Source organism: Parasteatoda tepidariorum, chromosome X1, assembly GCF_043381705.1.
Source record: "Parasteatoda tepidariorum isolate YZ-2023 chromosome X1, CAS_Ptep_4.0, whole genome shotgun sequence".
NCBI lineage: Eukaryota > Metazoa > Arthropoda > Arachnida > Araneae > Theridiidae > Parasteatoda > Parasteatoda tepidariorum.
In genome coordinates, this window is record NC_092214.1 from 78,764,884 (window position 1) to 78,865,845 (window position 100,962).

The 100,962-nt window shown below is 29.6% G+C and overlaps 2 protein-coding genes across 3 annotated transcripts in view; one reads left to right on the forward strand and one right to left on the reverse strand.

The window, feature by feature from the left end:
• Window positions 1-8,521, forward strand: part of LOC107446986 (major facilitator superfamily domain-containing protein 4A) — a 109,444-nt gene extending 100,923 nt beyond the window's left edge. For both annotated transcript variants that reach the window (XM_016061781.3, XM_016061780.3), the window contains 2 exons: window positions 1,725-1,842; window positions 7,932-8,521. In XM_016061781.3, coding sequence (XP_015917267.1) covers window positions 1,725-1,842; window positions 7,932-8,086 — 273 coding nt within the window. In that variant the 3' untranslated portion in view covers window positions 8,087-8,521. The remainder of the gene's footprint in view (window positions 1-1,724; window positions 1,843-7,931) is intronic.
• A 24,085-nt stretch (window positions 8,522-32,606) lies between these two features.
• LOC107446984 (glycine receptor subunit alpha-2) lies at window positions 32,607-86,111 on the reverse strand. Its single transcript, XM_071187284.1, has 11 exons — window positions 86,053-86,111; window positions 64,344-64,429; window positions 54,600-54,671; window positions 48,017-48,111; window positions 44,626-44,693; window positions 42,885-42,964; window positions 40,973-41,055; window positions 40,004-40,138; window positions 38,407-38,528; window positions 34,627-34,851; window positions 32,607-32,897 (listed from the first exon to the last, which is right to left on the reverse strand). The coding sequence occupies exons 3-11, from the start codon at window positions 54,653-54,655 to the stop codon at window positions 32,721-32,723; spliced, it is 1,041 nt and encodes a 346-aa protein (XP_071043385.1). The 5' UTR covers window positions 54,656-54,671; window positions 64,344-64,429; window positions 86,053-86,111; the 3' UTR covers window positions 32,607-32,720.
• Between the last annotated feature and the right edge of the window lie 14,851 nt (window positions 86,112-100,962).

The window sequence follows — 100,962 nt, forward strand, 5'->3', positions numbered from 1 at the left end:
TTAGATGCGGAATTAAATGATTTTTGTTTAGTACTTGTACTTTTACTTGTACTTTTTACTCGTTACTTTTTAAAATAAGAAGATTTAAAATCAAATTCTTTTTAAAAATACTTGTACTTTTACTCGTTACTTTTTAAAAGTAACGTTGCCATATATGGGTGATAATGGCCTCCCAATTAGGTAACCCGCGTTCGAATCCCAGAGATGTTTGGTAGATACGAATTCCACACCCGGCTCGCTCAGACCACAGTGCTGACATAGAATATCCTCAGTGGTTGGTGGATCATGAGTTAGAGTCCCTTTGCTGCCAGATTAACCGTGGAAGATTTTCGTGATTTTCCTTACCATGTAACGCAAATACAGGTTAGTTCCATCAAAAAGTTTTCCATGAAGGCAAATTTCTCCCAATAGTTGATCCAAGAGTACTATTGTCTTCTGGATTGGGTTCAAAATTACAGGGCATGGAGTTGATTATTGGTAGCCATGAGCTTAAAATTGGATAGAAAAAATATTTCAACATAAATTTTCTTAGATATTTATTTAGCATCTACTAATTTACTAATTACCAAAAAATGGCAATTTCCAGAAAAGTAAAGCAGGTTAAATAGGCTGTCAAAAGCTTTTCTACTGTAATTACGTTAAATATTTTGTTACATATGGCTTTATTGGAAATATTAATCCATATACAATGTTCAACTTTAAGTGGACGTAAACATGGAGTAAAAAGGAACAAAATTACATTAACAAACAAAGAAAACACATGGCAAACGCATATTAACACAAAAAGAACACATAGATAAAATTAAAGTAAGAAAAAAAGATGTATATACAGTGAAGAATGAGGAGCAGCCTTTACAAAGAGTTCATGTGATCTCGGGCATCCCAGCAAAGTTTGCAGAGATCACCCCGCTCTTGAGATTGTTTGTCCAGTAAAGGGCACACAAGCTTGTGGTCTGAGTTCATGGTTCCCGAATTGCAGATTTGGCACTCACTAGATGGAAGTATACCTATTCTGTTGAGGTGCTCTGCCAAGCAGTCATGACCTGTTGAGAGTTTGAAGTTTGTCCCAGCCTTCTTACAAGAACTGTGACAAAATTTCTTCCAACTGTTTTGGATGTTAGCCCAGGGTTTTTCCGATGGATTTTACTGTTTGGTTGCGCTTTACGTCAGTCATAAGTTTCTCGGAAAATTGTTTTTTAAGGGAGTCTGGTGGAATCGGTTTATTCCTTTCTTGGCTAGTTGGTCTGCCTTTTCATTGCCATTGATTCCCACATGCGAAGGAATCCACTGGATCATAATAATTTTGTTGGCATTCTCTCGAAAAATCGAATTATCTCTAATTTCTTGCCTTAGCCATCGCCGTTACTCATTTAGCACGCGAGTAACATTGCCTCCCTACTTTAAATATCTTGCATAGTTTTTTCGTTTCTTGTGACAACGAAAATTTTCTTATTACAAAAATTAAATGTTTTAGGGAAAGGCTTGTTGTGCAGCCAAAAGGTTTTCTGAAAATATTTTTGCATCGGTGACTTTCGAAAGCCATACCAAGTACCTTCAAATTGTCAAATGGAAATCCTGTTTTCCAATACAAAAGCTAAAGTTATGAGCAAAAATGCAAAAAAAAGTTGTCTTGGTGTCATTGTACAGGCCTCTCTTCCTCTTACAAGTAGTTATCATCCTAATTTGATGAACGTGACTAACAGTAATCTATATATTCTTTTTAGGAATTTGATCGAGCTGGACCTATAACCTTCTTAGTGACTGGTGTAGTTCTTTGTTTCATGTCTCTCATTATATACATGGCGTTATTTCTGGCTGGACACAACATAGTTCGTTACGCAAGTATGCAAATTTGGAATAACTTCATTTGAATAATTATGGTATCATATATGTTGTGCATATGTCAGTGGAATAATTTCCCAACGAATTCGGTTTAGTGGGAAACTATTTCTTTTTAAATTAAAAAAAAGAAGAAAAAAGGAATTCTTCACATCTAATTTTTATGCACAATAGCACTGGATAACAGGAACATTATGAAGAAACATAATTTAAACTAATAAAAAGTGGAAAACATTTTTATTGACAAAAGTGTGCGTATGCATCACGTCCTTTATGTGTTTTCAATAAAAGATCACTAAATGTCTACTTAAAGATGACAATGAAAATATATTCTCCATGTTGGTGCTCACATTCTAAAAGCCTGTAATGGAAATTCTGGAATGCTTTGATATGGCCCTTTAAGATTTCAATTAATTCCACCTTTTATAAAAGACGGTTGGTCATAATTTGATATGAAAACACCAATGACATTCTGTATTCATGCAATTAGATCAATGAAAAATGCACTACATCAAGCATTTCGGACTTTTCATTACATACTTGACACGGAGACCATATTTCCAATAACATCCTTTTGTAGACAATTTGAGGCATTTTATAAATTCATATATCATGACCTACTCTGCACATATACTTTCGTCATATAAAATGTTTTTAAAAGAAATGTTCATGAAAAATGCAGGTTTTTATGAGTACAAGTAGCGTTACTTCAAAAATCCACGTTTTTTTGTGTCAACCTGCATAAAAAAGTGCCAAAAGTCATACAGTAGCTGACCACGCTCTATAAGATTCTATGTAATATCTTAATTATCAGGTGATACTATACAGCTTTTATGTTTTTATGAGACTTAAACCGGTTAGCACTTGTTTACGTTCGTGTATCAATGGGTTAAATGAGACGATATATTATGTAAAAATGGAATTATATCAGGTATTATATTAGTATATTATAATAATTAGACAAAATTAATAGACGCACTGTAATTTATTGATTCTTAGATGTTTTGCACGCTGCGATACTTTTACATTTAAATATATATGATTCAGGAGATTTTTTATTTAACCTTCTATTTGTATTTATTTTTAACGCATTACATTACAATGTTAACCAATTGTTTCACGAACGTAAACAAGGGCAAACCGGTTTCAGCAGCGTTAAAACAGTAAAGCTGTATAGTATCAACTAATAATTAAGATTTTACATAGAATCTTAGAGTGCATCGAATAATTTAACCAGCTAAATACAGGTGGTAGTAGCTTCACGTAAGGAATATAGAAGTGGGAGTGAGGATGCAATTATTAGAATTCATATAAGACTAGAAGCGTTTGTTAACTACTACATGCAACTACGTCTGCATGTGAGTAGTTAACAAACGCTTTGTGCGGAATGTTTCGAAACGTATATTCATCAGTTTTTGTGAATAGGGTAAAAGGATTCCTTCTCTCAGCGGTACAGAAGAAAAACATTTTCTGGTGGGATTCTGGGGGAGAACGTGTGGTTTTGAGTACTGTTCATACAATTATCGTCATGTTCTGCAGTTCGATTATTGTTTTTAGCTCTTATCGTTTATCTGAATAATCATGTGTATTAAATTTGTAAAAGCCTAATCTTCTGGTGTGACTTATTTAGCGATGATAATTGTTATTATTTGTTGCACACCAGCTACATTTAGCATCTTGGAAACTCTTACTGAATTCCGTGACCAACATTTTCGATGGATGTGTCGAGAATAATCAATTTTAGGCATAACTTCTACCATGCACAACTCACTGTGCTTATTTAGCAAGGTCGAACGCATAGAGTTACAGGTATTAATAGACAAGTAACACAGAGTAACGGAAACAATCAATTACTGTACGAAAGACAACTGACAGTGCAATGAAGTTTAATTTTGATGAGCTATGCCAACTCAGTTTACTTACCATCAGCGCTTCTTCTGTACTCGTAAATATATCTTGAATGACTAGAAACAAATATCTTAAGCAGTGGTGGCTCAGAGGATAGAGCACTCACCTCCCAAGAAGGTAATCCCAGGTTCGAATCCCAGCGATGGTACGATCGTTGATACGAATTTCCCACCCCCTTCACACCGACCACAGTGCTGACGTAAAATATATGCATTGGTATTTGGATTATAGGTTATAGTCTCTTTGTCACCAGTCTAATCGTGGAAGATTTTCGTGCTTTTTCTCTCCTTGTAATGCAAATGCGAGTTAGTTCCATCAAAAAGACCTCCACGAAGGCAAATTTCTAATCCTGGAGTCTTCCAAATTAAAATTACGGAGTTGATTATTGGTAGTCGTAAACTCAAATTGACTCGGCTGTGCAACGACGACTTTGAAATGAGACAAATAACTTGATTAGATGAGTCACGATTTTTGGATAATATATGGTCATATGGTAAGGTGTGTGAACCCCATAAAGCCTAGTTGTTAACGATGCACTTTTCAAGCTGGTGATAGATTCATCACTTTACGGGATGTTTTCTAATGACACGAACTTAGTTAGAACTTAGAAATATGAACAACCCATTCGAAGGATCTTCCAGTTACTTAGATATAACGAGCAGCCTTTTCTCACACTTGGTATTCTAACATCGGTAATATTTTTAAAGAGAGTACTTTTCATTGGGTCCACATTGCTCACGATTGGATTAGAAAACTTTCAGGGGAATTACAAGAAAATATTTGGCCATTCTTTTATGATCCCTCCATGCATCGAAGATTCCCATCAATGTTGCCCAGCATGAATCCAATAAAGTATATTTAAATGGTTTTCGTGCATAAAATTCTGCACCCACACCAATTATGAACGGAGACCCAATCAGCATGTTTTGACCTTCTATTGACAACTTGAAATCAATGATACATCAAATTGCTGCAAAGTAAATAGTAGTTTATACTGTAATCTGTAAAATTACAGAGAATTCAAAAGATAAAGTTTCTGAAAAATGCAGAAAGAAATACACAGAAGACTCAGAAATTTTCCTGAAAAAGCTAACTACTTTTTGACTGGCTATATGACAATATGTCTTTTCTGACTGCGCTAACAAAATAATATTATACATACATGCATATCATACATACATAATTGATATATTACATTAAAGTAGATTTACATTAGAGTAGACACCGCTAAGTTAGGCGCTGACTGCGAGTTAGAAAAATTCAGACCCCTGTCTAAACCAAAGAAGGCAAAAAAATTCTACCCACCACAACGAATTGGCGGCTACTTACTTATGAAATAAATAACAATAGATTGAAATATCTAAAAAAAAAGCCTTTGGAGAAATGCACAAACAGCAACCGGTAATCTCTGTAAACGATAAAATCGGTTGTGTTTGATTAAGAACTTATGCAATTTAACGCAGATTCTTCTTTTCTCTGTATGTTTGCGCAGACATTTTTTACCGTGAGTCAACCCGTGGGGGTGACTCTGGTGCAACTATTTCAAATAAGGGTGTGTACCAAAGTTAAATTAATTATTTGTAAAAAAAAAAGGTAATCTCATATGTACCAAAGTTATTAATTGTTTAATGAAAAGATGGTGGGTCTCATATGTACCATAATAAATTAATTATAAATTATTTTGAGAAAAAAGGGATGTTGTGATTAAAATATATTATGTACAGAGAAATGGGTATATAAAATTTGATAGAGGTATTCAGTCGATAATGTATAAAACAATCAAAGAAATAAAAGAGATTAATTAAATAATGAATTTTGATAATAAATTTGGATCATCATTAATTGATGTAAAGAAAGGCCAAAAGTGATCGAAAATAGTGGAAGGAAACATTGCTAAAGTGCCACGTGAATTAACCCAACAGCAAGGGCTCGTGGTCAAGATAAAGTTAGAGGACGACTGAATAACATATATAAAATTATACACAACAATAAATAAGTTGTAACTACCCTCTAGTCAAATAAATACAAATAAAAAAAAACGGAAGAGTTACTCACTTCGATGGACAATCATGAAAACATCTTTGAGTTGTCGTGGAATGACCACACCGTAAGAAAAACAGGGAGACAGATTCTCAAACAACATTGCATTTATTTTATTTTTACAGGGGACAAACGAAATACCCTGAGTGGGGAGGGATGTAGTTAAACAAGTTTGGGAAGGAATTGGCCAAACTCAAAAATGATCTAAAATGAAAATGATAAAAGAGAAAGCAAAAAAAATGGCAAAAAAAAATGTAGCTTTGGGATGGTTTGGCATGGCTCGCTGACCAAGGTGGTCAGCTTACCAGCCGCACCGCAATCCCCGAAAGAAGTGTACTTGGCAGTACCAAAAACGATAATAATGGCGTCGGCTAAGCTCGGGAAAGTGCGAGTTGAAAAGCAGGAGAGAGAACGACTGTCATTGGATGGGGGGATTGCCACACGATTAGGTCATCACCAATCAGTGTAAATTAGTACTCCCACAACATACCAAATATGGTGCCAAAGGGAAGAAGTCCCCAAGAAAGGCGTGAACACCCCAAAAATTCTAGAAAAACCGGCTGGAAGAATCACCACGTGCAAAATTGAAGGTTACGTGAAGGTGATGGGAAAAGAAGTTAAGTGGTGACGTAAATTTAGAAAGTGAGGGAAAAGAATGTCGTCCTTGAGGACAGTGGGGTCAGGCGACCTTGAATTGTAAAAGGTGAAAAAAGATGACACAAAAAATGCGTTGCTGACGTAAGCGTAAAAGAAACATTTCCAATTCTCTTCACAGAAAAAAAATGGGTAAAAAAAATGAAGAGAAATAAAATAGGAAAAGTACAAATACTATTAACTATGAAAGATTAAATTAAATTTAAATTACTGACATAAAAAAAATCGTCACACAACACTGTGAGACCATTGTTTAGGACAGGGTTTTGCTCGGATCGGCGAGAGAAAGGGAATCTTTATCTTCGATCTCTCGAGTAAAGAGAAGCTACCCTCCCTGAAAAGCGCGATTCTTGTTTCCATGGCAGAACTCATACTTTGTGGCGGGGGGAGTTCTTAACGTAGACAAACTATAAGGGGTCTCACGAGATAGAAGGAAAGTTTTTATGAAACGTAGCAATTTCTTTCAATTTTTACTCTACACTATTTCAGAGCACATGGTCGGAAATATCCCTACAAATTGCTACCTTTGACGCAGATTGGATACTGGTGTTATTTTTATTTATTTTCTTCTGGCGCTTCAATTGCTAGTAAAAATATATTTTGGTATTTTTTACTTAGCAGTCTAATAGTTATTTAAAAAAGTTTAGATTATCTGAATTATATGCACTTGTCAGTGTACACTAGCAGGTGTACCCTGACAAGCACCTCTTGCTTTTTCTTAATGGCTTTTATCTCTATTTTCCTTTCCTTGCACTGTTAGAAATTTCTTTAAAAAAATGGTTAACTAAGCAATTTATTTAATTCTCATTTTACCACATTCAACAAACTAGGAATATAAGTAAAAGAATCAACGTAATAAGATGGTATTCGAGTTGTTAACCGTGAGAAAAACCGCTTACTAATTGCTTTTACCTAATACGGTTAATCAACCAGAATTTTATTGCGCAAACTAGGCCCACCTAATGAAGGCACTTTGTTCCTTGCAGATGGGTACTCATTATAGCCGAGAGGGCTAATCTAAGAATCTCATGAATTGGGGTTCGGGACCCAGCGTCGACACCTTAATATTTCCTGCAGTTCATTCATCTCATCGAGAGTTTCCATAGTCTTGCCCTCTCTGATTTGTGACCCTGAACTATTAGAATGCAATACTCTTATTCGAGTATGAAGACACCATAAAGCTGCAATACTATCTCCAATGTCCAATAAAATTTCTTTTTTTTTCTGTTTTGAATCCATGCTAGTGGTAAATGGTTAAAAAATCGTTTAGTTTTGTATTCATATTTTTTTAACCGTACTAGTTGTAAACGGGTTCAAAACAATAAAAGTAATAAATGTTCTTTATCGTCAACTTTAGGGTTAATTGGATGGACAGACTGCTACTACTTATTTTACTGTAATTTTAGAATAAAAATTCTAATAGCGTGGATCATATGTTACATCAAATTATCCAGAATGAAATCATTATTAAAGAATGAATTGTTTTTCAGCCACAGGAGGTTTGTTTGGCTTATCTCGTTTCCCAGCAAATGCACAAGAAGATACAAGTCTGACTACACAACATGTTCGTTATTATTCTAGAATGACAGGGGACACTTCAGAAGATAATTTAGCAGAATCATCATTTACAGAAAAACCATCTTAATTCTTATAATCCATTTCTTAGGCATAATCTTTGATTAAGTGTTAAGAACAATTTTTATTAATATTTGAAAATTGCTTAAAGTAATTTTTAAAAATGATATTAGAATTAATGTTTACAACTAAATGAGATGATATAAAATAAATTTTAAAATTATTATGTGGATTGCATCAGTATATTACAGTTTATTGTACAAAACAGGTTAATTTATTTAGTTATCATTAAATAAAACTGTTTGAAATTTACTTACAATGCATTGATTAAATGTATATAATTATAGACATAAAATCAATGTGCTAATGGAACAAATCCAGCACATTCGTTCCCACCATTGGTTAAGAGGGTGCACTTTCCCTCCATGGAAATCAAATAAATAAAATGCTACACTTGCTTATAATAATTTCTGAGCGTCCCCTTCTTACCAGCAATTAAAAAATCTTTTATTTACATACTATCGATATGTGAACTCATCTATTTGAGAAATTTCGTTTCAAATAATTCTAAAAGAAGTTTTAATATCTGAAATCTTCGGTAAAGTAAAACTAAAATTTGAAACACATGTCAAATCGTTACTTACCTAAACATTTATAATATTTAAGCAATAAAAATAGAAAACAGTTATAATAATAAAATTTACTTTGTAATTTACATCTTTAAATTGTGCCAAAAAGTCGCATTCTAAAAATTTCCTGTTCGATAAATCTAAAAGCTTAAATAATGATGAATATATATATATATATATATATNTCTGCAAAAACAAAAAATATATATATATATATATTACTTGCGTGAAATGGAGTTTAGAATGTACTTGTTATAAATATTTATCTACTATGTTAAATCTTAAATGAAATCAGATTCTTAAGAACCATTATAACCATATTAGTATATCGTTAATATTATTAATTATCTTCGCTTTATAATTTTATTACTTTTTACTTCCTGTTCTACGATGTATGTTTTATAAGGGTATTCCAAAATTGTTTCTATGCAAAATAGCTAGAATGAAAATTAATTAGTCATAAAAATGAAAGAAATAGCTTTTCCTCTTATCTCGTCCTATTGATGTTTGTGATTAATAATTTTCGAATGTTTGTTTCTCATGTTTGTTGATAATGATTTTTAAGGCTTTTTTTAAATGAAACATTTTTTGAATGATGATATGATGAATGTTAAGTCACAAAAAATTCTTAAAATGTGAACTAAAATTATTTACGCTCACATTTTTAATGAGGTATATTGAGTGATTATAAATTCTGTGATATATTATTTCAGCTGTATTTCTTCATTGAGAAAAACTAGAAAGCACTATACTAGATTGTATGTGAAAGTTATAAATAGAAGAACTAAAGTCTTGCAATATTTATTTTTCTTTACTTTTTACTATAAACTATGTATAAGAATGAAAGGGCAGTTTTTCACTGATAATTAACAGAATATTTATTATTTTTTAAAGAAATTCTAGATAACATAACAATATCTTGAACTCTTCCTTAAAAACCAAAGGTTTCAGCATGCTGTGCACACAAAACAATCTAAATCGTTTTGTTTAGAATTTATTTAAAAAGTGGGGTAAAAGTTTTGCTACATAAAGTTATTTTCTAATGAAAAAGTAATAATAACACTGTTGAGATAAAAATAAATAACAATGTGTTATTTATTTGTTAGTGTGAAAGATCGATGCATAAATATATCAAAAATTTCTTCTATAAGTCAGTATTTGCTTAAATGCTCAAAAGTTTCGTAAAACATTTTTACTTTCACTGGTAGTTGTGGGCAAATCTATGAACTAACCTCTACGTTTTCAGATTGGCCTTATTTCATGGTTTATTTGGCTGTAAAGGGATTACTCCATTAGTACGCATTATCCTTGCGATGTATGTGTTGTAAGTTAATTGAAAAATCTTGCCTTTTTCAAACTGTAACCGTCATTGTACAATGCGCCATGCTAATTTGAAAAAGTTTTATTATATTCTCTTTTTCTCTTTTGCCTCATATATTTCAAGCTTATTGCGATGAAACTAGATATTTTTAGGTGAATGAGAAAATGTATAATTCATTACTTAATTGGTCTTATATATCACACATTTTATTTACAATGAGCCCATGGATATGCTTTCAATCTAGTTTAAAAGTATATTATTTATTACTGATTAGGTCTGATTCAGTAAATTTCTCTAATTAAAGAATAATACTACGCTCATTGCAATAAACCCAAGTAAATTCAGGTTGATTGAGTTGATCTTTGTACATTTATAATTAGGCTAAAAATGTATAAGCTGATTATTATAAGCCTGAAAATTATCAGACTGTTTAGAAAATACTAGAAACTTTTTAAGTTGGCGAAGCGCCATTTGAATAAAGATTAATTTTTTTACGTCGTTAGGCAACCTAAAGATCAAGAGACGCATGCTTTTCATCAGAATTCATGCTTTTCATCAGAATTCATGCTTTTCATTCATACCCTGCTTTTCATTCATACCCTGTAAAAAATAACTGTAAATTCTGCAAAAACAAAAACCTATTTTTTACAGAAGAAAAACTGTTTAAAGATAAATAAAGATTTTTTTTCTGATATTAGTCATTATCACCGCGCTGCAAAAAATCTCCGTTTTCTTTTTTCAGACTTTATCCGTATATTTCACGGATTAAAGCTGTTTTTCCCAAAACCGTTTTTCGCTATTTTTCATCCTAATCATAACCATATTAATACCATCAGTTCAAATTCTAATTTTTGCCATGCAGTTTTGCTTACCGTAAGATAACTTTGTGCTTTTTCAAATCATTTTACGATTATTTTCTATGCTTGTTCTTATTTCCATGAAACTATTTTATGATTTTAAGCATCGTAAAAGTAAAATCATGAGTTGTCGAATTCATACTCTGTCTCTAAATATAGTTTTTTGGTCATTAAAATTGACATAAATTTTTAAAAGGGACTGTTTTTAGCGTTTTTTTTTTTTTTTTTTACTTAAATATGATTTCAATTCTGCCACATCAGCTGATAGTTTTTTTCTGTAAATTTAGCATTTTGTTTTCACAGTGCTCTAATATTGCATATTAATTCTAATTAATATTAATGTAATTAAATTAATTTTAGTTCTGACACTCTGATTACAAGTAAAAATATATTTCAATTGTTGTTGTCCTGTTTATGGCAGTACTAAATATTTCTGAAAGTTTGAAGAATGTGTTTTGCTGGAACTGGAGCCTGAAGACTGTATTTAGATTAGAAAACTATATATTAGTATTTTTTAAATATCAAAACAGTCTAATGGCTACAAAAAAAATCTATTAGATTATTGGAATTATATTTGCACTAAAATATAAATTCCGAAATAAGTAGTTAGAAAAAGTTCTCACTTATATTCGAAAATGTATCAATAATTGACTTTGTAAATTAAAGAAATTTCAATGTAATAACTGTTTCATCTAAAGAACTCAAAATTTGAACAAATTATTGTTTGAAAGTTAGCCGTGTTAAGAAGATTTTAACAATAACGCACAAAATGACTATCAATTATTAAAATGGTGAATACAATATTTTTTAACTTATGTTCGCCTAAATTAATACAAAATCATGAAAAAAAGAAAGATATGTTTAATGAAAATTCTGCCCCCGAAGGATTAATTCCAAAAATGTTGCTGATCCCTCTCCTAGCCTACAGAATTAATTCTTTTTGATCTTTCACATTAACAAACTGCATTGTTTCAATAAAATGGTAATTTCTTAAGGGGGAAAAGAAAGTGATAACTTTATTGTTTTTTGGGCAATTACATTAATACGTGTAGAATTAAAACATAAAATTGTTGTAAATTTTTCTTCAAATTCTAGAATGGCATTTAACTTAGTTACTGCGCAGGTGCATTATCATAGCACAGTAGAATTAAGCGTTGTACAGATGCTGTTAGTTTGAAAAGAATGATTACATTTAAAATAACTGTAACAGTTCATTGTGAAATATGTTTGTCAATGAAGTTTAATAAATATTTGAATGTGCAAAACTTATGTATGTGAAATTTATTTAAGTAGTTCCAACATTTTTCTCTTTAAAACATCCACAACTGACAGTCATTAATGATATTTCGCACGTATTTCTATGACTTTCAGCAAGCATTAACGATCGTGAAACTAAGCTTTTCATCATAGAAAACATTCCAATTATTGAAAATTATATAAATCAAACAAACTCTTCTAACACCAAAACTTTTTCTAAATCGTAAAGCTTCCTTATTACAATTTTTCAAAAGTTTTGAAGGAGTTTTTCTCATTTTACGAACGAGGGCATTTTTCTCATCGTAGAGAAAATCCGCAATAAATTTAGCGATAATTTTAATTTAAAAACTAAGAACTGGGATGAAAATTAATGTAGATATTTATGGTTTCAAACCATCGAAGATCAGATTTCTTAAAAAAATTGACATTTTTAAGGAGACAGAAGTGCCATCATTTGAGGTTTACTAAGTCATCCTCTTTTATTTTTAGATATCTGCTAATTCAAAAGTATTTACTTTAGAGAATTGTTTCGAGACTTATTATAAACTGTTGTAAAATTTGGATCACATTTGTACTCAACGCTTATGTGTGCGAATGATTTCCAAAACATGGATGTTAAATACAAAAAACATAAATGACAGTGGCTTAAGTTATGTCGCAATATGGGTTAACTTCATCCAGCAGTAAGAACTCAATATTTAAACTATGTAACGAGGTAATGGAATAACTGGAGGCTTAAATAAGCGAGATTTAACTGACCTAAACATTTATTAGTGAAAAAAGAAAAGAACTCATATATATATATATATATATATACATGAACTTCAAAACTTAATCTTCTAATGTCTTTACATAGATGTTTCTAATTTTCCTTGAATATATTTGATACATTTGAATATGAATTGATAAATTTCTATTTGTATATTAGGATAACTAATTTTCTTTTCAAATCAAAAATGATTTCTTTTACTTTGCAAACTATAAAAGCATATGAATATAAAGGGGAAATAGGAAAACATGGAAGAAAGTAAACAATCCATATTACATAAAACATAAACTAATTTCACCATATGTCGATAACTTTTAAAGCATTGGAAAATTTTTGCACACAACTATCCAAAGATAATTCTTCGCAAAAAATAATTTTTAATAATTTATTATTTTTAATATATATTTAGAATTGAGTACCGAGAAAAGTTTCATGAACTATTTATTCTAAACTTTAGACTTCAAAAAAGCATATTAAGCTAGACGGAAGTAACGTAACCAGTGAGCGAGTAAAGCGAGTTCGAATTGCAAGGCAATCCTGAAGGGAACTGTTAAAAATAGTTCCGGGGATTGTCGAGCGTCAGTGATCAGGAAGTGGAGTTTTATAGTTTGCATAATATTAGAGAAGTCAGGGATGTTAAATTCATCTTCTACAGTTGTTAGATTTCAAAAAGTCTGTCAAGTTTGAATATATTAATTTAATAATCAATATTCAAGTTGATAACTTTAACATTTTTTTAAAGTTATTTATCAAACCTCAATGACTAAACTTTAACATTTTTTTAAAGTTATTTATCAAACCTCAATGACTAAACTTTAACTCATTAATAAACATTGAATTAATTTTTTAAAGGTTTTTCTTCAATCAATAAACTCAGGGACATAATGTTGCATAACTCTAATTTTTTTTGAATTATCTAATATTTAATGAATATAATAAAAAACACAGATATATATTTTCACANCTTATATATATATATATATATATATATATAAGGTTTGAGGGATCGATAACAAATTTCAAACGGAAAATGATTTTTTTGAATAGTTTATGCCAAATATTGTAGCAATTGATTTGTAACTTACAACATTTATTTCGGTCTTTGTATTCAATAATTTCACATAATTTCGTAATCCTAGCTTGAATATTTATTGAGATGAGGATATTTTTATGAAAAACAAATTTTTTTGTCTTAATTTTTTTTGCTATAACTTTAAAAATATTCAATAAAATTATCCAAAATTTTCGGAGAAATTTAAAATTAATTACGAATATTTTGCTTTAAAATTTAAAAAAAAAATTCTTGAAAAGTGTAATAACTGATTAGTTACTCTGATCAGTTATTCGTAATTAAAATTAATTACGAATAACTGAAATAAGTCATTAAAGTAGTTCTTTTATACTGCGCATGTACAAAAGCAATTTTTTTTTCTTCGTAATTTTGTTGTGAATCGTATTTGGCAAGTAATGAAAAAAGTTAAATTTGAATATCTTAATTTAAAAAGATTCGAGCAATTTTCTGAGTAGTTTTTGTACCAGTTAAAAGTAAGCTCGGAATGATAAGAGGATTTCTTCAAATATTATTTTGCATCATAAGACTTTATATATATATTTTTTTTTTTTAAATTTTACTTTATTATTATTATTATTAAAATAAATTTTTTTTTAATTTTAAGCGTGCATGTGCAGTATAAAAAACAGCTTTAATTATTAATATCTTGCGCAGTTTTAAACGATTTTCTTCAAATTTTATAGCAATAATTTTGTAATTAATTATAAATTGTTTCAAATTTTTTTTGAAATTTTATTGAATAGTTTTAAAGTTATAGTAAAAATATTCAAGAGAATAATATTATTTTTTTTATAAAAAATGTCCATATCTCCATCTATACTTAAGCTAGATTTGCGAAATTTTGTGTAATTATTGAATAAAATAACCGAAATAACTGTGGCAAGGGTGTGCGCTTATGTATATAAATATACTGTGTATTGTATATATTTTAGTGAAGTAACGGGTTATAAACTCCACTAAAATACGGAACATAAGGCCTAAAAATTACCAAACTCATATCGGAGTTGCTAAATTCAGCTCTTGAAATTTATCTAACAAAAGTGACTTAAATTACCAAAATGAGGATAAAACAAATTAAAATTACAGACATATGAAAAAAGGGGGAGGGAAAGAAAAATAATAATAAAAAAAATATAACAAACAACTGGAAAAAAAAGGATAATTCCAGAAAATAAACGATATAATCTTTTCATCGGCCCACACGATTATATCCGCAAAAAAGAGATCTTTCTGATATTGTATCAATATAGCCAAAGCGAAATATATAAATACAATAATGTGAGGAGCACTCAAAACATTTTTTACGAAAATTACAACAAATAAAATGGAACACAATAATTAAAAATAGCACGTAAAAGCAGAAAATAAAATAAAATAAAATAAAATGAAAAAAAGAAAAAAAAACCGGAATAAAATATAAAACATAATCCACAAAGCGAGAAGCAAATTCAAATGTACTTACGTGAACGGAAATTTTTTCAAGAATGATTTAAAATATATTCATGACAAGATTGCCAGATTGCAAAATATGAAAACAAAAGAGCAAATTGAGCGTAACTAGAGGAGTTTCGCTTTAAAGTGCCGTTCTTACTGCATTACTGAAGCGCGTTTGATTTGTTAGTTACCAAGGATGGGCCTGACAATGGATGTGAGCAAGGTAATATTATACTGGATAATTTAAAGAAGTTGACCATAAATAAATTTAGAAAATAAATATTTATTTAAGAAAAAAATATAAAATAGAAAAGAGAAAGAAACATGAATTGCCTGTTTTGCACATAATTTTAGCCACGGATTTGCCCGAAATGGATTTGCACATGGAAAAACTGCATAAATTAACAAAGAAATATTTTTAGTAAATAATTTTAGCCACGGATTTGACCGAAATGGATTTGCACATTGAAAAATTTTATAAATTAACAAAGAAATTTATTAGTAAATAATTTTACCCACGGATTTGACCGAAATGGATTTGCACATGGAAAAATTGTATAAATTAATAAATAAGTTTTTTAGTAAGTAATTTTAGATACGGATTGGCTCGAAATGGATTTGCACATGGAAAAATTATATAAATTAACAAAGGAATTTTTTAGTAAAGGAATTTTTTAGTAAATAATTTTGACCATGCATTTCCCAGAAATGGATTTGCACATGGAAAAAATATACAAATTAAAAAAGAAATTATTTAGTGAATAATTTTGGCCATGAATTTAACCGAAATGGATTTGCACATGTGAAAATTATATAAATTAACAAAGAAAACTTTTAGTAAATATATATACAAAAATATACGATTAATTCAATGATTTCTTATAGAATTTTATTACTTTAGTCGGGCATCCTTTGTTTTTTATCAAATTTTGAAAGAGTTTTGCTTTTTGAATAAATAAATATTACTACATATTCTTTTAATTCTATTCATTTCATTAAAAGTGGTATTTGAATAGATGCTCCCAGAACAATTAGGATTCCAAGTAATTAGTTTATTTATATTAAAATTAAAATCATTTCTTTTATCGTATAAATCAACAAAGCAGATATTTTCTTCTTTTATAATACCCAAATCCAAAAAATTGAAATTAATATTATCAACATGATTACGAAGCAAGATTAATTCCTCGGGATAAATATCATTTAATAAAATAGCATAATCTTGAAAATTAAAGATAAATAAGTCATCAATATATCTAAAAGCAAATTTAATACTAAGAGTATAATTTTTTTCATAATAATGCAAAAATAAGTTAGCCAAGAGAGATGAATAATTAGATCCATGTGGTATTCCATCAATTTGAAGGAAAATATCCCTTCCATTGTAAAGATAATTATTAAGAAGACAAAAACTAATCAGAATTTCCCAATAATCAAAATCGCGACAAAGGATATTTTTAAAATCATAGTAATAATTCAAAAGTACATCTTTCAGTTTAGAAAGGGGAATGCTATTGAAAAGATCGTGGAAATCAAAAGTCGCAATAGAATTAATTTTATTATGTTTAATGAATTCTAAAATCGGTTAATTATTAGTGATAATCCAAGAGAAACCTTCTTTAGAAATATTGTTAATAATTTTATTTAAGTAGTTATAGAAAATGGTGCCAGGTTTAGTTAGATAAGTATTAGATCCACATGCGATAGCTCTAAATTTTACAGGAATTTTATGAAATTTAGGACTGATAGTTAAGTAAGGAAATTGTATATTGCTAATTTTAATTTTTAATCTCTTGTATAAAGCTAATTTTTTTAATGACAATATTATTATTGAAATTACTAAGTTTAAAATTTTTACTATTTTTTAATTCCGTATTTAAAAGTTCAGCATAGAACTTTTTACAGAAGATTGCATGATTATTGTTAGTTTCGTCTATGGGGGTAATTACAAAATTTTTTTGAAGTTGCTTAATTGATTGAACAATATTAGAAAAATTTGTTGGATTGTTACTGTTATTTAAATTATCCTTATTATTGAAAACAAGATTTTTAAAGTAATAATAAACACCCCATTTCCATTCTGTTAGCATACCTAAAGATATAGAGAATCTATTTGATATCTTTAAACAAAAACTATTGAGATCATTAAGAAAGTATTTTAGAAATTTATTGATTGATATATGGTAAATGGATCTAAACTTTGTGCCTTTTATCATTAAATTCCTAAGTTCTAAGTTTTCTATAATATTTAAATTACCAGTAATAATATGTTTAGGATGTTTATCAACAAAATCAAAATATTTCTCTTCCTCACAGTCGGATATATTAATACTCCCTAAATTTTTGCTTATATCATTTTATTTAAATATAGTTCTACCAAGAAATTTATTATATTTAAAGCTTTTTATTATGTTAAAATCTTTTAATGGAAATAAAGTTTTAACATTTTCGAAATTAGTATGAAATTTGATCTTATCGAAAATAGGAATTTGAAAGTTAATAACGAAATATAAATTATCTATATTTTTCTCTTTATTTGGCCAAATTTTACTCATTTTGGCTTTTCTAAGATCAAAACAAAGAATTTTGAAATGTAAATTAATAAAAGAAAAGTTAATAATAAGATCGTAGAGCTTATGTAACATCATAATTCTTAAAGGAGAAGACAAAATCTTTAATTGGTTCAATATTATAATGTTTATTAAAATCTTATTCCATATTAGAAAGGAAATGTATTTATTTTTATNCGCCACTAATTTGCATATTGCAATTTTACTCAGCTACTCTTAGTGGACAACATATGCAAATTTTGCACGGTTTGGCTTACTTTTGAAAGAGTTATCGCTATTTTTGTGATTTTTCCTTAATTTATGATAACCAGTGTATATACATAATTTTTACAGCGGAAAAGAACTTCTTTTTTTAAAATATTACGTGTCTAGAAATATTTATTGAAATTTTTAATAATAATCCTATTCTGTTCAAAAACCAGCAAATTTTTGACCTTTCGTAGAGTTAAATTTAGACACTTCACAAGTTTTTTATTATTTTTTACAATGGATGTTTCCCTTGAAATTTCTTACATATTAAATTATGAGTGTCATATTTTTAAAGTCAAGAAATACTTATTAAAAGTTTAAAAAATATTTTATTTTGTGAAGGAAAGGCAAATTTCAGAGAATATATCGTGATAACGCAAATGTGAAAAGGTTACGGATTTTTATTTATCTATTTAGTTCTTACAACGTAGTATTCGTTTGAAAATTATTTCGTGTGAAAATATTGGCATCATAATTTTCGAAAATACTCATGTGCGTCTGGAACTATTTATAGAATTTTAAAAAGGAAATTATTTATTCCAAAATAAGGGAATTTTAGAGCATTTATTTCTTTAATGTAAGTAAGTACACTTTGCGATTTTTTAAAAATTTTTTGCAATGTAAGACTAATTTGAAACCTGTTTAAAATTACGATATAAACGTAATATTTTTTTGAAAATGCCCATGTGTGGTTTAAACTATTTGAAGAAAAATTCGAGGAAAAGATATTTTAGTATTCGCTTAGTATTATTTATTTTATCATATGTTTATTAAATTAAATTAGGCAAAATAAAATGTCATTCGATTCTCATAGTTATATATAAAAAAAATTTATATGACGTCGCGAGAGATACGAAATGTGTTCTTCAAAAGTTTTGAAAAAGTTGCACGATTTCAGTGAATTCATTCAAAAGGAAGAATGTGTCAATGTTTATGAAAATAAAATTCTAAAGCATAATAGGTTTCGTTGCTAATGTTAAAAACATCTTTTCTGTGTTCTGCGAGACAGCTCTACTAAGTAACTTTAACTATATATTTCTTAAACGAAAATTATTTTAAATTCACGAAAGAATTTAAGAATAGTTAGTATGCTTGATCAAGTATAGTTGATTAACTGGCCAGAATGAAGTCTCATGGCTTAAAGTTGATTTAAAACATCCTGAGTCTGTCAGAACAGTAATGTTTAACATACTGTTGCCACTCACCAAAATTTTTTCAAATACTTGAAATTCAATGAATTTCTTGAAATTTAATTAATTTAAACATTTAACTGTTGAATGTAATATATTTTAATGTCAGTAAAAAAGAAACTTTTTTGATAATTTGTTCTAATTTTTCATGGAATGATTAAAATATATGAGTCATACTTTTCGAAAATATTCTTGTGTCCAGAAATATTGAAAGACATTATTATAAAAACTCTTATATAGTCGTCTAAAATATATGAGCATGCTCAGAGTATTTATATAGTTAATTTAAAGATAAACAAGGCTAATTTTTTTTATAGTTTTTCGCATTCGTGTTGCATCGTGTTTTGCATGGTTTAATATTAAAATATTGGCATCACATTTTCGAAAAATACTAGGACTCGAATTTTTACTTGTCATTTTCAGGAATATTAGTCTACATGACATATGTTCGAACGAAATCTTAACGAGCCCAAACATCTTTTTCGAATTAATATTAATGAAAACATATAATTGTCCTTGATGAAACATTGTAATTGTAATTAATGAAATATCCTTAGGAACAGCGATTAGGGTACATTTTTTTAATAAAAATGAGCGTAACTAAAGGAAGATTATTTTTATTAAAAAGTACTTTTTATTTAAAGAAATATTTAGGATATTTTTATTTAAAAAAATAAGCTAACAATGTTCTTTAATTTTTTTCTCCATAAAATAAAATTCATTAATATGCATGAAATATAATTTATAATCCGTGTTCTTTTTCCCCTTTGTAGCTGCTAGGGCCGTGGGTGCCTAGTGGTTCGAGAATCGGACTCCGGTCCGGGGGATTTGATCCTTAACTCCACTAAGATCCACCGAGTACATGCGATATTCGTGCTCGTAAAATCTGTGGAATCGAATGTGTCGGTCGCTGAGCAGTATTATGGGCACAAGGAACTGAAGAAAATTTCCTTCCCCTTCAGACTTATGTCTAAATGCAGAAACTAGCCTCACGAAGGAGGGGAGCCTGCCATCTATCCCTGGGGTTCTGAGATAAGAAGTACTTTCATCCTTGCGGTGCTCTTTTGCTAAACGAAAGGCGCATCTTCCTTACTTAATTCGCAAAAGGCCAATGCCTGTCAGCATGTTCAAGTGTCATTAGAAACAGTAACAAACAGTTGCTGCATATCCGCTAATCCACCAACTTGTCATTTTCTTCTTTTAAAAATTTTAAAAGGACATTAATATGTATTTCACGGAATTTCAAATTTTATAGTTGCATGCCTATAAGGGCAAAGTTATATGCCCGATTTAAATTCTTGCTTGCCTCGATCATGTTGGAAACTGTAATCTTCTCATTCTAACCAATACTATTCAGCCATCAACGTTTTCATGAAGGTGCTTTTATTTCACATATTCCGGTTTTCAAAGTTTTCGCTTTCATATTTTTTTAATAGTTTACGTTAACAGAAATGTGTCAAAATCATCCAAATTTGCACACGCCAGCTTAAAATGCGAAAAAGGGTAATTTTAAGGATCTACTATTCAATTAGATTTCAGTTTTAAACTCTTATCCAAATTTACTAATTACAAATTTACATAGCTTGAAAATTTTAAGGAAATATCTCGAATTTATTGTGTAATGTTTCTTTTAAATTAATAGTTTTAATTCAATTGATGGAAATATATATCGAGAGCATACTTAAAATAGAAGTGTTAAAAAACCGGTCGATGCTGATCCAAACTCAACTTAATTTTCAGTAGATGCCGTCTTAGGGAATTAAATTTTATTCTTTGCTATCGGGGACAAAAATGGCGTGGTTAAATTAGCAATGCAAACATACGAAGAGAATTCAGATTTTATTCATTTTAATATTGACATGACACTTAATCTCATTTAATATCGATATTTTTTTATTTGCATTTTATATTTAGATAGGAATGACACATTCTGTTTCCATCACTTTAAATGCGTGTTACAATTTGTTTCCCTCATACATGTTCCAAAAATCGTTTCTCTGAAGAACATTCTCTACTGCCGAATATTGCAGATCTTAATTGATTTGCCTGATGGGCTTGATTGTTGATCTAATATTATTCGATTCTGAACTGTGAGAAGCTCTCAGAGTCGTGATCCGAAAGATTTCAGTGCTCATTCAGATTGAAACAGAGAAAGTCGATGGTACGAGGTTTAAGCAAAGAATTTACGCAGGGGAAGAAGGCTAACTTCCATAGACGTATTGTAAACCGGTCTCCCAAGACTTGGTGCAGTCCCTGTGTATAAATAAAAAGCAGCAGAGGTTCTTAAACTCTCCTCCAAACCACTACTGGGGTCGGGGAAGAGATGAAAAGTTTTCTCTTTTCATTTATTGTTGATTTGTTCTGGATTTTTGCTCTATTTTGCTACATTGCAGTATTATAATATTATTAAGGTATTTCTTTGAGAATATATTTATTTCATTCATGTTAATTAAATCTGCTAAAATATTTCAAGATGGAAAGATTAGAGGCAACAATGCATGTAGAGTCGTCCAACAACCGGTTGATCTGTCTCTTTGCTTCGTATGCGCATGCTCTGCTTTATCTGAGTATGTTACTCGCCCTGTTTCTGGTACAGCACCGAGAAGTTCCTTCTGAAGCAGTTATGTATTCAAAAAGCTTTTCTCCTTTTTATCTTCTATGGTTTCAAAAAAAATTTATTTAAGAACAAAACTAGCCGTGAAAATTTACGATTACGTATTTTTCTATTTTTGGCCGTTTTTGGTAGAGTTAACAGTTAATAATTAGTGGTGTCAACAGAAAGTTGTGATTTTTTACTTTTGTGCAATATTTTGTAGTAAAAAATACATTCATTTTCTTATTACTGGTACACAGCGTTACGAAAAAATTAGAAAGGGTGCGCAAAAGTCATAAGTTCGGAAAACACTGGTTTAAGGTCCGGGGAGGAGGAAACTTACCTACGTAAGAGAATAATCCCTCTGAACGAATTTCTGCTTCTTCGAGGAAATCTTCTTACAACACGCTGTTGCTAAGAGGAGAGATGATTGATATCATGAATTGTTAGCGTAAACATGAATGTAAATGCAATCCTAAAATCAAAATGCATATAAAATGTGAGTTTTCTGTATTCCTATTTTGTCCCCACAAACTTTTGGTTCAAGGTAGCAAAAAACTGTTTTAAAAAAATCGAATTTCATTGTCTAAATAGTATTCATTACAAAATAGGTTGAGTTTAATTCAGTAGTTTCCGCGCTATAGGGATTTAAACAGCTGTACTTCAATTATGGTAACCCTGTAATTAAGAATGCTTTTAAATTTAATGAAGAACAGAGATCCAAAATTTATTCGATAAATTAATATGAAAGGAACCCTATTTTCTTTGACATTAGCGTTTCCCTGCGTTGACATCTGCATTTGTGCTTCAGAATTTTTTTTTTCTTTTCGTCGCTTTCGATTGACTCGTAATTTTGATCTCAAATTAAAAAAACACTTTTACTTCATTTCACTTTTACTTCATTTCACACTTTAAGAAATATTTTTACGAATGAAGTCAAATTGTACATAATGGGATGGAAATTAATAATTAAGTTAGAAAGGGCAAAAATGTTGTGAAACTTTAATCAATCGATATTAAAGTCGAAGTTAAATGCATTCTAGACAATTCAGTTGATTACTTATAATTTTATTTCCTGGTTTCCTCTTTTCGATTTCAATAATAATTGCCAGCCTTTGGAAACGCTATCGTTTATGTTTTACTTCAACTATAATGTGAAATCTTTTATAAATGTAGAATTTTTTTTTGTTGCTTCATTCTAAATATATATATTAAAAGAGTTCCTTATATAATACCTCGTTATATGAACTACCTACATTTTACAATACTCTGTTGTTTAGTCTGAGAAAATCTGAAACACCACCATTAATCTTATTTGAGAATGTGACAGATCTCTAAGTGAAAAGTAATTGCTGATAACCGTAAGATTAAACTACATATTACATTAGACTCACAGTATCTCTCCTTTCCTTTCTCCAGTCTGGCTTACGTCAAAATAAAGCAAGTTAGGCAATTATTTATGATCTTTTTATCCAGCACTCTTTTTGGCCAGTTCCTTGTCTCCTGCAATGGGATGGCCATAAAAATGCGCCATTTTCCGTTACAGTTCTTTGCAGAGTTGTGTTGCGTAGAAGATTATTAATTCCTTCAAAAACTTAGTTTTCAAATAAACACAGAAGAGCCGCGGTGGTTTAGGAGAAAGAGCTTTCACCTCCCAATGAGGTGATCCACGTTCGAATTCTAGCGGTGGCTGGTTGTTATGAATTCTGCTCCCAGCTTGCATCGACCCTAGTGCTGATAAATCCTCAGTGGTCGAAGGATCATGGGTTAGAATCCTCTTGCCAGTTTGCAAACTGTGAGATTTTTACTTGGTTTTCCTCTCCATGTAAAGCAAATGTGGGTCAGTTCCATCTCCTCCACGAAGGCTGTTTTGTCCCAATATTTCTTCCCTTATCTTTGGAGTTGAGTTCAAAATTTCAAGGCTATAGAGCGGAACATTTATAATTGTAAACTCAGAATTAAGTAGGTTGTTCAACGCATTTTATTAAAAAAAATATAAAATTAACACAGGATGATTCTAAATAACGTGGCCTGTGCAGAGAGGCAAAGAAGGCGTGCAAAAAATTACCTGAGATAAAAAGGTTAAGAGGTCTCATAAGCTAACTGGATCCACTATAGTGTAGTTATATGAAAAGAAGAAGACATAGCGACTGTGCTCACCAGATTTGCCTCCAATAGAATTTTTATGGTGTATTTTTCATTAGACTTGTTTCCTTACAGAAAGACTTAAGAAGAGTTGTTGCGGCAGCGAGATGTGTTTGAAATACACTCATGTCCATAAATTAAGGATAATGAAGTTCAGGCACAGAAAGAGACAGAAGCCAAACAAATTTGACTTATTTGTAAAGTCTATGTATTAAACAAAAGGTAAAGAGCAAAAAAGATGCTATATGTTTGACATAATTAATAAAAATTGCGATTTTTACTCCCTGGAGCAAATTTCAAAAAAGAACCTATTTACAAAAAACAGTATAACATGGTTAGTATGATGGTTAATACGGAGTATGTCTCCCGGACGATGCAATACAGGCCGTACAACGCCTAGGCATGCTGAGTATCAAATTATCAATCTGATCTTGGGGAATATTACACCACTTATCAAGCAATGCCCTCCGAAAGTCCGGTAGACAGATGGGAGGGGGTTGACGGGCTGCAATTCGTCGGCCAAGCATATCCCACACATGCTCTATTGGATTCAAGTCCGGTGAGTATGCTGGCCAATCCATACGGGTGATATCTTCCGATTGAAGGCATTCGTCTACAATGTTTGCACGGTGAGGACGGGCGTTGTCGTCCATAAACAGAAATTCAGCACCCATGGCGCCCCGAAACAAACGTACATGTTGTTCCAGAATGACATCCCTATAGATGTGGCCTGTCATCGTTACACTCTGAACATGCAGGTCAGTTCTGGAACCAAGAATAGTTCCTCCCCAAACGAGCCATCCTGCACCACCGTAACGGTGTTGTTCAATGGTGTTGTCTTGGTGGTAATGGGTACCTAGCGCTTTCCATATGAAAGTCCGGTGAGAATCAGACTGCAAACTAAACCTGGACTCGTCGGAAAACATCATACAAGACCACTGTTGCGGTGTCCACAGTGCATGCTCTCTACTCCAGGCTAATCGCAGGCGACAGTGAGTTGCGGTAAGTGGAACACATCTGACAGGCCTACGAGCATATAGACCAATGTGCCCTAAGCGTCTGTACACGGTCTGTCTTGAAACTGTCGTACTGGTAGCTGAAGAGAGCTGACGAGACAGGTCTGATGCTGTGCTCCGTCTGTTTCTTTTGGCAGTAACTGCCAAATACCGGTCTTCATTCGGCGTTGTAACTCGGGGGCGACCTGTGCTGTAACGTCTTCTCACATTACCATCATCTTGGAATTGTTGCCAAAGCCTGGAGAGGGCACTCTGGGTGATTCCAAGTTCCACATTCCAGTCGTCCGATGATTCAGCCACGCAAAAAATCATCCAAATGCTTCCTTTGTGCCATAACTGTGTGGTTATTGCACTGAAAGGCTTTTAAAGCGCTTGTGAACAATTTTAATTCTTTGCCACCATTCCTTATATACCCTCTCTTACACTCTTGTCATTGTAACGTACTACCAGCATCATCTAGTGGTTTCCTGTAATTTGCATATTCTTCTTCAGGATGTGTGTGATAATTCTACAGGTGAAATTTTAATTTTAGAGTTTGATTTCCGTGTGATTCTGAATTATCCTTAATTTATGGACATGAGTGTACTTCTGGTATGCTTGAGTTTATGTCATTTCCTGCATCGTCGATGTAATGCGTTAAGCCCGGCAAACACTTAGGATGTCTCTTTTATCAGTATTATACGCAAATGTATAAAAATCGTTAAAATAGAGCAGAAATAAAATTAAATGGTATTTGTTTATCAACCTTGTATATTATGTACACAAGGACAATGTGTACATTTCCCTTCGTGGCTATTGATCCTCTTAATTTCAGTCACTTTATTTTCAGCTCTCTTTTAAGTGATCCATTTTACTTTCTGTAACAACATTAAATAGAAATTTTATATTAACTTAAAAGACTATCTATAATGAAAATGAATTAATAAAATGCGTGTCTCCTGGTGTGTGACAAAAACTTAAAGTATCTTTTTGAGTAGTATTATTCGTAAAAACATAAAATATTAAAAATAGAGCATCAATAAAATGAAATAGTGTAGAATGGTATTTGTTTATTGTCCTTGTATATTATTTATTCAATGACAATGCTTGCAGTCCCCTCCAACTTCTCCAGTTAAAGTTTACAAATATGATAAAATTTGAAAAATCCTATGCGATTTTTGATACTTTTAATTTTGGTCACTTTATTTTTTAGCCTTTTTTAAAGTGATCTATTTTACTTTACGCAATAGTTGTTGTAGTTTTAGTTCATTTACGTCGCACTAGAGCTGCACAATGGGCTTCGGAGAAACATCCCTAAAGATGATCCTAAGACATGCCATCACAATTTTGATCCTCTGCGGAAGGGATGGCACCCACTCTTCGACAGCACGATGACCTGCACGCGAAGTCGAGCACTTTACGGTAGAACAGTTTAAAAAGGACCAATACCGCACACCCTCGGTCCCTACGCAGACTGATCCAAATGGTCACCCACCCGCACACTGAGCGCAGCCAGTGATGCTTGACTTCGGTGATCTGCTGGGAACCGTGTCTTAGCAATCAGTTCACCGCGTGTCTTAAAAACACCGCAGAATTCTTACGTACTTAAAATAGTGTCTATAATGAATATGAATGGTGAAAAGTGTAATTTCGTAACACTACTAAATAAAACAAGGAGTCAACAATGAGAAATCCACAAAACAAAATTTATTTTTTATAAAGGTTATTAGAAATATCTTTTATAATGACGACTTTTGTATGAAAACTTTTGGCGCATTTTTCACTCAATTCATTAGTTTTCTAGCTCTTACTACATTTTTAACATAAAATAGTTAGAAAATAGTTATTAAATGTCTTACCTCAGACATTTCTTTTACAAAACACTTTCTAACAATAACATTTAACACTTGAAAAGTAATTTATGCATTACATAAATAGTGTTCTACAAAAAGAATCCATTTACTCCCGTATATCAACTTCTCGGTTTCACTCCTCATTCATAATGTTCATATGGTTTTGATATCTTAAAATAAGTGCAATATGTAAATTATTACACATTACACGTAATAGCACAATTCATTCTGCTTGAAGAAGAAAAAGTGTTCTTGAATTTTCTTACTATTTTCTTACTATTTCTTACTATTTCTTACTTACAAATTCGACTTCTTTCTTATTGTGGATTTAGAAAGAACGTGGTTTTAGTATTCTAATTTAAACTTTTTTAAAAAATGACGGTCACGCATCATCTTTATGTTTAATTGTTTGTTTTATTTTCTCAAAAGTTCTCACTGTAGTATTTGCAGATTTTGAAATTTTCTGCCTAAAATACACTGAATGGCTTGTTTATTATGATTACCCATACAATATCTCATTTACCTACTTTGTTTTATTGCTTTGCCTCGGCTAGTAAAGGTTTCTCATAGATCTTCTGTGATATTCTCATAGCACTTTTCAATAGTGTGAGACTAGATGATTGTGTATATTTCTCTTTAAACTTCATTCCACAAATGCTTAAAAGGATTGAGATCTGGTGATTGTGGGGGCCAACGCAAAGATAAATCTTTATAACGTTCCTCAAACTAGTGGCTTATAATACGAACAATATGATATGACGTATTATCCTGCTGTAAATATTCCTCACTATTGGAATGAATTATCAGTATTACAGAAAGTATTTGGTCAAGAAGGACGTTTAGGAGTGATGTTTTATTCAGCCTATCTTGCAGACCAAGTAAAGATCTCAAAGCATGATATCACTTCGTTTTAGAGGCAACAATGTAACGCAGTTGCTTATTTACATAAAACTGTCTGATGATCAAAATAAAGTGGCCGCTCAGTGTATTAATAAATTTTATTACGCCTGATTTATACATATATCATGCATATTTTTAGAATATTTGTCAAAATAAAGACAAAAAACATGCAAAGATTCAATATTTAAATGAGAAAAAAAAGCAATTGAAATCTGAAAAAATCACAGTTAGGGAAGTTGGTTTAAAGGAACATCAAAACCTGCTGGATTGCAGGTGAATTGAAGGCGTTTCTATAAATCATCTTTCAAATCTTCTCCATATCCTCAAGCAATCAAACAGGTTTGAGTGTTCACTACTCTCGCTTTCTTCAATTTTGATTTGTCGGATTCTAATTGCGTTTTCTTGCTTAAATATCAATTCGATATTTGTATAATTTTTTGTATTCGTTTTTAAAAAGAATTCAAAAAATATATATTAAGGGGAGTCTTTATGAAGCACCCTGTATATACATTTAATAATATTTTATCTTAATGTTAAAAAATGAACTATTAGACTTTAGAAAATGAAAGGTTTGCTTCTTAAAAGAGTTATCTCCATTTATATCATTTATTATTTTGAAACTACAGTACCTATGCTTATTTTTCACCAGCTCTTTCTTGTCAAAACATAATTCAACTGCAATTATATAATAGGTAAACTGTATTATTCAACTGGTGCAATAAAAAGATATATAAAGCATATTAAAAAAGCAAAGAGAAACTTTGCAAAAAAAATGGAATAAGGATATTTGAAATGGAATTTTTGAAGAATATCGATGTATTATTTTATATCTGTTACCAAAATGTCAAAAAACACGAAACGCTTTCACATTGGAGTTATAAGAAAACTGAAAAACATGACAGAGAAAGAAAAATTCGTACAAGGATGGTGCCCGAAGCGCCACCCACAATCAAGCTAAACTACTTTATACAGTTAGTTTTTTCTTTCTTTTCTTTTTTTTTTTTTTTTTTNTTTTTTTTTTTTTTTTTTTTTTTTTTTTTTTTTTTTTTTTTTTTGGTTATGAATACAGACATTTTGTCTATTTCGTATTGATTGTAAAGATATTAAAAATGAAATTATGAGGGTGAAAATGTAAAGAGTCGAAAAAATTTCGACAAGTGTGCAATAGATAATACAAATGGAAAAATTACGTTTGAGATAATTTTAACAAAATATTCCCTTAAAACGATTTAACGTAAGAGTTTGAATTCCATTAATAAATAAATACAATGAAAAATACACATGAAGTGCAGAATTATGCAAGAATTGTCTAAAAGTCTATGGTTTAATCTTTTAAATTTTGCCTTTTAAAACGCGAATATTAAAGTTTCTTAGATAAGGGAAAAGTTTTTAAGTTACCTTTTAAAGCTAACAGTAGTTTTCTTCTCTGAATAAATTAACGTGGGGACGGATTAAAAATAAAAATTGAAGTTTTTGATAATTTAGAACTAAGTAATTATTTCGAAATAGAACAAATAATGATTTCGGAATCTAAAAAACTATCTAAAATTAATTCAGCCTGACTAGCGAATGAAACTTCGAGTATCTTCCTTGTTTAGTGTTGTTTGTTATTATTCAGTGCCCCCCCCCCTCCATTTCTTTATTTTGACTGTATTCCAGTCTATTATCTTAAGACATAATTCAGAGCTTTTATTTATAGGTATGAGGAGTGCAAAGTACAAATTTATACAAAAGGAAACATTATTTTCAAATTTGAAAAATGATGTGTTTTGGAATCCTTCCTGATCTAAGTTACAAAAGTATCTCTCTCACAATTCAAAGAAAATTAATAATAATTGTGTGATAAGACAAACAGCCTCAATTGCTTTCGTAATTTGAAGCCACGAAATCGCAGCAATAAACTGGCTCAAGTTTAAAAAGCAATTTTGGCAGAACTTAAAAATGGAAAAATTATTGTGAACAGTAAATAAATTGTCCAACGAATTTAGAATGATATTCATTGCTTGATTTGAGTTAACTTCTTACATTATTAAGTTAATATTATAAAACACTACTTGATGGGTTATTTAAGTTAGAGTAACAAATGATTCTCACAATCCTAACGTAAAGTTCTAGAAAAATCTACTTACATTTAATGATATATTTCTGTTCTGTGTTTAATTGATGAAGCAGCTGCTTTTTTTTTATGGTAGGTCACATGTCTGTTATCATTATTAGTTGTTTAAAAGAAGATTTATTTTTTTAAATTCAACTGGAGAAGTTAACTTATACGACTTAATTCAAATTAAATTTTAATATTTTTCTTTAGAATTATTTAGTCTCCTTAGATTTTGTCTTTTAAAGGGTCAGGTCTAATACTGGTCATGTCTGTTACCTTATCAGCTAAAAGACATGACATTATTAACAAGGTTTTCTTTTAAAAAAATTACAGTTACATATTATTAATAATGCTAATATATACAATGTATCTTTTAGACTAGGAACTGTAAACATAATAGGAATTATAGCAACTGGCATAACAATTTTTATTGAATCTGGCCGAAAATGTATCAACAAAAAAATACTATATTATGCAAAATCCCAGTTTCATGCGACTTGTTCGAATAAAACTGAATATATATAGGCATAAAGGGGGGGGGAATACTCCTTTCTTTCTGTAAAATATTTTATGGCAATAAATTAATGATTCTCGTACACTGGATTGGAAAAAAAATCAAGGAGCATTTGGAAGCTAAGATAAACTTGGAATTTATCGTAAATTAAGTTAGTTGATTTGATTTGAGAACAGAAATAGCTAATAAAATTTTGATCATGTTCCCAGCAATGATACAGGCATCAAATACTCATCGTTTACAGTTAAGACACTGCATCCAAACTTCCAGAAATTTTGACGTTAAGCATTTTATTTTATTTTATAACCGGCGCTAAACGGCCTACCCAATTTTTCAACTCCGTAGCTTTATAATTTTAAACCCAATCCAGAAGACAAGGGAACTCCTAGATCAACATGAATAATAATAAATAATAATAATAATAAATAATAATAATAAATAATAATAATGAATAATAATAATAAATAAAATGAATAATAATAATAATAATGAATAATAATAATAAATAATAATAATAAATAAAATAACATGAATAATAATAATAACATGAATAATAATAATAAATAAAATAAAAACATGAATAATAATAATAAATAAAATAAAAAAATACCGACAAACTAGCTTTCATGGAGGAACTAACCCGTATTTGTGCTACATGAACGGAAAACCACAATACCTCCCACGGTTAGCCTTACTTTTAAGGGACCCATGACTGGAACATATTGTGGGCTACCCAGCCATGTCCAATTAAGAAACCCTAGCTTACTTCGACGGCGCCTGTTACCAGAAAAGAAGAGTTTGCATAGTTCAAACGAAGTAGTTATAGATCTTAATACTTAAAAATGATATCTAAAATGTAATCAATCTTTGACTAAACAAATCTTCCAACGATTATTAATAACAACATTAAATTAGCGGAGAAGAAAATTTCTTTACTTTTGTGATTTTAAAAAGGTTCACAAACAAATATCCTACTTTGTAAATAGCATGATTAGTTTTATGTGATTTCTAATAAATGGCAAAACGAGGGCCGAATAGCCTGGATTTCTCGCCGGCCGAAGTGTAATAAATGGTGACTGATTCAGACTCCATGTTCCCATAACAAATCAATATCTCTGATCCTTGTCTTCTGGATTGGTTTAAAATTACAAGGCTACGGAATTGAACATTAGTAGTCGAAAACCCGAAATTTGGTCGGCTGTTCAACGACGGATATCGAGAAAAAAAAAATAATAAATAAAAAAATACCGGGTTCCAGTTTTATCTCCAACCCCATTTTGTACAACTTTTCTCCAATTGGAAGAATCTTTTTAGTAAAATAATGCAGAATTCATGTCCTAGAACTAATTTTTCTTAGTACTAATTTTTCTTAGTGCCAATTTTTCTTAGTACTAATTTTTCTTAGTACAACTCTTAGTACAAATGAATTTTTCTTTTTAATTTATTTAATCCAAATATGTGAGCTTTACTTTTTCAAACTTACTACTTATGTTTAGCTCAAAACTTTTACTAACACAAGTGTTTACTAAAGAAAACTTAAGTGTCAAAAACTTTTGTATTTATTAAAGATCTAGTATCTAATGTAATTAAATATTATGTAATTAAATGCTACGCTATTAAATGAAATAAAGCAATGCCACTTTTTATTAAGCATCCAATTCAAATGTTTTGAAAATTTCATTTATAATATCGTTTTATCAAAACATCGCGAGTAATTTTAATTACAAGTATTTATTTCTTTTATTTTTATATATTCTCATTATAGTGACCTGCTAACATGCTGTCAATTTTTGTTTGAAAGAAAGGAGTCCAATATTTCTGATATTTAGAACATATCAGATTGTCATAATTATGGTAAATCGAGCCCTTTCATTAGCCAAAATGTAACATAGAAATTATTTGTAATTTTTTTTCAAACTCACACTATTTGAAAATAAATAAAACAAGACAAATATTTTTACTTCAATATATTTTATGTAAATAATAGAATTTCAAGATGCATATTGAAAAAATTTCTGGGGTTTCTTATAATTCCTCAATTTTTACAAATCAAGCATTGAATATATTTTATAAAAAGTTTTCTTTATATTCAACATCTAATATTTATGTGACTATGATTATCGATATTGCAAAACGAAAATAAATTTTTCAAAATGAAAACTATGCAATTTTAAAATATTTTTTTCACTTCCCACTATCCTGAATATACAATATTTTTTTGCATTGTTCTATCCATTGTTATAATGTTCTATCAATATCTAAGCAATACTTAGATATTGATATTGGGTGTAATACACCCAGTACCATATATTTAAAAGTACAAATATGAGAGGGAAGAGTATTCTTGAGATTCGATCAATCATATGAGCTAATAGCCGTCGTTTCTGGACAGCGTTCATGAGGCGTGGTTGCAAATTGAAGACCATTTTGTTTTCCTAAAATTCAAAAATTCTTTATTAATATAATTCATTAATTTCAAGTAAAACACAAATCATGAATGTTGCAATACAGCGCCCATAGCTTCAAAATTTATACATTTTAATTTGGTTCTACATTAAACCCAAACTTATTCTGTTACTTTTGAATTTACGTCGCACTAGAACTGCACAGTGGGCAAATGGCTTGGGTGTGGGAAACATCTCTGTTGTAGTTCATTTACGTCGCACTAGAGCTGCACAATGGGCTATTGGCGATGGTCTGGGAAACATCCCTGAGGATGATCCGAAGACATGACATCACAATTTTGATCCTCTGCAGAGGAGATGGCACACTCGCTTCGGCAGACCGACGACCTTTACGGTAGAACAGTTTAACGAGGACCAATACCGTACACCCTCGGTCCCTACGTAGACTGATCCAAGTGGTCACCCACCCGTACACTGACCACAGCCAGTGATGCCAGCGATCTGCTGGGAACCACGTCTTAACGAGCCCACTGCGGGTCTGGGAAAACATCCCTGAGAATGATTCGAAGACATGCCATCGCAATTTTGATTCTCTGCTGAGGAGATTGCTCCCCTGCTTTGGCAGCCTGACGACCAGCACTCGAAGTCGAGCACTTTATGGTAGAAAAATTTAATGAAAACCTATACCGCCCACCCTAGGCAGGCTGATAAAAGTGGTCACCCACCCGATTACTGACAGCAGCAAGTGATGCTTGACTTCTACTGGGAACAGTGTCTTTTACGATCAGTTCACTTTTGAATTCGAAGCAGGACACTTCGGCCCTCCTTCCTGAGCCGTTTCGACTTCTTTTTTTAGATATTAAAATTTAACACTTTTTGCCTAATGCGCAAAACAATCCAATGTAATTGTCCATATTTATTTTTTATTAATTTTTGACTGCTAACATTAAGTCTTTTTTCAAACATTTTCTTTCTTTGGAGGTACCGGCTTCTTTAGCCATTCGAGACATATTTGTTTCGTGTTTTCACTTACATATCCTCTAATCAAAATAATTGAAGACCATTTTGTTTTCCTAAAATTAAAAAATTCCTTATCAATGTAAATTAATAATTCATTAATTTCAAATAAAACACAGACCATAAATGCTGCAATACAACGCAAGGCGGAGTTTTAAATCTATTATAATTTTTTATTATAATTCATAATTTTTTATTTGGTTTAACTTTAGTCCCAAACTTATTCCATTACACCGAAGCAAGACACCGTTAACATTTCGTTGCAGAGACGTTTCAGCTTCTCCTATTTAGATAATTAAATTAAATTTTCCAATCCAAATTAATTGCAATGATCCTTATTTATTTCTTATTAATTTTTGACCGCTAACTTTGAAATAAAATACAGACCCTACAGATAACTGCCTTTCTTCTAAATTTTTGTTCAATTGAAGTTGATATGATCGCCTTTTAACTTCTCTCAGTTTTAAAGCACAAACAGACAGGTGATAATTCGTACACTCGCCATTTTCCACAGTCTGATTTTGATACCATGTTTGTTTTTCCTCGTTTAAATATTAATTTGTAACCCCCAATGTGTACATTTTTCGGCGATATGTTTGATAAAGATTCTAAAAGTATATAAACATCCTGTATATAACAACAAAAATTATAATATGATAATTAGCTTGACCCTAAAACGTCAACGGTTAAAGTTTATAGATTATTTGCATTGTTTTTTACTTAACACAAATAAAGTACTCACATTTGTCATTTGTTTCAAGGTTTCTGCTTCATCATCGAGTACAATATTGACCAAAGCATACTCCATAAGTGATAAGAAAACAAAAAATGTGCAACTTGACATAAAAATATCGATTGCTTTTATGTAGGATACAGGTGGCAATGCAGATTGACTCTTAGCATGCTGCGTGGAAAGAGTCAATAGGCTTGTCACTCCTAACGTAACTCGTGCTGGTACAGCTTCTGGCTAGAATATAAAATGAATACATCAAAACTTACATGTATGTAGTGATAGTTCCTTCCAATTGGGCATCCTTAAGCAGAAACCAACAGCAAATCCATACAAAAATTAACTGCTTACAGGGTGATTGTTTAATAATCTACTCTGGGGTACGAAATTAAGGGAATTTGCAGACTTGGTCGATTACCTCTGGAACTACTGGAACGGTTTCAATGAAATTTGATATCTACATACATTGATACAATACAAAACAAATAATCATTCAACAATTGTAATACATACGCATGATCATGCATAACACTCGTTGGAGTCTGAAGGTATGAAACAGCAGTTGCATAAAAAACAATTAAATGGGCTAATAGAGGGTATGGTAGCCCCCTTACAGATATACAGATCTTACAGCGTGATTTCATACTTGAAATAAGCCAGTCTATTAGTTCCTGTGGTAATTGTCCTGAATTGTCCTGTAGCCATACCTTCTGACTCCGAGTGCTACGTACGATCATGAGGGTATATTACAATTGCTGAATAGTTATTTGTTTTGTATTGTATCAATGTATGTACATATCAAATTTCATTAAAATCGGTCCTGTACCAAGTCTGTAAATTCCATTAATTTCGTACACCAGTGTATATGTAATAGATCAAAAACATGATAACTAGAAAAAATCATGAAGGAATAAATGGTGGGTAGCAAACGTAATCCCGACATGTTTAAGAGACTAAACTGAGACAGGTCACACAAAAAATTATAATTTTTTACATTAAGACAAGTTTACAGAACACTTTTAAAAGAAAAAATTAAGTTTTACAGTAGTCTTTTGAACCAGTTTTCTACACGTTCTCTATCACCTACTTGCACATCTTAATTGCGTTTGTGACCGCCGTCCTAATTATTTAATAGGAGGGGGGGTCGTAGTACTCCGAAATTGTTTTTGTCTCTTCTCATACTTCTGAGTAGAATTTTGGTCAATATATATACTGCCGTGCAAATGAAAAAACAACGTAAGTGCTTTACGATTGATTCCGAGAAAAATGTCTTGACAACTATTTTCCTTCTATTGCTAATGCTATGAAACCTAAAACAAAACGTCAGAAAACTAATAAAATAAAATTTATTATTTTGCAATATGTAGCTCACCATACAAAGGCTTTGGGAGGGAACCAAAAATAAATATTCAGATGCAATTAAATATGTAATTAAAATGATGCCGCAAATTATAAGAAAAAAAATTGGCTTTAACAAAACGGGGAGATTTTAGGGTGAAGTTGAACCCGCCACAAATAGGGTGAAACCTTTCATTAAATCTCTTGGCAACAAGTGCAAGGATCTTACTGAATTTAAATGATAAATAATTACTAAGAAATACAATAAATATATCTTACATGATTTTGTTTCAGTTCTCCATTATATATTTTGAAAACTTACTTACAGTGTCATAATTTCATAGTATTTTCTTCATAAAACCTATCTTTAGTAATTTGAATTGAACCCATCTTTAGCAATAGTAATCTTTTATATTATGAAAATTATGTATTAAGAGGACAATAAAAAAATATATATTGGAGGGACATTTTATGAAGGCTTAGATGGGCTCCAAAATAGTTTGGAAAACACGGCTTGTTTAAATCATCATTTAAAACCACATAGTTTAAAAAGATTTAAAAATTTACCCACATTGCTTGTAATTCAAAGTTTTTTAAAATAATATTAAATCAAATAACTTAAAATAAGTAAAAACTACTTTTTCCATGTATTTATCGTTGGGTAAACAACTTTCATAAGTGGATTTAAACATTTTTTGAATTACACTATAAGTTTTAGAGATATGACAAAAACCGCAAAAAGAGAAATTAAAATTAAGGGGCCCAAAACTTTCGACATTTCTGCGAAAATTTTAAGGACCATAGGTTCAGATTGCTGCTAACCTCTGTTATCTTCCAGTATATTTATGTTAAAAAACCCAAATTCAAAAGAATAACGTTTAATCAGAAGAAATATGTATCTGTTCCGATTCCGAAACTTAATTGATAATAAGTTCTAATTCCGTAGCATATTTAAGGTTAACACTACGATTGCCTTTCAGAATGGGAAAATCCAGCCATTAGAAAAAAAATTATGTTCAGGGTGACTTTTTCTACTTCTTGTAAATGGATAGAGTTAAAATTTATGGCAGACACTAAAATGCTATCAAGCTTAATGGTTTGATTCGTCGTACATATGCTAATAAATTTGTGAGTGAAAACTCTACATTTTGTTTTCGGGATACCTTTTTTCAGATAAATAAGGATTTTCAAACTAAGAGAAGGCCACAATTTTCAATATATTTTGGATAAAACCGTGGTGGCTTAGGGGATAGAGCGCTCCGGGTTCGAATCCCTCCCAGTGATGCCTGAATTCCACATCCGGCTCGCACTAACCATACATAGCTGACGTAAAATAGATAGAAAGATCAATGGCTGGAGTCCCCTTGCCTAATCATAGAAGTTTTTCATGGTTTCCTCTCGGTGTAACGCAAATTCGGGTTGATTAAAGCAAAATAAGTCCTACATGAAATCAAATTTCTCCCAGGAGATCCCTTGTTTTCTGGATTAGGTTCAAAATTGCAAGACTACGGAGTTGAACATTAGTAGTCGTAGAATCAAAAATTGGGTCGACTTTTCAACGATGGTTATGGAATTAAATATATGAAACTTACTAAAAATAATTTGCACATGATTATAAAGCTCAGTTAACTAAAGATGATGCCATGCGAAAAAAAATAATTTTTCATAATTACGTCGTATCTTTTTTAATGATTTAATATTATAACAGTCAAAAAAATTTTAATTGGCCAATTAAATAATGTAGTAATTTTATGACATTTTGAACTATTTAATTTCAAATTGCAAGATAAAAAATTCGGTTGCAATCGGTCGAATAGCTCTTGAAAAATGAAAACTTATAAATACGACTCTTTTTAAATTTTTATTACCCAAAAACTGCTTGACCGATTACGTTAAAGCTTTTTTTATTTATCTTTGAAAATAACATTGCTTAAAGTTGCTTAAAAATAGGTATGTTTTATTATTCAAAATTGTTTCCACCATTTCGGATCACATATTAACAAATTAATATAAATTAATTTTTGTATCGAATTATCTTCGAATCAAGTATTATAATTTCATGCAATTTTTGTTTTTGATTCGCCATAACAGTATCAAAGATGTGGCGAAATATTAAAAAAAAAAAAAAGGAAGATTAAAATTAAGAGGCCCAAACTTCATACCAAATTTCTGGCTGAAACATATTTTCCAGATTACAGCTACTTCCCATATTTTGAAACTCAAAATCATAATCTAACGAAAAAATACTTGTATATTCAGTTAAAATATGCTTTGAAGTTTTATTTCGTAACTTAAAATATAATCCGCACAAATTAATAATCATGTTAATTAGATTGAATCATTAGATTGTACCTTGGTTCCTGAAAATCTGATCATTAGTTTAAAAGTTTTGAAGGTGCTCCACATTTTGTTTATATGTACAGTTCACTTCCTTTTATGAAAATATTATCTTACCTTAATCCAAAAAGATACCCAAGACATTATGACAATCAAACATGTTGGTATATAAGTATGAAATAAGTAATAGCCAAGCCTTCTTCTTAGAGTAAAAACTACTTGCAGACATGTAAAATTCCCTTAAAAAGAATAAAACTTATAAGACACTTTACTTGTCGAAGTAAAAAATTTAAAAACTTTCACGCGGTAATAAGGAAATTTTTAATTCATATTTTGCAATTTTTAAAAATGCTCGAATCTAGATAAATTTGGTTAATTATTATCATTATATTATTATGACCACGTGTAAGAGAAGGGGACTATAGTATAGACATGACATCTTAAATAACCTTTTTTATTTATTGGTCAAATCTTCTTTGGGAGATATCGTAGATTAGCAACACTGAGGTACGATTTCATATGCAGTTGCCTAATCATACTGTGAATACTTGCAAGGGAAGGTTTTTTTTTTTTAAAAGTAACTTTCAAATTTTCTCTTTTATTTTATTTTCATCATTTCAACAAAAGGTTATACTGTTTATTTTACCTACTGTGATGTTAACTTTATTAGGTTAAGAAACGGATGTTTTCATTTGGCTAGTGTAGACATTCATTCCATTCAACTTAAAATGGAAGAATTGGTGTACCACATTTGATGTTATTTATCTTCTAAACCATTTTATAAAAAGAAATACCAAGAAAATTAGTGCTTTCAATCTCAAGTAAGCAATTTAACTTTATACTAATCCACTTTTTGAAGGTTTTAACATTTTTTAAACGATATGTTTCCTCATGTTTGCTAAAATAATATAATTCAATATAGCTGAATTAAAGGAGAAAACAAAGTTTTTAATATATATTTATTTATTGCCGTATATAACTAAAACAGAACATTTGTGAGTTGTTTATATTGCTCCCATGAGGGAAATATCTCTAAGTGTGCTCTCCTTTCGGATAATTTTTCATCAAGTTAACTCGGTATCATAAAATTGTTTCAACTTGAATTGTATCTGTGCTTGTCCATGCAGCAGAAATCTGCTATCTGAAACGTATTTCTGTCAAAATAAAATAAATAAATAAATAAAAAAACGCGCAGCAAAAGCTACGCATGTTTGTCTGTTTTTTTAATGAACGTGAATAACAGAATTAAATTTGGAACTTCCTGTCAACACCAACTCTATGAAGGTTAATGACTTTGTGTGAGTCAAATTCAAAAAAAAATACAGTGTTGTGAATTATTTTGATCGATTCGGAAGTTGTTTAATGGAGATTACGATTATATAAATATGGAGATTACGATGTTCAATTCTTAAGGAAAAAAAGAGTTTCATGTTAGTTTCTCTAATCATGATTCTTTCTCTCTTTCACAAAAAAGCTATTTCTCAACTATCAAGAGGAGTTAAAGTTACCAAACTTTCATCGCTAATAGGTGGTAGAATTGCATGTTATTAGCTATTTATAATTGACGTGCAAAATGTTTGGTAAAATGAACGACAAGATTTAAAAATATTTTTTTAACAAATTATTCGATTCAGTTTAAATATTCTAATATATGATATATAATAGAAAAATTTAAAAAAAACGGAAAGAAAGAAGGAGCAAAAATTATATTTACCAGTGGAATAAACTTGTGTACAGTCTCCACGTTCTGTTTTGATCAAATCTAGTTGAGGAAGTTCAATATTTTCATCAACGACTAAGGGTGTAATTTCTTCCCAATCAAATAAAAGATCATCCGTAGTATAAGACACTGGGAAAAAAATTTATGATTTATATAAAGTAACATAGTCAATGTAGTCAACCCATATTTCCTCGGTTTTAAAATAGCTTGTGGGTTATACTACCAGTACAATTGAACAAACAATTAGATAACAAGCTTTGTGTCCTGCTTATTTGTAGACAAGCCTTCCTAGGTTGTTTCTTTATAGTCTAATAAATTATTTCCTATTTCTAATAAAATTAAGCCTGGTAAAAGTTTCTCATCAAACTCTTTATTTATGCTTATTAAATTATTTAAATACTTAAGGTTGAAAAACCACGCACACGTTAATTACTTTATTGAACTGTAAATGAAGTAAGCTGAAAAAGAACTGAATTGAAGTGAAAAAGATAGGTTGATCCATGAAACAACGAAATGGTGTTTATTTTTATTAATTCTCTTTATTTGTAAAAAGCATGTGTGATCATCAATAAATGTTTTCTTTTTATAAAATTTACTCACAGTTCAATTCAAATGTCTTCAAGACAAAGAATCATTAAGCTTTTCTTAGAAGTCGAGACCCGTTTTCTTCGAACGTATAAATGTAGTTTATCTTAAGTATCTGAAAAGAGCATGTATTTTCAACCAAGTATCTTTATAAGTAAGAAAATATTTCACCTAAATTGCTTATTTTATTTATTATTTTTCTTTCTTTCGATATTAATTCGTATCATATCATAAGCTCACCTTTGAAAACATGAAAAATAATTATGCATGCATGTAGAATCTGTTAAATTAATGTAAAATCGATGAGATATGCTTTTAAAAATCATTTTATAGCCTATTTTAGCAACAAATTTTTAAAAAAATATAGATAAAACTTACAACTTTCCATCTGCAGAGAACATTTTTGAGTATCATGTGGATATGTAGCAAAATTCATGGCACAAGATAAAGTCAATGTTAATCTGTAAGCAAAAACAATTTTCAATAGAATGCAATATTTTATTTCATACAACCGTCGTTAAACAGCCGACCCAATTTTTGGGTTTACCACTACTAATGTTCAACTCCTTAGCCTTGTAATTTTGTACCCAATCCAGAAGGCAAGGGAACTCTTGGATCAAGTATTGGAGAAATTTGCCTTCGTGGAAGACTTTTTTTGATGGAACTAGCCAGCATTTGCGTTACATGGAGAGGAAGACCATGAGAACCTCCCTCTTGGGTCATCCCCAGCGCGAATGCAGGATGCAGTGCTTTAGTTGGAAAAAATATTTTAGGAAACTCACCTTTTCACAAGGTTAATGCCAGAGTGTTTTCATGTCATTGTTAGGCCAAAAAAACGTGACCGGCTTTAATTCTAAAAAGACTTTTTAAAAAAGGAGAGGATTTGCAGCTAATTTGCATTACGTTTATCTTTGATGCATTCATCAAAAAAGTTATTGATAAAATAGTTCCATTTAATAAGTGAGTACACAATTCTTCATTAGCACTTGAAAAATATTATGACAATAGATTTGTTAAGTACACTGCTTTGATAGCAAGAACGTAAAAAATGTATATATTCATACGTACAAAAAGGGATACATATTTGTTATGTTTACAGTAAGAGGAGTTTACAGTAAGAGAAGTTACATTAGATTAGTTAACAGTAAGAGAAGTTACATTAGATTAGTTAACAGTAAGAGAAGTTTCCATTCGTAATAACTTAAGTTACTTATTTAAAAGTGTCTTTATTCAATTAAAACGTAAGTAAACTCAATAAGCCCCTCTTTTTATAGCGTGAACATAATTATTTGCTTCTTAGACTGCTTCCTTTACTTACCAGATTATAAAATATGTTAGACAATGCTATAAAGAAATATAATCTCATTTATTATTCACAATTTTACAAACCACTTGAAATTAAGTAAAGACTATTTAAAAGATTTCGTTCTTTTAAAATATATATAATATTTACTTTAATTACTTAGCTTTTCAGCTACATCAAACATTTTGAGCACTATATACATTTCCGAAATGTAATTTTTTTACAGAACATATCTTACTGCGTGTGCTTACAAACGACCCCGAAAATTGCACCTATCAGATTCAAAAGTTCACTTGCTTTTTTTAATTTGATTGGTATAGTTTTCACTTCACTTAAAAAAAAACAATCACTTTAAAAGAAAAAACAATTCTAGAATCGAACAGAAATTTTTGTTTCGCTTTGCAAAAAAATAATAAATAAATAAACAGAGAAAAGGAAGAAAAAAAGTAGTTCGAAATCTTTTTCAAATATTTAAAAATTTTTACTATCGCAAGGTAAATAATGGCAGGGCTAAAGAGAATAGAAGGGCTAGTTCACTCCGCTCTTAGAGCTGAAGCTACGATCGCTCTTAACCTAAAAGATAAAAAGAAACATTCATTTTTATTAAATGGATGTCCAATATATATTTTTTTTATTAATAAAAGTAGAGAGAACGAAACAAACGTTAAAGTTTATATCGGCGGTAAATTGATAATGACTTTAATACGAGATATGTGTTTTTTCTTATTTCGAGTTAATTGTCTCGAATATTCTGAATTACATCAGAAAAAAATTGAAAGTCAATTATTCCCCCTTGTAATTGTGTTCATTTATATTCAGGCAAATTAATTAATTTTTTTCCTACAACATTTAAAAAAAGACAAACAATGAAGGAAATGCAAAAAAAAAATGAACAAGAATTCTATCTTAAATTCAGTGAAAACACCTAATTTTGATGGAATTTTGAATGTATTAAACCAGAGAGAAATGTGACTGTTTAAAATTTACTTCCTGCTTTTGACTAGAAAAATAATTTGGGAATATTCAAAGAAAATTTGTTTTGCGTGTTTTAACTTTAAAATAAGCTTCTGTAACCATTTTTGCACAATTAACTAAACTTCTTTAAACCATTAAAATCTACTTATAAATAGTGTTTTTTAAATCATTTTGAAATAAAGAATACAGTTCTGACCGACAAGAGTGAACTATCTAACTGATTAATAAAACTTACTTATTTTTGAATAAAATTACAAAAAATGTAGCTTATTCAAAAACGATATTTATTGCCGATTATTATTATAAAAATTAGAAATGAAAACGATTATTATTATAAATAAAAACGATATTATTATAAATAAAAACGATATCATTATAAATAAAATCGTTATTATTGTATAACGATTATTATTCTAATAAAAACGATTATTATTATAAATAAAAACGATATTATTATAAATAAAAACGATATTATTATAAATAAAATCGTTATTATTGTATAACGATTATTATTCTAATAAAAACGATTATTATTATAAAAATTAGAAATGAAATAGCAACTGCGCTTTAGTTAGCCCATACATTTTATTTGCATTTAAAGTTCAAATGAAAAAAGTTACATTAGAGGAAGAAACGAAATATTTAATAAACTTTTGAGAATAATTATTATTTTCTGTAAAACGCATCTTCTTAAAAAAAATTAGTTCATTTTAATTATTTTTTTAAAAATTACTTTTAAATAAAAAGGGGTGATAGTTTCAAAATAATTGGTATCATTTTAAACTTTTTGTTCCCATACAACATATCGATACCATTGAGTTATTAAATAAATAAATAAAAGCATTTTTCGTTTAACCCTACAACCGCCTTATCAATGCTGTACGAGATATTATTTCTTCAAAAATATTTAAATATGAGTATAGAATAGATTATTCTATTACATCGATTGTCACTGCTGTGAACATTTTGGATCCTAACCAAAAATATAAAGTTTCTATGAAAATGAAGTTATAAAATATTTTAGCAGTTCAAAATTCCTGTAAAAATACAGAGAGAAAAACGAGAATGTGCACTAGTACTAGTTCAAATGCACAAAATCGGAATTTTCGTTAACAGATTTCTGGAAACTGTAGGTTTTTTACTGTGAATTTTATTAAAGAGGCTTTTTTCCGATATTCTAATCTACTTTATGGGTAAACAACNATTGCATATATATATATATATATATATATATATATATATATAGCATATGTATTCAAAATCCTTTTCAGAAATGAAGTTAAAGAATTATGCACATTAGAAGTCCTAATTTAATGTTTAAGCAAGGAAGAAACAAAAACTCTATCGAAATATTTAGAATAAATAAAAGAAAATGGGATGAAAAACAACGAAACAAATTTGATTACCTGACAAAACGTGAAGTTGTTTACAATAATCAACTCTCGGCTCCTTTCTCTTTTCTCCAGCAATTTCTCAGTCCTTCCTTTCTCAAAAGTGCTAGACACTTTTATAGAACTACTCTACACTTCTATAGAATACTATACACATACTATAAACTTCCATAGAGTTTTGTTATTTCCTCCCTTAAATATTTAATAACTCGTTATTTTCATTACTTCATCTTTAACCAAGCTATCAAAAGCTGTTCAGTCCTTAAATTTCGGCTAAAATTGCACTTTTTTATTTTTACCAACAAAAATCAAAATTTAATTTAATCAAAAGAAGCTTAACCATCAGATGTCATATTACTTACCATAGAGCCTTCATTAATTGAATCCAGACCCATTACTGTAACATGGAACGAGACTTTAGTGGGTTTTCCTGAAAGAAAAAATTTAAGCAGTACGAAGCTTTAAAATTTATAAAAATATTAAATAATTATAACTTATAGAAGATTTTATGTAAAGTATGTATACAGGGTATCCCAAAACTCATGGTACATTTGCTCTGGAGTCGGAAAGAGATAAAGTACGAAAAATGCTGTGTCAGGAAATGATAGGAAGCAAGACAGAGATGAAATGAACCAATAAAATGAAGAAAAATATTTTATTCAACAAGTGAAATTAAACAACACTCATCACGGGAACTGCTCAAAATTACGCCGCCAACATTATCGTACATTAGCGTAAACATCAGGCATATGGTGTCAGTATACCCTGGCAACAGTACAGCTACCCTGGTCAGTATAGCAACTGGTCAGTATAGCTACCCTGGCAACAACGTTTTCAGATGAATCCATGCGACCATCGTCGTAGATGAGGCTCTTCATATGACCCCAGAAGAAAAAGTTCAGACACAAAAGAAAAGTCCAAGCACGTTACAACTTGCATTCGGACCATGGATTGTATAATAATTTGTCCTTGTCTAGTTGTTTTCTATCCCCTCCTAACGTATGTACCCTGAGTTTTGGGACACTCTTTATAAAGAGTGTCTCGCAGATAAAGTTTCTATTGTTGATAAATTAGGCGAACACTACTGAGATCATAGGATTAAGACAAAGATGATCGAGGGAAAAACATAAATGATTTTTTTTAAAAATTGTAGCAAAAGCTACCGTTCAGTGAAAAGGAATTTTTCTCACCTGTGTCTGAAACAGTTTATGTTATTATGTTGGTATTTGGGTTATACAAAGAATTGCTCTATTTTTGTTAATTAAACAATTGTTTAAATTTTAAATTTTGACAATACGTTAGCAAAGGCAAGACTATTTTGTAGTATATCTTTAAAATAATAAGTCATATTGGCCTACCAATACCAAAATATAAAAGCCTTTGAAAATTTAAACACAGTTAGTGTGTGTAAGAACTAGTTGATTTTGATTTTTCTCACCAAAGGAGCGTAGTCCTGACACTTTCTTTTCTTTTTTTCAACTTAATTTTTCATAAAATCTGCTATAGTTCGTTCACCCAGAGTTGGCACTTGGTTCCACCTCCCAGGACGAAGAGTTTATTTCAGAGCGGGAGTAAGAGAAGAAACGTCTCCGCTCTTAAAATTGAGACAACCCTTAATGCGCGCCAAACGCAAAAAGTGAATTATTTTTCAGTCACTTACTTCGCTTTATCATCTGCTATTATACTTCTCGTCACTCTAGCTAATTGAACATACTGCAGCAAAATGTCTTAAAAAGGACAAACTATTCATTCAAAAGAGAGAAATATTAAATTTATGAAACATTTAATGTTAAAACACAGCACATAAAGATTGCGAAATAAATATTTTTATTATACGATCACTAAATAGCAACCTTGTTCAGGACTGTTCATATTCTTCTCCCAAAAATAATGAAATAGTATCGTCGGATACCACGTGATGAACGTGGAGCCAAGTGCCAACTCCTGGTGAATGAACTATACTTAAAAATGAAATATACTTATAAATGCAATTAATTGAAATATAAATAAATTGTTTCATTCATTAACACTTTTTAATTATTTGATATTACGTACATAATTAGAATAATAAAGGCAATTTTTAAAATATAAATTAATAGGGAGTATAATAAAACAGATGTAAATAGCGCTTAGAAAAGGGGAATGGAATATTTAGAAAAACCAACTGGAAGGGATAATTCGAAATTTTTAGAGTTTTATTTCATTTATTTGAATAATTTATGAGTTTTCAAAATTATTTTTGAATTATAATCATTTTCAGATTTCCTATTGTTAACTAGTTAACTTTTAAAATATAATTATCGTATTGGATTATTTCACTCTATATAAGCAATATCAAGAAACGCAGACTATGATTTGTAAAAATTGATTTGATTACATTCATGAACAATATCACTTAGATCGCATTTTTGATAAGAAAAATACGTATGTTATTTAAGGTGAAAATGATGTGTTGAATTTATTTTTATGTAAACTCTGACAAATAAATGTCTAAAAAAAAAGAATAAGAAATATTTTTTATAAATGCATTAGTCTTTAGGTATATTTTTAACAATTTAAAGGCATAATTATAGAAGTAATCAAAATACTAAAGAGTATATTAAGAGTATCTATAATAGGGCAAAAAATTATTGATTTATTATTATTATTATTGTAAAGGGCTTTGTTTGACTTATAATTCGCGCGAAGATCCAAAAAAGGTTGGGAACTCTCAATCAATGCTATTAAATCTTTCCTAATTGCCAATGGATCAATCAAATTTTAGTATAGGAACTTTGAAAGTATAGACTTTGAAAGTATAGTCTACTTTATTAAATTATAATCTAAATATTAAAAATTTACTTCTATGAAACATAAAATAAATTATTCAAAAAAAATTTTTTTATTAATATAATAATTCAATTAATTAAACATAAACTCAAAAGCGTTTAGATGTGACGAATTAAATTTCTAGTAAGTTATAATTTAAAGAATTATTATAATCCTCATTTGAGTAATATTTTTGTTCACATACATAAATTTCTGTCTAAATAATTATCATAATATTCATTTGAGTAACATTTTTGTTCTCAAACATAAATGTCTGCTTAAATAATTTTCAAATCATGAAAAACCTCTTTTCTTCGTTGAACCGAACAAATTTTAACTAGCTGGAGTAAAACAAGTTTTTTTGACTGAAATTCCCTAAATATAAACCTCTGAGTAATTTTAATCACTTTGCAGAGCCATACAGGCTATATTATTAGATGCACTTTATGTAAAATTGTAATTATCAGATTGTTTTTACTCGGATGAAACCGGTTTACGCTCCTCTATCAACTGATTAACACTGTAATGCAATAATCTAAAACTCAATAAGTATCTCCTCAATAAAAACCAATTACCTGTTTGTTTCATTATAAAATTATTGCATAAAACCTCAGGCAATTTATATAATTATTAAAAAACCACAGTGAGTCTAATAATTTGGTCTAATTATTATAATATACTACTAATATAATGATTGATATAATAAATATTCTGTAGTTATATAATACATCGCCTAACTTATCCTATCGTCAAATTTATATTATATATCGTCTAATTCAACCAATTGATACACTAACGCAAACAAGTGCAAACCGGTTTCAGTCGCATAACAACAATAAAGCTGTATAGTATCACCTGATAATTAAAATTTTACATAGAATCTTATAGTGCGTCTAATAAAGGGACTGTATATATATTTTTTTAAAAAATGCGATGTTATTATACCATCTTTCTTTGGTGGCTTCATTTTATCATACATTTTAGGATCTTCGGGTAAAATGTCACTAAATGATAATCCTCCTTGGATGGAACAATCTCCTCTAAAATTAAAAGTGTTAACATTTAGAGAGTTTATTAAAAAATATATTAAATTAAAAAAGAAATAATATTTTTCCTCAATTTGTAAACCTTTTTCTTTCGATTGTGTTATTCGTATAGTCTGTTTACCTGTTCCTTTACACAAAATGTTAATGAATTCATTTATATTTGAAGGGCGAGTTGTACTGCTTTCTATTTAGGTTTCTTGAAAAAAAGTCAACATTTTTGCACTTTTAACTGAATTCTGCAGGAAAAAAAAGGGATTTTTGCATCTGAAGAAGTAATTGAAGATAATTTAAAACAACAGCTTTTCTCTTTCTCTATCGTTTTTTTTTCCCTCACAATAAATTTTTAACAATTTGTCAATAATAAATTGTCGAATTCTGATATAAAACAAACATTTAAAAGTCATAGAAATACCGTGAAAAATAATTCAAACGAAATTTTTTGAACACTTTTAGTTCAGTCATAAACAACAGTAAACAAAAGTCAGGTAAGCTAAAATAAATTTAATAACTGTATCTCGGTGTGTTCTTTTGAACTTGTGAATCAACCAACGAAATCGGTCGAATAATTCCTGAATAATGAAGTTTTTAATTAACAACATTTTTAAAATTTGCTAAATGATAACCTATTCAATCGATTGCATTCAAATTCCATATTTTTTGATTTAAAATTTTATTCTTTAAAATGATGTAAAAATTTGTATACTTTACAACTAAAAAAGTTTTCGATTATTATTAAGTAAAAGAAAAATAAATAAAAAATACTAAAAAATATACTTTACATGGAACTTTTTTGAAAAAATAAATTTTATAATTGTGTTCAAAAAATTTTCGATTGCTTAAAAATTTCTCGAGATATATCGAAATACGCAAAAAGTGAAATTAAAATAAAAGGAAGCAAACTCTCGACTGCTTTACTAATCGAAATTAGCAAAACTTTTTGAGACCGTTAGACTTTTAGACAGATTCGGATTCTTGACACAAATTTTTAGTGTCAAAAAATCAAATAAGAGGAAAAGAGGAAGTTTATTCAGAGAAAAGAACGCTTTTGTGTCTGATTTCGTAACTTGAAATATTCAAGGAAAAACCTTCGGACTATTAAAATTAAATCCTAGAACGTGAAAATCCAATCATTAAATTAAAAGTTATTTAAAGTGTTTTCTCTTTACGCAGTGTAACACTAGCCAGACGTGTCTCAATACTTTTGTAATTATTTTTATTAAATCATTAAAAAACTTAATTAATTATTTTACCCAACATGTATTATGGTATCTGACGAGTGCAAAAACATGATTTTGGACAAAATGTTCGAAATTGAGTTAATTACAAATTTGAAATACCTGTAATCTTAGTTTTCTAAGAAATACTTCACTTGTGTTTGTATTCTATTTATTTACAAAGTCATAGCAGTTTTTGTGCAAGTTGATAATACTGGATAGAAAAGTAATTTAAAGTTTTAAAATGCGTTTATCTCAAAATCTGATTTTTTTTTCTTCACATTTTACACGATATCTCATGTTGTTTTAAAAATAATTGTATAAAATTTTTCATGAGTGCTTATGATTTTAATAAACATGCCTTGAATTACAGACTAAGAGAAAAAAAAGTAGAATTTTATTTTTTATGCGTGTTTTTTTTTTTTTTTTTTTTTTGCAAAGACAAGTGGGAAATTTTTTTAAAATTTGCTTTTCTAACTACATCGATCCCTAACTTAGTAGTAAATGCACTTACTTTAAAGATAATAGTTCAAAGCATAGGTGATAAGCTTCTAAATAAAATCCTCAAGGGATTTTTTGTTTTGGTGAATAGAAATGTTTTTACTATGCTTAGCGTATGGGCAAAAAAAAGCCTTATTTTTACTTAAAAAGATAAAAGTGAAATAATCATACTTTTTTAGCAAGTTGTATAAGTTTTTATGCATAATAAAACAAAAAAGCGAGTTTTTTTTACTAGTTTTATGTTAATATTTAAGGACGCCCGGTGGTTGAGTGGTAGCGCTTCGTGCTCCCATGCCACACACAGATCCTGGGTTCTATCCTTAGGCCGGGCAAGATTGACTCAACCTGTCATCCCTTCAGTGGGTAGATAAATGAGTACCAAGCATGTTTGGGAACTAAACACTGAGGGAACCGGAACATCTGCTCCCCAGAGCCCAAGGTCATGAGAACTGAGATGGGCACAGTAGACCTTGGCCCTGTATGGACTGTCGTGCCACTGAAGGAAGGTTAATACTTAAGAAAAAAATTTGTCGAAACCTTAATAAAAAGGTCCATTAAACATATGTGTGACCAGCATCTTCTAATAAGAACGTTTCCTTGTTTTCAAAAAAGAAAAAGATTAGTAACACAAGTGTATCATTATTAAGATTTATTTTACAGAAACAAGATAGCTCTGTCTATAATGTATCCATAATTTGGAACGGAAATCAAAACAAAATTTTGAAGTAATAGGTAACAGAAAAAAATATGCACTAACAAACATGTACAGTAAGCAAAAATATAAATTTTAAACATACGACTTCTAGAAATTTTATTTCGCAAGAACTGATTTACCATTTTCACTCAATTTTTGTATTTTGATATGCATAATTACATTCTTTAAAGCGATGTAAAAAATTTTATGCATTGCAGTTCAAAATTTTTCAACTATTATTAAGTAAAATAACAAAAAATAATAAATATTTTCTAAAAGTTATTTTTCGCATGGAATCATCTTTAGATAAAATAATTTTATAATTGTGTACTAAAATTTTTCTATTCGCTTAAAAAGATCTCGAGATATAGCAAAATACGCAAAAAATTAAACTAGCATTAAGGGGTGAAAACTTTGGACCGCACTCCTAGTCAAACCATTGTGTGACCAAACTATATTTCTAAGATTGCGGCTACCACCTACATTTTGGGGGTCAAAAATCCGAATTCTGCGAATAAAAGACATAAATATTCAGAAAAAGCATGTTTTTGTATCTTATTTCGCAACTTAAAATATCGTCTGCCCTTTTTAATTAACATATTTGAGGTTGATTTCTCAGATCATTACGATTGAGTCCTAGAACATGGAAATCATATCATTAGATCAAAAGTTATTATGGATGATCCGTTTACTTATTTGATACTTTTTCAATATACAGTACCTGCTCTTTAAAGAGATCGCATTGGGATCTGAAGGTCTTGATTTCAATAAATGACTGGTTCCTAAATTTTCACCAATTTCGTCTCCAGACGATCAGATTGAAAACCGAAATTATCAATAGTTTTTGTTTACAACTGGAGCCCGAGAATGTGAAAGTTTAATTTCGCTCCGCACGATGCTAAACATTTCGTAAGTGGTTTTTAATGGCATGCATGTTTTTTAGTTTGATTATATTCTCATAAGAAGACTAACATGTATCTGTTAATTATATTAAATGATTTTTTAATATTTAACTAGGCCTATTTAACGAACTGGGCTTAACAAAACCGATTGAAGGTTTTGTTAAGCCTATTTCAAATTCATATTATTCTGTGAATTAAAAGTTATTAATTAAATTAATTATATATTGTGAATTAATTAATTATATATTGTGAATTAATTCATATTATTCTGTGAATTCATATTATTCATATTCATATTATTCTGTATTTCAAATTCATATTATTCAAATTCATATTATATTTCAAATTCTATTACAAATTAATTTTATTTGATGAAATAGTATACAATAGCATCATAATTTATGATTTTTGCTTAGTAAAAATAACTACTGATTCTTAAGTGTATCATATCGTACTTAAGTTATAAATTTTAGTGTTACTAAAGAACAAAAATGGCTACTTTATACCAAGTAATGTAAAAGAACATCCTTTTTATATTTTATTTTATAACCGTCGTTGAACAGCCGACCCCATTTTATGAGTTTAAGACTACTAATGTTCAACTCCGTAGCCTTGTAATTTTGAACCAATCCAGAAGACAAGGAAACTCCTGGATCAGTACCCCCAGAGGTATTGATTTGTTGTGGGAACATGGAGGACTTTGAGACTCGACAGATTTAACGTGCATCAGTCACCATTTACTACACGGGGAGTCTTCGGCCGGCGAGGATCGAACCCACGACCTCTTGGACTTGGGCCCAGCACCCTACCGACCAGGCTGTCCCGGCCCTAAAAAGAACATCCTTGATGTAACGAAACATCTAGATTCAAAAGTAATGTATGGCGTTTCACTACAACTTTTGTCGTAAAGTGGTCGCAACCATTTTGGGCGCTGAATTCCTCAAAATATTTTACAGTGTACAGTGCACAAGAAACAAAGGGATCACCTTAAATGACTTTTAGTCTAATGATCGGATCTTTACATTCTAAGACTCAACTTTGATGGTTAAAGGGGGTGACCTCAAATGTGATAATTAATTAGAGCATTAATATCGCCTGCACTAATTAATTAACATATTTGAGATCAAATTACAAAATCAGACACAAAAATAGACTTCCTCTTAATAAACATACTTTTTTTTTGAAAGATATAGATTTCTGATCCCCAAAATAAAGGTGGTAGCCACAATCAGAAAAATATGGTCCCCATAATTAGGTCAGGAGAGCGATCTAAAGTTTATACACCTTAATGTTAATTTGACTTTTTGCATATTTTGCTATATCTCTAGAACTTTTTTAGCGAATTCAATATCATTTTTTTATTGTTTTATTTAGCAATGGTCGAAAAAATTTTGAATTGTAAGATATACGATGCTTTACATTATTTTAAAGTATGTAATTTTGCAAGTTAAAATTCAAAATTTGAGCGAAATCGGTTGAAAATTTCCTGAGAAATCAAATTTTAAAGAAGTCTTATCTTAAAACTCGATTTCTCAGAAACTATTCAACCGATTTTGTTCAAATTTTGTATTTTGTCACGTAAAATTACATTTTTCAAAATGATGTAAAAAATTGCATACCGTACAATTCAAAATTTTCCCGTCTATTATTAAATAAAATAATAAAAAATAATGAGAACTTTTAAAATTTATTTTTTGTATAGAATTATTTTTGGACAAATGATTTTTATAATTGTGTGCAAAATTTTTTTAATTCATTAAAAAGTTCTCGAGATATGGTGAAATACGCAAAAAGTAAAATTAACATTCAGGGGTCAAAACTTTGGATCGCTCTCCCGACGAAACTTCTCCCTTATATTTTGGGGATTAGAAATCCGAATCCGTGGAAAAAAGGTATATTTATTCAAAGAAAGTACGTCTTGTGTCCTACTTCGTAAATTAAAATATCGTCTGCATTTCAAATTTGCATATTCGAGGTCACCCTCTTGAACCATTAAGATTACGTCAAGATCTGATCATTAGAACAAAAGTAATTGAGGGTTGTCCATTTTTTCGGCAATTCATTAAAGCAAATTTGCATAAAATTTCAAAGTTTAACTTTCAATCAAAACTCTTAGTTAAAGTTATAAGGAAAGTATTTTAAAAACAAATTAAAATCGCTTCAGTGTTAATAAAAGTGAATATTAGTAACAGTGAAGGAACTGTTTACCCCAGAGAAATTCATCACTTATTATTTACGTAGGACCCCTTTTTCTCCCGACCTAAATTTTCTGCATTCTTACAAATCAGATCTCCCCAGAAGAGTTATGAAAAATAATGAGTCATTTAAACGAATGGTATTTTTATACACCACCTGAGAACAGAAAATTTCATAAAAACAAATGACACAAAATTACCAATTTATTTTGATTCAACGATCATGATTCTCATGACACTTCTTGTAAATTTCACTATCATATATAACTGATTTCGTTTTCAGAAATTTAATGACAATAAGCGGCTAATTATGAAAACTGGTGGTCACTGTATATGGTTCTCACTCACAGACTGTACCGCAGTGGACTGATCGTAAAGACGCGATTCCCAGTGGAACACCGAAGTCAGGCATCACTGACTGCGGTCAGTGTGCGGGTGGGTGATCACTTGGATCAGTCTGCGTAGGGACCGAGGGTGTGCGGTATGGGTCCTTGTTAAACTGTTCTACCGCAAAGTGCTCGACTTCGCATGCAAGTCGTCGGGCTACCAAAGCAAGGGAGTCATCCCCTCTGCAGAGAATCAAAATTGTGATGGTATGTCTTCGGATCATCTTCAGGGATGTTTCCCAGACCGTCGCCAAGAGCCCATTGCTCAGCTCTAGTATGACGTAAATGAACTACAAAAACCTGTAACTTAACGGGAATGATGTTCGTGTTGCGTTTTTATTATAGGATTTTGCATATCATAATCCTAACTCTTGGAATCTTTGTGTCATTGGAACCCCTAGGTTTCTGCGAAACACTTCTTGGAAATCACTTCATCAGTGGGTTAAACAACAAAAGTTTGACTTCACCATATATATTAAGAAAAATAACTTTACAAGATCATTTCATTCATTTTATTAGGTAGCTATAACTTATTGAAGCTAAAATAGGATTTTACAACATCATTGAAAGCTATATTTAGAGCAACTCACTTTTGAAGGAATCCAAGAATGAAAAGCAATTGAAGGATTCCACTCATCCCCACCATTAAATTAGATTAGGAACTAAAATTTAAGAAAAAAAACACATTTTAGTTATTCAAATACATGCATTCATAAATCAAAAACATTTCTATGTCAAGTTCTTTGGGAAAGTTGTGTAATGCGTTCAGAAAAAAAAAATTTTTTTTTTAATGGGGATGTATTGTCCCATTCGCCAGGAGTGCGAGAACTCTCTTCTCGTTACCCAGTGGGCACCTGTGACGTAGCCACGGCGGTGGAGCAGCATCGCCCACGTCACACAACCACAAACCCGGGAGTTCAGAAACTAGTGAGTAGTAACCATATAAACCTGACAAGAGAAATATTTAACCATAATCTTGATTCATCCAGGAAACCATATTATGAGGCTTGGATGAACTACATAAAATGAAGCTCTCCTGCAAAAGTCAGTTTGTAGCCTGGAATTTGAAGAAAAAAATGCTTTTGTTTAACTTTCCTTAAATCAAATTCATGTCCATAAAATTAATTGCCTCAAATATTACGTAAGCATATTTTTAGTAATTTTGTTTTTCCCTCTCTCCTTGTCACATAAATAAGCAAATAACAAACCCCCTACTTTGCTTACGTACGAAAGGTGCAACAGTTTTCACTCCAGGTTTTTGCTCTAACTTTGACATTTACTGTTGTAATCTATCTATGCACAGTGGGCCAGCATGCAAGGTTTCGTAGCCAAATTTAGTACTTCGATAAAATTTGTTTCAAAATTTGGGTGTTTTTATGTGCAGGTAAATTGAATTCATAGTTAAAATTTTGAAATATACTAAAAATTCCAAAAAAAAAAAATGGCGGCTGAAATATGGCGAGCAAAAATAAAATAAAAATAATATAGTGCGCTTAAATAATTAAATATAACAATGAAAATATAATAATTTTCGTAATTTTATATTAAAAATGAAAAGCAAATTATTTTTTCGAAGTAATATTACAAAATAACGCGAATTAATTACAAAATAACGCGAAAACATTAAAAAAAAAACATAATTTTTGTTTTCCGGTATATTTAGTCCACCTCTGCCATATGGGCAAAATAGGGCAGGTTTTTTCAAAAGAAGAAACATCAAGGAAGACAATAAAAAAAAGTTTAGCTAATTACCTCGTGGAACTTTTTGGAGATAGGTTTCGAAAGTGATTCAAACATTGTAAAATGTCAAATGATAAGACATATTTTTCAGTACATTGTATTCTTGTCGGTCCAAAAAGTAAATTATAATGTTTGGAATGATTATGAATACTTAATTTGGGCGATATTGAAACTGCCTACACATATTTTAGTTGAAAATTTAATTTTGACTTTTGGCCAAAGATCATGGTCTTCTGGCCCACTGTGCTATGGGATTAATTCAAATTAAAAGATGTAACCTTACATAAAACTAATTTTACGTTTTTATTCATTTTATAAAGTTCTTTTTTTTTGTAAAATATTCTTTCGAAATCATTACTTGCGTTTTTTTTGCTTATAACTCTTGACCTATAAACCTCTTCGAAGACATTTTTTCCAATTTTTTCTTTCCCCGATTTCAACTTTTATGCCACATTTGAAATTTTTCTATGTGGAATTTTTTGTTCATATTGAAATTTTGCCTTTCAAGAAAATTTTGAAAATAAAGGGATTTTAATGTCCTCCCTCTTTGTCATCAAAAATAAGTAAACATTCTCTGCGTAGACGATAAGTGGCAGAAAATTTGGTTTTTATTGAAATTACATACATTTGCTGACTTGTGTGCTCAATATAGGCTTATAAGTCATTGTCAAGTAGAAAATACAGATAGAACAATTCAGAGAAAGACATCACGAAGAATACATCCAAGGTTACGGCGGGATTCGAACCCGCTACCTCCACGCTTAACAGAGCGTTTGGACCGACGATACCGCTCGGCCAGGGAGGCCCCAGAAAATTTGGTAATGAGTGAAACGGAGCAAGAATAGTGTTTTAAACATAATATTTTATTAGGAACAGAAGCAAATAATGCTCATGGAACTGCATGATAATTAATTCTTGCATAATTTTTAACTCATGTTGTCAGATACATGGCTAATACGATGTTTTTAAATAGTCTTGAATCAAAAAGAGATTAGTTTCAAATTGTATCTTTTTTTTACCTCTATGAGTTTCCCAATATTTTCATTTTTTCTGTTTTTTTTTTATCACTTAATCAAACTTGTCAGACATAGTTTACAATACGTTTTATCAGTACAAGCAATAAAGCTCAAAAACTAACGTTACCTGAAAAAAATAAGAGACGGTTTTATTTTTTGAGGGTGCTATGCATAAATTATGTTTCTTTTATGATTTTCGTTTTAATATTTATATTCTTTGTAGTGGTGAACAGGAATCCGCATTCAGAGAAAAAATCTTTAACGGGAAAAAATCCTGAAAAAAATTTTGTTTTTGCATATAACCGTGGTCCAGGGAACAAGTTTACAATCCAACGATCTTTGACGAATCACTCTCTTTTACTTGGAGATTTTCCTCTTGGCTGTAGTGGGTCGTAATTATGATGCAAACTTTATTTTCATTTAAAATTTGTTTCTTGAATTTAGAAAAAATAAAAAATCATGTTTTTTCTTTATTTAAAAAAAAATGCCAAAATGGTCTTTAAAAGGATTGAAAAATTGAGTTGGGGAAGCATCTTCCTATGTATATTAAATTCTGACCGGGAAAACCTTCTGAATAAAACCTCTTAAATGGCTACTGACAAATCTGGATCAGGGATTTTCAGTCGCAAGGGAGATCCAATGCACCGCCTCGTCTGCCATTTATTTGCTGGCCACTAAAGCTTGTTCATACTTTTTTTGAAGATATTTTTTTAATGTCCAAATAAAGGCAGGAGTCAGTGGAACCTATTATTACAGAACAAAAATAAAGGACTAAGATGACCTAGAAAGGATAGAGAAGGATTCTCTACAAAGTTTAGAAAGAGAAATCGAACTTAATAACTGTTAGAAACTCACCCTAAAAAATAAGTCTAAATGTCAAATGATCGAAGAGGAAATTTAGGATTTGATTATTAGAAAAAGGTAATACTAAACTTGTCATGTTAAAGTTTGTTTTTCATTCCATTCTTTTACTTTGTTAGAATATTTTTTAATTTTGTGTAAACTCTTCATTCACATCGAAATGTCAGAGTCATATTGAGTCTAATTGCTTAAAAATTTTAACAAAACATAATTTTAGCGGAAACATGACATAGTGGGGAAAAACTAACACTTCAAACCTTGTTTGCATAGGAATTGAAAAAGAAAAGATTAAAAATATACAAAATTTTGAGTAAATTCTGATACTTCTAAGGGGGTAAGAGAAAACTTCCCTCAAGATTTTAGAGGCCTGGATGGCAATACTTTACCTTCGTTACTTGTAACAAAAATAAAAGTAAAAAATACGTACTTTTACTTGTACTTCTTTACTTTTTAAATTTTGTTCTTATACTTGTTTTTTCGCTGCTTTTTGGCAAAAAAGTACAAGTATTTGCAACGAGAATGTTGAAGAAAATCATTACTTTTTTCTGAAATTTTTTGAAAGTTTATATTCGAAAAAATTAAGAAAGTGTGAAATATCGTATTTTAAATTAAATATCATATGCATTAAAAAAACTTACAGTTTTATCACTATTATTGATTTTGTAAAAAGAAAAAAAAATTCTTTTCGAATTTAACCATATAGACATTAAATTTGAACATCATATCATTAAATTTGACAATATAACGTTTGTGTTCAATTTTTGATTAGAGTGCATTCATTATGGCATATCTATATCGCAATTTGAAAACTTGTCATTAATTATACAATTTTAAGATAATTTTTTTAACGTTTATGAAAACGAGAGATAATTTATAATTTAAATGAATTTCATGTGAATTGCTGTAAATGAATACAAATTTTTATTTACTTACTTATTTCTTTAAACAAACATTATGATGTTTATCAAATTTATTCAAAAATTTAAATCATTACTACTGTTTCCGAAAGTAAAAACAAGATTTTTAAACATTTGGTAACTTTAAAATTAACATAAACTAAAACTCCATTTTCTATACAAACATTGAATTTCGTTTGATTTCTTGATATTTTTAGAGTTCACACTTTCAAAAAATTTTTTACTATTTTCATGCATTTTTAAATTTTTTACATTTAAAATAAAATTGAATGCATTAAAATGTTAGGTTCTTCCTAACAGTTTCTTAATGAAATTTAAAGTTACTTTGAATTTTCAATTTCTTCAAATTGTACTTAAAAATCGTTACTGTTTTGTTTGTGCTTGTACTTTTACTCGTTACTCTTAATAAGTAACGTTCCCATGTATGGATAGAGGTATTTTAAAGATGTGGATCAGAAGACACCCATGAGTGTTATTTCAAAGTGAAATTATGTAAAAATTGAAAAAATAAGCAAAAAGTGAAAAATATCATAAAAAATACAGTCTTAGAGAAAGTTTAGGAAAAACTATGATTATTCGGTGAAAAAGTATTACTCCAAAGTGATGAAAATATTTTGATTTCATCTTAAAAGATCACGCAAGAGAAATTTTAATGAAATTTAAGTATTTATTAATTATTCTCCTCTGTTTTTCCATTGAAGTACTGAGCTAATATTAAGATCAAGTATTCATTTATGTATTGTAGTCATGTTTTTTTCATTCTAGTAATTCTTTGATATATTATCCTATCATTTTTTTCTACTTTCTTAATAACGACAAGCACTGAGTTTATCGTTCTTTGCCTTGGAAAATGCCGGAGGTGTAGCTCATTTTGCTTTACCTGGTGAGTACCTTGTAACCAAAGTGACGGAGGCGAGCAACGTTACCCGCGTACTTCCACAGTACAACGCAACAAGTGACGTACTGATACTCGTTCATAGGGTGGGCCACATTCACACACAACAGAGGTCAACAAACATCCATGCCCTGAGTGGGATTCGAATCCGCAGCATCAAAATGATAGTACAAATTTTGTAGTAACTTTTTTCTAGTTTTCGATTAGACCTCAGAAATTTCATTGTAATAATAACATTCCCACTTAGTTTATTGCCGTATTTAAAAAAAAGGCGTTTCTTCTGAAATATATACATAGATTTCCCAGATAGCAAAATAAGGTTTATTTTCACTCAGCAAAAACCTTTTAATGTATACCTAAAAATGTTTTTGTGCTGCTTTTACGTGTAAAACTTTTAATCTTAAACCTTTTAATCTTTAGATCTGTGACAATCTGCTCTATTCTAAGCATATTACCCAAATCCAAAATCTTTGAAAACCTTAAATCGAGGTTGTCTTAGGGTTTTCGAGCGGAAGAAAGCTAGACGAAAATAATCTTAAATCTGGGTAAGCTTTCTTTTCGCAACGTCTTGTATGCTCAGCGAAATTTTAATGAACTAATCTCTAGCGTGACGGTAGCTAAGACGTCATTATGGACCTAAGTCACAAAACTTTTTAAAAAAGCTTTAAAAATAATTTTTAATCTTTTTAGAATGAGAGGTTTGCAATATTTTTGCTTTATTGAAAAAAGGTTTTTAGTACAAACGTTTTCCGTGACAATAAAAAGAAGCATAAGGTTACATGCTTTCTGGGTGTGGCTGTATGTGCGTGTGTCAGAAAATTTGCTTGCAAAATACGGATTTGTAATCAACATTTCTAAAAAATATATACATAAACAAAAGATAAAAACTCAATTTTTCTAGTCCTCTAATGCCTGGGTTAAAAACACTATTTCCGTCAATAACCGACTTTTGTGTCATTTATTTTCATGTTCTGGGGCATCTGTTTTCTATATCATATTCTATTAACCGTTAAAGTGCGTTCATTGAATTATGTATAGTTAAGCATTGTGTATAATTAAGAATTGAGTATAATTAAACATTAAAATGATTAATTAATGAATAAATGATTAATAAGAAATTCTACCAAGTGAGCTTAAATTATCTCAACAAAAATTTCTATTCAAAGAAATAACATCTGATTCAAGTAAGAGAGAAGAAATCGATATCAGTGCGCTGAGGTTGTATATTTCTTCCTTCTTTTTTACTCAAAATTATTTGCTGATCTAGAAGATCAAATATAATTTTCTTCTCTCACACATTGATTCATCAAGAAAGAAAGAAATTGAAGAATCAATATTTAAAACATGTAACAATTAGGATATTTTTTAGAGTATTTCAATGGACACAATATCTTTTCTTAGTAGAAAAGTTCAATTTTAAAAGTATGTTTTAAAAAAATTTTGTAAATAAATAACAATACGTATTTTTATAGCCTGACATTTGACAACAATTTTCGCAACGAAAGTTTTACAGCTAATTTTAATTTAAAATTCAGATTTCTTATAATGAAACTTCTCGTATTTCTCATTCTCAGTTAACTATAACTGAACTAAAAATATTAACTATACTAATAATGTAATAATACTGAAGTTAATTAAATTCAATTAAATTTATTTACTTTTTAAAAAAAAATGTTTTTTAAGCTTATGGGCATTCTAATGCCCCATATAAATATAGGAACTGCTTATAAAACAACAACTTTTTCACTACCAACAGATAGGTCCGTAAGCCCAGCTAGGTTTTAAGATGCTTTCAATTTTTCAATAGGAGAACGGAGTATGTAAGAACAATTTAACTGACTTCAACGATATAAAAATATTTTTATCAATCTGCTTACACAACAACTACTTTTTCACTACCAATAGATAGGTTTTTAAGCCCAGTTAGGTCTCAAGATGTTTTCAATTTTCCAATAAGAGAACGGAGTATGTGTGAAAACAATTTAACTAATTTCATCTATATAAAAATATTTTTATCAATCGGAAGTAAATATTGATATCTTTTTTATCTATCTCAAGTAAAACTTTTTTAATTTGCTGTTTTCTATTTTGGAAGAACAAAACTTTTAACATTTAACATCAATGCAATTGGCTTCCATGAGTATAATTTTTTTTTATTATTATCAGGAGTTAATACAATTACCGTTTCATCGCTGTCAAGTTAAACCATCTTTTTCTGTTATCTTCCGGTTTGAAAGGTCTGGTTAAAAAGTATTTTTTGATTTAAAAAGTATGCATTATTAGAGATCACAAATTAATATTTAAATAAGAAAAACAAATTGAAATCTGTCGATTTAGTAACGCAGAAAGCGGATAGGAAAAAAAATCAAAGGCATTCATATTGCTTGATGAAGTTTGAAGATATTTTTAATAATCGCTTTTCAACTTCTCCTTGTTTTCCTCGGCAATCAAGCAGATTTAACTGTTTTATTCCCGATTTCCTCAATAGTATTTCAATAGCTATCGATAGCTTTTTGCTTCGCTTCCTGAGCCTCTATGGCTTATTGGTTAATGCACTGAACTATCATTGTGAAGAACTATGGTTTGATTCCCAGTGGCGGCTTGAAGCTCACTCAGCTTCAGATCAATGGGTACCAGCTTGTCAGTAAGTAAAGGCGGCATGTGCGGACAATCACGTCGTTGATCCCAAAATTGAGGAGCCTTAACCTCTATAGCTCCCTTGCTTGGCTGTTGCGGGAATGCTTTTAAATATTAAGTTGTGTCTCCGAATACGCAAAATTTTCTACTCCATTTTTGACATGTTTATGTGACGAGCATTAAAGATAATACTTTATAAATTTTTATTGACACTACAATAGTAAGTATTTGATATTCGAGAGATTATTTGAGTCGCTCAGAAGCCAATGCGGTTAAGTCCAAAACACAGAAATTGAGAAAATTAATGTTTTCTGATACATTAGTTTTTAAAATTCTTGGTTTAATAATTTAATTAGAAAAGTGTATAAAGTCTTTTTTCGAGGTGTAAACTCTGCAAAAAAACAAGATATGTACAGGATGTCTAAATAAAAACGTAAGTATTTATTGAAATAATGACAGCATCTTGAAAATTTTAGGACTTATACCTTTTGGCAGCTGAAAAAGATAAGAAATTTATGTAAAAAAATACATATAAAAAGTGGACTTATTCACAATGGCTTCTGAAATTATTGTACAATATATTCAGAAGCTATTAAAAAAAGGGCTGTCTAACCTAGAAAAAAGTAACCAACGAGTTAATCCTTTAATAACTTAGAAGATTATTATTTATTTCATCAAAATTTCCAAAAATCAGAAAATATCAAAAAATGGACTTAACCGCATTGGCTTCTGAGCGGCTCATTTGTCTCACGAATTAGAAAATATTTAAAAAAAATATTTGTTGGGGTAAGCGTTATTGTCGAAGATATGCCCAGACCTTTTTCAAAAGGGAGCCAACTATGATGGGATATTTTATAAATAATTTTTAAGTAAAATATTTTTGCATAGCACGGTAATATTTTTCTTAATTCTCATTTGGGGATACCTCCTCCTTTTCTTCGATCGTATAAAGACGTGAAAGTGAATGACTAATAAAGGATTCTATAAAATTAATTTTCATTTTAGAGCGTTTTATTGCGCGAGCGAAAAGTAACGTATTCGTAATTTCATATGTTTGTAAATGAATAATAAGTGACTCAAATTCTAGTGATAAACAAATTTTCAATTGGTATTTTACACAAATAAAATAAAAAATCTTATTTTAAAATTAAAGAGAAAAGAAATCATTAGCAAATGAAAATAAAGAAGATTTATATCAGCAAAATCTATTTTTATGCTGAAGTAAATACATCAATGCAAACATCCTTTCTATGATGCGTGTATACCTTTGCATCATATTTTTACACGTATTTTTGCAACCAATGATGCAAACATATTTTTGCAAGTATGATGCTTATACATCTTTGCATACAACTTATTATTGCAACCAAGGATGTCCTACCAGGTGGCCTAGAAAAGTACAAAGATTCTCCTTCTCAGGAGCCAACACTGGTTTTTATAAACGGTTTAATTAATTCATGTAAACTAACTAAGGAAAAAACAGAAATTTAATCTACTCCTAATGACTATAATACCAGAATACCCAGGTCCAATTATTAGACGCACCATAAGATTCTACGTAAAATCATAATTATCAGGCGAGGCTATACAGTTACCCTACTAAAACCGGTTTGCACTTGTTTACGTTAGTGTATTAATTGGTTAAATTAGGCGATATATGATTTGACGATAAGATAAATTAGACGATATATTATATAGAGTATTTATTATATCAAGCATTATATTAGTATATTATAATAATTAGATGAAATTATTAGAAGCACTGTAATTTTTTAATAATTACATGATTTGCAAGAGTTTATATGAAATACTTTTATATTTAAGCAAACATGTAATGGGTTTTTATTCAGGAGATTTTTTATATACTTATGTACTTCTAATTTGTATTTATTTTTAACGTATTACATTGCAATGTTAACCAATTGATACAGGAGCGTAATCAAACAAACCGGTTTCATTCGAGTAAAAACAATACAGCTGTATAGTATCACTTGATAATTATAATTTTACATAGAATCTTATAGTACGTCTAAAAATATGGCCAGGGACTGTATATTGATTATACCCCAGAATCAAATGACGCGAATAAGTTTTAATAAAGAATAAGGGCATTTCTGGTTCTGCTGATAATTGTTTATTTTTTTCTTTCTTGATATGCGATATTGATTCTGTATATATTTATTATTTCTTTTTATTAAATCTGCTCATCAGCATTGTCACTCATTTAGAAGTACAAAAATCAAAATTAATATTTTAAAAATTTATTACCATCATTCTTTCCTCTCTCCTCTCATTTTGTTGGAGCTTTCACACGTATAAGTAAAAAAGCGCTTCAGCTTACGTTTGCTATTGGGCTGTAAAGAAAGTAACATGTTTCATGAAAAAAATACATATAGCGACAATCAAAAAAATGCAGTGACTTAATATAAAAACATAAAATACCATAATTAATTTATAATAATATAACATACAAAATTAAAATGTGCTATAAGCATTAAAAAAAACGAATAAATAACAAAAAGAAGTTTAAAAACAAGTTGCTGTGGCAACAGTAATTTGTAAATTTGTTGAAAAGCAGGAACATTTTTTACTTAGTTTTAATCGGTATAATTTAAAATAAGAAAATCAAAAAGTTGAAAGAAATCTGCCGAATATTTTCTGAATAAAAGGACCCACAAAGTAGCGAAATTTTAAAAATTTCTCGACAGTTTTTCTATCATTTTTCTTTTAAATTAGCGTTTGAATTATGTCACATTTAGTTTCGAATGTAGCATAGATTCTAATTTTTTTAAGATTTGTATATTTTAGGCTTTCCATTATCCAGACATTTTTTCCATCACCATGAGATTTAAAAAGGAAAAATAATAGCAAATTATTTATTGCAAAGAATTATCGATAAAGTTTAATAATGATGTTATTGATTAGTTTCAGCTCTGAGAAGAAAAAAATATGGTAAAAACTTCCAGATGTGGTAAAATTTACCGTGTTTTCCGGCTCTATGGGAACATCAAAAAGTACCATGCATTGCTCGTGTCGTTGATAATGGCTTTTGGTAAAGTTGCTGTTTTGCTGTAATATATGCTGTTTCGTAGTAAATTTGGTAATTTTAGAATTGGTAATTTTGACAGTACTAGTATAATTTTAGATAGCGCTAAAGTGTTTGGATTGATAAAAAAAAATTATTTAGTAAATGCTTGGTTTTGGTCGGTTATTTTTTTTCATTCTTATGTCAGAGAACATTCATGCCACAATTAGTGCAACCAATCCTTAAAATTAAATACATACATATTCTCGCAACCAATCCTTAGAATTATAAAATAATACCCACTTGTTGCAGTTGTTTTACGTCGCTGCACAATGGGCTATTGGCAACGGTTTGGGAAACATCTCTGGGGATGATGCCATCACAATATTGATCCTCTGCAGAGGGGATGGCGCTTCGGTAGCCCGACGACCTGCACGCGAAGTCGAGCACTTTACGGTAGAGCAGTTTAACGAGGACCCCACACCCTCTGTCCCTACGCAGACTATTCCAAGTGGTCACTCACCCGCACACTAACCGCAGCCAGTGATGCTTGACTTCGGTGATCTGCTGGAAACCGTGTCTTAACGATCAGTCCATTGTGGGACGCATTTGTAGTGGAATCGTGGAGGATTTGAATTACGCCGCAACCACGGATTTATCTATCTATTAATATTTCTTTGCTTATTGCTATATGTTACTCATACATATGCACACTTTTATGCAAAGTTGAGCTTCGCCTGAACTACGGAGAACCCAATGATGATTGGTTGTTCAATTTGCAATAAATCTCAACATTCGGTATTTCTCTACCCGTTCTGAATCATGGACGCAGTGGGATCGAATACCACTATAATACTGGATGCCCATCGCTGTCTGTCACAAACTTATGCTATCTGTTTTCAAATTGAAAAGGATTTTTAAGCCATATAATCTTAATATTTTTGCACAACTATAATACTGAATGCCCATTCGCGTTGTCTTTCACAAACTTATGCTATCTGTTTTTAAATTGAAAAGGATTTTTAAGCCATTCTTTGTATTTAAAAATAAAAATCACACATGCATTTGAATAAATAAATAAATCCAACTACCGATATAAAAGATGCATAAAATGGACAGTATATATTAATCTAGCCGAGTTTAGTATCTTAAAAAAGGTTGAAAATTTAATTGAGAAAGACATTAGAAACCCCTAAATAACTCCAACCTAACATTAAAATAAAACATAGAATTTTCTATACCAAATAGACTGTAAGGTCTATTTGGTAAAAGGCATGGACATCAAAATATTAAAATTACCAAATAAATGGTAAAAAGAATGATAGTTCTGAAGAATAGCTCGATAATTTTATCGAGATTCTTTAGAGCCATGCGTGAAAATCATTTTTTCTGTTACATTTTCTTTTCAGTTTTGTATTTTTACTAAATTTATGGTAGTAAAAGCTATAATTTTTAAAATCAGAATTTCCGATAAACCCTTATCATAACGAACAATAAAGTACAAAACAAATTATTTAAATACCGTAAATTTTGGTTTAATTACTATAAAAGTATGGTAATTTCGCCAGAATTTTTTTAAGCGGGAAATATTAACGAAATACGCAAAAAGTAAAATTAACATTAATTTACTCTGATACCTAGAATTTAAGAGATTTCACACAAAGAAAATTTTATTTAAATTTTTTTTGTGCGCAATTGTGTTCTTCAAAATATAATTGGATTTACCCTTGTTCGCTAAAGTTTTTAATTAATGTCAAAAATTAAATGAAAGGTAAAAAGTTCGATTCAAGTTACGTTTTGGACAGTTTTATAACACATAAATATCTTTGCTTTAGTCTAGTAGATTTTGTTTCACGATTAAAATATGCAGAATGACACTATTATAACAAATTAAATCTCTTGCAATACTATATAATATAGTAAATATAAAATACCCTAAGTAATTAATTACCCCTCATAATTATCATTGAAAGCCTAATATGGGCATGTTCACAACAGCTCCATAATCAATCTTGAGGGGTTATTTGCCCACTTAAGCTCATTATCAGTTAATTAAAAAAGTAAATAAAAAGCGAATTTTCTGAAAAAGATTTTTATTTAGCTGTATGTCGCTATTATTTGAAACGATGAAAATAATCTCGAGAGGCAATTAAAAAAGCAAACTTTTTCACCGTAAAAACTTTGTATCAGCTGTGTTTAGCTATTCATAAAAAATTTTGGCTGATAAACAACACAATATTATTTCAGATGTCCGCTCCATGTCCTCTTGTTATTTTATTGATTTTCGTGCATTATTTTACTGCTTTTTACATTATTTAACTGTTTTTAACTTCTAACTAATGTTATTTATATTTTTAATAAGTTATCTTATGTCCATAATAATTAACTATAAAATCTATTTATTGGATTTTTTAAAGTTTTATTGAAATTCCTGATAGAGGAGTTTTTTTTTTCAATAGAGAAGCATCTCTTAGGAATATTGAACTTTTTTTTCTTTTTTCTTTTTGAAGAAATAAAATTATTTCACTAAAATGTGTTTTTGAGGTAAATGTACTGTTAGTGTTGCCATCTGACATCTTATAAATATAACTCCAAAGAAAAATCCTAAAACTTATTTTATTAAAGTGATCTGAGTGTTATGAAGTGAAAAAATTTTTATCTCTTAGTGCTGCCATCTAGGATCTTATAAATTTAACTTGAGAAAAATAACTAACAAAGAAAAAAAATTCTAAATTAGCTAAAATTATTTTATTAAAATCGAAATGCTGATCAATTTCAAAACATGAAATACTTAATACAACTTGGATATTTATATTTTACCTTACAAAAATATTTTAATAAGAAATGCATGTAAATAAATATTTTTTATTATGTGAACTAACGCTCGATAAAAGTAAAAAATCGCATTATTTTCTATCAAAGGGAAATTTATTCAATATAGTTTTATTCAATATAAGTTTATTCAATATAAGTTTATTTAATATAAGTTTATTCAATATAAGTTAAGTTTTTATTCAATTTAAGTAAAGGGAATTTTATTCAATTTAAGAACCAGTTTTGAACTTACATCTACCGATGTTCAACTCCGTAGCCTTGTAATTTTGAATCCAATCCAGAAGTGCAGTGAACTCCTGGATCTAGTATTGGCAAAAATTAATTTTCATGGAAAATTATTATTATTATTTTTTTTGTTGATGCAACTAACCCGCATTTGCGTTAAATGGAGAGAAAAACTACGAAATCCTTTCGCTGTTAGCCCGACGGCATGAGGATTCTACCCAATGATCCGTCTACCACTGAGGATATTTTGCATCAGCACTGTCGTCGGTACGAACCGGGTGCAAAATTCGTACCGAGCAGAATCGCTGGGACTTGAACCCGAGCCACCTCATTGGGAGGCCAGCGCTCTTTCCTCTTCGCACCGCAGCTCCTAGCTTTGATTATATTAAAAGTTTTTAAAATTAAACTAAGCAGTAGTGTAACAAGCCCATTACGTGCCTTTAACAAAATGACTACTTCCCACTCCTTTCCCAATTTTAGTTATAAGTCGATGTTTTTTAAAGCGTGTGGTCTTTTATTTATAATAAAATAATAGAAAAAGAAAATAAAAGAACCTTAGAACCAGCTGTTAGAGGCTATTAGAATATTTTTATTCTTCTACAATTAAGGAATAATTTGTTATAAAAAAGTACTAATTTCATTAGCAGTTATATTTCTTAGCTATCAATATACTGACTATAAAAATAAAAATAAAAACTCGTAAAGAATATTTTTTCAAAGTACATTAGATTTTATTTAAATACAGAAATCTATTCAAACACTGAGCTTTCCGAAATCACAGATTTATATCTATCTATCTATCTATATATATATATATCTATCTATATATATATNATATATATATATATATATATATATATATATATCTTGCATACTTGTCACATATACAGTAACCGTCGAAAAATTTATATTTAAGTAATAAAAAAGAAGTAAATACAATAAGAAATGATTATCAAATTCTGATGATTTAGTATCAAGGACAATCATAACATAGATGTAATTAATATAAAATTAAGAAATAAAATAAATTAATAGCAAATGAAATAAAATTTTAAGAAAATGGTTATCAAATTCTGATGAATGAGTATCAAGGGCAATCATAATATAGATTTAATTTGTATCAATAAAACCAGTTTATTTCTGTTATAAAACTCTAAGTGATCCATCCACATCTAAAAAAAAAAAACTGACTTTGAATTGACTTTGACCATCTCACATTTGCTAAAAGCAACTTATAGTGATTCGTGAAACTTTGATATGATACCCATTTTTTTCTTACTTAAGAAGTTACATTAGAACTTAATATTAAAAAAAAGAAAAGAACTTTATTTTTTTTAAAAATTTATGTAATATTAAAGAATATTTCTCCCAAGTTTTTTTTTTTTTTTTTTTTTTTCGACAATGGTAATAAAACATTTGAATTGAGATCCTTTGGAAATTGTTTTCAAATGGAAAAATAAAGTTTTCGCAAAACTAAATTTTTGAAACCGGTAGGCATAATAGTATTGAAATTTTTCGCCCTTAAATACCCATTAATGTTTAAGCAAAGAAAAAAAAATCTTTATAACATCTGACATTAGAAAGAATAATTAAAGTATTTATTACGTCAAAGTGATTAAATCTGGAATATTTATTTAATATACAGTTTATTTTCAACCCAAAAAAGTTAATAACGTTAGTAATAATAAAAAAAATAAGAAAGATAACACTCGCTTCATACCGCTTAATATCATTTTGATTTTTGTCTTTTTCCCTATATCTCTAAAACCAATTGAGCGCGAATCACAGGCTTTTAATATAAAACAATAAAACTCATTTACATAAAGAAAATTTCGTTAAAGAAAGGCTTTATAATTATTTTCTTTATTTTAAAATGGCAGAAAAAAATTTGCTATATAGAAATAAAAATTATTTTATTTAGTAAATTATGTAATTTCAACGCCAGCACTAAAAATTTGAAATAGTTCATCAGTTTGCGTGATTCAAAAAGTGAAAAAGTCATTATTAAAAATTTAATTTCTTGATGACTTCTTAACTGATTTTGTTCAAAGTTTAAATTTTGTATAACTTGGTGTAAAAATTTTTAAATCTTATAACTAAAGGCTTACCGATGATCGATCATTATTAATTTATCATAGTGAAAAATTACAAATAAATATTTATAATATTATTTTGTTAATAGTACTTCTTATTTTGTTGAAATTATTATTTAGTTAATACTATTTTTGCTTTCCTTCTATCATAAAAAGAAAGAAAATTAAGAAAAACTACTCTATTACTTTAATCGTTTTTACGCCCCTGGCAAAAACTAATCCTGCCATTAACATGGTACACAACTGAAAGGGGTTTTAAACCTTAGAAAAAGTAATAAAGCATATAAAAATTGTAAATAAAATTTTTTTAAAAAATATATATATATATATAATTTAATAGTATTATTATTAATAATAAATTAAAATTATTATTAATTTTTAATTTATTATTAATAATTAACAAATAACTGATAAATAACTAAGGAATAATTTATGTATAATTAATAAATAATTAATTAATAATAGTTTATTATTGTTAATGATTAATTTCAGAATGTTTTTTTTTTTTTTTAAATTTGAAGTGAACTTCTCTCTTTTAATTCAGAAAGATCCGTAAATTTTAATAATTATTCAAAATTAGTAATTTTAATTTATGAGTTTGATTTCAGAATTATTTAAATTAAAATAAATAAATAAAATCTCATTATTACTTTTTGCGATTAAGTTAAATCAACAACAAAATCTTAAACATATTTACTTCTTAAATTTTTTTATTTAAAAATTGAGGAAAGAATTTAGCTTTCGTTATGTTTGTCAGCTGTCAAAATATGTGGTTTCAAACGCCATAGCTCGTTATGAAACCTTCTATCATAGAAAACTAAGTACTATAAAGATAAATAACAACTATCATAGAAAACTTCTATCATAAAACTAGTATTACTTTAGCGTTGAAAAATCGGTGACATTGATTTTTCGTTGACAATCGTTTAATGACGTGAAGACGAACAAATTGGCAAAGCGATAATTCAAGATTAATGCGAAACATCAAGTCAAAGGGAAAAAAACCCGTCAAATGTCTATGGGGGATGTAGACCAAGTCAGCAGAGTCGGAGTCGAAAAAATTTGCTCGACTCCGATTCCGGTTGGTTAAATGTAGAAACGATGTTTTTAATTTTACGAAAATTATTCAAACAAATATTTATAACTAGTATACGAACAAAAGTACTACTCAAATGAATATTGTGTAAATTATTACTTATCACGAAGTAAATTTATCCCATTTGAATGTTTTTGAGCTTTTATTGAACTGAACTATTGAAAAAGTATCATACGTAAATTTCAAATGCAAATTTATGTAGCTCATTTGAAAAAATAATAAGAATGGTGTGCACATGGGTTAAATACATCATTTGTGATAGTTTCCTAAATTCCAAAATATGGTCTAAAGCAGTGCTCCCCAACCTTTTTATCACCACTGGCCGGTCAATGTTTGATAATTTTACAGCGTTCCACAGAAGGGGATGTTGATTGTTTATATTTTAGATTACTTATATATTAGATTGTTTTGATTTAATAATTTTGATAAAATTTTATTTATTCGATTTATCGAATCCATGGTCGGGCACATTTAAAGGTTTAATTATAAAAAAAACTTTCAAATTGGAGACCTTTGAGCTCGTAACCAAGAGGAAAACCGAAAAAGAAATGATTGGACGATACCAACAAAGATCTAACCACCTTGAAGGTGAAAAACTGGAAGCTAAAAATAGGAAGGCCTTTGTTCGGCAGGCTATGGCTGGCTTTTGTGATAAATGAGTAATTTAAACGTATTTAAACATGCCTTCAAAATAGAATACAATTAAATGGGCGGTATTGGTGTGGCTCCCGGTCAACCTCTCGTCCATGGAAGGTTGTTCAAACCCGAGAAAAATATACCATAATATATTTACTGGAATAATTTTAGGAAAATACATTGTCCTTGAACTATGTGGATAATTGGACAATTGGCATTGGAAGTTCGGATAATCGACGCTCTACTGTTCATAACTTTTATTGTTAAAACATGAAAGAAACTTATTACTTCAACTGTTTTGTTATATATAATATAAAATACCTATGACTCTAATCTTTTCTTTTATATATAATATTTTTACTAATTAATAAAAATTTTAATTAGTAATAATATTAGTATTTTTCGATAATGCGCTGAAAAGTTTTAAAAGTCTATAAGTCTGGGTCGAACATTTCAACTCCCGACTCTACAGCTCTAATATAGACAGTTCAAATGCAGTTAAATATTTTTTTTTCTTCATATTTTAATAGTAAAAGTTAAATACTTAAAACTTGCAGTAAAAGTTAAATACTAAAAATTAAATACCTACTTAAAAAAGCATCGGTAAACCGAATGCTGATTTACCAGACTGTCCAATTATCCAAAGCGTTCAAACACCATGTATATTTCTCACCTTCTCTAAAAAAAATTTTTTTTAGCGAAAATGCTCTTTTATTTTCAGATTCAGAATATCTGAAAAGGAAAAAAAAATTCTTTTCTCCCATGGTAACCTCAAAAAGTAACAAAATTCGTTACGCACCTGTTTCAATGTGGATGGCAAGTAGTTTCTAAACATAAAAAAACATAAGTTTCTAATATTATTTTAAAAAATAAAAACTTTTAAATATGCCAATTGTAATATGCTACAATAACAAACTACTGGAATTGCAAATTCTAAACCTGGTAAAAGTGTGAAGAAAAAAGTTACTTAAAAGCAATCACATCGCCAGTTTTTTAAATTTGTACAATTATTCGGATTTCGTCCGGATAATCGGTGCTCCATTCTATTTGTTTTGTGTCATCCCCAATTGACGCGATTTATATTTATTCAGAGAAAGTGTTTGTATGCATTATTTTTAGTTTAACTTATTGTTAATCCAAATTATTTAGATTATTTGAAGTGGATTTCTCAAATCATAATGAGCAACTTAAAAGAAAATTTTTTCATGTGTTTGAGATGTTAAATTTTTTACACAATCGTGGAAAAACAGCATCAGAGGAAATAGATTTATTTAAACCCAAAAGGAAGAATAGAAGAAACTTTTATAATGAAGAAATCAGTAATAAATTAAAATATAAACCAGTTTATGATAGCAATTTAGTTTAAATAATAGTATTTTTCCAAGTCATTTAATAAATCATCTTTAATTAAGTGAAAATAAAAAAGCTAACACTGGAAAGAAAAATAAATTTAAAGAAATTCTTGAGAAATTAAGAGTATTGTAATTTCTTTCATTGTTTCACATAAAAAAAGTATAATATTTATGCTAAAGGTAATTATCGATAAATATTTCAATACAAATTGTATTTAACATACCTAATCATAAAATTATAAGTTAATTATAATTTATAAAATAAACTTAAGAATTTTTAACAATAAATTTTTATACAAAAATTACTGAATTTTCCTTTTTAAATCAATAATTTATAAAATTTATAAAGAATTGTTTAAGTGGTAAACAACTTTAAAGCATATTTAATATTTAAGTTAATCATGTCAAAACTTACAAGATTCATTTAAAATAATAGCTTTATAATAATTTATTTTAAATAGTAAAAACGTGTGAGTCTTAAAAAATATGAATGATGTTGTTTAGAGTTTTTTTTTATTTTTACATTTTGATTGCTTTACATTATTTACTAATATTATAAATTGAAGGAGAAAACTGTTTCGTATTTTATTTTATTGTTAAATAAATCAGCTTTTTTTTCAAAAAAAAGATAAATAATTAAAAACAAAATTGCTCCCTAAATTTCCTAAAAAAATTCATTACTTTTAATAAAATTTGCAAAAAAAATATTTAACCGACAATTAAAGTAATAATTTTACCAAGTAATGCTTTTTTTATTTTTCAAATAATTCTATCTTAAATAGAATATACAAAAAATGAAAAGAATATGAGTACACATAATTAATATAGATATAAATATATTTATCTAGATGTGAGTGATCATATTTATTTAGGAAAATCAAAATTTAAAATAAATTATTAAAATTTGTTATGTAGTTTTTAAAATTCTGTTCAAACTTAAAATAAATAATATAAAATAGTTATTTTTGAAGAAAAAAATGTCAACAACTTTAAATTTTTGTTTCAGATTAAATTTTACTTGTTTTATATTAGAACAGTTCATTCATTAGCTATCATTAAGCAACTGTATTAGTCAATTTTAGTTCCTACCATTTCGTTCGTTTTTCCTATTTCTTCCATTTCCCCCCACTTTTCTCCCATGTCCAGGAAATAATAGGTTTTTCCCGGACGAAATGTTAACCCTGGTTAAAAATTTGTTCAAGAGATAATTCAAAAATATAGCCGTTTTCTTTAAATCCTTAATTTATTTTCGAGCTCTCTTAAATATTATTGACATCCAAAATTAGTTGGGTAAATCTGTAATTTTTAAGGCAGTATTCGTAAGATAGTTCTCCTTTTTCATCGACATTAATTTCAAACACGTTTTTCGGAATACTGCTTTTCACTGTTATAACATTACCTACTTTAATTGAATTATTTCTTTAAAAAAATTTATCACAACTTTTGTACTACTGGATGGGTTTTCATTCTATTAAGTGCTAAGAACATATCTCAAAAACGTAACTACAACCAAATTTCAAAGTATCAAAAGAAAATACAGGGTATTGTAAAAATCTCCGGATACAAAACTTTTAATGTAGCTTATTAAAGATAAATAGATTAACAAAGTATAACAAATAATAATAAGAGTAAACTTTTACAAATAAATAAATTGAATTGATTTCAATATGACCGCCTTTTGAAATTTTGCAATTATTGCGCTTTTATTTTTAGCAATGGGTTGCAAACCTTTAATTTATCCCATTCCTGCTGAAACAATTGATTTAAAAGGTCCAAACTTCTGTGTGGCTTAGTGCAGACCCTAGACTCCAAAATGAATCATACACTGTAATCCATGGGACATGGATTACATCATTCATTGCATGTAATCTATAAATTTGCTTGACATCATAAATAAAAAATAAAAAAACAAACATTACCTGAACTAGGAGATATATTATAAAATATTTTATTGTTAAAGTGGAAGACAAAAAGAAATGAACACCCGAGCTCCTAAAGGCAAAAGGAAAAAAGATTGGTCCCAATCTGGGAAGAGAAGGGTTGGAAAAGATCGGGCTGACTGAATCAAAGGATGCAACGCGGGGAACTGCAAACCATGAATCGCACTGAACCAATATAAACTATCAGAAATTTTTGATGGGACCTTCAAGAATTTTGACTTGGATATACCAGTATAACAACTTACGGGGGAAAACAACATACTCAGATTTAGCAGATAATTTTAGGTACTAAAATTCTACGAAGCGAAGTCACAGTTCAGAGCTGCGTCAGAGCCGGTTGTTGATTGGGTACGCTACCTCTTGAAATTTTATTCTTTTAAACTATCTCAAAATATGCTAACAGATATAAATGACGTGGAAGATTTACGTGAATTTTCAAAGAAAGATTGCAATATATAGTGTAGTAATTTTGATAAATAGTGCAAACATGGCGTACTCCCTTAGGAAAATTTGCCATAGAGAAGCCTATGGTAATCTATGGCTGCCATAGAAATTTGTATGGCAAGATACCAAGCGCCTATGGTTACCATAGAGATTTGTACAGCACAACCCCATAAGCCTATGGCTACCATAGAAATTTGTATGGCAAGATGCCATAGGCCAATGGTAACCATAGAGACCTGTATGGCATTTATATGGCACGTCACCATTCTTCTATGGCAACCATAGAAATTTGTATGGCAGTATACCATAGGCCAATGGTAACCATAAAGATTTGTATGACAGTATACCCATGGGGAAAAGCTGATCTAGATCCCCACCAACGAAACAACATCTCCTATGGAGTCCTCAAAAACATCTTCTAAAAGAAATAAATATCCATTTTTTCACCCGGAAGTTAATTAAATTCAACAAGTAATCCCACAAGGCATTCCTGGTGAGTCTTTTCCGGGCTTCGGGTGGCCAATTTTTCGATTTTTGAGTGTTTGAAATCCGATGTTCCATTAATCTAGGTTTAGAGTATCAGACCGCCATATTAACGCGTCATCCACTACAAGTGGAATCTTTCACTAACTTTGGCTACTTATTTTAACATTTTTTCGATCTCATTCTTGGTCAAAAACATTTTATTGCAAACGCCAATGCAATTATCTATCTGAATTTATTAAGTTTTTAATTTCCGGCGGTCTGGTACTTTTATTATCTGTATCTTTTCAAAGTATGTCGCGATTGGGTATAGGTTTTCGCTAAGTTAAATTTTGCCATTTGTTAACGCTGACTTTGTACACTTTAATTAATATCTTGCTGTTTATATTTTTATCTAAAATTTTTATATTTCTTTCGCCCAACTGTTTCTGATTAAACGACATCTTTTTTTTTATTCCATCCCCTCCCTCTGATTTTATATAAATTTTTAAAGTCACATCACTTTTCCATTATTAATGGTGTTCTATTCCCCATGCAATTTGTAAACAATCTTTATGATGAAAAACGCAGTTAAGAGCTTATCATCACGCCAGATCCATCATTTCTTTAATAATTAAATTTTTTAAATTCTTTTAACTTGTTCAGTGACAATTTCATTTTATTGCTGTCATATATCAATATCAAAGTCAGTGTTTACATTCTCATTAGTTTCTGATTTTAATTCCACTTAGGTTCTTGCAATGCTTTTTTACATTATCTTACTTATGTTAGGGCTTTATATTTTTATTTTGTGTTTAGTTTTTTATTGCCATTTTTTTTATCATATCTCTGTGTTTTACTATCTTACAACTAATATTTCTTAAGTATCCACATATATTTGCACAATGTCCTGTTACATATCTATACATAGCTTAGGGTCATCACTTAACTAGATTACTGATTGACAATTGTTTTGCTTCAATATCATCAACGGGACAGTCCCTGGCCATATCATCTGCTGCTGTAACCAAAAATGCTTTTAACAATTTAATCTTTCCTTAAGTTTACAACATTTTCGTCATAGCGATTCCCATACCCAATTAATTTTTATTTGCTATCCCTGACCAAGTGTCAATAGCAATTATTAATTTTACCAATTTTAATCATGCCTTAAACATGTTTTGTATTTACCAATGTTTCTATATTGCGTTCTCTTTTCTAACTGTTCTTAACACAACTCAACATAAATTTTCTGAGTTTTATATCCCTCACTAGTAGAGGATCAACTAATTTAGCCTGTTTTCTATTCTTAGCTTTTCATAGTCTAATACCATCTTTTTTATCGATAAAATTTTGCTCACATGCCACCACTGGTTGCACCGTTATATATTCGGCTTTTGTCCTGTTTGGTCTATTTTAAAATAATTTCGCTTCGACCACCGGCCCCACTCTTTATCTTTAGAGTTTTCATAGTATTTTACTGTTTTAGTAGTCTGTTTAATTTTTAGCTTAGTATCACATATCAACACTTAAAAATTTTTCATACTTGCTCCGACCATCGGACCAATATTTAAATTCGCTTTCTTTTAGGTTCCTCTAATATATGACGCTTATCTAACTAATTATGATGCCAATCAATCAAATTAACGTTTTTTAATACCCCGCCTGTACTCAATATATTTTGTTCCTAATCAACCTAACCAATATTTTCCCCACTCGCTCCGACCACCGGACCCATTTTCTAACGGTTAGTACTAACCGTTTAAAATTTATTTGAATAAGAACAGCATTCAGAAAGGATTCTGCATATGAAACAGGGGAAGTTTATCAAGGAAATTTAAAAAAAAAAAAAGCTTTCTGGATATATACACTACCGGTCAAAAGTTTGCGAAAATTTTGAAATCTCCAAAAAAAAGTTCTAAATTCAAATGTTCATAGAACTGCGAAAAATCATTCAAATGGCATGAAAATTTGATATGTTCTAATGTGAACTCTTTACAGTTAGTTACATATGATCAAATTGCAATACTTTGTTTTTTGCGAACTGAATCCACCTTTTCATCATGAGTTGTTTCTATGGTGAAAAAAGTTGTTAAGTTTGAACACTTGCCAAACTTGCAAAAAAAATTTTTTGTACTTTCTGTTAATAGAAAATAGTTATTTGAACAGTTCTATGTAAGTCCTCAAAATTTCAAATCGATTTGATTTTTTTTGACGAAGTTATAGAATTTTGAAAAACATGTGTACTTTTCTCGATTTTTAAGCATTCCACATTTGCGGTCCTTTGGTCTATACATCTTCGACCAAAGAACTTTTTAATTTTAATGTTTTCTATATTTTCAAATAATTAATATTGATTATAAAACAAATATTCTTATTTATTATTGTAATTATTGTTACTACAAGGAACTTATTATGAATATAATTAAAACAATATCTCATAGATGTCACATTTCATCTAAAATTTGTTTGTTCTTGCAAACGATGCTCTGATATTTGAATCGAAGTCAGTTATGGGACATTTTACAACAGGAATGGAACTCTATATCACTTGAAGTGATTAATGGTTTATTAGAACGAATGCTATGCATATGTAAGGCTATAATAAAAGCAAAAGGTGGATGGTTCGAGGAATCTAAGATTTAAATGTTAATTTATTTAATTACAAAATACGAATAAGAATATGTTAAATATTTGACCTGTTGTAAATAAAATAGTTTAATAAAAATGCAAATTTTTTATACTATTGTTATTATTTTTTTAGAATTATTTATGTAATTATTGTTATAACTTTTTAATTTAATTTAATATAAAGTAAAAATATCACAACAAAACTAATACAGGTAAGCAATAAATATAAACAATAAATATAAACAATAATAATTACAATAATGAATAAGAGTATTTGTTTTATGATAAATATTAATTATTTGAAAATATAGAAACATAAAAATTAAAAAGTTCTTTGATAGAAGATGTATAGACCAGAAGACTGCATATGTGGAATGCTCAAAAATCGAGAGAAGTACACATGTTTTTCAAAATTCTATAACTTCGTCAAAAAAAATCGAATCGATTTGAAATTTTGAGGGCTTACATAGAACTGTTCAAATAACTATTTTCTATTAACAGAAAGTACAAAAAATATTTTTTGCAAGTTTGGCAAGTGTTCAAACTTAACAACTTTTTTCACCATAAAAACAATCCGTGATGAAAAGCTGGATTCAGTTCCAAAAAAACAAAGTATTGCAATTTGATCATATGTAACTAACAGTAGAGGGTTCACTTTAAAACATATCAAATTTTCATGCCATTTGAATGATTTTTCGCAGTCCTATGAACATTTGAATTTAGACCTTTTCTTTGCAGATTTCAAAATTTTCGCAAACTTTTGACCGGTAGTGTATTTATTCTACAATTATTAAGTTTTGCATTTTTAATATCCATTGCGAAAGATTCTTGTAAAAAACTATTTTTTGATGTATGGTAAAATATCAACGAGAAATGTTGCCATAGCTGCATGGCAATAGGTGTACCATAGCCTATGGAAAAATATTTCGTCTTAAGCTGTAGCACATCTTAGTTTTATAGCAAAAATTTGCCATGTAAAAAAATGCCATAGGATATTCCTACGGGGTTTTGCTTATGGTAAAATTTGCCATAAAAAATGCCATAGGATATTTCTATGGGGTTTTGCCTACGGCAAATTTTCCTAAGGGCTACTATTTGAGATAGGCGCTTTCATTTCACTTCGAACCTACAGAAAGAATTGAGCAATTTTTTCGTGCACTACGACTCCGCGATAATGATAATTCAAAGCTGTCAAATTGAAAACTCGTCCTCCTAACTCCCCTACTTCTATGTTGGGTAACCTTATACTAATTGACTGGCCACTGTCATAGGAAAGGGAATTGTCTGCTGCTCGTGCCGACTTGCTATCACAAAAAAAAAGGAAAGAAAAATCTCATGAAACTCAGCTTTACATCTTATATGTTTTTTACTAGCTCATAAAAGAACTAAATAATATGTTTATAAAACTCCGAAGCAGCGTTATTTTCTTCAAAATGATTTTATAATTTTCTTTTAACATGCACATTTTCAAAGTATATGATGATTTGGTTACTATTTTGAAAGATAAATTTGAACTAATAGTAACTAAAGTGCATAAATTTATAAAAACTTTACTATGCAGTCATATAGATGTCATTTGTTTAAAGTAATTACTCATTTAAAAATAATTTTAATGTTACCTTAAAAATCAAACAAAGGTTGTAAAATTATCTAAACTGATTTGTTGCTTCATAAAACTTTTTTATGTGAAAGTAAAACTTCGAGATCAGTAAGATTAATATGCTAATAATGTTAATCTGTAATTTTAATGTAAGATAAATATGCTAATAATGTAAGATTAATATGCTAATGTGAGATTAATATGCTATATGCTAACAGATATAAATAACGTGGATGATTAAAGTGAATTTTCAAAGAAACATGGCGATAAATAGTGTAGTAATTTAAAAAATAGTGCAAAAATACTGCAACAGACCAACCATAAATAAAAAAATTTATAAATAAAACATTCTTTCTCCTCCTCAACCCCTGTTTCACAAGTTCCTCTGCTACTGTGCCCCTAAATGTTGCTTTTCCCTTTACTCACAGGGTCCATACCAATCCTTTGGAGACCGGCTTGCATTAGGTCGATGAAAGCTAGCCTTCTTCTCTTATGTATAATGTATGTGGGTGATTCTCAAGGAATATGACAATTTACAGTCTTTTGCTCCAAGATCTAATACTATACTACTAAAAGAACTTTTTTTTAAAAATTTAATAGCATTACTGTTAGCATTTTAAAATGACCTTGTACTAGTATTGACTGTTTTGTATATTTATAAAATTTTATTGAATTTCAAAATGTCATGTTTCTGGTATGTCACAAACAATATTTCCAATAATAACTAGCCTCAAAACTTCGCATAAATTTTTCAATATCTATTTTATTTTAATCTCAACCATTGTAAGCATTTCTAGAATATACGCAGAGGGTATTATTTACAAAAACTTCATTTAAAATAATTTTTTCTGTCAATAATTTGTTTGTCACATGAAAATCTGTCATTTTCCTAGCTACTTTTATTTAGTGATTTATAATCAAAATACATAGCCCCAGCAATCAATATCTTATGCTAATAGATTGATTAGATACCATCTTATCTGAACATGTCTTGTTGCATGATTAAAGAACCAACTTTCTGGTTCAAAATCTATTTCAAAAAATTTTTTCAAGGTGAGTAGGTTTTTATGTTGTCATTTTCCTGTCTTCTTGAAATCATTAATAACATAAACGACATAGATTTATCTGAGTTATTTCAAGAAATCCTGTTGTTTTCTGCGAAATGTAAACGTTTTAGGCCAAAATGTTAAATGAAAGTAAAGTTAAATGCTATAAAATGGCAAATTTGTCATTATCCTGGCTTATGAATGCCCGGATATGTGTTACCAGAAATTTTTTTAAACAGTATACTGTAAGGAGGGAAAGCAAATATTAACTTTATACCAAGATTATGTATGATTGTAATATGCTTGAATGTAATCAAAGTTATTTATTTATTTAATGATTGATTATTATACGCAATTTTATTCTGTACATATCAGCATCAAAAACATTTTTGATTCTTTCTACAGTGGATAAAAAGAATTAATTTAAGCAATTCATGGTCCATCTAACATAAAGGCTTAAGTTGAGTTACTTACTATTAACTTAAAATGACTGTTTTTTAAACTTCTAAGCTAATATGTCATTTTCCTGCCATTCAAGATTAGGTGACTTTCTGTTTTTTTTTGATCAAACGTCAATAAACTACACTGCTATCTGTAAGATATTAATAAATACAACTAAATAAGCATATAAAAAAATTTAGATTATTTTGAAGACTTTAAATTTGAAGAATTTTTTTTGGTCCGCATGGTCATGTTTCCAAAGAATCACCCATGTATTTTAGAGGGATAGACCATATGTGCCTCCCTATAGGCCCCTGATACTACATCTATAGTGACCCATCTTTAACAATTAAGAACATGTTTTTTTGGCATGTTCACTGCTTCTAAAGACGCAGATAATATTGAGGTGGTTTTAATACAAATAATAAAATATTTATGACTAAAATAAAATAATTTTAACTTTTCCACCACGTCAGACATTAAATGTAGCATTTAATAGTTTATTTACTTAAATTCTAAAATATGAATAATTAATATGAAGTAACAAATCAAAGTAAATTTTTCTTTTAAATTTACAAAAAGTATACTTTTCTTTAAATTTACGAAAAGTATACTACCCGGTGGCTGAGCGGTAGCGCTTCGCGCTGTCGTGCCACAGGTCCTTGGTTCGATCCTTGGGCCGGGCAAGGCCGACTCAGCCTTTCATCCCTTCAGGCTTCTGGCTTCCCTTCCCTTCAGGCTTCCCTTCAGCCCTTCAGGCATCCTTTCACCCTTCAGTGGGTCGATAAAATGAGTACCAAGCAAGCTTGGGAACTAACACTGGGGGTTCCGCGTTCGGCTGACCACCTGACCGGAACATATGCTCCTGCACCCCAGAGCCCAAGGTCAAGAAAACTGAGATGGGCACAGTCGGCCTTGGCCCTCTTAATGGGCTGTCGCGCCACTGAGTTAGTTAGTTTTCCATTAGCATGATCTAACAGAAAATATTGCTATAATAAATTTCAACACGTTTTATCATGTGCTCGCAAATAAGCGTGCCATGTCATAAAATATGATGACTTCTCAGGTTGGAACTGGGCTGAAAGTTATAAATTGCGATTGTAAAATAACTTTGCTGACACTCTGGAGAGCATACTGTTTGAGTGAACGGATGTTTTTTTAATAAAAAATATGTTTTTAGGGATTTAAAATACAACTTTCAATAAAGAAATGACTTTTTACATCACTTACATTAAAAAGATAATCAGAAATTGTTTTGTCAAACCATTTAACAGTTTTATGTTGTTGTTTTTTAACTAAAAAAAGTGGTTTAAAATGAAACTTTGAATAGGTAATTGACTTCTTAAGACATTTATATTTCAGAAATAGTTCTGTTAAACCACCTAACTGTTTTATGTTTTTTTTAATAAATATATAGTTTGAAGGATTTAAAAAACGACATTAACTAAGTTCTGAAATTTTGAAATCACCGATCCACAAAATTGAATTTTTTATTCTTTAAATAAATTTGAATAGTTGTTTGTTATAGAACAAATTTATTGCGATTGTGATAAAGACTTATTTCTTGCAAAAGGCAAGGTTTTTTGTTATACGAAACTAAAATATTTTTACTATTGTTAAAATATTAATTTTATTTAATTTGTGCACCCGTATTAATCCAAATCAAATTATTAATTGTTATTTTTAATGGTGTTTTTATGAAGATCAATAAAAGTACTACATACATATACATTTATACTAAAAAGAAGGTATACGAAGTCTAACTCGCAAACAGTACAGTTTTTTATTATGAAACATCATTTCCGTTTCACATCAGTAGTTGAGATAGATATAGGTAAATTATGGAAGATGTAAGTTTTGGCAAAAAAGTTTTAAAGAATCAGAGGAATTTTTTCCATTGTGAGAAAAATAATATAATTATAAAAATCCCGTTTGTAGTACCAATGGAAAAGAATTAATTTCAAACGATTTTTCGTTCTATTTCAGATAATAAATTGCGACAATTAAAATACTCGTAAAATGAAGAATTGTGCTTTTGAATTCAATACTCATAACAATAGAATTTTTATTCCAAGTCTATAAATAAACCGTTTAAATTTAGCCCTTAAACGTAATATTAGTTTCCGATTAAGAAAAAAAGTGGTTGTTTTTCAAAAGCTCTGTCGTAATATGAAATATTTTACGAATAATAGGCTATTTTCATAGCTGCTGTGAGTTTGCAACTGTTACTCATGACTGTTAGATGTTTAGCTTATCTAACGCCAGCGCTTATTTTGAAAATGGCGCAAAATGCCAATGTGGAGAAAAGTCACAATTTTTCAAAAATGAAAAGTGCTTGAGGTCTAAATTTTTAATATTTAGAAACTTACTCCAATACTGCACTACCTGCAAAAACTGAGAATAAGGCAGTGATTTTGATAATTTTCATCCAGGTGGAAAAATGTCGCTAAATTGGCGATTTTCGAAAAAGTATAACTTTTAAAATATTTAAGTCATTTGTCCATTCTAAAGCCCAGATAATTCTTCAAGGCAAGATTATTTATTATATATTCATTTGGTTTGGTGATATATTCATGTATTTCATTATATATTCATTTGGTTCCGCTTTTGCTATTTTGAATACGCAGTTCAAAGAATTTCATGAAAATGCAGAATTTCAGAAATATTTCATTCATGAAATGATTATTTCATTCAAAAAATGATTTTATCAAGTATTAAATTTTTGCATCATCTTAAACAACGTAATTTTAAATGACAGCAAATGTTATTAAAAAGAGTATTTTTATAATTAGAGTTATTAAGCTTTAGATGTTTCAGCTCGCTATCGACACCATAATTTTCAGATATCGGTTCACATTTTGCCAGTCAAATATCTGTTTAAAACAAATGGTATGTTTAGGGAAAGTATGTTTATTTAGATTATCGTCTGCATTAATTAGTTGCGATACTTAAGGAATCATTAAGATATAGCATTGTTGAAAAAAACTGCCGTTAATTAATTTATTTTTTTAATTTTTAGATTATCTCTTAAACTGGAATATTACGTAATTCAGATGAGGAAGTTTTTAATTTCCAATAAAATTGTAATTACAATTTGAGAAACCTTAAATTTTTAACTACAAACCAATTAGGTTACAGAATTACGAACTTTACTATAAAAAGCATATTGAAAAATACAATTGGTTTAACCATCGTTATTTGGAATTTTTAATTGCAATGAAAAAGAAGAAAAAAAAGAAATGTCGGAAATTCGATTGAAGTAGCAGTGTTTTAGATAGTATTAAGGCATATATCTTATTTTTTGAAACCCGCAAATTTTGTGAATTTTGAAGTGGGAAAAAGTGAATTATAGAAATATCCTGCAATATGTAAGAAAATATTACAAATTAAAAGAAATCATTTTTATGAAATAATTAAAAAAAATTAATTGATATTTTGTTTGAATAAAAACAGCTTTAAAGTAAGTAACTTACCATTTTTATCACATTAGAGATCCATATAAATAAAAGAACTCTACGGTATCTTTAATTTTTAAGGGCAGTGGGATAACTATCCTACTATTTTCTGACAAATATATAAACCATTAAAATTGTAACTTTTTTTCATTATTTGAAAATATTAAATTATAATGATTGAAAAAAATGAAAAAAAAAATCCCATAATACAGCCCTAAAACTTCATAATAATAATATTTTCTCACAAACTTTTGCTTAAATTTGATATTTTTAATTAAGTTCTTAGTGAATTCAATTAACTAATAACTTCAAGAAAAAAAAATTTCTATAGACATTATTTACAAAACAAATTTTGGTTAAAAATTCAAAATCTTTAATTTTGAAGAAGGTTGACAACTACCTCACTTATTTTTGACAAATATATAAAGAAGTCAAATAATAACTTTGTTTTCATAATTGATAAACAATAAGTTATAATAATTGAAAAAAAAAATGAAATAAAAATTCTTAAAACAATAATATAGTTCTAAAACTTCTTCTTAATAATAATTTTTCCTCACAAACTTTTGCCTGAACTTGACAATTTTGTTAATTAATTAAGTTCTACGCGAGTTCAATTAACTAAAAACTTTAAGAAAAAATTATTTCTATCAACATTTTAATTTTTGGTTAAAACTTTAAAATTTCAATTCTCACCGCAATGGCTGTTTTCATAGCTTTCCCTTGAATAGATATTCCTCCACTTTTCCCTCAGTACGAAGATATCTTTTTACACAGCAAAAGTAAAAAGTTGAGAAGTCAGCGAATCTCAGTACCCACCCCTATTCATGCGCAAACCACGTCACTATGGATACCATCTTCTTCAGTTCTAAGAATCTTTTATCTCTTCATAATTATATTTCCCATTATGCTTCATTCAAATATTTGATTCGAAAAAGAGTTGAAATTTTATCCCTGAAAACGGAACCATTTGCTATGTTTGAAACTTTTTATTAGAAGGTGTATAGCAATAATATTTTTTTAAATTTCTGTCAGGGATGAAATAAAGATAGTTATTAGGGATTAATCTATACCTGTTTCTACCATAACCGGTCAAATGACAGGACTTTATGTTTCTTAATTGAATGTATGAAATATGGATGTTAAGGAAGGAAATAAACTAGCAAAAAACATTTTTATGTATTACAAACACAAAGAATAAGAATTCATTGCTCAACGCATTTTTTACATATACAGGGTGTTTCCATTGTACATTTTTCGCAAACATATTTCTTCTAATTATTATTATTTCTACACTTATTATTATTATAAGAATATATAAGAATTATAATTCGTAATAAATATTTAATATAATTTAATAAGTAATAAATATTTACTAAAAATTATATTTTACGTGAAATTCTCTTTGTATAAAAGAATTTTTTAATTGTATGCAAAAAAAATTTAATTCACTTAAAAAGTTCTGGAGCTATGACGAAGTACGCAAAAAGTAAGACTGACATATTAAAGGGTCTAAACGTTGGATCGCTTTCCTGACCAAACTATTTGGACCATATTTCCTAGATTGTGACTACCCCTTGTATATTGGGAGTCAGAAATCTGAATCCATCGAAAAAAAGGTATGTTTATTCAGAGGAAGTATGTTTTCATGTTCACGTAACTTCAATTATCGTTTGCACTAATTAATCAGCATATTTGGGGTCACTCCCTTGAATCATTAAGATTGAGTCATAGAACGTGACGATCCGATAAATAGATCAAAAGTTATTCAGGATGGTCAGTTTTTTATTTTGCGCACAGTATGTTTATATGTTGTTGTACTTATTAATAAGTTTTAATCCTAGCTTTAACACTAAACATGCCAACACTTAATCTATACCTATTTCTCCCATAGCCGGTCAAATGATCGAAGTTTATGTTTCTTAATTGAATGTATAAAATATGGATGTTAGGAAGGAAATAAACTAAAAATTTTTTATTATAATTAAACAAAATTGTATATGCCAATTTTTATGAATCACAAACACAAAGAATAAGAATTCATTGCTCAACGCATTTTTTACGTATACAAGTTCATTGTACATTTTCAGCAAACATATTTCTTCTAATTATTATTATATCTATAATTCTTATAATTATAAGAATATATAAAAATTATAATTCTTATAATTAATATTATTTCTTCTAAGAACTTGTGCTGTCTTGATAGTTTCGACATTTTTCTGGGTAAAAATTAACAGTAAAGTTAGAAATGAAGTAAAGCTATCAAAATAAAATATAAGCTACTAACCAAAACATTTAGTTTTTGTCACTTTTCCTTATACAAAAATGCCTAGCTAATATTTTAGGCACTTTTTTGAAATTTGAATTCACAGTTATTCTGATTGAAATAACTACGCAGCAGTCTTTGCAGAAAGGTGCAACTAATTGAATACAATACGCTGAACACGCATTACATTGTAATTTCTGATCCGATAACCTTATAAAGCAATAAATGTTCTCCCGGTAAAATGACCGGCTGTGGTAGGAATAGGTATACGACAAGTATTATTCGAAACAAACAATATACAAAAAAAAAATAATAGTAATGGAATATTAACTGTATATAATTGTTAGAAAAAGTCATGAAGTCAAATGCGTAAAAACGATAAGCGCATTTTCGATGCAAAGCGATAAATACTATCCAAATCACCGGTGAGAAGATGAAAAACTTCGAAATCAGTTTGATTGCTTTATGAAACTTACTTTTAGTAATCACCTTTCAACTCCTCTCTATTCTTTCCAGGAATCAAAATGGTTTTGATGTTTCGTTAGATTTCTATAACATTTTTCATCTCTGAAAAATTTATTTGCGGTCTCCAAACGTTTTTAACCTTAATTTTTAGCATGAAATCTAAAAATTTATACTAAGATCGGTAATAGCGGAACACCTTTCAATTTTTTTAAAGGACTAACTTTTAAATATAGTTAAAAACTATAGCCACATTATATAAATGTTCTGACATTTAATGCATAATTTATTTTAATTCCTTGTAAAAAATTGTATCGATTTAGGCTCACAGATTAATAATTAAGAAAGCGTTTTTAAATTTTGACCAATCACTATTAAGGTAATAAGATTAAAGGAGGGTTTAAAATAAAAAAAGAGTTTATCTGGGTTATGAGGCTTAAAACGCTCCATGCGTTCAGTCATCATCTTTCTATCTGTCATCTGGGGCGAGCTTTAGAGAAAAGAGGGAAACACATAAAAAACTTTTTTTATAATTCACATATGAGAACATTTTTCTAAAAATACAAAGTGCTAATGACCACCTTTAATATAACATATTACAATCTTTCTAAAAAATGAAGACAAAAAATTTAATGATTGAAGGTCGTCGCGAATTAACAATTAAACGGGGAATAAACTAAATCTTTATCTAGATCAGACAAATCATATTCGAAACACCAAAATTGTTTTATTGAAGGAGAAACAGAGACGAATTAAAGTACGGTAATTTGAAACACGTTCACAAATCATAATTTGATTTTTTCATTGAAATTAGTTGTGGAATCGGTGAAAATTAATTCTCACATATTTAGCCCTCTTTTGCATATTTCAAACATTGTACGCCAAATTATTTGTCATTTTTATGATATATTTTCACAATAGTTAAAATGCAAAACTAAACAAACGAATAAAATGTGTTAAACTTATAATGGGTTTTCAGTTTTCTGGCTTAAATCTGCGAGCAAGAACGAATATTATATATCACTGTGTTGATTTTTGACGATTTTTTGGCAACTCGTCGCGACTGGAGAAATGAAAAAAGCAAGCAAAAAGCGACCTCGAATCCGTTAAAAAATAACTGCATCAGCCTTTAATATATTTAAAATCGAGTGCAATAGAAAATAAAGTGTAAAAGATTGGACATTCAACAATGCTGAGCAAACGAAGATTCACGAAGCAATCTGAAAAGAACTGCGCAAGTAATTTCAGGCGAGCAGAGGGAGATGAACCCACAAATGTATTAAACATTGAAAGAAACATATTAAACAAGATTAAAGCAAAATGAGTGAGCGGGTTAAAGTTAGAAGGTCACAAAGCAATCTGAAAAGAACTAGCAATCAGTTCCTGGTGTGGGCGAGCTACGACTGAAACCGCTTATATATTTTACGTGAGGCCGGGATAGCCTGGTTAGTAGGGCACTGGGCCCATGTCCAAGAGTTTGTGGGTTCGATCCCAAGTCAGCCGAAGACTCCCCGCGTTAAATCTGTCGAGTCACAAATTCCTCCATGTTCCCATAACAAATAATGCCTCTGGGGGTACTGATCCAGGAATTTCCTTGTCTTCTGGATTGGCTCAAAATTACAAGGCGACGAGCTGAACATTAGTAGTCGTAAACCCAAAATTGAGTCGGCTGTTCAATGACGGTTGTAAAAAATATATATTACGTAAAGTATAAGAGCTGAATTTAAGAACACTATGGCGAAATGAGTGAAAGAAATAAACGGGGACCAAACCCCTAGTTGAAAAAATGACGTTAACTACTGTAAGAGTACCCCAAAAATATATTAATTTAAAAAAAAAAAAAAAAAGATGGCTTAAAATGTGATTTCAAAGGAACTGATCATCCGATTTCGCCCAAATTTTGTATTTTGCCATGCAAAATTACATTCTTTAAAATGGTGTAAAAATTTTACACCTTACAATTCAAAACTTTTTCAACTATTATTAAATTAAAAAAAGATAATAAGAAACATTTACTAAAAATTATTTTTTTTGCTTGGAATTATCTTAGAATAAACGAATTTTATAATTGCGGACAAAAAATTTTCAAGTCGCGTAAAAAGCTCTCGAGATAGGGTAAATTACGCAAAAAGTAAAATTAACTTAAAAAGGTCGAAATTTTGGACCTTTCTCTTGATCAAACCATTTGGATCATATTTCCTAGATAGTGGTTACTCCCTTTATTTTGAAGATCAGAAATCTAAACTCAAAATAAGGTATGTTTGTTCAGAGAAAGATCGTTTTTGCGTCTGATTTCGTAATTTAAAATATCGTAATTAAATAATTAGCATATTTGAGGTCACCTCCTTGAACCATTAAGATTGAGTCCTAGTAAGTGAAGAGTCTCTTAGCTGTAACCTTAAAATTGAATTTAAGTTTTCAAGAAACTGGAGTTTTGGAAAAATTTCAAGGTCATTAACTGCCTTCGCCAAATTTAGAGAAGCATGAAATTTATTGAAAAAGAAGTTAACTATTGCAGGAACTGATTCAACTTCTACATATTTAATATATGACCTTGAACTTTGAGGCTGATACCTGAATAATTAAATACAGAAATAGTTATGGGAAAGTTGCAAATTGTTTCAAAAAATGTGATTTAGGGCCAATATGAATAGCTGAAGTTAACTCTTGAAGTGAGTTTTAATCTCTATGTAGAATTTACTGAAGAGGAGGGAGCAAAATATACATCATTGCTATTTAGACAAATGATTTAATGTTAATGATGTAATTATTCATGCTGAATCGTATGAAATCATACCCAAGTCGATAGATTCAACAGTTAAGAAGTTTTTTTTATAGATATAGAACGAATTCTGAATTAATTATACTTCTGACATTGCTATTCAGGCACGTGAGGTATTGATTCGAATATATTTTTTAAGAAATTGACAGGAACACTTCAGTTCAATAACAGTTTGAAAGTTATGTAAATACTCATTGTTTTAATCGCTATGTAGAATTTACTGAAGGGGAGGGAGCAAAATATACATCATTGTTATTTAGACAAATGATTTAATGTTAATGATGTAATTGTTCATCATGCTGAATCGTTTGAAATCATACCCAACAGTTAAGAGGTTTTTTTTTACAGAAACAAAGTAAATTCTAACTCTATATATTTATGCTCCTGACATAGCCATCCAGGTACGAGAGATATTGATTCGGATGCATTTTTTAAGAAATTGATAGTAACACTTCAGTTCACTAATAGTTTAAAACTTATGTTAATACACGTTGCATTGGTTCCCAGAAAAAGACAGACGGGGAAGATGTAAAGTTAAAGGATTTCTTCAATTGTGATGAAGATTTGTTACTGATTTAAAAGATGTAGATAAAATGAGTCATTGATGTTTTAATTAATGGATAAAGCGATAATTTTATGTTAATATCACTCAATATGGAAGATGGCTCCTTTAATATGTTTGAAAAACTGGACAAAAATAGTTATTAAAAGGAAACCGTGATAGAAACAATCAAGATTTTTTTGATTTTTTCTTAAAAATAATTTCCTGTTTGTACTATTTTATTTTATTTTTATTATTCTATTTTGTTCCTGTATCAATTTAATTTGTATAACAAAAATGGAATAAAAACGAAATTGATTTGACTGTCACAAAAGTGTAAAGTTTATCGAGCAAACAAATTCTGCTTAATTATACTCCTTACTTAAAGATGATTTTTCAATACATGACTCCTTCAACGTTATTAAACAGAGAGTCAGCTATATTTCGCTGAATTTCCTTTAAAAAAAAATAAACGAGCCGCGATGGCTCAGAGGATTCCAATGAGGCGAGCCGAGTTTGAATCCCAGCAATGGCTTCTACCCACCACAGTGCTGATATCCTCCGTGGTAGACGGATCACAGGTTCCCTTATCATAAGGCTAACCGTGGTCTTCCTCTCCATGTAACGTAAATGCGACTCTATCAAAAAGTCTTCCACGAAAGCAGCTTTCTCCCAATACTTGATCCTTCCCTTGTCTTCTGGATTGGGTTCAAAATTGCAAGGCTACGGCGTTGAAGATTGGTAGTCGTAAACCCAAAATTGGGTCAGCTGTTCAACGACAGTTATAAAATAAAAACAAAAGTAGACATAAACCATTTTTGGGTAAAATACCGAGAGCAAGAAAGTTTTTTTTTAATAACATCACAGTATAACACTCTGTATTTTACATAAATTTTAAAATATTGATAGCACTTAAAGTGCTACTGAAAAAAACAAAAATATTAAAAGAGTGGTATTTATCTAGAATCACAAAAATAAAACATTTTCAAAATAGCTTTTAACTATAATTATTGAAAATATTTTCATCGATAAGGTTTAATAGTTAATCAATCAGGCTCTCCCAGACGGAGGGGGTATATAGCAAAATTAGAAAATTTTGTTATCGTTTGCCAGTGACCAGTAGTAGCATTTTTAGTCACTTAGGAAACATGTGACCTTTTTATCAAAAATTGAAAATTCTAGACAATTAAAAAGAAAAAAAAAAAACACGTATTTGGAGCACATAGGGTGCGTTTTCTGCGACATAACTTATTTGATTTGACACTTATAATATTAAACATAATCTATATGAAGAATATAAATTGAAAGACTGGAATAAAAAAAAATTATTTACCATTTTTTTTTTTTTTACCCCTCTTTCAAATTTATTAAATAGTACACTTTTAAGTGTGTTTTTAACGATGCTCCATCTTCGGCATTTGGACAAGGGCATTTTTTTCTGACAGTAGTCAAGTGTTTCAATACATATACTTTGATCGGAAACAAAGTGGTATCCATTTTCAATAGTCCGTGAAAATGTAAAATATCATTTTGGGAAATATATAAATAATTTAAACTTTTTCAAAGCATAAAATGATCATACAGTCTCTGGCCAAATTATTAGACGCACTATAAGAATCTATGTAAAATCTTAATTATCAGTATATACTATACAGCTTTATTGTTTTTACGCAGCTGAAACCGGTTTGCACTTGTTTAGGTTCGTGTATCAATGGGTTAACATTTGTAATGCATTCGCTAAAAATAAATACAAATAGGAAGTACATAAAAAATCTCCTAAAGAAAAATCCATTACATGTATGTTTAAATATAAAAGTATTGCATATAAACTCGTGCAAAACGTACAATTATTAAAACACTACAATGTGTCTAATAATTTGGTCTAATTATTATAATATACTAACATAATACCTGATATAATAATTATTCTATATTTTTATCATATATCGTCTAATTTATCCAATCGTCGAATATATATTACATATTGTTTAATTTAACCAATTGATACACGAACGTAAACAAGTGCAAACCGGTTTCAGTCGCGTAAAAACAATAAAGCTGTATAGTATCACCTGATAAATAAGATTTTACATAGAATCTTGTAGTGCGTCGAATAATTTGACCAGGGATTGTATATTGACGAGATATTCTACGCATTCTCCAAGAATAGTTTTTAAATAACGTCAGGAGGAGCATGATTCATGCGTTTTTTTACAACATTATTTCCGATTTTCAATTCTGTTGGTTCATCAAATTTGACTTTCGTATTCAATTTTATAACTGCGCTTTCCCTAATTCGTTTTTTTTATTTGCACTTGACTCTAGGATATGATTTTCCTCTTCATTACTGTTAAAAACGACACTCTACTGACATAGAATGGTATAACAGATGCTCCAAGTAATTTTCATCTATATTTTCCGTATCAATTAAAACTCCTGGTTCACCAAGCTCCAGCTGACACGCATCGACCAAATCTTAATCAGAAAATGCTTCTGACAAGACTATTGTTTGCTGTATTGTTATACGTCTCTTAGACATGGTGCTAAGAGCAAGCAAAATTTGTAAATGAGACAAATAAAAAAGGAACACACTTTTCGACCTCGGTAATCACTATATTAAAATAAATCCCAAGAATCAGAATGGAAAAACTATCACTAGCTAGAATCTATGGATGGTTGACAGCACAGATGGCGCTCGTCCGGCTTACTACTTACGATTGGTTTTTACGCCTAAACTTGAAAAAGAGCGCCATCCAATATTATTATACTAATAGTGTTTATAACATTTCAATTTAAATTTCAAAGAAGCAAACAAATGAATTCGGAAGACTTCGCAAGCATGCTACGACAAAACACAAAAAATATCAAACGGTGATATTTTACACAAAAAGGCACCCAAAACATGGCAAACTTTACACTTTATTCATGTTTTGATATTAATTTTCTTAAATTTCTTTTTGACTTGCAACCAGTTAGAATTTGTAAATTAAAGGAAACTCTAATTACGCTTAAATAATTAAACTTCCTGGAATATTAAGCCTGTTCACACAAAGCGGAGGAATACACTGGAAGTTTTCTAAATATTTCTCGGTTTTAGGAAGCTTGTTATTGTTTACATCCATCCATTCAATACCTCTGTAGAGAACACACTCCTTTAATGTTAAATTTCAACTCTATCATTGTAAAATTATGTAAAAAAAGAACCCCCTGAAAGTCATGAATTTGTTTTCAACAGTTAGAATTTCAATTGCAAAAGAGAAGGAAAAAAATCACCTAGTATGAAATACTTTCTGAGTATTTTGTCACTATCACTTTATTAGCAGACACCTGCAAAGTCATGTCATTCCCCCTTTTTCCATTCAAACATTATCTTGAAGAAGTGTCATAAGAACAATCGAGTTAAATGCACACTACACAACTCCAAGAAATACTTGAAATCTAAAATTAGAACTCTTGAAAGGCTATGCTCCGAAAATGGAACATTTAGCTTTAGATTTTGAGTATAAAATTTTAAAATGAAATTTTGAATTTGGTGTCTAACAGCGGATTATATTATCCCTTTAAAAGCTTGTATTATATTCGTATTATGAAAAAAAAAAGAAAAAAGGACTTTTGGTAAATTATATTACAAGCAGGATAAAAATTTACAAATTATATATATCAATTTTCCAATATTCATAAAAAATCAAATAAATATCTGAATTGAACCATATTAAAAACAAAAAATACTTCATCACGAAAATTTTAAATATATGAAAAATAATATTATAAGGACTTGAATTGCTCATTAATTTCTAACTCAGATACGTTTTATTTTTGAAACCTTGGCTTGTAAGGGGTTAAAATGGTGTACAATTCAAAAAGTTTTTAGCTCATTATTAAAATAAACAATAATAATTTTTCGCTCTTGGGAAAAGCCCACCTAATAGTCGTGAGTAAAAGTTTTTAGTGTCTGCTTTCGTAACTGTAATATGGTCTATACTAATTAATTAGCAAATTTAAGGTTAGGACCTCGAACAATTAAGATTTAGTGCTAGTACGTGAACATCTGATCAAAGTTATTCAGGATGTTCGCTTTTTTTTTATTTAGAGCACTGTATCCTAGAACAAAAATAGTTCTTCACTATTCCTTTTCCCCTTTCTGTTTTCAAGATTTTCAGAGGGAAAAAATTATAACGATAAGTTTTCATAATAAGATTATTTAATTATAAGATTCTAAGAATAATAAGATTAAAGATAATTTTAAATTAATCTACTATTATTTTGTTATTAACCACCACTCACTTTTCATCATCACATGTCATCCGGCCCCTCACAGAATTCAGCCCTGCCTACAGTAAAAAATAACATTTGTCCGCCATGATTTTATTGCATAAGCGCCAATTTAAGAAAACAGAAGTTATCAAATTTAATTTATCTTTTCTAATTCTGGAAAAAGTCGTACTACATCCAAATAAAACGAAACATGCCAACAATATAATGAACTAGAGTTGCCGCTTTCATTTTTCTTTTTGGATCTTATCTTAGCGCTATAAATGATTTGTTGCTATTAAAAAAAGAAGGAAAAAAGAAAGAAAGAAAGAAATTGGCTTGGTATATAACAAAACGGGGAAACAAGACTTAAGTTAACTGAATTGATAATCGCCAAGCATAAAATCGTTTTTCCAGCAACAAGCGCAAGAATCTCACTAAATTTAAACAATAAACACGTACTAATTTTTAAATAATATGGAAAAATCTTTCATTCATGTTATTTTGTATTTAAAATTCAGCTCTTCATCATACGTTTTTAAAATTTACTTACGGTGTTTGTTCGATAATTTCCTTTAGATTCCTTCGAATAACCTACCATTCAAACTTCTAAATTAATATTTCAATACTAAGTTTTTGAAATACTAAGTTAAGCAATGTGTAGAATATTTTCATCACATAATCTAAATAGTTTAAGAATTGAAACTTAAAGAAACCATATTTCACTAATAAGTGATAAGATTTTTCCATTATTCGTATAATATATCACGTTTTTAGAGTCAAGAATTTGATCCAAAAGGCAAATCCACAAACAAACTGTGAGGTTTTTACGTACCGATGCAAACCACAAATACTTTTTTCTATCTATTATTTCTATTCCATAAAATTCTTTACATGATTATGTAAAATTAAGTCGAAGAAGTTTTGCCTTCCATGCAAAGTTATTTTTGGAAACGTTCGATAATCCGTGACTTATCTGTGCTTTCTCGATTTCGCTCACTCCGTCAAATTTTTATTTCTTTAAAGATTCTATGAAACACAGAACACCCCCACAAATGAAAAGAAAGAAAAAAATTTAAACTAATCAATTCAATGTAACAAAATATGTTCGATTTTACTAATTTTAGGTACTTTGCACGTCAGTTATGGAAATCTAATTCACGTTGCTTGTTGCTGAAATCAAAAAACTGAATTAAACTTTTCTCAGTTTGATTTCCTTTATAATTTCTTATTGTAAAGGAAACCAAACTATAATAATTGTACTTTATTTTATTTATTTTTTTACCTTATTTGAAATATAAATATATCAATAAATATGTAGGTAAAAAAAAGAAAGATTTGATTCTAGTGGTTAGTCTTACTTTTAAGGGATTTTCTGGTCTAGAAATTTTAAAAAATCTAATTTTTTTTGTTACATATTTCGAAACCTTATATTATGGAGTATATTTAGGTAAAACCGTTTTGCCCGGAAACTATTTGATACAGTTAAAAATCGTCATCATCGGATCAACATCGAGGTTACACGGACAGTGCAGAAGGTAGTCAAGCCTGACAAATAGCAATTTACTGAAAAGATGTGTTTGTGCGAACAGTTAAAACAATAAAGAATGGCTAAATTTGCTTATTTGGACGTTTTCTCCAAAACACATCTATCCAGTAAATATGTGGTTGAAATTCCTACGGTGATCTTCCACGACGGTTTCATGGGGTTTGCCAGCATAATGGATATTCGAATTGGCAACACGACGTACGCTTGGTATGCTCAGAGCACCACGCGTCTACCCCCAGCAAAGCTATATTTGCGGCACGGGTGGTAGCAGTGAACACTAATGAAATATATGTTCTTGATGAAGGCATGCTGTATAGTCCAGGCATTGCCAATTTCTGGTTAGTCCCGAAGAACAGAAGAGAAACGTTATTCAAACTTTAAATGCGATTTCTCAAGAATCATGTTTCTTTTGTAGGACGTTTGATTTGTAGAAAAACTACTCGATCGATTTTGATGTTGCTTTGGAAATTTGTCGAGAACTGATGTGGTTCGGGTCGGAACCAACCAATAAAAGACGAACATTTTCTAAAATTTCGATTTTTTTTATATACCTTTAAATGCCAAGAACTAAATCGGTTTTTGCCATATTTTTTTCAAATGGTCTCCATTTAGTGAAAGAATGACATTTTTTCAAATTTTTGTTTGTTTTTTACCACACTCATACATAATCGTTAATTTTTGGCCTCGTCCGTTTCAAATTATACAGTCGAGCCCGTCCATCAGTGTACGGTGTGCACTGCCATCATTTTCAGAGGTTTATTTGCAATTATTTTGATCGAAAAAAATATAAATGTTGCTGGAAGTTGAAATAAAACCATGAAATCATTATATAACTTATACTTCCATTTCACCGAAAAAAATTAGGTTTAAATCGGATCTCTAAACCAGAAAACCCCTGAAACATAAATGTTATGTTAAATACTCTATTTAATCAAATTAGGGTTAACTATAAGAGTTAAATTTATGAAGTACCAAGAATCAAGGAGTAAGTGAAGGGTTGCAAGGAATAAAAAAAAAACAATAGTTTATTAAGTTTAAGGAATGGAATTAATTCTAATTAATTTATTCCTTTCAGCGTAACAGATAATATAGAATTGCCGAAAAATAAAAGAGCACCATACAGAATATTGTGAATAAGTTGGTTTATTTATTTTCAAAACCATATCTTGCAATGCAATTAAAACACGTGCGATTTAAGTGTTTCCTTACTTTCCATATTTTTAATATTAAAATCTATTTCTGGCTGACCTTTGTTTTAAAAATAATATTAAAGAAATAATATTGAGTTATCCTTTTAAAGAAATTTATAAGAAATACTGAATTTAATAATCACTTTGAATGAAGTACTGTCAGCGAATTTTAGTAAGAAGTTTTTAATAAATACATTGAAAATCATTGCGATTAAAATTAAATACACATTAAGCTTTAGCAAATAAGACATTTATATTTCAATGTGAAATAAGTTTCAAATAAGTAAGATGGTGCAGAAAAATACAAAAAATTCGCTAAATGTTCACCCATATATTAGCACAATGCAATCTAGAGCATTGGACGGGAGGGAAATGTTTATTTATTTATTATTTTTTTTTTTTTAAATTTCAGAAATATTTCTCGACACTTGGAGTATTTTTCCGAAAGTAGGACGTTCATAATTTATTATGAAATAAATAAGACGGTGCATAAAATTACAAAAAATTTAATATGTGTCCATCCATATGTTAGCACAAAGCATACAGTGAACTTAGTGTGTTTCAGCGAAAAAAATCAGATTTTTAAAAAAAGGTTTTCCAGAAATGTTTCAAGACACTTGGAGTGCTTCCGAAAGATAGAACGTCCATATCTTAATGTGAAGTAAGTTTCAAACAAATAAGATGCCCCCCCCCCATTTATAGCTGTATATGCATAGGATTTAATGGGTTAAAAAAAACTTTTTTTAAATTTTTCTACAAAAATTTCTGCCTCATATATATGGACATTTGGAAAATATGATGTCCACATTTAATATAAAACCAGTTTGAAAGAATAATGAGGTGTAAAAAATCTGCTAAAGTCCACCCTCTTAAGTTAGCGCAATATATATATATATATACTGGACCTAGTAGGTTTTGGACAAAAAATCTTTTTTAAATTTACTACAAATCGGAAAATATGCCCATATTTTAAAATGAAAACAATCAGAAAAGAATAATGTGGCGCAAGAAAATTGCAAAATGCCCATCCTTATTTTAGCCATTTTACTCTGGAGTTTCGGACAAAACAAACGTTTTTTGTTAATTTTCTAAACACATGTCTAGACATATATGAGTGTTTTCATAAACTGTGACGCTATTTTAATATGAAACCATTTATAATTCAATACGAAAAAATATTTAAAAAATTCACTTTTAGCTCACTCTACAGTTAGTGCTTTGCATAGACTGAATCTTAGTACAGTTCTTGGAAAAAAGATATTTTTAAAATTATGTATAAATATTTTTCGTCATTTATGTGTGTTTCTGGAAAATATAACACTCATATTTTAATATAAAAGTTAAAAGAGTTCACCTTTATGTTAGCTCAACCATACTCTGGATTTCGGACATGTTTTTTTTAACATTTTTCATAAACATATGTTGTACAGGTGTTTTAATGTATTTTCGTAAAATATGACGACCAAAAACAAAAATTAACCAAGTTTCAAATAAATGACGCTATGCAAGTTTCAAGCGAATAATTATAAAAAATTGCAGCTCATATCTTAATGTTAACACCATATACTTTAGGTTTTGCACATTTTGGACAAAAAATGACATTTTCTTTTAAGACAGATATGGGTGTTTTCTGAAAATATGACGTGCATATATGGCAGAAGTCTTAAATGAATCCCACGATGAAAAAAGAAAAAAAATTTTTGGTTGAGGTTATTTGAAGTTTGCCGTATTTCAATTTAAGGCAATAAGGTTTTCAGTGAACTTTGATTTTTTTTGTTCAGAACTTTTTGAAGATACTTTATGTATACACAGAGTAAGTAAACAGTAAGGTTTGTTCCTTTCACACTATCTGTCCAAAAGTATTCAGACACATCCTCAAAAAGTGGTTTCTGGCAGGTGATGCAATCAATAAGTCAAAGGAGCTCAGTGAGTTTGATCCTGGCAGTATGTCACCTTTTTTGGGAAATCAGTTCACGAGATTGGGGACATTCTACCAAAGCCTCAATCCACTATGAGTGATGTAATTGTGAAGTGGAAATGTCGAGGCAGTGAAACTGCTAAAAAATGATCCGGTAGGCCGAAAAAACTTAGTGAACGCAGTCTCAGAACTCTGAAAAGGGTACTGAAACAAAATTGCAAATCCCTGTTGGTGGAAATGTTGTCAAAGTTCATGAAACGTTAGTGTTAGCGGGGCTATTTGTCAAAAATTTAAAAAACTTGGGACTCCGTGGTCGTGCACAGACCGCTCCACAGAATGCGAAGCATCGATTTCAATGGCGCAGAGCTCACCGTCATTGGATTGTGGAAAAAAGCTCTTTGGAGTTCTCACTTTACACTTTGGTAGTTGGGTGGACGCGTCTGGGTTTGGCAGCTGACCAGCAAGTGTTTCGTTAGTGACTGCATTCGGCCGACTGTAAAGTTTGGTTCTACAGGGATGAGAGTAGTCAGAAAGTAAAAAAGAGGAAATCCAAGAATATATATATATATATATATATGGATAGACATGTGTGTATATGTATGTGCATGTATATGTGTATACATATAACATTTTATATATATATA

Bases quoted from the DNA above. Each gene is read 5' to 3' on its own strand.
- LOC107446984 (XM_071187284.1), bottom strand. From the start codon at position 54,655: ATGGTGGGGATGAGTGGAATCCTTCAATTGCTTTTCATTCTTGGATTC. The intron at 44,694-48,016 runs GTATAATAACAT...TTTTTCTTTCAG, and splicing joins GAAGCCACCAAAGAAAGATG to GAAAACCCACTAAAGTCTCG. The intron at 34,852-38,406 runs GTAAGATAATAT...TTTATATTCTAG, and splicing joins GGGTATCTTTTTGGATTAAG to CCAGAAGCTGTACCAGCACG.